Source organism: Artibeus jamaicensis, unplaced genomic scaffold (genome assembly GCF_021234435.1).
Source record: "Artibeus jamaicensis isolate MK-2021 breed Jamaican fruit bat unplaced genomic scaffold, CSHL_Jam_final contig_447, whole genome shotgun sequence".
Taxonomy (NCBI): Eukaryota; Metazoa; Chordata; class Mammalia; order Chiroptera; family Phyllostomidae; genus Artibeus; species Artibeus jamaicensis.
Genome location: NW_026521834.1, coordinates 1,953,308 through 2,096,425, shown reverse-complemented (window position 1 = coordinate 2,096,425; position 143,118 = coordinate 1,953,308). Strand labels below are relative to the sequence as shown.

Genomic DNA, 143,118 nt, shown 5'->3' with positions numbered 1-143,118 from the left:
ACTTGATCCCTTCCAAACACAGACACCCACGGTGTCCTGGCAGTCTGGCTCAGCGAAGGGGGAGACAGGTGGCTCTGTATCTTGAGGTCATGTTGCCCACCACTCACTCCAGGCCACCATCAGGAGCCCCACCTTGCCGGCCCTGGTCATCACCCTTCTTTTTGTGGCCTGAGACGATGTCATCAATCCGCAACAGCAGAACTGCCGTCTAGGGAAAAAACCACCGTCCCAAAGAGGTCAGCAGAAGGGAGGAACATTTCTTTTCTTTTAGACATTACCACTTAGTGCCTCCTACATAATTACCATTTTATATGAAAGCTACCTTTTCAGAGTCTTGAATGTTAAACGCAGTTCTCCCTAAGCAAGAAGTGCAACTTGCGCTATTACCTTGCTTTTTATGAGCTGAAATAGGGAAATGGAATTCCTTGGGAAATTTGCCTTCTATACCCCCTCCCTTCGAGGTGGGACCAAACACTCTAGTTAGATGGGAATAAACAACACAGCATATGCCTCACCTCCACTGCTGTCTTGTACGTTTGCAGTTTCACAGCCAATGGCTCCCAGATGCCCAGTTCTTTCATGTCCACCAAAGTACCTGTCTCACCATTTACACCCCAGGTCTCACAGTTCTCCTGGGTATGCTTGGCCTGTAGTTGGAATAAGCATAAACAGGTGAAGGGGAAAATATTGGGAACAAGTAGGCTGGCAGGAAACTTAGGTTAAAAAAAATAACTAAAAATACTGGATTAATAAGAAACACTTTAGAGAAAATGACAACAAACAAGTCAAAAATTAGGAGATTAATTTAAAGAAACAAGCTATGAAGGAGAATGTGAATAGAGAGATGTCAACCATTCCCTTAAGGCAAACTCAGCTTTCCCTACCCCATCAAGAGGACAGCATGGAAAGGAACTCACTCGAAGGGAGGTAAGTAGACGAATGGTGCTGGCTCCACAGTTCTGAATAAGGGTACGAGGGATAACCTCTAGGGCCTGGGCAACAGCCCTGTATGGCCATTGCTCCACACCAGTCATGGCCTTGGATTTTTCTGTCAAGGCATGGGCCACAGCCATCTCACAGGCCCCGCCCCCTGGCACCAGCTGAGGGTCCAGGAGAACATTGCGACACACTTGCATGGCATCCTGGAGGTTGCGTTCTACTTCCTTGGGAAAGCAAACAGATAACATGAAGCAAAAGCTTGATGACTCAGGGACAAATCAGAGGTATCAAAGGACTTCTCGACTGCCAAGTTCAGTAAGCAAGGCAACCAAGAAAGATCTTTGGAATTCCTACTGGGCAAGGCAGGGGCTCTTTGCCTTGGACAAACACAGTAACAACTGCGAAAAGGCTGGCAGGTAGGGAAGAGGTGTTCCTCTGTGAATCTAGGTTTTTTACTAGCTATGTGCCTTTTTCAAGTTAGTTAACCTCACTGAGGGAAAAAAGTAGTATTTATGATTTCCACTTAAGTAAGGAAGCAGTGGTTGCCAGTGGCTGGGAAATGATGAGTCACTGTTCAATAAATATTGTCTCAGTGATTTAAGCCCTGAGAAAGTCAAGAAGTGGAATGACCTACAGTTCAGTCAGTCACACTTCCAAGGCTGACTCACCGAGAGGATCTCTTTGCTGGCCCCCCGGAGGAGGATGGTACAGGCCTTGGGGTCTTTACACTCAGTGATAAACGTGAAGTACTCATCTCCAATTTTCTTGATTTCCAACAGGCCCGCTCCCGTCCCAACATCATCTTCTCTCAGTTCCTCTGGTCGGCTGACAATCCTGGCCCCACAGGCTCTATTGATTAGATAAAAGAGGAGGAGGAACCAGATGATCTCGGATACTTCTACTCATCTCCCAAGTCTCTAGGGTCTGTGACTGGGGACCGGGAAACGTGGATACTAGACACACTGCCGCTACCTAACTCAACAGGTCTTGGCTGCCTTGTGGGACAGATTTGCAAACACGTACAGGTGAAGTTTCCATAAACTAATATGGCTTTCTTTTTATTTTTTAAAAGAGTTTACTTATTTATTTTTAGAGAGGGGAAGGGAGGGAGAAAGAGGAGAGAAACATCATTGTGTGGTTGCCTATTATGTGCCCCCAACCAAGGACCTTGCTTGCAACCCACCCAGGCACGTGTCCTGATTGGGAATCGAACTGGCAACCATTTGATTAGCAGGCTGGTGCTCAATCCACTGAGCTACACCAGCCAGGGCTAACATGGCTTTATAAATAAAACTGCACATACTTAACACAACTACTATAACCAGATACAGTTTAATTCAGAATAGTATTTTGTGGATACTAAAATTTGAACAAATGAGTTCTTACACATGTCTAACATGTATATACCACAAAATGATTATTTGTAGATAAAGTTAATCCTGTACGACCAAGTTAGGTTTCAAGGCCAATAATAGAACTCTACTACAGACAATGTAGCCCTGGCCAGGTAGCTCAATTAATTACAGCTTTGTCCTGATAAGGCTGCAGATGGATCTCTGGTGAGGGTACACACAAGAGGCAACCAATGAGTGCACAGAAGGGAGAAACAACAAACTGACGTTTCTCCCGCCCTCCCCAAACCAAAAAAAGACGATGCGAAGGCAAGCAAGGAGGAAGGTGAATAAGTACATACGAGGTGGGGGGGGGGATCCCCCCCAAAACAGAACTTACAAAAAACTGGGTATTTATTCTTACGTGTTTGAACTTCAGTCACTTTCAAAGTACTCTCCATCTGATGCAATATATTTATTGAGACCTTTTGTGCACTGTTTAAGACTGTTTTTGAACTCATCGACTTTGATGCCTTTCAGTGCTTCTGTTGTTTGTTTTACTTCTTCCACATCGGCAAACATTTCCCTTTGAGAACTTTTTCATCTGGGGAAATGGAGGTTGTTTGGGGCAATATTGGGTGAAAGGGAGGATGGGACATAGGAGTCATGCCATTTTTGGTCAAAAATTGCTGAACACTGCATGGTGTGTGCAGGCATGCTTGTAAATCACCCATCACGAAATGGGCAAACGCACTGAAAAAGTCTTCAAACAAATTTACTGAAGTGGGAAGGCAGCCTTTCACAACAACGCCACCTGCTGCACTGATACAGATGGTTCCTAGAACACTCACCTAGCGGGGATAAACCTGAACCACAAGGGGTCTGTCCTCCAGAAGATGATTCTGTTTTTATTCTTTGGGCCCCCCACTGTAAGTATATGTCTGTCTCAATTTTAATAAATGCAACACGAACTTCTTATATGTCACTCTTCCCTCCCTTCATGGGCATGCCAAGTCAATTAAGTATATGCACACATGCACAGAGCCATTTCAGAGCAAGCAGCACAAAATTTGATTTGGATCTATGATATATTCTGTGATGTTGGGACAGACTTATCTCTTCTTAGTAAGTTAGCATTAAAAATGATTTGTATCTGAGCACAGGTGTTAGGGTAGAAGTAGTGAACACAATCTAAAGTTGCATTAACAGTAGCTAAGGGGCCAATCAAGGCAACTAATGGTTCTGCTATATTGAGCTGGTTAAAAACAGGCTAATCTGTAAGAGATCCCCACCAAGGTAGTGACTGCAGAAGTCTGTAAGTATAAGCTGGTTACAATCAATTACACGCAGTACAGAAGAGACTCCTGCAGGAGACAATTTTCAGAATACATAAGGACTTCTGAAGATGACAGACAGCTAAACTCACGTTACTCCCACCTGCAACTGATATGGCTGACTATATCCTACATTAGACCTTTTCAGGTAACACTGATGCATTATGAAGCTACGAAACAGAAACACATGCAAAGGAAGAAACTTATTTTTACCTGGCCTACTCACCTAGCAATGCGATTATTGTCTGTCTTCCGGACTCTGCGGATGGCTGTGATATTGGCCCGCATGAGGTAGTGCTGAGCTAAATCTGCAAACCCAAGAGTAGAGGTGTCAAGCTCGAAACCAGAACTCCTGGGTTTTAAACTGGTTTTATCCTCAAATCCTCAAAATACCCTAACCATCACATTTATTATGTTCACTGTATGCCAACATGGGGGAAATAAAATCACCCACCTTCTCCTACCTCAATAGCAGGCTAAAAGATGAATCCTACCTGAGATGCCCTTTTCTGTGATGACCACATCAGGCTTCAAATGAATAATGTCTTCACAGAGCTGCTGGATGTATTCTTCTTCCATTTGGAGGATTCGGGTAAAATCTTCCTCTCGTGTGATCTCAATGTCAGTCTGTGTGGTGAAGAAAAGTCATTCTGATTTTAAAATCTTAAGACAAAGACTTCTGCCAAGATGGAGGCATAGGTGGATGTGCCGTGCCTTCTCACACAACCAAGTTTAGAGACAACTAAATATTAGCAACAGAAAACACAGCCAGAACACGGAAAATTGAACTTTTCGGAAGTCCGTTAACAAATTCTTCAGCCTGACTGGTAAGGGGCAAAACCAGAGGCTGGTGAGGGGTTGCACAGGAGGACTCGGTCAGACGGACTCAGGCGCGGAATCCAGACGCGTGGAATCCAGGCGCAGGGTTGGACCTAGTGACCGACCGAGCGAGCCACCAGGTGAGCGACCGCAGAGGAGACAGCGGGGAAGCGGTGCTGCGTGTTGACTGTAGTTGCCCATTTGTGCGCAAGCGGACAGGCGAGGGAGTGGGCGGTTGGACCAGGCCGGTGGGTCCTCGCGGCAAGCGGCTGTGGAGGGCGCCGCCATTTCCCCGCTCTGACCACGCCCCCACATACAGCGTCACAACCCAGCGGCCTGGGAGTCCAAGGCACCCCTTCTCACACTTAAAGGGCCAGAACAAACCAAAAATGTTGCAAGATCTCAAAGCCCCAGAGCCCATAGATCTAAGCGATGAAGAAATAGCAAAACTCTCAGACGCACAGTTTAAAACACTGGTCATCAGGATCCTCACAGAACTGGTTGTTTATAGCCACAAATTAGACAAACATATGAAGGCGAAACTAATTGAAATGAATGGAATTGCACAGGACACCAATAGCAATGAAAAGGAAACTGGGACTCAAATCAATGGAGTGGACCAGAAGAAAGCAAATAATGGCCAAACAAAAAAGAGTCAGGAAGCAAGAATTCAAAGAAATGAGGAGAGTCTTAGGAACCTCCAGGACATCTTTAAACGCTCCAACATCCGAATTATAGGGGTACCAGAAGGGGGAAAGGCACAGCCACCAATGGAAAACTTACTTGAACAAATAATAAAGGAGAATTTCCCCATTCTGGCAAAGGAAATAGACTTCCAGGAAATCCAGGAAGCTCAGAGAGTACCAAAGAAGTTGGACCCAAGAAGGAACACACCAAGGCACATCATAATTACATTAGCCAAGATTAAAATGAAGGAGAGAATCCTAGAAGCAGCAAGAGCTAAGGGGACAGTCACCTACAAAGGAGTCCCCATCAGACTGTCAGCAGATTTCTCAAAAAGAGACCTTACAGGCAAGAAGGGGCTGGAAAGAGGTATTCCAAGTCATGAAATCCAAAGACCTACATCCAAGATTGCTCTATCCAGCAAAACTTTCATTTAGAATGGAAGGACAGATAAGGTGCTTCTCAGATAAGATCAAATTCAAGGAGTTCATCATCACCAAGCCCTTATTACATGAAATGCTAAAGGGACTTATCTAAGAAAAAGAAGTTAAAGAAACATGAACAGTGAAAGGACAACAAACTCACAGTTATTAACAACCACACCTAAAACAAAAGCAAACTAAGAGGACAGCTAGATCAGGAGTAGAAACATAGAAATGGAGATCACATGGAGGGTTAGCAACAGGGGAGTGGGAGGAGGAGAAGGGGGGAGAAGGTACAGAAAATAAGTAGCATAGACAGTAGATAGAAAATAGATGGGGGGCAAGAATAGCATGGGAAATATAGAATCTAAAGGACTTGAGACACATGGTCATAAACTAAAGAGGGGTAATGGTGGGTACGGGGGGGTAGGGTGGAGGGGAATGAAGGGGGGAATAGAACAACTGTAACAGCATAATCAATAAAAAATTTTTAAAAAATTAAAAAATAAAATAAAATAAAATCTTAAGACAAATGACTTCTTACACATATCTAACATGTATATAATGGTCATTTCTAGATAGACTTCATTCTGTACTAGTTAGATAGATTTCAAGGCTAATAATAAAACTCTACTAAAGATGATGCAAAGGCAGGCAAGGAGAAAGGTAAATTAAGTAAATATGCATATGATGCAATTTTAATAAATGCAGGACTAATTTCTTATTTGTCACTCTTTTCTTCCACTCATGGGCTTGTAGAGTTAACTAAGTACAGGCAAACATGCCCAGGGCCATTTCAGAGCACTAAGTATAAAATTTAATTCAGATCTCTGATATATTCCGTGTGATGTTGGGGCAGACATATCTTTCTTAATAAATTAGCATTAAAATGACTGTTATCAGGACTTCTGGCCAACATGGAAGCACAGGTAGATATACTTTACTTCCTCACACTGCTGAAAGAACAACAACAAACAATTTAGGAAAAAAACCCTGGCTGGTGTTAGCTCAGTGGATTGACCACAGGCCTGCGAACCAAAAGATTGTAGTTTGATTTCCTGTCAGGGCACACACCTGGGTTGCAGGCCAGTTCCCAGAAGGGGCCAGTTCCCAGCAGAGAATGCACCAGAAGCAACCATACATTGATATTTCTCTCCTTCTATCCTTCCCTTCCCTTCTAAAGATAAATACATAAAAATTTTTTAAATTTTTGGAAAAAAACGCCAAAACCAAAACAAACAAAAAAAATAAAATAAAAAATAAAACAAACAAAAAAACCAACCTAGAACTGCCAGAAAATCGAACTGTATGGAAGTTCAATAACCAAGGAGTTTAAAGAATGTAACATTCATCCTGACTGGTAGGAAGGATAGAGAGGCGGCTGGGGCAGAGAGGATGCCCGGCAAGGTGGTCCCACATCTGCATGTGGATAAACTGGGAGGAGCAAGTGGGGAGTGAGACCATGCTGTCCAGGGTTCCAGCGTGGGGAAACAAAGCCTCAAAACCTCTGGCTGTAAAAACCTGTGTAAGTTGAGGCAGCAGGAGAAACTCCCGGTCTCACAGGTGAGTCCCTTGGAGGGGACCCACAGGGTCTTAGAATGTACACAAACCCACCCACCTGGGAATCAGTGCTAGAAGGGCCCAATTCATTTGTGAGCAGTGGAGGAAGTGACTGAAAGTGGGGTAAGAGCCCAGCGAGCAGCACTGTCCTCTCTCTGACCCCTCCCCCCACCACAATGCCACAACATAGTGCTGTGGGCTACCTTACCCTGGTGAATACCTGAGGCCAGATCCACCCCTTACAATGTAACAGGTGCTCCAAGAAAAATAAGACCCAAATGAAAGAACAGATCAAAGCTCCAGAAAAACCTGGGTAGTGTGGTACAGTGGATTGAGTGCTGGCCTGGGAACCAAAATGTGGGTTTGATTCCCAGTTTATGGCACATGCGTGGGTGCAGGTCAGATTCCCAGTAGGGTGCGTGAGAGGCAACCACACATTGATGTTTCTCCCTCCCCTTCTCCCTTCCCTTCCTTAAAAATAAATTTAAAAAAAATTATAAAAAGAAAAACTCCAGAAGAAGAACTAGACTACAAGGAGATAGCCAACCTATCAGATACAGAGTTCAAAACACTGGTATCAGGATGCTCACAGAAATGGCTGAGTATGGAAACAAAATGAAGATGTGAAGGCTATGCAAAGTGAAATAAAGAAAAACATACAGGAACCAAGAGTGAAAGGAAGGAACCTGGGACTCAAATCAACCATTTGGAGCAATATGAACAAATAAACATTCAACTGGAACAGAATGAAGAAACAAGAATTCAAAAAACTGAGGAGAGGCCGTGGAATCTCCAGGACAACTTTCAACATTTCAACATCTGAATCACGGGGTGCCAGAAGGAGAAGAGGAAGAGAGAGATATTGAAAACATATTTGAACAAATAATGAGGAGAACTTCCCCAGTCTGGCAAAGGAAATAGACATCCAGGAAGCTCAGAGAGTTCCAAGGAAGTTGGACCCAAGGAAGCACACACCAAGGCACATCATAATTACATTAGCCAAGATTAAAGTTAAGGAGAGAATCTTAAAAGCAGCAAGACAAAAGGAGAGAGTTACTTACAAAGGAGTGCCCATAAGATTATCAGCTGATTTCTCAAAGGAAACCTTGCAGGCAAGAAGGGGCTGGAAAGAAGTATTCAAAGCCATGAAAGGCAAGGACCAACATCCAAGATTACTCTATCCAGCAAAGCTATCATTTAGAGTGGAACGGCAGATAAAGTGCTTCCCAAATAAGGTCAGGTTAAAGGAGTTCATCGCCAAGCCCTTATGACATAAATTGTTAAAGGGACTTATCTGAGAAAAAGAAGGTGATAAAAAATATGAAGAGTAAAATGGCAACAAAGTCACTACTATCAAAGACTGAACCTAAAACAGTAACGACAGTAACTACTAAAACAAACTAAGCAAACAACTACTAGAACAGAGACAATCACAGAAATGGAGATCATGTGGAGGGTTATCAGCAGAGAAGGGGTGGGGGGAGAATGGGGAAAAGGTACAGGGAATAAGAAGCAAAAATTGTACACACAAACTAGACATAGAGAGGTTAAGAATAGTATAGTAAATGGAGAAACCAAACAACTTATATGGGCGACTCATGGACACAAACTAAGAAGGAGAGAATGCTGGTAGGAGGGGGTGCAGGGTGGAAGGGAATAAAAAGGAGAAAAAAAATGGGATAACTATGATAGCATAATCAATGAAATATATTTTTAAAAGATATTCAACAAAATAAAACAAAACAAAATGTTCTGGTAAAAAAATGACTGGTATCTGAGCACAGGCATCAGTGTAGAAGTAGTGAGTACAATCTAAAATTGCATTAACAGCAGCAGAGGAACCAATCAGCTAATATCATCCCTCTCATGTATCCCAGGAAGTATGAATTAGAATAATGTTAAAGCCATGACATCACACCTTTATAAGCTAATTTAGCTCTAGCAATCATCTAGTTTAGCACCTTCATTTAATTTTAAGGCAATTGGTATTCAAAGTCATAAGGCAGTTAATGGAGACTGTGACCTAATGTCACTGACTACTCAGTTCAATGTTACCTCTATTTGGTTCAGTGTGTCATTAATTTTGGGTCTGATGTCTTCCCACCAATGAATTGATTCTTATTTGTAACCCTTGATTAATAAACTCAAATTACTTTGTTTAATACAAGAAGTGCCTTGTGAAGTTCCTGATCTCTAGCAATTATTCTTTAGCACTTCAAAGTTTAAAATTAGCTCCATGGCAGTGTGGACTTGAGGCCAAACAGAGGTGACATGGAATCCTGATTTGGCCAGTATCAGCTGTGTTCCTTAACTAATTAATCTAACTTCTCTGGGCTTTAGATTCCTCATCTGTAAAATGGAAGTCAATACCAACTGTTTATAGAGGGCTGCTGTTAAGATTCAGAAAGTCCTTCCGGCCAAGATGGAGGTGTAGGTAGAAACACTGTGCCTCTTGCACAATCAAAAGTAAGGACAACAAAGATTTAGAAACAAAAACAAAACCAGAACAGACAGAAAATTGAACTGTATGGCCCTGGATGGTGTAGCTCAGTGGATTGAGCACGGGCCTGTGAAGCAGGCCAGGTTCCCAGTAGGGGACACATGAGAGGCAACTACATACTGATGTTTCTCTCCCACCCTTTCTCCTTCCCTTCCCCTCTCTCTAAAAAATAAATAAATAAATAAAATTTTTTTAAAGAAAATTGAACTGTACAGAACTCTGACAACCATTTAACCAGACCAGTAAGAAGGGCACAGCCAGCAGCCAGCGGAGAGGGGTCACAGCAGGAAAAGGCAGTGGCTGCCAGACCTGGGAGCACAGGTGGGGCGGGGCTGACCATGGTCACACAATTTAAGTGCACATAAACTACACAAAAACGGGCAGCCAGCCAGACGCATAACCCAGGGCTCCAGTGCTGGGAAATAAAGCCTAAAACCACCAATTGAAAAGGTGCTGAGAGAGACTCCCAGCCTCACAGGAGAATTTGCTGGAGACCCCCACAGGGTCCTAGAATGTACAAAAGCCCACCCACCTGGGAACCAGCACCAGAAGGGCTCAATTTGCTTGTGGGAAGCAGCAGAGGGGACTGAAATCAGAGGGGGGGGGAGCACCATTGCTCCCTCTTGGATCATGCCCCCACATACAGCATCACAACCCAGTGACTGGGCTGCCCCACCCTGGTGAATGCCTAAGGCTCTGTCCCTCATACATTAACAGGCATGACCTGACCAAAAAATTATGGCTTAAGCAGAAGAATAGCTCAAAGCCCCAGAGCCAATACTTTTAAGCGACCAAGAGATAGCCAACCAGTCAGATGCACAGTTCAAAACACTGGTGATCAGGATGCTCACAGAACTGGTTGATTTTGGTTGCAAACTAGATAAAAAAAATGAAGGCTACACTAAGTGAAATGAAGGAAAATGTACAGGGAACCAATAGTGATGGAAAGAGAACTGGGACTCAAATCAATGGAGTGGACCAGAAGGAAGGAAGAAACAACCAACCAAACAGAAAAGAATGAAGAAGTAAGATTTCAAAAAAATGAGGAGAGGCTTAGGAACCTCCAGGACATCTTTAAACATTCCAACATCCAAAATATAGGGGTACCAGAAGGGGAAGAGGAACAGACACCAGTGGAAAACTTATTTGAACAAATAATAAAGAAGAACTTCCCCAATGTGGCAAAGGAAATAGACTTCCAGGAATTCCAGGAAGCTCAGAGAGTCCCAAAGAAGTTGGACCCAAGAAGGAACACACCAAGGCACATCATCATTACATTAACCAAGATAAAAATGAAGGAGAGAATCCTAGAAGCAGCAAGAGCTAAGGGGACAGTCAACTACAAAGGAGTCCCCATCAGACTGTCAGCTGATTTCTCAAAAGAGACCTTACAGGCAAGAAGGGGCTGGAAAGAAGTATTCCAAGTCATGAAATCCAAAGACCTACATCCAAGATTGCTGTATCCAGCAAAGCTTTCATTTAGAATGGAAGGGCAGATAAAGTGCTTCTCAGATAAGGTCAAGTTCAAGGAGTTCATCATCATCAAGCCCTTACTATATGAAATGTTAAAGGGATTTATCTAAAGAAGATAAAAAAATATGAACAGTGAAAGGACAGCAAACTCAGTTATTGACAGTCACACCTAAAATAAAAGCAAACTAAGTGGACATCTAAAACAGGAGCAGAGCCACAGAAATGGAGATCACATGGAAGGCTATCTACGGGAGTGGGAGGAGGAGAAGGGGGGAGAAGGTACATAGAATAGGTAGCATAGATGGTGGGGAGAAAAGTAGGGGGAGGGCAAGAGTAGTGTGGGAAATTTATAGAAGCTTAAGAACTTATGACAAATGCACATGAACTAAAGGGGGGGAATGTGGGCGGGAGGGGGTATGCAGGGTGGAGGGTAATGAAGGGGGGAAATGGGACAACTGTAATGGCATAATAAATAAAATACATTACAAAAAAAAATAAAGAAAGTTAAAGATTCAGAAAGTATACGTAAAGGTAATTGACACCTAGTAGGCATGCAATAAACATACCTTTATTTCCCTTGTATGTATTAAAATAGGTTCTTACGTCAATTTTATTTATTTTTTAAATCCTCAGTCAAGGACATTTTTCCATTACTTTTGGAAAGAGGAAGGTGGAGTGAAAGACATCAATGCAAGAGAGAAGCATTGATTGCATTGGAGTTGGGATCTAATCAGGGACTCAGGTGTGTGCGCTGACTGGAAATTGAATCCACAACCTTTTGGTTAGGTACAATGTTCCAACCAACTGAGCCACACAAGCCAGGGCTCTTACATATAAACTTTAAGGAATAGAACTAGGAACCTTACCTGGCTTTCTCCTTTCTTGTACTCCAGAGAAGAATCCAGCAGCACAATGCGAGGGTTCTTGATATAGCGCCGCATTCGTGGATGGGTCACATCTTTGTTAATCATGACTCCACGCAAAACACATGAGTCTTCAATAATACCCCCAGGTATCTGAGCAAAAGAGCCAATTTAATCCATAACCAGGAGGAGACAATTTCTCACCTCTCTTCCCAAGTATTCATCTTTCCCAAAGGAAGATTATTTTGGGTTTCTAAAGTATTTTTCTTCCACGAAGCACAAAAACAAACACTGTTGCATTTTTTTTCTTCCTCTAGGAAGCACAGTCATCTTAGACCATGACACCTAATCTGAAGATCAGCTGAAGTTCACTGAAACTTGGCAATTGACAAAGATTTAATTAAAGGGGCTCAAATCTCTTCTATTTCCTGAGATAGTTCCACAGAATTTTAGGCATAGGGCTCCATCCAGTGGCTATAAGAGGCTAATGCTACTTTTTAATTTTAAAATAGTAGGGAAATGGATAAAACTTTCTGGGGTTTATTAACAGTATAACAGAGACACTGTTTATATCCCAACCAAGTGGCTGATTATGCACACCAATGCGTAAGAATGGACACACAAATAAACCACTCCCTAAGCCCCTAAAAAACTTGTGTAGGGACAGCAGTGAAGATAATATAATTGTTTCACAAATATCCCTTTTCCAAGTTTTTGTTTTCCAGACAGCAAATATTCTTTTTCCTAGTTGTAATTACAAACATATCTTGCTCTGTTTTAAACCTATTTCTGAACAAGTGGGATGACTCATGCTAGGAAACAATTCATCTCCAAAGTACTGACCGGAAGAGTTTACCTTTTCTACCCTTGCATATTTCTTGATGTCAATCTCCTTCCGACCATTCTCCTCAAACTGTACAGTTTTGACAGCATCCAGGGCAATGTTGCAAGCCAATGAAGACCACCGACTGATTGCTTTGGTAGTAATGGAGCTGTTGATAATGTTCAGCATCATATCTCGGTTATTAGTGTCAACGGGGGTACTGGAGAAAAGAAAAATGGATAATATACTCAACAGGGGTCTTGGACATTTAAGAAGTCTCTCATCTGTATCTCAGTGACTATAATAACAGGCCAACAGGCAGAATTAGGGGAATCTGTTTCTTTATAGGAAACTAAATGTGACATCAAATAATCTTGTCCAACCCTCTGCCTTTTCAGCAAGACTATAACTAACCCATCCCTACAAGATATATAAAACCCGAGTAATCGGTTCTCATGTCTGACAACTCTTCCACACTTACAGTAAAATTTTTTGTTTTTGACCTTTTGCTTCAACCAAGTAAATTGTAGAAGTTCTAAAACTTCTACAACCTAAGTCAAGACACATTTGGTCTTTGAAGCCTGACCCTTCGTAAATTCTGAGAGTTCCTCTTAATAATCAGCATCAATCTGCACTATTCATTTCAACACCTGATTCTACTCTCACCTAGCACCTTAGTACATGGTGCACCTCACAGTGTTTACTGTTTTTATGTGTTTGCCTCCCCTAAGTATACATTTGTACATGGTAAGACCATTTAGGAGCATAAAATGAATTTGTAATAGTCCTTGAATACCATCTTGTCCAAATTTTCACATACTGCTGAACTTTTATAAAACAGGGTAAGGTATATAATATAAACACTAAATACTACTGAATACATATTTCTGAGGAAAAAATAGCTTCAAAAGTATTACCTAAGATAGACATGTAGTTACTGCAGAAAAAACTTTCTAACGGTCTGATTCCACACACTCAAATCCTTTGGGTATCTCTACATTCTTATAAAGTTTATTTCATAAACGTAAGTTAAACACCCCATTCCCTAAAAGTGCCAGACAGATTATCATATACTTTTATTAACAGGCAGTACAATACAAAGCTCACTAAATTACTAGGTACTCAATGACCCTGCCATATAAAATGGTAGAACGTTATAGGCTTTATTGTGAATTCTGCGTATGTCATGATTTAACTAACATTCCCTAAAATTATAAGTCATTCATTTCTATATTCCTTTCATTACCCTATCAGCACTCAGAAATAAACTAACAGACAGTTCTTCAATTACTACATGAATTCAAGTATCATTTTCAGCCCCAGTCTTTTTTACTTTAATGGAAATCTGCTGACTACCATCCTTTACAGAGCTTTATTAGAGTGCTGGCTGAACTAATTATAATCACATACTACGGTAAGATATTTTAAATCCCAAAGAGTTATTTAACTTATTTTCCTAATGAGAAGCTTAGTTCCTGGAAGGTAGGTCTTTTTTGCTTATTATACATTGCCCATGGCAGCTCCTTACATGGAAACCTGAAAACAGCATGTAACCAAATTTGTTATAAAAAATTAAACCTAGCTCCTTTTGTCTGCTTTGTCTTCTCTGCTATTTTCTAAAACTTTCATTTCCCTCATGCTTTTCTTCATTTTGCTGTCCCCTTTGTTCTCTTTCTCACAAAATGACACAAGGCTATAAACTACCATGTGTGTGATGGACCTGGACTTGCCTCACCTACCTAAGAACAGATCACTCTTCCAGGCCTCCCATATTGGATACTACCCATTTCTGGTCCTCCCTCAGTACCTAATTTTATTAAGGGTGCTGATCATGTCATCCAGTGCTTTTCGGTAAGCACTGATCACCACTGTTGGATGCATCTGCTGCTCTAGGAAGTGCTCGGCCACAGACAGCATCTCCCCAGCTGAAAAAGGATACAAATACTGTGTTTTAAAGAGTACCTGGGTACAAAGGCAACTTCATTATGCTTCTAAAGACAGCTTACCTTCTTCCTAAAATATGCGATTTGGCTGTTAATACTATGCCAAATTTTACACTTTGTACAAGGCAACTCATAAAGAAAGTAATTTCATCACACATATTTTAAATGATCTAAGACTGATCCTAGGACTTAGTCTTTTGATTTAACTACATATCTGTTACCAGTGTTTTAAACAAACAAACAAATTTCCAAAGACTAGAAAACAGAAACATACTTAACATCAAATTGATCTATTCTCTCAACACCTAGGATGCAAATTGCTGGTATTAGAAACAAAACACAGAAACTTTACGCCTGGAAGAATACCCACAAAAATGGACAGAATTTACCCGTTGGAAGAGGAATTATTGGCAACCTTTAAGTTTGTCTTTACTTTGTAATTAATTCACACACAAAATAATACATAGCTACAAACACAAAAACCTTGTTTCCAAAAATAAGTATAACAAGACCTGGCCGGGTGGCTCTGTTGTTTGGAGCGTCATCCTGTTACCGAAATGTTGCAGGTTCAATCCCTGGTTGGGGCACGTATAGGAGGCAACCTACGATGTTTCTCTCTCACATTGCTTTTTTTCCCCTTCTCTCCCCTTCCTCTCTAATACTCAATGAAAATATATCCTCAGGTGAAGATTAAATTGTATAGAGAGAAGATTAAATTGTATATAATTGTAAATTATATACTATCAGCCACTAATTTTTAAAACTTACTCAAATGTGCCAAAGCTCATTTACACTGCTTATTATGTGCTCAAATGTTTGAGTTTAATGCTTTATACCCATTCCTAAGTGACCACCATGTGTATTAAAAGATAATTAAATACCTAACACGATGCTCAAATAAGTTAACTTAGAAAGCAAATATCCTGTTAAATTTTCAGTAACACTGAAAATGTCTTTAGTGGCAGCAAAAAAAAATTTTTTCTTAAAGCAACCTGTATCTGAGATACCTACACTTAAGGATATTTACCCTACCTAGTATCTCCAAGAGATTTAATTAAAATTATCAGCTAGAAAATCTTGCCTGATATCTAAAGCTCATCTGCTACCCAAACTAGTGAGAAAGCATCTTAAGTCTCCTGTGTTTCCTCTTCCAAGTTCTGCTTCAAAGTACAGAACTGATCAATGTATTGGGCTGGCCAAAAAGTTCATTTTCTTTTTTGTGTGCGATGGTTCTAGTAGTGCTTAGATGTCTTTAACTTCATTCAAAATTACTTTGTTAGATTGTATTGTGACAGCTATCACACCAGGGAGCATTAAAAAAAAAGAAAAAATCAAAATTGGTGAATATTTGTGTAGACATTTTAATATTGAAGATGGAAGAAAATATGCAACATTTTGGATATATTATGCTTTATTATTTCAAGAAAAGTAAAAACACAACTGAAATGCAAAATAAGATTTGTGCAGGGTATGGAGAAGGTACTATGACTGATTGAACGTATCAAAAGTTGTTTGCAAAGTTTCTTGGTACTATTGACATTCTGGCCACACAATTCTTTGCTGTGGGGCTGTCTTATGCACTGAAGACATTTAGCAGCACCCTGAAGCTGCTCACCCACTAGGAGCCAATAGTGGGAGACAAAGTACTGAAAATATCCAAATCAATAAAGTTACTGGTGAAAATGAAAAAAAATGTGTCTTTTATTTTGTGGAAAAAATTAAATGGATTTTTTAGCCAACCCAATCCTCAGAAGAATTGAACCTAAAGATGAGATTAGTTGGTGATGATGCAAAAAAACTTCCCGACCCAATTCGCCATCCTCAAAATGCAGTACAGAGGCATTCTAGAGATAAACTGTTACTTTTTAAAAAGTTCATGTAATAATTTTAAGAACTCTACTTTTTAGGCACGTGGACCACCACTATAAATTGGCACCTCTAAAATAGTTTTTTAAATAGATTTAAAAAAATGAATGCTTCTCTCCTGATTCATGTGACTCAACTGGTTGGCACTGTCCTAAGAAGCAAAAGGTTGCTGGTTCATTACCCAGTAAGGGCACATGCCTGGGTTGCATGCAGTCCCTGGTTGGGGGCACACGCCAGAGGCAACCAACTGATGCTTCTCTCACATGTCAACGTCTCTCTCCCTTTCTCCTTTCCTTCCCCTCTAAAAAATAAAAATCTTAAAAACAGACAAAAAACTGAACCCTTCTGTTATAAACATTTCACCAACTTAAAAAATTGATACAACAGAGCAATATGTCAAGTCTTCAAAAGCGGTCCTTTATGACCCTTGTAAATGTGGAAAGACTAGTCATTAAAACTTGAACAATCAAGACTCATTCTCAAATTGCATGTCAATCTTGACTACTTGTTAAAACCTGTTAATATCAAAGTAGGTATTTACATCAATTTCCTGGTTACTCATAGACATGTGCAGAGATGAAAAATTTGAACCTCCAATGAATACATTCTCAGGTGAAGTTGAAAAATAAGACAACGTTCTACCTTATTTGAGCTCTGACTATAAGCAAGTATCCTCATGTGGTATATTTAATACTACATTTTTCACATTTTTGTACATTTTGTTCATGATTTCACTGTTAAAATGGCCCCCAAGCATCGCCCTCAAATGCTGTGTAGTTTTTAAATGCAAGAACGTTGTGATATGCCTTATAAAACAAAATATTGCCCAGGCCAGGTGGCTCAGTTGGTTGGAGCATCATCCCATACACCAAAAGGCTATGGGTTCGATCCTTGGTTGGGACACATACGGGAGACAACCAATCAATGTTTCTCTCTCCCTTCCTTTCTCTAAAATCAATGAAAAAAAAAAAAAAAAAGAGAAGAAAAAACATATTAGCTTTGTTTAGTCATGAGTTCAATGTTAATAAATCAATAAACAACAACAACAACAAGCAAACCACATAAAATATGTATTCAGTTAATGAATGTGCCCAGAGCTCACAGGGACCTAATCCGGTATCTCCCCTAGGACTGAGGCTTCGTATTCACTAATTCAGTTTGTGGTGACTTAATAGAATATAACTTACTGTGACTAATGAGAATTGACTGTATTTTATTCAACCAGATTTATACAGTTCATGCTACACTACTGATAAATGTTTTATACTCAATTGGAGAAGATATACAACCAGCAACAAGTTACTTAAATATTTGTAATTAAATTTGTAACAATTTCCTTCTTAAAATATGACACAGATGTTGTTTCTGGCAAAAATCCTCCCATTTCAATCCAATTTTCCTCATCAACCTTTCATTTTCCTCTTACCAAGAATAATTACTGATGTGGTCCCATCTCCAACCTCTTCATCCTGTGTCCGGCTAATTTCGATCATGGACTTGGCTGCTGGATGCTGAACTTGAATCTGAAAAGAAAATGTAGTCAGCCACTAGACCCTTCAATTCGTTCTGCTTGGCCCTAACTCTTAAGCTTCTTGCTTCCACATTTACTTCATTTTCCTTGTTTTACCGTAACTTGAAAGGTTAAAAGTTATAGTTAAGCAAAATAGTTAAGCAAACCACCTTTCTAAGTCCCTTTCTTTTTAAGGAAAAACTGAACTATTAAAGGTTTTTGAGAACAGAACGTTATCTTTTAGCTTATTTTCTACAGTGGAGTACCACTGTTGCGGTTGAATTGTGTCCTGCATAAGAATGTGGTGATGTCCTACCCTCTAGAAACTGTAAATGTGACTATATTTGGATATAGTGTCATTCTAGATGCAAATGAGGTAAGGTCATATGAATATTAGTGTAGGCTAATCCATCCACTGGTGTTATGATGAAACACACAGGAGATTGCCATATAACAACTGAGGAGGGGGCTGAGCTTACAAGCCAAGGATGTGGTCAACCATCAGAAGCTAGAAAAGGCAAAGGAGGATTTTTCTCTATAGCCTTTGGAAGAAGCATGACCCTCTGACTTCAGATTTCTAATCTCTAATGAGAGAATAAATTTCTGTTGTTTGAAGTTTGTGGTAATTTGTTCCAACAGCCCTAAGACACTAATCATCATCTACGCACATCTTTATGGGTACTTTTATAAAAATGTTAGAAAGTATAATAAAAAGTCACACCTCTCGAAGAATGGCATTGCCATCATTAGTCATCACAATGCCCCCCATTGGGTCCAAAAGCATCTAGGACAAAAGCAAAAGTTATACTTCAGTGTTCCAGGTAACAGAAAGGGAGAATCTGTAGTCGAAGTTTCAACAAGACATAAACCTACCTTCATCATGGACTTGGGTCCCAAACATGTTCGGATGATGTCTGCAATAGTCTATCGGGCAGAAAATAAAAACCATGTAAGCACAAATCAGAGGATGACGCAAATGTATATGCTAGGAAAAGGGGCATCAGTAACCTGCAGAGCCAGTGTTTTAGCAACGTCACCTCTGGAGTAGGGTGGGCAGCTTCTTTAGATACCATATGGCTAGATTTTTTTTGTTTTCCCCTTTGGGAATGCTTTCAAGGTGGATATAGAAAGAAATGACTTTTCATAAGAAAAAGGGGATATGCGTTCCAGAGCTTCAGATTCCCAGTAGTCCAGAAAAACAGAAATCTATGTCCTAGTATTTCATTCCATGACAATGGCCTTCACATCATGCTAAATCAGATCTAAAGCTATTTTATTTACAAACTATTGAATACCTATTTGGGATCTACAGCGGCACTAAGAATACAACAAGGAATTAATACACTGTTTCCCCTCGACTAACTCAGTCTAGTGTGAGAGACAAACACAACTAAAATATAAAACAATATACAGCAATGAACGTATGCTTAAGTTATTATGAGAAGGCCTAATTCAGAGAAGGAGAACTTCTTTCTCCCTACCACCTTCAAGGAAATGTCCAGAAAGAAGGGAAGTCAACTTTTCCTTTGCCTAACTACAAACAGATACAAAAATAATAGGGAAGGCAACTGGAGGAAAATACTATAAACAACTTCAAAGATATGCTACCTTGGCGGCATTGATGTTTCCAGATTGAACTTTTCTTCCAGATTCACGCTTTGTGTTCTGGCCTAAAATAAGTAAAAATAAAAAAGACAACAGCTCAGGATTGTCATATTGTAGATAAACTATTTATTACCCAACCGCTGGAAGTAAAAACACAGGTTTCAACGGTGTATACGTGGATGAAAGCTTATCAGAATTGTATACTTTAAATATGTGCTGCTTGTTATATGTCAATTATACCTCAAGAACTTAAAAAATAAACATATATACTTATGGTTACTTACTTTTTTATTTCATTCAACTCCTGGTATACTAAGAAACAACCCATAATGCTGCAACTTTGGAATCTTGCTCATAACTTTCTCTCTAACCAAGCATTCAGGTATTTACAGCAAGCATTCATAACCTGAGATTCACCAATGGGCTTCAAGGGGAAAGTGAAATCCCTGATATAAGAAAATGGGAGTGACTGCATTTTTGTCTGGGAAGTGGTTCTATAGCTATCATTAGATTCTCAAAAGCCTGGTGACCCTAACAAAAAACCAATCACTGCTTTATGTAAAAAGGGAAAGAGCATGGGGGTTCTTATTTTCCTACTTGGATAAGGAGAACCACACTTTTGGTAATTAATGATAGTGCCCCCCCCACTCCCAGTGTGCTGTGAAACACAAATCTTGGAAAGTATCCCAGTTGCAAAATACAGTCACTCCGTGCTTGGATATAATAAGAATGCCTCAGTAGTCCATTCACCATCAGTAAGAGCTGTGTACATATTTCAACAGGGAGTCCAACAGGTTCCAGCCACTACTGCCACGGATTAATGCAGACCTGAAAAGGCTTTTTCACAATGTACCACTCACCTCAGGGCCCTCTCAATGGAGACAAGCAAATGGTTATAACCAACCAACCAACATATGCTCACTTCTCTCCTCTCCCCAAATTACACATTTCCTACAATTTAAACCTGTAAAATTTTCAAATCAGTCCCATCAAGTCTAAACATTCACAACTCTCAGGATTTAGATTTCTATTTCAGGCAGCTGTTAAGTAGAATCCTGCATGAACCTTTCTGATGGATTCATCAAAAAGAATAATTTCCCCCCCATGGGTTAAGTAAATTTTTTCTGAAAAGTTACTTTCCAGGTATAGACAAAATGGGTAAAATCTCTGAACGGCATTCAGTCTACAGAAGATGGCAAGTAAGGGAAGACGGCTAGTTGGCCATCTTAAGTGGTCTTGCAGATGTCATAGGTAAGTTACACACAGAATACAAACACCCCAGAGGAAGAAAATGAACGAGGTACTTAACGGTCAGAAATCTGGAATGTTCCTGAAGAGAATGAGTCAATAAATCTGGGGAAACTCGGGTTGGTTACTGGGAGAGATTACAACGCGCGGGTGACACTGAGGGAGTAATTACATCTCAGTGAGAGAAGCGGAGTTAGTTGCTGAGGGGATAATCAAGAAGAGCTGTTGTTGTAAAGGAAAGTGACTAAAGATACCTTTTGCTATGTGCCATTGTTTTAAATAGCTTACCTACTTATTCATTTGACCCTCACGATTCTAAGGGGAAACACTTAAAACAATTTAGCCGCGGCCATAGCGGCTACTAAGGGATGGACCGAGGTTATAAAGCTAGGCCAAAATAAACCCCAAACCAAACCCCTTACTCATTTATTTACCTACACATTGGAAATCACGTAAGGAAGGGTGCAGAGTAAGAGGGTGCGAAGAACGAATGCCTACTACTGCAAGGAGCTCCCTGAGACGAGTCGCTGGAAAGACAAGGCCTCAGCGAGGGGAAGGTCAAATTGTTTGTAAGGGGAGGAATGGAGTTAAAGGATGACAGGAAAGCAGGAGAAGGGGCATCCATCCCAAATGAGGATGCCTGGAAGGCTCAGTGGCCGTTCCACGGCGGCACTGGAATGAGGCAACCCTGGAAAGTGTGGACCGAGCTGGGAGAAGAGGGGGTCTCTCCCCCAGCTTTTTCACAACTTACTGAGCACAAGCACAGGACGATGGCCCATCATGGCGGCGCGATGCAGAGCAAGGTACCCACAGCTGAAAGGCAGAAGCTTCTGGAGAGAACTTGAGAGAAGCACAGAAAACGTTAACTCCTCAAGGTCTACACCTAATCCGCTGCCTTCCGGGTGGCCGCCAATCACCGCTCCCACCTCATTGACCGGCACGAAAATAGGCCAATTGACATCCTTAGCCCCGCCCTCTACGCAAGAACGGCAACTCAAGCTAGATAGAGAGAGCGCGACGAAGGCTGTTGGGAGTGCACTGGCGCTTGTGCTAGGTGGTGGCCGCGCCCCGCCGCGTGCTGCTAGATTCTCCGCGCAAGCGCTAAGGAGAGCTCGGGCGGTTGGCCAGAAGGCCACTGCGCATGTGTTTCACTCCAGAGTGGGTGCTGGGGTTGAGGCTTTGCATTAAAGTGGCCTAGAGTGGCTTGCGCCTCAGCATCTTTCTGATGGCAGAGGACGAGGAAGTCGTGACAGTTTTCTCTCTTTTGTTCCAGCCTTAAAAAGGGGGGGGGGGGCGGAGAAAGGGGCAGGACTACAGTCTGCAGTTGAGGGGAGATCTGGCATGTTGGCTGCAGGATGAAATGGGAGTCGGAGTCCTCTATCAGGTAGGGCTGGGTGGTAACCAGCTTTTCATGCTGGGAGTTGTGGTTTATTGCCTCTGGACTGTTGATAATAGGACAAAAAGCCCTTTTTATGCCCTCTTTATCAGAGCTCACTGTCCTTTCCTTGCCCCAGTCAGGCATAACTAATTGTTTTTCCGAGCTTCTGTTCTCAGGATGGTATAATTCCTGAAAGCTCCCTAAAGGCACAGGTGTTGTGAAAATTTGTAAAATAGGATGTGCCATATCGAAATGAGTGGACCCTGAGCTGAAAGATAACTATCCAAACAGAGTGACGCCTGCACAAAATCAACTGAAGCATCCTGTTTTGTGATAGCCCTGATTACTTTAACTCAACAGAAGCTCACAACTGCGGGGGCTGGTGTACTTCTCCATTCCTGGTCCCTTTCCTCTCTTGGAAAGTGAATAAAACGTTAGTGTTCAGTGACACACTTTATGTGCCCTTCCATGCTAAATGATAGGGTAATCTTGCATGTAGGTCCTTGCCTTTCATGACTTTGAATACTTCTTTCCAGCCCCTTCTTGCCTGCAAGGTTTCCTTTGAGAAATAAGCGGATAGTCTTATGGGCACTCTTTTGTAGGTAACTGTCTCCTTTTCTCTTGCTGCTTTTAAGATTCTCTCCTTATCTTTAATCTTGGGTAATATAATTATGATGTGCCTTGGTATGTGTTTTCTTGTGTACAACTTCTTTGGAGCTTCCTGGACTTCTGGGAGTGCATTTACTTTGCCAGTTTGGGGAAGTTCTCCTTCCTTATTTTTTCAAATAAGGTTTTCATTTCTTGCTTTTCCTCTTCTCCTTCTGGCACTGCTACAATCCAGATGTTGGAATGTTTACAGTTGTCCCAGAGATTCCACCACCTCTCCTCACTTTTTTGAATTCTTGTATCTTCATTCTGTTCTGGTTGAATGTTTATTTCTTCCTTTTGCTCCAAATCTTTGACTTAAGTCCTGGTTTCCCTCCCTTCATTGTTGGTTCTGTGTACATTTTTCTTTATTTCACTTTGCATAGCCTTCACTTTTTCCTCTATTTCTTGACCATACTCAACCATTTCTGTGAGCATCCTGATTACTAGTGTTTTGAACTCTACATCTGATAGGTTGGCTGTCTCTTCATTGCCTAGTTCGATTTTTGGAGCTTTGATCTGTTCTTTCATTTGGGCCATATTTTTTGTCTTGGTACACCTATTATGTTGTAAGGGGTTGGGTGTTAGGTGTTCGCCTGGGTGAGGCAACCCATTTGACTGTGTTGTGGCACTGTACCCGGGGTCCAAAGGGAACAGTGCCACTTGCTGGGCTCTCAGTGGGCTTTTAGTCACTTTTCCTGCTACCCACAAGCAAGTTGAGCCGTTCTGGTGTTGATTCCTGGGTGGGTGGGCTTGTATATTTCTAGGACTTTGTGGGTCTCTCCAGTGAACTCTCCTGTGAGGCTTGGAGTTTTTCCTGCTGCCATAATGCCCACAGGTTTTTACAGTCAAAGATTTTGAGGCTTTATTCCCAGTGCTAGAACTCTGGATTGCCCAGTCTGTCTTGCTTCCTATTTGTTCCTCCTGGTTTATCTACATGCAAATGTGAGACTGCCCCATCTTCCAGCAGCCACCTTGCCACGCATCCTCTTCTCCTTGGCTGCCCATCTCCACCCCTCTTACTGGTTGAATGAATATTTCTTCTTTTACTCCTTGGTTGTCAAACTTCCATACAGTTTGATTTTCTGGCAGTTCTGGTTATTTTTTGTTTTTAAATTTGTTTTTTTTCCTTCTTTTGGTTGTGCAAGGAGGCAAAATTTATCTACCTATGCCTCCATTTTGGCCTGAAGTTCAATTACAATTCATATTCAATACTATTTTGTATTAATTTCAGATGTAGAGCATAGTGATTAAACAAGTGATCTTATACTTTACAAAGTGTTCCCCTTGATTATTTCCAGTAACCAACTGACACCATACATAGTTATGTTACTATTACTGACTATATTCTCTATGCTGTGTTTTACACCTTCTTGACTATTTTGTAACTACCAACCTGTTCTTCTCAATACTGTCATCTTTTTCAACCAGTCCTCCAGTCCCTGGCCCCTCTACCTATCATCAGTCTATTCCCTGTATCTATGAGTCTGGTTCTGTTGTTTATTTGTTTATATTGTTCTTTAGCTAGCACATATAAATGAAATTATATGGTATTTGTCTTCCTCTGACTGACTTATTTCATCTTCCATAATACTCTCTAAGTTCATTCATGCTATTTCAAATAGCAAGCTGTTATTCTTTTTTATGGCTGTTTATTATTCATATTTTTATCTTTTTTTTTTCTTCTCAAAGAAGACCCTTTAACAGTTCTTGTAATACTGGTTTGTGGTGATATAATACTGGTTTGGTAGCTTTTTCTTGTCTGGGAAGTTCTTTATCTGTTCTTTGATTCTAAATAATAGCTTTATTGTATAGAGTAATCTTGGTGGTAGGTCCTCGCTTTTCATCACTTGAAATTCTTGCCAGTCCCTCTGGCCTGCAAAGTTTCCATTGAGAAATCAGCAGACAGTCTTACAGGAATTCTTTTGCAGGTAACTGACTTTTCTCTTGCTGCTCTTAAGATTCTCTCTTTGTCTTTTTTTTTTTTAATTTTATTTAGTTACTTTTCAAGTACATTTTTTTTTATCTATTTCTCCCATCCCACCCCACCCCCCCACCTGGTCTCCCCCCTCCCTCCCATCCCCCCCCCCAGTCCTCATCTCTGTGTCTTTCATACTTGTTCCTCAAAATCCCTCCCCCTTTTTCCCCTTAAGTTCCCTTCCCTCTCCCCTCTGGTCGCTGCCCACTTGTTCTCTATTCTCTTTGTCTTTAACCTTCAGCATTTTAATTATGATGTGTCTTTGTGTAGGTGAGTTCATCTTGTTTGAGACTCTTTACACTTTGTGGACTTGCATGTTTATTTCCTTCACAAGTTTAGAGAAATTTTCATCATTATTTTTTCAAATAGGTTTTCAATTTCTTGCTCTCTTTCTTCTTCTTCTGGTACCCCCATGATGCAAATGTTTGTATATTTGAAGTTGTCCAGAGGCTCATCACTCTCCTCATTTTTTAAAATTCATTTTTCTTTTTGCTATTCTGATTGGGTGTTTTCTGTTTCCTTATGTTCCAAATCAGTGATTTTGATTCTCTGCTTCATCTACTCTACTGTTGATACCCTGTAATTTATTCTTCATTTCAGTTTGTGTATTCTTCATTTCCAACTGATTCTTTTTTTTTTATGATTTCTACATCCTTTTTCATGCTATTAAAGTTCTCACTAGGTTCCTTGAACACCCTTATAACCATTGTTTTGAATTCGGTATCTGGTAGTTTGCCTGCCTTCATTTTATTTAGTTCTTCCGGAGATTTCTCCTATTCTTTCATTTGGGACCTGTTTCTTTGTCTCTGCATTTTGTCTGCTTCCTTATGCTTGTTTCTATGTATTAGGTAGAGATGCTACATCTCCCTGATTTGGTAGTGTTTTGTAGGGCCCAGTGGTGCAGCCTCCCCAGTCACCTGAGCCGGGTGCACCCCTGTGTGGACTGTGTGCACTCTCCTGTTGTAGTTGAGCCTTGATTGATGTTGGCATCTTTGAGAAGGATTGACCCTCAGGCTGATCAGCTGTGTGTACCAGCTGCATTTACAGTGGAGGAGCTGCTGGGTAGGAGCATACCCTATGAAGCAGGAATTGCTTTACTGGGCTTTGGTGCTTGCTGAGTCTGGTCCTTGAGTGTGTTGCTCATGAAGGTGATAGGGTTGTAATTGGCATGGTATGAAGATGTCCACAAGGTGCACTGGCTCTGTGGCCTCCCAAGATATATAAGGTCAGCCACCACCTGTGCCCTGCCTGGGGCCACCTGGCACAAGCTACAGAGTGACCTGCAGATGGCTGCTACTCGAGCTGGTCTTGGAGATGCACAGAAGAGGCCAAGCTGCAAACCAAGGCCAGCTTCTGCTAGTGCTGGGCCTAGGTCCACTTAACAAGAGGTACAGGGTATACAGAGGCCAGATGCTACTTGTTTGAAAGATGTTAGAAAAGTCCAAAGCATGAGGCAAGACAGGCCATTTGTATGAAAAATGTCACTGAAAACAACTTGGGTTGAGCCTGAAAATTGGGTGGGGTAGGGTCTTGGATTCAGCAGAGCAGAGCAAACAGGGTTAGCCAGGTTGATAAGCCTCAGATATGGTGCCCACCTGCCCACTCGCTCTTATTGGGGAGGGCTCAGAAAAGGAACAGTGGCCTCTGCCAGCACTTCTTTTTGGTAGCAAGCTGCCCCTCCAGTTCTTGCCCTGATGACAGACAACTCGGTTCTTCCCTGTATGTCCCTAGTACCTCTTGGGCTGCTGCTCCAGTATTGGAGCTCAGAGTGAATAAATCTGAGTAAGCCCTGTGCCTGCTTTTTAAGAGGAACTCCTGGGACTCCAGTCACCCTAATGTCACTCAGCCACAATCCCCACTAGTTTTTACAGCCAGAAATTATGGGGACTTCAATTCCTGGGACTGGAAGTCTGGGCTGGGGGGCTTGGTGTGGAGCTGGGACCACTTGCTCCTCAGGGAGACCATCAGACAAGATAGCTCCTAATTTTTATCTGCCACACATGGGTATGGGACCAGCCAGTTCTACATCCCAACCCCTTCTACCAGTCTCCATGTGTCTTCTTTATATCTTTAGTTGTACGACTTCTGTTCAGCTAGATTTCAGGTGGTTCTAAAAGATGATTGTTCTGTAGTTTAGTTGTAATTTTGATGTGGTCGAGGGAAGAATCGAGTATTGCATTTACCTACACCACCTAGAACATATAATGTTAATATATGATGAAAAAAGCCCTAAGAACAATGGTTGCCCCTGTGGGAATGAGCATTAACTGGGAAGGGGCATAGGGAACTTTCTGGCTGATAGTTCTGTATTTTGATACAGGAGTTTAAGTTACACAAGTGTATGCATTTGTCAAAACTCATCAAGTGGTATATTTAAGGTTTGTGCATTTTGCCCTGTCTGGTGTGGCTCAGTGGATTGAGTGCTGGCCTTGCGAAGCAAGGGATCACTGGTTTGATTCCCAATTAGGGCACATTCGTGGGTTGCAGGCCAGGTCCCCAGTAGCAGGCACACAAGAGGCAACCACACATTATGTTTCTCTCCCTTTCTCTCTGCCTCCCTTCCCCTCTAAAAATAAATAAATATTTTTTTAAATTAGTAAAAATTTTTAAAAAGGTTTGTGCATTTCATTGGATATAAATGTACCTTAAAAAGAAACTGTAGCTCTGTCTGGATAGCTCATTTGGTTAGAACATTGCCCCCAATATGCCAAGGTTGTGTTTGATCTCCAGTCAGGGCACATACAAGAAAGCAACCAATGAATGAAACAAGTGGAAAAACAAATCAATGTCTCTGTCTCTGTCTCTTCTTCTCTCTCACTAAAAACCAATAAATAAAATTAAAAAAAGAAACTAAACAAATATTGAACTCTAGTTAATGATATTTATACAGAAGAGTTTAGGGATAAAGTATACTGATATCTACAACTCTGAAATGCATCAAAAAGTAAAATGAATTAATGAATAGATGAATAGATAGTTGTGTTATAAAGAAAAATAGAATAAAATGTTATTGTAGAACTTAAGTAATGGTTTTCTATGGGATTTTACTGGAAAAATTATTTCAACTTTTACGTGTGCTTGAAAATTTTTATAACAAAATGTTGAAAATAAGAGTGCTTATGCTTAGAAATACATATACATATTTCTGGGTTTGCCTCAGAATAACCTGGTAGCCCTGACTGGTGTGGTTCAATGGGCTGAGTGTTGTCTTGCAAACTGGAAGGTTGCCTGTTCGAGTCCTGGTTAGAGCACATGCCTTGGTTGTGGGCCAGGGGGTATGAGAGAGGCAACCAATCAATGATTTTCTTACACACCAATGTTTCTCTCCTTTTCCTTCTCCCTCCTGTCCTCTCTCCCAAAAAGTTTTTTAAAAAAGTAAAAATAAAAATAATCTAGGTACAAGGGACTGGGTTGGGGTATGGGTAAATAAAACTGGTGATAGATGCCTAATTGTTTAATTTGGGTGACAAGTATATCAGATTTATTACCCTATTTATTCTGTTTTTTGTATGGTTGAAAATTTCCATTATAAAAGGGCTTTTAAAAAAATCACAAATATTTTAAAAGCTTAGAACAGTGCAGAAAGTGTAAAATAGAAGAGCAGAAGAGCAAAAGTCTCTGCCAAAAGCCTAGGCCCTCTCCCCAAAGAAAACCACTGCCAGCCCTCTTCTGATATTTCAGAAAGCAATATATCTATGCCAGCATATGGTTGTAAATTGAATATATATTTTTATATTCATTTTTCTAATTTACCAAATGGTAGTATATTTCTTTTCTATTGTAGTTATAACAAATTGCTACAAACCTAGTTGATTAAAACAACACAAATTTATTATCTTACAGTTCAGTAGGTCAGAAGTCTAATACAGGCCCTGTAACCAAACATAGGTCTAGCTGACTGCCACTGCAAAAGCCAATACTATAAAGGCAGGTGCTGATGTAAAGAAAAGTGGTTTATTTGCAGATGTTGGCCATCTGGAACGTGGGGGACTGGTGTCTCGAAGCCCATCTCCTGGGAAGATGGGGGACTCATGTTACAAAGCCCATTTCCTGCTCTCAGTGGAGGCAGAGGTTTTGGTAAGGAGGGAGAGGGGAAGAGAATAAAGAGATCAAGGAAGGAGGTTGCAAAGTTCTCTACATGCAGACGAGCACAGTCCATTCCAATAATGCAAGTGATGGTCTGGTGTGCATCATTCTGGTTTCACGCCATCTTGGTTCCATGGTTGAAGGTCAGCAAATCCACTGGAGCTGGGAAGCCTGAAGGTTGGGGTCTGTATCTTTTGATGTTAGTCCCTAGGATTTGTACAGTCCCCAGGATTCATACACAAACATGCTGTTTGTCTACAAGCTACATATTAATCAGAGTCAGCACTTACAGAAACAATGTCAAAAGAATAGTGGGGTAGGTTACAATTTTGCACTGTTACAGTCTTCCTGGGCTAAAATCAAGGTGCCTGTCAGCAGGGCTACATTTATATTTGAGGGCTCTGGAGGGAAAAAAACTTTCTTGCCTTTTCCAGCTTCTAGAGAACTCCATCTTCAAAGCCAGCAAAATTGTATCTCTGTTCATTTCTTCCTCTGATTCCCCTCTTCCCACATCCACTTTTCAAGACTCATGACCATATGATGCCCATCCAGATAATCCAAGATAAGATAACCTCTCTTTTTATTTTATTATTATTTTTATTTATTTATTTATTTATTTATCTTTAGAGGGGAAGGAGAGAAGGAGAAAAACATCAATGTATGGTTGCCTCTAGTGCATCCCCTGCTGGGTACTGGCCTGCAGGGAACTGGCTTGCAACCCAGGCATGTGCCCTGACTGGGAATTGAACTGCAATCCTCTGGTTTGCAGGCCTGTGCTCAATCCACTGAGCTACACCAGTCAGGGCTGATAACCTCTCTTTAAAAAAAAAAAGACTTTATTTATTTTTATTTATTTTTTTCAAATATTTATTTATTTTTAGAGAGAAGGGAAGGACAGAGAGTGGGAGAGAAACATCAGTGTGTGGTTGCCTCTCATGTGTCCCCTGCTGGGAACTGGCCTGCAACCCAGGTATGTGCCCTTACTGGGAATCGAACCACGATCCTTTGATCGTGGCCCGTGCTCAATCCATTGAGCTACACCAGCCAGGTCTTTATTTATTTTTAGAGAGAGGGGAAGGGAAGGAGGAAGAGCGAGAGAAACATCAGTGTGTGGTTGCCTCTTGTGCGCCCCCCTGGCAGACACTAGGGACCTGGCCCACAACCCAGGCATCGAACTGGCAAGCCTTTGGTTCACAGACCAGCACTCAATCCACTGACCCACACCAGCTAGGGCAACCTCTCTTTTTTAAAGTCAACTAACTAGCCAATTTTGTTAATCTGCATCCTTAATTCCTTTGTCTCACATGATTTAACATATTCACAAGTTTTGGAGATAAGACATGGACGTCTCTGAGGGGGGGCATTATTCTACCTACCACATTATTCTGCACCTTGCTCTTCCACTTAATATAACTTGGTGATCATTACAAACCTGCATATACAGATTTACCACATTCTCTTAGACTGCCACATAGTATTTAACTCAGAACATCTCAATTTAATTACAGTAGTTCTCTATTAATGATCATTTATATTGTTTCCAGTTTTTTACTACTATAAAAATAATGTAGCAATAAACATCCTTGATTTATTGGTAAGGGTACTTGTGACTAAGGATGAATTCAGCAATGGATGGAATTGTTTGTTTTAAAAATAAGATGTTTGTAGAACATTTTAAGTAAACAACCTAGCCCTACATCTGCAAGAACTGGAGGAACAAAAACAAACAAAGCCCAGAGCAAGTAGAAGGAAGGAAATAACCAAGATCAGAGCAGAATTAAATGACATAGAGATTAAAAAAGCAATCCAAAGGATCAATAAATCTAGGGACTGGTTCTTCGAAAAGATAAACAAAATCAACAAGCCTTTAAGCAGACTCATCAAGAAAAAAAGAGACAGGGCCCAAATAAATAAAATCGGAAATGAAAGAGGAAAGATTACATCTGATTCTACAAAAATACAAAGATTATAAGGAGCGCGCAGGCAACCGAGGGCTGATCGCCAGCGAGCTGGCTGCGGAGCGCATAGGGAAGAGGCGCGGTGGGTCAGTCGGTCGCGCGCATTTACGTGCGGAGAAACCAGTGAGAAGGGAAACCGCGCGCGGTGCAGCAGGCTCGCAAAATTAGGATCAGATAAGCAAGCCCGAGGCGTTTGTGTGAGTGACTGGATGCTCTGGGCTAGCGGAGAGGAACGCCATCGCTCCCTCTCTGACCCCGCCCCCCACACACAGCGTCACAAACCAGCGACCTGGGTCGCCCCGTCCTGGTAAACAACTAAGGCTTCGCTCCGCTCACTTAACAGCACGAATAAACCAAAAATGGCTCTAGAACAACTCAGAGCCCCAGAACCGATAGACCTAAGTGATGAAGAAATAGCCAGTCTTTCAGATGCACAGTTCAAAACACTGGTTATAAAGATTCTTACAGAACTGGTGGATTTTAGTCACAAATTAGAGAAACATATGGAAGCTAAATTAATTGAAATGAATGCTGATACAAAAGATACCAATAGTAATGGAAAGAAAATTGGGACTCAAATCAAGGGAGAGGACCAGACAGAAGAAAAAAATGATAAAACAGAAAGGAATGAAGAAATAAGAATTCAGAAAAATGAGGAGAAGATTAGGAACCTCCAGGACATCTTTAAACGTTCCAACATCCGAATTATAGGGGGTACCAGAAGGGGGAAAGGCACAACCACCAGTTGAAAAATTATTTGAACAAATAATAAAGGAGAATTTCCCCAAGATGGCAAAGGAAATAGACTTCCGAGAAATCCAGGAAGCTCAGAGAGTCCCAAAGAAGTTGGACCCAAGAAGGAACACACCAAGGCACATCATCATTACATTAGCCAAGATTAAAATGAAGGAGAGAATCCTAGAAGCAGCAAGAGCTAAGGGGACAGTCACCTACAAAGGAGTTCCCATCAGACTGTCAGCTGATTTCTCAAAAGAGACCTTACAGGCAAGAAGGGGCTGGACAGAGGTATTCCAAGTCATGAAAACCAAAGATCTACAACCAAGATTGCTCTACCCAGCAAAACTTTCATTTAGAATGGAAGGACAGATAAAGTGCTTCTCAGATAAGACCAAATTCAAGGAGTTCATCATCACCAAGCCCTTACTATATGAAATGTTAAAGGGACTTACCTAAGAAAAAGAAGATAAAAAAGATGAACAGTGAAAGGACAGCAAACAACAAAAAAAAGAGGTGAGAGGGAGGAGCCGAGAAAAAAGAGAGAACAGAGGTGTGACAGGGGGAGGGGGGGAGGGGGGGGGGGGAAGGGGGAAAAAAATAAATGAAAAGAAAGAGGGTGGGGGGGGGAAGAAGAGGAGAGAAACAAAAAAGAGTGAATCTGTTAAAAGGGGGGGGGGGGGTGGGGTGGGGGAGAGGTAGGGGGAAAAAAAGTAATAAAAAAAAAAAAAAAGTTAAGGAAGTACTATGAACAACTATATGCCAAGAAATTTGAAAACCTGGGTGAAATGGACAAATTTCTAGAAAAATACAATTTCCCAAAACCGAATGAAGAAGAAGCAGAAAGCCTGAACAGACCTAAAACAGCTGGTGAAATCAAAGCAGTAATAAAAAAACTCCTGACACACAAAAGCCCTGGACTGAATGGTTTCACAGGAGAATTTTACAAAACATTTAAGAAAGAGTTAACTTCTATCCTTCTCAGACTATTCCAAAAAATCCAAGAAGAGGGAAGGCTCCTAAACTCTTTTTACAAAGTCAGCACCATTCTAATTCCAAAACCAGATAAAGACACAACAAAGAAAGAAAACTACAGGTCAGTATCACCGATGAATATAGATGCTCAACAAAATATTGGCAAACTGCATCCAGCAATACATTACAAAGATCATACACCATGATCAAGTGGGGTTCCTCCCAGGGATGCAAGGGTGGTACAATATTCACAAATCAATAAACATAATACAGCACATAAACAAAAGGAAAGACAAAAATTACATGATCATATCAATAGATGCAAAAAGAGCATTTGATAAGGTACAGCACCCATTTATGATAAAAACACTCAGGCAGGTGGGAGTAGAGGGCACATACCTCAATATAATAAAGGCCATATATGAGAAAACTACAGCCAACATCATATTCAATGGGCAAAAGCTAAAAGCTTTTCCACTAAGATCAGGAACAAGACAAGAATGTCCACTTTCACCACTTCTATTCAACATAGTATTGGAAGTCCTAGCCACAGCAGTCAGACAAGAAAAAGAAATAAAAGGCATCCAAATTGGAAAGGTGGAAACAAAATCATCATTTGCTGATGTGGACCCTAGCCCGTGGAGTCTGTGCGTTGTCTGCGATGAACAAATTCACACAGACTACAGAAGTCCTATGGAGAAAAAGAAACAGCATGGCTACTCTCTAAGTGAGAGAGTGGGCTTCAACTTTTGCTTGGATAGGCTTTTATTGCTTTTCTGGGTTCATTACATCGAGGATGGTCCTCATTTACTATGCACAGGTTTGCTGTAGGTGATTACCTTTTACAGATAACAAAGGAAAGAATGTTGCTAAAGATTCTTCAAAGATAGAAGATGTTGTAGATCAAGGAGAAAAGTGGTTGAACTGGTTACACTCCATACTTGGGGGGTTTAACACAGACTTTAGGAAGCCATTTTAAAGATTCACAGTAAACATTTGCTGCCTCAGTCCAGGGTAAGAAAGATTTAGGAAAGGCAAGCCTAGGTACAATGCAGGCCTGATTCCCCACAGGAAAACCGAGCTGTGGCTTTGGCTCCTGTGTGCCAGTCTTGCTCCACATTGGTTTTCCAAATCAGGGGTTGGGCTACATTCACCATACCACATGGACAGGTTCCCTATAGTTTGCAGATGACATGATAATGTGCATAGAAAGCCCTATAGACTCCCCTAAAACACTCCTTAACCTAATAAGTGAATTTGACAAAAGAGTGGGATACAAAGTCAATATTCAGAAATTGAAGGCATTTTTGTACACCAACAATGAAATATCAAAAACAGAAATCAGGAAAAAATAATCCTATTTGACATAGCAACAAGAAAAATAAAGTGTCTAGGAATAAACCTAACCAAGGAGGTAAAAGACCTGTACTCAGAAAACTATACAACACTGAAGAAAGAAATTAAGGAAGATACAAGTGGAAGCATATTCATGGATTGGAAGAATTAACATCACCAAAATGTCCATACTACCCAAAGCAATTTATAGATTCAGTGCCATCCCTATTAAAATACCAATGACATATTTCACAGATATAGAACAAACATTTCAAAATTTTATATGGAACCATAAACAACCCCAAACAGCCACATCAATTTTGAGAAAGAAGAACAAACTAGAGGGGATCACAATATCTGACATAAAACTATATTACAAGGCCACAGTAATCAAAATAGTCTGGTACTGACATAAGAATAGACATATAGATCAATGGAACAGAATAGAGAGCCCAGAAATAAACCCAAATCTTTTTGGTCAGTTAATACTCGACAAAGGGGGCAGAAGCATAAAATGGAGTAAAAATAGCTTCTTAAAAAAATGGTGTTGAAAAATCTGGACAGCTACATACAAAAAAATGAAATTTGATCACCATCTTACACTATACAAAAAATAAATTCAAGGTGGATAAAAGACTTAAATATAAGTTGTGACACTATAAAAGTCCTAGAGGAGAACATTTGCTGCGTTCGGATATTCCACGCAGCAATATTTTCACTGATATGTTCTCTATGGCAAGGGACAGAAAAGAAAGAAGATACAAGTGGGACCTCATCAAAATAAAAAGCTTTTAAATGGCTAAAGAAAACAGCAGTAAAATGAAAATGGAACCAACCATGTGGGAAAATATATTTGCCAATGATACCTTGGACAAGGATTTATTCTCCAAAATATATAACTCCACATGATTCCACTCCAAGAGGACACACAACCCAATTACAAAATGGCAAAGGACTTGAGCAGACACTTCTCCAAGGAGGACATACAGAGGGTCCAGAGACATATGAAAGGATGCTCAGCATCACTAGCCCTCAAAGAGATGCAATTTAAAACCACAATGAGATACCACTTCACACTGATCAGAATGGCCATCATAAACAAATCAACAAACAAATGCTGGAGAGGTTCTGGAGACAAGAGAACCCTAGCACACTGCTGGTAGGAATGCAGACTGTTGCAGCTGCTGTGGAAAGCAGTATGGAATTTTCTCAAAAAACTAAAGATGGAACTGCCTTTTGATGCAGCAGTCCCACTGCTGGGATTATACCCTAAGAATCCAGAATCATCATAGCAGCACAATTTCCAATAGCCAAGTGCTGGAAGCAACCTAGGTGCCCATAAATAAGTGAATGGATCAAATAACTATGATACATTTACACAATGGAATTCTATGCAGCAGAAAGAAAGAAGGAGCTCCTTCTCTTTGCAACAGCATGGATGGAACTGAACAACATTATGTTAAGTGAAATAAGTCAGGTGGTGAAAGGCAAATACCATATGACCTTACCTTTAACCAGAACGTAATCAACAAAACAAACAGGTAAAATATAACTGAAGACACTGAAATTGATAACAGGCTGACAGTGACCAGAGGGGAGAGGGGAGGGAATTTCAGGGGAAAAGGATGAAGGGTACAAAGGAACAATTATAAAGGACATATGGACAATAATGGGGGGTGGTGGTGGAAACGGGAAGGAGGTGGGGAGGGCTGGGGGGTTTGGCTGGGGTGGGGGGAAAAGGCAGAAAACTACTCAAACAATTAAAAATAAATAAATAAATAATGTAAAAGAAAAGAATCTAGAATCACCAATTCAAAAGAACCTATGCAGCCCAGTGTTCATAGCAGTGTTATTTACAATAGCCAAGTGCTAGAAACAACCCAAGTGCCCATCAGTAAGTGAGTGGGTCAAAAAACTGGTACATTTACACAATGGAATACTAGAAATAGCAGAAAGAATGAAGGAACTCCTACCCTTCATATAGCATGGATGGAACTGGAGAGTACTATGCTAAGTGAAATAAGCCAGGTGGTGAAAAGACAAATACCATATGATCTCACCTATAAGTGGACCCTAATCAACAAAACAAATAAATGAGCAAAATAGAACCAGAGACATGGAAATAAAGAACAAACTCCCTGGGTGTTTTTGCTCAGTGTATTGAGCACTGGCCTGCAAATCAAAGGGTCGTTGGCTTGATACCCAGTCAGGGCACATGCTTGAGTTGCAGGTTCAGTCCCTAGTCAAGGCATGTATGGAAGGCAGTCAATTGATGTTTCTCTTTCACATGAGTGTTTCTCTCATTCTCTCTAAAAACAAAAAGAAAAAAAATTTTAAATGAGACATTTTATAGTATCACTGTGACTGAAAATGCAGTTTCAGCAGCTTACCACAACAAAAGCTAAACTTCTGAGACAGGTGCTAGTGCTAAAGGAAATAGGTTTTTTCAGGTGCCACCACCTGGGAGAATGATGGACTCTCTTCTCAGAGACCATCCCCACTTCCTGTTCAAACCTGTGGTTCTTATAGGGATAGGGAGGGGAGGGCATTCTTTCTATCCAGTTATCTTGCTAGTTTTTGGTGCTCTCCACATAAGAACCTCCCCTTTGGCCAATGAGGTAGACTCCTCAGCACCCCAACTGACTTCTATGGAAACATCACTACATTCTCTATGAGTAGGTAATCCTTAAAATGATAACATTTCTTGTTCCTTTTTAATTCATTCATTCATTCATTAGATATCTCTCATGTGCTTCATGGAGTTTTCATTTTGGTGCAGGGAAACTGACTATAAGAAAATAAGTATGTCAGATGGTGATAAGAACTATTTAAAAAATAGAGGGGAATCCATGAGGTCAAAACAACTTTGGGGCCCTGGCTGGTGTGGCTCAGTGGATTGAGCTCTGGCCTGCAAAGCAAATGGTCACTGGTTCGATTCCCAGTCAGGGCACATGCCTGGGTTGCAGGCCAGGTTCCCAGCAAGGGGCACATGAGAAGCAACCGCACACTGATGTTTCTCTCCCTCTTTTTCCCTCCCTCCCACTCTCTAAAATAAATAAAGTCTTAATAAAAATAAAACAAAACAAAATCTTAAAAAAACAAAACACATACACAATTTTGGGCCCTAGCCAGGTGGCTCAGTTCATTGGAATGTTGCGGTGTGGGCCAAAAGATTGAGGTTCAATTCCAAGTCAGGGAATGTGCCTAGTTTGCAGTTTAATCCCTGGTTGGGGCATGTGCAGGAGGAAAATAATTGGTGTTTCTCTCTCAACATTGATGTTTCTCTCTCTGTTTCTCTCTCTCTCTGTCCCCACCCCCACCCCCGCTCCAAAGTCAATAAGCATGTCCTTGGGTGAGAATTAAAAAAACAGTTTGTTTGTTTGTTTGTTTGTTTTTGCCTGGTTGGTGTAGCTTAGTGGATTGAGCATGGGCCTGTGAAGCAAAGGGTCGCTGGTTTGATTCCCAGTCAGGGCACATGCCTGGGTTGTGGGCCAGGTCCCCAGTGGGGGATGCACAAGAGGCAACCACACATTGATGTTTCTTTTCCACTCTTTCTCCTTGCCATCCCCTCTCTCCAAAAATAAATAAATATTTTTTAAAAACAAAGTTTTTGTCATAATATCGGGTTGGTCAAAAAGTTTGTTTTCTTCCATAAGATGACTCTAGTAGTATTTGGTTGTCTTTAACTTCATTAGAAACAATTTTGTTAGATTGTATTGTGATGGCTGTCATATCAGCGTGTCTTTAAAAAGAGCTTATCAAGAGGAAAGATGGCATTTTCCATATGGAAAAATGAGCACAGGGTTCCTGGCACCTGTTGTTCCCCAGTTCCTTCTCCAGAGCCACAAACTCTAGACTCTCCCCAGGCAACTCTTGTCTGCTCCACCCTCTTTTCACCAGAGCATAGAATATTGTTGATTGCTGACTGTATGCCAGGAATTCTGCTGGGTGCTGTGTACAGGATGTAGTAATGAACAAATCAAACAGTCCTTTTTCTTGAGAGGCATAGAAATTAAAACAAGATATAGACATAAAGCAAAGAGACACATAGCTTCTGGCCAAGATGGAGACATAGGTAGATAAACTTTGCCTCCTTGCACAACCAAAGAAAGACAATAACAAATTTATTTATTTATGTATTTATTTTTATAGTTTATTTATTTTTAGAGAGAGGGGAAGGGAAGGAGAGGGAAGGAGAGAAACATCAATGTGTGGTTGCCTCTTAAGTGCCCCCTGCTGTGGACCTGGTCTGCAACTGAGGCATGTGCCCTAACTGGAAATAAAACCATGACCCTGTGGTTTGCAGGCCTGTGCTCAATCCACTGAGCTACACCAGCCAGGGCAACAACAACTAATTTAAAAACAAAAAATAACCAGACGGCCAGAAAATCAAACTGGATGGAAGTCTAACAACTGAAGAGTTAAAGAAGAAATACTAATTCAGATTGGTAGGAGACAGGCAGCAGGATATCTGGAAAGGCTGCAGCTGGAGGACCAGGGTCAGCAAGGTGGCGGCTGGCAGACCGATGGTACCACATTTGCATGTGGATAAATCAGGAGGAACAACTGGAGAGTAAGACAGACCATACAACCCAGGATAACAGCATAGGAAACTGAATCCTCAAAACCTCTGGCTGTAAAAACCTGTGGGGGTTATAGCAGTGGGAAAAACTCCCAGCCTCACAGGAGAGTTCATTGGAGAGACCCACAGGGTCCTAGAATGTTCACAAACCCATCCACCCAGGAATCAGCACCAGAAAGGCCCAATTTGCTTGTGGGTAGTGAGGAAAGTGACTGAAATCCTACTGAGAGCCCAGCAAGTGTCATTATTCCCTTTGGGACCCCGCATACAGTGCCACAGTGCAGCCAAGTGGGTTGCCCTGCCTTGGCAAATACCTGAGGCTCCACCTCTTACAATGTAACAAGTGCACCAAGACAAAAAAAAAAAAAAAGAAGTGGTCCAAATGAAAGAACAGATCGAAGTTTCAAAAATAGAACTAAGTGGTGAAGAGAGCCAACTTATCAGATGCAAAGTTCAAAACACTGGTAATCAGGATGCTCATAGACATGGTTGAGTATGGTCACAAAATAGAGGAAAAAGTGAAGGTTATGCAAAGTGAATTAAAGAAATAAATACAGAGGCCCTGGCTGGTGTAGCTCAGTGGATTGAATGCCAACCTGTGAACCAAAGGGTCGCTGGTTTGATTCCTGGTCAGGGCACATGCCTGAGTTGCAGGCCAGGTCCCCGGTGCAGAGCACACGGGGGGCAACTACACATTGATGTTTCCTTCTTCCTCTTTCCTTTCCCCTCTCTCTAAAAATAAATAAATAAAATCTTAAAAGAAAAAAGAAAAGAAATATATACAGTGAACCAAGAGTGAAGGGAAGGAAACCAGGACTCAAATAAAAGATTTGGAGCATGAGGAAGAAATAAACATTCAACCAGAACAGAATGAAGAAACAAGAATTCAAAAAAATGAGGAGAGGCTGTGGAACCTCTGGGACAACTTTAAACATTCCAGCATCTGAATCATAGGGGTGCCAGAAGGAGAAGAGGAAGAGCAAGAAATGGGAAACTTATTTGAAAAAATAAGAAAGGAGAACTTCCCCAGATCGGCAAAGGAAATACACTTCCAGGAAGTCCAGGAAGCTCAGAGAGACCCAAAGAAGTTGGACCCAAGGAAGCACACACCAAGGCACATCGTAATTGCATTAGCCAAGATTAAAGATAAGGAGAGAATCTTAAAAGCAGCAAGAGAAAAGGAGACAGTTACCTACAAAGGAATTCCCATAAGACTATCAGCTTATTTCTTAAAGGAAACCTCACAGGCAAGAAGGGGCTGGAAAGAAGTATTCAAAGTCATGAAAGGCAAGGGCCTACATCTAAGATTACTCTATCCAGCAAAACTATCATTTAGAATGGAAGGGCAGATAAAGTGTTTCTGAAATAAGGTCAAGATAAAGGAGTTCACCATCACCAAAACCTTATTATAAGAAATGTAAAAGGGACTTATTTAAGGAAAAGAAGATGATAAAAAATATGAACAGTGAAATGACAACAAACTCACATTTATGAATGACTGAACCTTAAAAAAAAGACTAAGCAAACAAGTAGAACAAAACAGAATCACAAAATGAAGATCACATGGAGGGTTATCAGTGGGGAGGGAGAGGGGGGAGAATGGGGGAAAAGGTACAGGGAATAAGAAGCATTAGGTACAAAATAAACAGGGGGAGGTTAAGAATAGTACAGGAAATGGAGAAGCCAAAGAACTTATATGTATGACCCATGGGCATGAACTAAGGGAGGGAGGAATGCTGGTGGGAGGGCAGGTGCAAGGCAGAGGGGAATAAAGGGAAGGGAAAAATGGGACAACTGTAATAGCATAGTCAATAAAATATATGTAAAAAACTAAAAAACTTATCAAAATTTGTGAATTTTTGTGCAGCCATTTAAATATTGAAGATAGAAGAAAATAAGCAACATTTTCAGCATACTATGCTTTCATGAAAGGTAAAATGAAACTGAAACACACAAAAAACGATTTGTGCAGTGTATGGAGAAGATGCTGTGACTGAATGTATCAAAAGAGGTTTGCAAAGTTTTGTGCTGGAGATTTCTCACTGGACGATGTTCAGTTGGTCAGGTAGACCAATTGAAGTTGATAGCAATCAAATTGAGACATTAATTGAGAACAGTCAACATTATACCATGCGGGAGATAGACAACACACTCAAAATATTCAGATCAGTAAAGTTACTGGTGAAAATGAAAAATGTGTCTTTTATTTTACAGAAAACTAAATAGAGTTTTTGTCCAATCCAATCCAATACTAAGACATTATTTGCTTTCCATCTCATTCTTTCATGAGTATATAATGAATTTTTCCAGAGGCTCCAGGGCATGTGATATCACAACAGATCAGTTGCAAAAGCAGTTATGAGAATCCACTTATTTTCTACTAAGCCCGGCATTAAAAAGATTTGTAAAAATGTAAAATAGTGCTCTCACTAATTTTGTTTTGAATATAGTTGTTTTTTAAATCCTTAACATGTCATAGGTTGCTATTGTTTTTAAATGAATACATGAATATTTTTAAATGTCCTAGTTTCTAATAAAATAAATATTGAGAGATTAATGCCCACATAAATAAAAGCTCTTTGGGATCCTCAATTTTTAAGAGTGGGGTACAGAGACCAAAATGTGTGAAAAGCATTATTGTAGTTTAGTGTGGAGAAAGAGGAGCCATTGTAGGAGGAAGGGGAAGCTTTACAGATAAGATAGCATTTGAGCAGGGAGCTAAAGATAGAGAGGGAATAGGCCATATGAAAGTTGTACAATCCAGGCCAAGGGGGGCAGAAAGTGCAAAGGCTGTGAGGCATGCCTAGACCTCTGGAAGAACAAAAGTCAAGATGGTTGCAATGGTATGACTTCAAGGAAGAGTGGAAGGATATGAGATCAGAGAGCTGGGGAGGGTCCCTCTAGATGACCTGTGGGATTTTGCAGGATATTTTAAGGAGTTTGCCTTTTACTCTGAGTGAAATGGGAAACCACTGGAACACTGGAGGAGTATGAGGAGTGATGTGATTGGAAATACTTTCTGACAGGATGACTCCAGCTATTATGTTGAGAATAGATTGTACAGAGGCAAAGGAAGGAGGAGGAGACTATTTTAATCCAGGCAAGAGATGATGGTGGCTTGGACCAAGGTGGTAGCCATGGAAGTGGTAAAAACTGTTTGGGATCTGAATATATTTTGAAGGTGTAGCTCTTAGGATTTGTTGATATATAAGGTGTGTGAGAGAAAGAAAACTCAAAGATGACTCCAGATTTTTGAACTGAATACCTCGAATGACAGACTTTTCATTTATTAGATCAAGAAGCCTTGAGGAGAAAGGCATAGGGGTGGGATACAGAGGCTAGGTTTGGATTCTATTAGGTTGATGATGATAATCTGTTAGATTATATATCTTGGACTGTGTATGTAAAGGTCCAAGCAGTTACATACACAGCTTGAATTCAGTGGTTAGGCCTGGGAGAGAGATAAAAATTTGGTAGACATCAGTATATTTATGATATAGAAGCCACAAAACTGGAGGAGATCACCTAGGGAGTCAGTTCTGAGCCCCACTTAGAGTTCCATGAGAGCAAGAGGTACTCTCAGATTCTCCTCTGGCCTACCTTTGATTGGAAAGGCTAGAGTAGTATCAGATGAAAATACATTCAAGAATGAAAGAGCCAAATAATCTTCCTTTCACTGTTAGGGTATATTTTGGTTATACCCTGAAAAAAAGTTATTTTAACTATTTTCTCAAATATTCCACCAACAATTTTTTAAATTGTTTTCCAAGCACAGTTTTCTGCCTTTCCCCTCCAACCCTCCCTACCATCCCAGCCCTCCCCACCTCCCTTCCCCATTTCCCCCCCACCTTGTTGTTGTCCATATGTCCTTTTTAATTGTTCTTGTAATCCACCAACAGTTTCTTCCCAGTTATTTCTTATCTCTGATTTTCTAATCTTTCTTCTTCTAGGACCCTGGCCAACCAGTCAAGCCATTCACCACTGCTTTCCAGAACTCTATGTACAGTAGTGTCTCGGTACTCATCGTTAATTTGTTCCAGAACTTGTGACAAGTGCCAACACTGAAGAACACTGGACAAGTTTTTCCCATAAGAAATAATGTAATTAGAAATAAATTGTGAAAGTTCCCCAGAAACTTCACATTTTACTGGGCTAATGTTTTTTTTTTAATTGATTATGCCATTACATTTGCTCTATTCCCCCCCCCATTCCCCTCCACCCTGCACACCCCTCCCCCACCATTTCCCCCCTTTAGTTCATGAACACGTGTCTCAAATTCTTTAGATTCTGTATTTCCCCTACTATTCTTACCCTCCCCCCATCTATTCTCTATCTACTGTCTATGCTACTTATTTTCTGTACCTTCTCCCCCCTTCTCCTCCTCCCACTCCCCTGTTGCTAACCCTCCATGAGATCTTCATTTCTATGATTCTGCTCCTGATCTAGCTGTCCTCTTAGTTTGCTTTTGTTTTAGGTGTGGTTGTTAATAACTGTGAGTTTGCTGTCCTTTCACTGTTCATCTTTTTTATCTTCTTTTTCTTAGGTAAGTCCCTTTAGCATTTCATATAATAAGGGCTTGGTGATGATGAACTCCTTGAATTTGGTCTTATCTGAGAAGCACTTTATCTGCCCTTCCATTCTAAATGAAAGCTTTGCTGGGTAGAGCAATCTTGGTTGTAGGTCTTTGGTTTTCATGACTTGGAATACCTCTTCCCAGCCCCTTCTTGCCTGTAAGGTCTCTTTTGAGAAATCAGCTGACAGTCTGATGGGAACTCCTTTGTAGGTGACTGTCCCCTTAGCTCTTGCTGCTTCTAGGATTCTCTCCTTCATTTTAATCTTGGCTAATGTAATGATGATGTGCCTTGGTGTGTTCCTTCTTGGGTCCAACTTCTTTGGTACTCTCTGAGCTTCCTGGATTTCCTGGAAGTCTATTTCCTTTGCCAGATTGGGGGAAATTCTCCTTTATTATTTGTTCAAATAAGTTTTCCACTCGTGACTGTTCCTTTCCCCTTCTGGTACCCCTATAATTCGGTTGTTGGAGCGTTTAAAGATGTCCTGGAGGTTCCTAAGATTCTCCTCATTTCTTCTGAATTCTTGTTTCTTCACTCTTTTCTGTTTGGCCATTTTTTTCTTTCTTCTGGTCCACCCCATTGATTTGAGTCCCAGTTTCCTTTTCATTGCTATTGGTTTCCTTTGCAATTACCATTCATTTCAATTAGTTTCGCCTTCATATGTTTCTCTAATTTGTCGGCTATAATCAACCAGTTCTGTGAGGATCCTGATAACCAGTGTTTTGAACTGTGCATCTGAGAGACTTGCTATTTCTTCATTGCTTAGATCTATGGGTTCTGGGGCTCTGAGTATGTCCTGAGCCATTTTTGGTCTGTTTGTGCTGTTAAGTAAGTGGAGCGAAGCCTTGTTGTTTACCAGGACGACCCAGGTTGCTGGTTTGTGACACTGTGTGTGGGGGCGTGGTCAGAGAGGGAGCAATGGCTGTCCTCTCCGCTAGCCCAGCCCGTCCAGTCACACCACTCGCCCCAGGCTTACTTATCCGATCGGAATTGTGCGAGCCTGCTGCCCCGCGCAGGCTTCCCTTCTCACTGGTTTCTCCGCACGCAGATGCGCGACCGACCGAGACAGCCCGCCGTGCCTCTTCCCTGTGCGCTCCTGTAGCTAGCTCGCGATCAGCGCCTTCGGCTGCGCACGCACCGCGCACCACCCGGGAATTTTTTCTTGTTAACCTGCTCCGCTGCTGGTTTCGCTTCTCTTACCGGTTTAGCTGAGCATTTAGTTGTCTTTGGACTCCGTATTGTCGATTTTCCGTGTGGCTTGGTTGTGATTGTTGTTAAAAATAGTTGTTCTTAGATTTGGTTGTGCACAGAGGCAAGGTGGTTCCTCCACCTATGTCTCCATCTTGGCGGAAGTCCTCTGGGCTAATGTTAAGTTATGAGTTTGTTTTGTAATACAGAACCTTAAAACCAAACAGACATGGATAAAACAATTAATTACATAAAAATAAAATAAAATTTAACTTCACTCTACCTGTGCTGAGAGGAGTTGCTGGCACAATAGGATGGTGGTGAGGTAGAGAAGGAGGAGGACAGGGGTTAATTGGTAGAAGAGGAGTCTTCTTTCAAGACAATTTCAGGTGATTTCTCAGGGGCTTCTTCTGTTTTCTTAGTGAACTCTATTGGAGACTCAGATTTAGGGAGTTTCACTAAAAACCTATCAAGAGAAACTTGTTTCTGCCTATGTTTCAAAATGTTTCTCAAGTGTGACATTGTTCATTGAACAGGTCCACATTTCAGCTGGCTAGCGCTTTGTCTGGGTGATACTTCTCACAAAGTTTTGAACTTCAACTCATTTACCTCACATTTCTTTCATCAGTGCAGCAGATGCTTCCTCTCTCCCTTCCTTCTCACCTAAAGAACTTTCCTCAGCCACTGTCTGTCACTGCTCCTTTTGAAGTTCCTGCAGCTCCTCAGAGCTGAGCTCTGCTCTGTGCTTCTCCAACCAACTACTTAACTTCATCATTGACCTCCATGCCCATGGACTTGCCCACAGGTACAATATGCTCCACTACTGAGCTACCTGAGCTCAAAGCCTTCAACATCCCTTGGAGATACAACTTCTGGCCACAGTTTTTTCCAGGCAGAGTTCATGGTCTTGTTAAGAAACACACCAGTTCTCATCTATCAGAGTGACACAGTGGAGGATATTAAAGTGGTCTTTCCAGAACTCTCTGAGGGTCAACTGTGTATCCAAGGTTACTTCAGAACACCTCTAGAAAGGACTTTTGTATAGAGGTTTCTGAAGTTGGAAATGACCTGCTGGTCCAAAAGGCTGGAGCAGAGAATTTGTGTTAGAGGGCAAGAACTTCACAGTTATGAAACTGAACTCCTCCAGTAGGTTGTCCTCCAGGCCTGGAGGGTGAGCAGGAGCATTATCCTTAACTAACAAAGCCCTCAGAGGCAGTTTGTTACCCTGCAAATATTTTTTCACACTGGGGCCAAAAACTTCGTTAATCCACTCTAGAAAGAACTACCTCATCACTCAAGCTTTAGTACCAGCCTTCCACATCACACTTAACTTGCTTTTTATCACATTCTGTCTCTTGAAAACTCCCAGGTTTCACTGTGATACACTAGTAGAGGCGTAAGTTTTCAATCCACACTAGCAGTCCCATACAACAGTTAGCCAGTCCTTCATCGGCCTGTGCCCTGGTGATGTCTTCTTGAGTGATGCAGGTTCTGTTAGGCATTTTCTTCCACAAAAAAGGCTTATTTCAGTTCAAAACTTTAAAACCCTCAGCCTCCATATACTCCCTAAGCTCAGTGACAGCTTTCAGCAGCTTCCTTGTTGGCACTGGCTGCCTCTCCATGCCTCACCACACTAGGAATGCCAGTTCTCTTTCTTGCAGTTATCGAATCATCCATGACTGGCTCTAAATGCTTCAGCGATCTCACCACTTGTTCCAGTCTTGCCTTTTAACAGATCGGCATGCAATTGCCTAGCTTTCTCACAAATTACTACCTCAGAAATGCTGTCTGTTTTTCATTAATCCAGATGCAAAGCAATTTTTCAACTTCTTCCAATGTCCATGAACATTGCTTACTCACAGACTTTACACCTTTAGCAACACTTGCTGCTTTAATTGCTTCCTTATTTCTCACTATTGTCAAGATGGTCATTCTTGGTATCCTGGATGTAGCAGTGATATTAGTCACACCTACACCCTCTCAATACTTAGCTATAATCTCTTTTTTCTTTTCAATCGTGGTTATTAACTGCCTTTTAGGCTTAATGGTATCACTCTTAACCTTTTCAGGACCCATGATTAGCGCTTAAAATGCTCAAAAGTACAAGATGGTAACGATGAATCTGTTCATAAGGTACTGTGAGACTGATGCTTCGACCTCTGTTTCATCATGAGAGAAGGGTGCCAAATGTCAAGCAAGTGACAAGTGATGAAGCATTTTCTCTCGTGGGGCAGCGTCATGATTCATACAAGTTCTAGCAAGTGCAATGAGTCCTGAGCAGGCACCAAGTGCTGAAACATCTTTTTTTTCTCATAGAAATGCACTGAGTACCAGGTTCGAAGAGGTTGGAAGCTGACAAGCATCAAGGTATGACTCTATATTCCTACTTCAAGCACTTCTGCCATACAAAGTGACCCACCGGGTGTGGTGCTCATGGCTCCTCCCCTTCAAAGGAAAATTTTCCCTTCACTGCTGTCCTTTAGGGCCAACCCTGAGCAAAGAAAGCTGTTACACTGCAGCAGTACATTGGTAACTGACACCAATATAACATACTGACCCACTTGTCAACCAGACTGAGGGGTTGTTTTTTACCTTTGATTTACAGAGAATTTGGAACATACACCTAAATAAATAAAATAGCATATAAACTCCCATTAACCAAACCTGTAGAGAATTTTTATAAGTTTATTTGAGCCAAACTGATGACAATTGCCAAGCAACAAAATCTCAATGGAGAATTGTAGTTTTATAGGTGATTTTATAGATTAGAATCAAAGGAGGACTTGTAAGGGAGTTACATGAAATTCATTGGTGGTAGATTACGGAGGCGAGAGGAAGCAAGGCAGGGAAATCTGAGATTGGATAAAAGGTATAACAGAGAGATACATGCTCCTTTTCCATTGCTGGGTATAGGCTAGTTAACAATGAACATTTATAGCATATAGAGATGATATTCAGGGAATAAGGTAACAATAAAGCATTTTATGGTCTCTTGCTCTGGTACAGTGGGTTGTACCCTGAGGGCCTGGAAAAAGGGAATAACTTTGACATTCCAACTTAGATGTAAAAAGACAATAGACAGGCTTACTTATAGTTGAGTTGATCTTAGTCAAGGAAGCTAAGGCCTAGGATGTGACCATCCACTATGATTGGCTTTTAGTTATGAATTTTGATGTTCAGACCATCCTATGTGATTACTTTAGGTCTCTGAGTTTGTAAGACCCATCATGTGGTACTCCCCTGAGCTTGTCAGGTTTAGTATGTGACTACTTTTTTGTCCATAGGTCTTGCTTTGAATCCCACTCAATACTGATAGGCTTCCAAGTCACCTAATAAATGGTTTGGAGCAATATTCCCAATTGTGATACATGCTGCCTCCAAAATCTAAAGAGTTCTGCTGACCACTATTCCTCTTGGTGGTAGGGGACACAAAATGTAGCTTTGTCCTTCACAAAGGTGTTCTGGCAAGCCTCAGATTATTGGATCTCCACAAATTTCTTCAATGTGTCAGGAGCCTGAAACTTCTACTCCTACCAAACTACTTGCCACTTCCTGATCATCAAGTCCAATGAATAAGTCATCAATATAGTGGACTAGCATGTTGCTGGCAGAATGTCAGGACAATTGAGTTCCCTGCAGACTCTACTGGCTTAGAGAGCAGGAGAGTTAACATAACATTATGACAAGACAATGATTGTGTGCTGCTGTTCTTCCCACACAAAGGCAAATCTCTCTGAACTATCCTTTCCAATAAGGTAGACCAATATTCGATACCAATAGTCACATATCAAGTGCTAGAAGCTGGCCAGTAAAAATGCCACATTCAACCTGACTGGTGTAGCTCAGTGGATTGAACGTGGGCTGCGGACCAAAGGATTGCTGGTTTGATTCCCAGTCAGGATGTATGCCTGGGTTGTGGGCCAGGTCCCAAATGGGGGACACGTGAGAGGCAACAACACACTGATATTTCTCTCCCTCTTTTAAAAAAAGAAAAAAAAATGCCACAATCAGTATGGCAGCTATGATCGGGGCTACCATGTGATTAAATGTATGCTAACTCATTATCCTCTATTGTGCTGTGGGAGTCAGGGGAGAAGGGTTGCTTCTGCTGACCTGGAATATTCAGATAAATCTGGAGGTTCAAATGAATTGAATAGTATATGCACCCCTGTGTATCCATCACTTAGTCCCAACAAAACTACCCTTCCTATATCCTTTAAGTATTTGATGATGGTGTTAATCTCTGCAATTTTTCCCAGTACAAACACTCCTTTGGATTTACTATCTTGTCCAGGGATGAAAGAATTCAGTCTCTGGAACTTCATCTTGGCCTTTCCTATTATAATGTCTCTTACTCCAGCTACGAAGTATATTTATCCCAATTATACCCTCAGCAACTGGTTAAAAAGAAAAAAAAAAACAAAACACAAGTGGGTTCTTCAGTCCTCAGACCCATTGTATGACAGGCTTGGCCAGAATTATACTTACCACATATCATCCATAAGCTCCCATTCTAACCAGACAACCATGAGTGACATTTCAGGTCCCTTTAGTATTGCTGTTACTAGCACAAATCTCGTATACAATAGATTTTATAAGGTCTGGGTGTTTTTCCATTTTTTAGTGCAGTTATCCTGGAAAAAAAATTGGACATAGGTCCTTTTGGAGGTAAATGAAGGAATATTTGTCAGAAATATCTGGAATGGTGTTGAGTGGTTTTCCCCCTTCAATTGATGGACTCTGGATCCATGAAATGTTAAATCTGCGAATTAGGTGAGGGACTGTGATTTTTCATTGTGATGACTTCTGCTTACAACCTGTAATTTTTTTTCTTTCAATCCTACAATTAACATTTTTTAATCTCTGTTACCCCTTGAAGTATCTTTTTTTTTGAAGATTTTATTGCCCTGGCTGGCGTAGCTCAGTGGATTGAGCACAGGCCTGTGAACTAGAGTATCGTGGTTCGATTCCCAGTCAGGGCACATGCTTGGGTTGCAGGCCAGTTCCCGGCAGGGGACACACAAGAGGCGACCATACATTGATATTTCTCTCCCACTCTTTCTCCTTCCCTTCCCCTCTCTCTCGAAAAAAAAATTTAAAAAAAAGATTTTATTTCTTTATCTTTAGAGGGGAAGGGAAGGAGAGAGGGAGAGAGACATCAATGTATGGTTGCCTTTCGTGCATCCCCTGCTGGGAACTGGCCCTCAGCCCAGGCATGTGCCCTGACTTGGAATTGAACTGTGACCCTTTGGTTCTCAGGCCCACACTCAATCCACTGAGCTACACCAGCCAGGGAACCCCCTGAAATATCTTGTGTTGTTAGTCATTACCAGGTGCTGAGCACTCTAGGAGTATACGGTCAGGTAGTGGGTCCTCTGAGTCTCACACAATAAATCTATTCTAAAACTCCTACCTTTTGAGCTTTCTCAGCCCTTCAATACCCTTGTCAAGACAGTTCTGGTACTTCCACCTCAACTACTGTAGTCTGTCACTGAGTTTAAACTTCAAGGAGGCATCTCCTGATTAGTACTGGTTCTGAATGTCCTTTCTAGGACACCGAACCCCAAGACAGAGCTGAATGCTCCATTCCAATAAATTCTCTTCTATCCTGCCACATGTTCCACAGTCTTCTCTTCACCTCAGATTTACTCCATGTGTTCTGCCAGTTCCAGCTGGATCATATTATTAGGTCATGCAATTCTTACCATGTAAATTATTTCCTCCTAGAAGCAAGAACTAACTGCGTGTCTCTCTACTTGAGCTGTATTGAGGCTCAACCTTGGTTATCGTCCTAGAGATAAAAAAGGGGTGGCAGGGGTGGTAGTTGGTAAGGACAGTGACATATTTTGAGATATATTTCTCATGGGAGTTTTTTGCAGAGTTTCCATGCAAGGAAGGGCTGCTTTCCTCTAGCAAGGGGAGAAGGATTGCTTCTGCTGACCTGGAATGTTCAGATAAATCTGGGGGCCAAAATTCTCAGATTTATGCAACCAAATATCTCATTCCAGGTCTTTGAGTCTTGTTCTTTTCTTATCAGGGTCCTGACTTTGCTACAGGAAACCGGTTGACATTACATTCAGTTTCCTTTGCAGTTCTGCCATCCTCAATCAGATCCCATATCTGATTTTCAGCAACATTTTAAACATTGCCAAAAAGGCTCTGACTGTCACAGTAGGCCTTGAGTTGATAGTTGGCTGACCTGAGCCTTTAATTTTTTAAGGTTTCCAAGCACTAACAAATGCCAGCCAATCCTCATAATTATAATTGCCTCCACCATTCAAAGGACATAGCTATCACATACCTCAGCACTTCACTCTTTACTGCAGCCCAGTTCACCACAGGTGAGAATCTTAGTTATTTGATTCTATCATTCACCAGGAATTACCAGCAATGGAGTCTCTCTCTCTCTCTTTACATCCTGACAGTCTTCCTTCTAGTCTAAAACCAATTGTTTTAGCCAGGGACTCCCAAAAGCAAAGTCTGAGTCAAATGTTTGCATGCAGGTAGTTTATTTGGAAATTTGATACAGAGAGCAGGTATGCAGAGCAAGAAAAGTGGATCTGGGAAGAAGGGGAAGGTGATATAAAGATGTATCATTCAGCTGGCTACCACTAGAGATGGCTGGTGCTCAATCCCACAGGAACTTCTGAGAAGGCTTGTGAAATGGATCTTAGAACCACCAACCAAAGGGGAATGAAAAGGGGAAAGGTCATCCATTGGTTCCTGACCCCTACTGGACAAGAGTGGCCCCACTATTGTTAACTCCCTGTCTTAGTCAGACCAGGCTGCTATAACAAAGTACGATAGACTAGGTGGCTTAAAAATAACAGAAATTTATTTTTCACAGTTTTGGAGGCTAGAAGTCTGAGATCAGGTGCCAGCTTTGTTGGGCTCTGGTAAAGGCCCTCTTCCAGTTGCAGACTGCTGACTTCTTATATTTACACATGGTGAAAGGAGGGTGAGAGAGCTTTCTGGGGCCCCTTTTATAAGAGTACTAATCCCATTCATCAGGATCCCATCCTCGTGACCTAATCACCTCCCCAAGGCCCCACCTTCTAATACCATCATACTGGGGGGGGGGCACAAACATTCAGTCCGTAACACCCCCATGCTTCCAAGTTACACACCCACGAGTCTTTGTATGTTCTTGCAAAGAAGCCCTAGGGCAAGAAATTGGAAATGCATAGTACAGATTCCAAGGTGAGTCACTCTCAAGTTGTATCTGCACTATGCTAGTTAAAACTTGTATGAAATTGCCACTAGGGCACTGGCTGGATGAAGAGGTAGGGCCCAGAGAATTTACAGAATATATCTGTTGCAACATGTGACAGTGCCTTTTGGACATCCTCATGACAATGTCTCAGAGGGGGTTGCAAAGAGGGGCCCGGAAGAAGGAAGATGGCTGGTATGGCTGGTCAGCATTCCACCAGTGTCCTTCTCCTCCCATCTTTCCCCTCACAGTGAAGCTGAGAAATCATTAATTACTGCTCCTCTTCCTTCTTACTAGAATGTGTACCTTAGAGGTTCTAGGTTTTGCCATTCCTTCCTTTTTAGGCCCTTCTAATTGCTCTGAGGCTAAGAGAAAGACCTGGAGAAAAATCTCTGAGATGAGCCTTGGTCACAAGGATACTAAAGGATACACATCAATAGCCAGATGAAGAGATACATAGGACGAGGTCCTGATCAAAGGATCTTCTCATCTGGTGGAGTGTGGGGCCCAGCATGGTGGCACATGGAAGCTCTCTGAAAACTGACCAAGAAGTTGTCCTTCTGGGTATTTATGCGGGCTTTGTTACATAGTTAAGATTGAGTAAGCCATTGGTGATTAGTAATTGAACTCAACCTCCAGCCCCTCTCTCCTCCCAGAGGTTGGAGTAGGGGAACTGACCATTTCAGACCTATAATTATATGGTCGTTTTTTCTGGTAACTGGCCCCTACACTTGGGTGGGCACCTAAGAGTCACTATCATCAACATAGCAAAAGATATCTAGGTCTTTCTCAACACTTAGGAATTTCCAAAGATTTGGAGAGCTGCGAGCCAGAAACTATTGATGAAGACCAAACACATTATAAATCATAATATTGCAGTTTAAACCCAAATTAACTTTAGACTATAATAAAGAACAACAAAAAAATTTAAAAAGCATTTATTTGAGTAAAAAGCTACAGCCCTGTAGACACAGATTCAAGTAGCAACTTAGATTGTGCTCCCCTAAGACAAAGGAGAAGTCACCTTTTTTTAAAAAAAAAATTTTATTTTATTGATTATGCCATTACATTTGTTCTATTTCCCCCTTTATTCCCCTCCACCCTGCACACCCCTCCCCCACCATTGCCCCCTTTAGTTCGTGAACACGTGTCTCAAGTTCTTTAGATTCTACATATCCCCTACTATTCTTACCCTCCACCCTACCTATTTTCTATCTACTGTCTATGCTACCTATTTTCTGTACCTTCTCCCCCCTTCTCCTTCTCCTACTCCCCTATTGCTAACCCTCCACATGATCTTCATTTCTATGGTTCACTCCTGATCTAGCTGTCCTCTTAGTTTGCTTTTGTTTTAGGTGTGGTTGTTAATAACTGTGAGTTTGCTGTCCTTTCACTGTTCATGTTTCTTTAACTTCTTTTTCTTAGGTAAGTTCCTTTAACATTTCATATAATAAGGGCTTGGTGATGATGAACTCCTTGAATTTGATCTTATCTGAGAAGCACTTTATCTGCCCTTCCATTCTAAATGAAAGTTTTGCTGGGTAGAGCAATCTTGGTTGTAGGTCTTTGGATTTCATGACTTGGAATACCTCTTTCCAGCCCCTTCTTGCCTGTAAGGTCTCTTTTGAGAAATCAGCTGACAGTCTGATGGGAACTCCTTTGTAGGTGACAGTCCCCTTATCTCTTGCTGCTTCTAGGATTCTCTCCTTCATTTTAATCTTGGCTAATGTAATTATAATGTGCCTCGGTGTGTTCCTTCTTGGGTCCAACTTCTTTGGTACTCTCTGAGCTTCCTGGATTTCCTGGAAGTCTATTTCCTTTGCCAGAATGGGGAAGTTCTCCTTTATTATTTGTTGAAATAAGTTTTCCACTCGTGATTGTTCCTCTTCCCCTTCTGGTACCCCTATAATTCGGTTGTTGGAGCGTTTAAAGATGTCCTGGAGGTTCCTAAGCCTCTCCGCATTTTTTTGAATTCTTGTTTCTTTATCCTGTTCTGTTTGGTCATCTTTTCCTTCCTTCTGGTCTGCTCCCTTGATCTGAGTCCTAGTTTCCTTTCCATTACTATTGGTTTCCTGTGCATTTCCCTTCATTTCAATTAGTTTAGCCTTCATATGTTCCTCTAATTTGTGACTAAAATCAACCAGTTCTGTGAGCATCCTGATCAGCAGCGTTTTGAACTGTGCATCGAAAGTTTGGCTATTTCTTCATCGCTTAGAGTTATGGGCTCTGGGGCTCTGAGTTGTTCTTGAGCCATGTTTTAATCTGTTTGTGCCTGTTACGTATGACGAGAGGTGCCTTCGGTGTTCACCAGGGCGGGGGCACCCAGGTTGCTGGTGTGTGACGCTGTATGTGGGGGCAGGGTCAGAGAGGGAGCAATGGCGGTCCTCTCTGCTCGCACTCTCCGCCTCACCACTTGCCCCCACCTGTTTATCTAAGTACAAATGTGCGAGTCCGCTGCCCTGCGCTGGGGCCTGCACGGTCTGTCTCAATGCATGTCTCTTCACTGGTTTATCTGTGAGAAAATGCGCTACCTCAGACAGCCAGCCATGCCCTGAGCCTTCCCGTAGCTACCCCGCTACTGGGATCCGCGCCCTTGGCTGCTTGAGCGCCACCGGGGTCCGGGGATTGTTTTTGCCCGACCACTACACTGCTGGCTTCGCCCTTCTCACCGGTTTAGCTGAGCTTTTCGTTGTTTTTGGACTCTGTATTGTTTGATTTTCTGTGATTTGGTTGTGTTTATTGTTGTTAAAACATTGTTGTTTTTAGATTTGGTTGTGCGAGGAAACAAAGTGTTTCCACCTATGCCTCCATCTTGGCAGAAGTCCGAGAAGTCACCTTTTATAGGGAATTTTTCCCACCCACTGTTCCCATTTTGTTCTGTTTCATGTAAATGAAGTTTCCAAATTGTACAGTTCTGATTGGGTTAAATTGTGTAGTTCTTCTGATTGGTAGGTATAGATGCAAATGACGATAATTTGCATGATTCTAATTTTATGGGGCAGGTCTCAGTCCATTGGTCAAAACACAAAACCTGGTCTTCCCTGCAGTGGTTGACTCAAACGCCCTAAACAAACAGGGCATATTTTAGAAAGCTGAGCTGTCTGAATGTCTTCTGACCCCATCAGCAAATGTTTCTTATTTATAACATTTGGGCCTTCAGATGACCATGGGAAGTCCTCAGCATTTTGGGTTGGCCAAAAAGTATGTTTAGTTTTTTTTCCATAAGATGTCTCTAGTAATGCTTAGTTGTCTTTAACTTCATTTGAAACAATTTTGTTAGACTGTATTGCGATAGCTGTCATATATTTGTGCATTCAAGGAAAAAACATCAAAATTGGTGAATTTATGTGCAGCCATTTTAATATTGAAGATGGAAAAATATGTAACATTTTTGGCATATTATGCTTTATTCTCTCAAGAAAGGTAAAAACACAACTGAAAAGCAAAAAAAGATTTGTGCGGGGTATGGAGAAGGTGATGTGACTGATTGAACATGTTAAAAGTAGTTTGCGAAGTCTCTTTTTTTTTAAACTTTTTTATTGATTATGCCATTACATTTGTTCTATTCCCCCCCTCCATTCCCCTCCACCCTGCATACTCCTCCTCCACCATTTCCCCCTTTAGTTCATGAACACGTGTCTCAAATTCTTTAGATTCTGTATTTCCCCTACTATTCTTACCCTCCCCCCTATCTATTTTCTATCTACTGTCTGTGCTATTTATTTTCTGTACCTTCTCCCCCCTTCTCCTCCTCCCACTCCCCTGTTGCTAACCCTCCATGTGATCTTCATTTCTATGGTTCACTCCTGATCTAGCTGTCCTCTTAGTTTGCTTTTGTTTTAGGTGTGGTTGTAAATAACTGTGAGTTTGCTGTCCTTTCACTGTTCATCTTTTTTATCTTCTTTTTCTTAGGTAAGTCCCTTTAACATTTCATATAAGAAGGGCTTGGTGATGATGAACTCCTCGAATTTGGTCTTATCTGAGAAGCACTTTATCTGTCCTTCCATTCTAAATGAAAACTTTGCTGGATAGAGCAATCTTGGTTGTAGGTCTTTGGTTTTCATGACTTGGAATACCTCTTTCCAGCCCCTTCTTGCCTGTAAGGTCTCTTTTGAGAAATCAGCTGACAGTCTGATGGGAACTCCTTTGTAGGTGACAGTCCCCTTAGCTCTTGCTGCTTCTAGGATTATCTCCTTCATTTTAATCTTGGCTAATATAATGATGATGTGCCTTGGTGTGTTTCTTCTTAGGTCCAACTTCTTTGGTACTCTCTGAGCTTCCTGGATTTCCTGGAAGTCTATTTCCTTTGCCAGAATGGGGAAGTTCTCTTTTATTATTTGTTCAAATAAGTTTTCCACTCGTGACTCTTCCCCTTCTGGTACCCCTATAATTCAAATGTTGGAACGTTTAAAGGTGTCCTGGAGGTTCCTAAGCTTCTCCTCATTTTTTTGAATTCTTATTTCTTCATTCTTTTCTGTTTGATCATTTTTTTCTTTCTTCTGGTCCACTCCATTGATTTGAGTCCCAATCTCCTTTCCATTACTATTGGTTTCCTTTGTATTACCATTCATTTCAATTAGTTTAGCTTCCATATGTTTCTCTAATTTGTGACTAAAATCAACCAGTTCTGTGAGGATCCTGATAACCAGTGTTTTGAACTGTGCATCTGAAAGTTTGGCTATTTCTTCATCGCTTAGATTGATTGGCTCTAGGGCTCTGAGTTATTCTTGAGCCATTTTTGGTCGAAGCCTTAGTTGTTTACCAGGACGGGGCCACCCAGGTTGCTGGTTTGTGACGCTGTGTGTGGGGGCGTGGTCAGAGAGGGAGCAATGGCGGTCCTATCCACTAACCCAGTCCGTCCAGTCCCACCACTCGCCCCGGGCCTGTTTATCTGATTGGAATTGTGCGAGCCTGCTGCCCCGTACCTGCTCACCTCTTCACTGGTTTATCTGCACGCAGATGCGGACAGCAGACAGCCAGCCGTGCCTCCCGTAGCTAGCTCGCGATCTGTGCCTTTGGCTGCTTGCGCACCACCCGTTCGGGGATTTTTTTTTTGCCAACCTGCTCCACTGCTGGCTTTGCTCCTCTTACTGGTTTAGCTGAGCATTTCGTTGTCTTTGTTGATTTTCTGTGTGGCTTGGTTGTGTTTATTGTTGTTAAAAATAGTTGTTCTTAGATTTGGTTGTGCATGGAAGCAAGGTGGTTCCACCTACACCTCCATCTTGGCAGAAATCCTGCGAAGTCTCTTGATACTATTGACCTTTTGGCCAAATAATTCTTTGCTGTGGGGTTGCCTTATGCATTGGAAAATGTTTAGCAGCATTCCTGGCCTCTACCCACTAGAAGCCAATAGTGGGAGATATCCAACATAATCAAAGTATCCAAACAAATCAATAAAGTTATTGGTGAAAATTAAAAGTGTGTCTTTTAACCCTGGCTGGTGTAGCTCAGTGGATTGAGCATGGGCCTGTGAATCAAAAGATCATGGTTCGATTCCCAGTCAGGACACATGCCTGGGTTGCAGGCCAATTCCCAGCAGGGGCCAGTTCCCAGCAGGGCACGCATGAGAAGTAACCATACATTGATATTTCTCTCCCTCTTCCCTTCTCTTCTAAAGATAAATAAAAATTAAAAATAAATAAATAAATAAGTTTTTTAAATGTGACTTTTATTTTGTGGAAGAAATATAATGGGCTTTTTGGCCAACCCAATAAATTCCTTCTTGGGGCTTCACATCAAAAAAATCTTTTTTTCTTGGGGTTTATAGAAGGCAGGTCCTTCCTTCCTTGCACTGAATCCTAACTTCCAATGATAGGATAAAAACCAAGGGGATAATAAAGTCCCACAGGTAAAGATACCATAAAGCAGACAGTACGGACAAAAGGATCCAGGCAGTAGATTTCATGAGTCAGGCAGGTGACAGGTGCACCCAACCTAAGGACCACTGTTTGGTGCCAGACAGAGTACTTACTTAAAAAATCTGAAGTTGAGTAGTTTTTTTTATTTTAATTTTTAATGAAGTGCAACACCATAGTAAAGTGCAACCGTTCTGATTTCAGGTTTGACTGGTTTGTCCTGTAGGCAGGTTTAATCATGAACAAACATATTTGCTCAAGATACAGTAGGTGACAATGGACCTTTGTTTCCCTGAGGTTCTGAGATTCTCAGAGCTAGAGGTCTCAGAATTCCTCAAACTTCGGCATGCCTCGGACCCACCCAGAGGGCTTGTTAAATTGTAGACTGCTGGGCCTGAAACCAAGGGTCCTTATGACTTTGATTAAATTTAGCTTTAAATTGTAGCTCTAGAAATCATCTCTTTCTCTTTATATATATACCCCTCAGAGACTTAGCCTTTCCCCCATGTAATCAGCAACACCCGAGGCAGCAGAAAATAATATCTGGGATGTAACTAATGGTCGCACAATCTGGACCTGTGACAGGCTAAAGATAACATCTCAGCCTAAGCTGTTTCAGCTCCTGAGCCCAAAGGTAGAATGACCTCCTTGCTATTTTCCCATGAAACCAGGCAGAGGGACTAGAACAGACTTCAGAGCTGTTCAAAAGGCTTGAAGAAATGATTTATCCTTCTTACCTCACCTCTGACCAATCAGTTCCCAGCACTTTCCTGAACTCCTGCCCCACAGTGTCTTGTGATTTTGCCTGATATAATCTATATCCTACCTGCCATCAGGGAGTTCAGGCTTTTGAGCATTAGCTTCCCATTCTCCCAGGTGGAGCCATTCATAAGAAAATAGCCAATATTTCTACATAGCAACTCTTTTTTAAAAAAAATTTATTGAGCCCTGGCTGGTGTGGCTCAGGAATCGAGTGCCAGCCTGCGAACCAGAGGGTCTCTGGTTCAATTCCCGGTCAGGGCACATGTCAGGTTCCCGTTGAGGGCATGTGAGAGGCAACCATACACTGATATTTCTCCCCCTCTCTTTCTCCCTTCCTTCCCCTCTCTCTAAAAATAAGTAAATAAAATCTTTAAAAAAAAATTTTTTATTGATTATGCTGTTACAATTGTTCTATTCCTCCCTTCATTCCCCTCCACCCTACCCCCCATCCCCACCATTACTCCCCCTTTAGTTTATGACCATGTGTCTCAAGTTCTTTAGATTCTATATTTCCCATACTATTCTTGCCCCCCATCTATTTTCTGTCTACTGTCTATGCTACTTATTTTCTGTACCTTCTCCCCCCTTCTCCTCCTCCCACTCCCCTGTTGCTAACCCTCCTTGAGATCTCCATTTCTATGTTTCCACTCCTGATCTAGCTGTCCTTTTAAGTTGCTTTTGTTTTAGTTGTGGTTGTTAATAACTGTAAGTTTGCTGTCCTTTCACTGTTCATCTTTTTTATCTTCTTTTTCTTAGGTAAGTCCCTTTAACATTTCATATAATAAGGGCTTGGTGATGATGAACTCCTTGAATTTGATCTTATCTGAGAAGCATTTTATCTGTCTTTCCATTCTAAATGAAAACTTTGCTGGATAGAGCAATCTTGGTTGTAGGTCTTTGGTTTTCATGACTTGGAATACTTCTTTCCAGCCCCTTCTTGCCTGTAAGGTCTCTTTTGAGAAATCAGCTGACAGTCTGATGGGAACTCCTTTGTAGGTGACAGTCCCCTTAGCTCTTGCTGCTTCTAGGATTATCTCCTTCATTTTAATCTTGGCTAATGTAATTATGATGTGCCTTGGTGTGTTTCTTCTTAGGTCCAACTTCTTTGGGACTCTCTGAGCTTCCTGGATTTCCTGGAAGTCTATTTCCTTTGCCAGAATGGGGAAGTTCTCTCTTATTATTTGTTCAAATAGGGTTTCCACTCGTGACTGTTCCTCTTCTCCTTCTGGTACCCCTATAATTCGAATGTTGGAATGTTTAAAGATGTTGGAGGTTCCTAAGCCTCTCCTCATTTTTTTGAATTCTTGTTTCTTCATTCTTTTCTGATTGGTCATTTTTTCCTTCCTTCTGGTCTACTCCCTTGATTTGAGTCCCAGTTTCCTTTCCATTACTGTTGGTTTCCTGTGCATTACCATTCATTTCAATTAGTTTAGCTTTCATATGTTTCTCTAATTTGTGACTATAATCAACCAGTTCTGTGAGCATCCTAATCAGCAGTGTTTTGAACTGTGCATCTGAAAGTTTGGCTATTTCTTCATCACTCTAGATTTAGCGGCTCTGGGGCTCTGAGTTGTTCTTGAGCCATTTTTGGTCTGTTCATGCCCGTTAAGTATGAGGAGCGGAGCCTCAGTTGTTTACCAGGGCGGGGCCACTCAGGTCGCTGGTTTGTGACGCTCTGTGTGGGGGCTGGGTCAGAGAGGGAGCAATGGCGGTCCTTTCTGCTCGCTAGTCTGTCCCACTGCCCTGGCCTGTTTATCTGAGCGGAAATGTGTGAGCCTGCCGCCCTGCGCCCTGTGGTCTCAATGCTCGCCTCTTCACTGGTTTATCTTCATGCAAATGCTCCACCGACTGCAGACAGCCAGACGCACCTCTTCCCTGTGTCCGCCGGTAGCTAGCCCGCACTTGGGATCTGTGCCTTCGGCTGCTTGCGCACCACCCGGTCAGGGATCTTTTTTGCCAACCTGCTCCGCTGCTGGCTTCGCTCCTCTTACCGGTTTAGCTGAGCATTTCGTTGTGTTTGGACTCCATATTGTCGATTTTCTGTGTGGTTTGGTTGTGTTTATTATTGTTAAAACTTTGTTTTTAGATTTGGTTGTGCACCGACACAAGGTATTTCCACCTACGCCTCCATCTTGGCGGAAGTCCAAGAAAATCTTTTTTAAAAAAGATTCTCTCCTTATCTTTAATTTTGGCTAATGTAATTGTGATGTGCCTTGGTGTATGCTTCCTTGGGTCCAACTTCTTTGGGACTCTCTGAGCTTCCTGGACTTCTTAGAAGTCTATTTCCATTGGCAAATTGGGGAAGTTCTCCTTCACTGTGTTTTCAGATAAGTTTTCCATTTCTTGCTCTTCCTCTTCTCCTTCTGGCACCCCTATGATTTGGATGTTGGAACATTTAAAGTTGTCCTGGAGGTTCTGCACCTTCTCCTCATTTTTAAAAAATTCTTTTGTTTCTTTATTCTGTTCTGGTTGAATGTTTTTTTTCTTCCTTGTGTTCCAAATTGTTTATTTGAGTCACAGGTTCCTTCCCTTCACTCTTGGTTCCCTGTATATTTTTCTTTATTTCATTTTGCATAGCCTTCACTTTTTTTTCTATTTTGTGACCATACTTAACCATTTCTGTGAGCATCCTGACTACTAATGTTTTGACCTCTGCATCTGATAGGTTTGCTATTTCTTCACCACTTAATTCTGTTTTGGGAACTTTGATCTGTTCTTTCATTTGGGCCATATTTTTTTTTGTCTTGGCACACCTATTACGTTGTAAGGGGTTGGGTGTTAGGTGTTCGCCAGGGTGAGGCAACCCACTTGACTGCACTGTAGCACTGTATGTGGGGTCCCAGAGGGAACAATGCCACTTGCTGGGCTCTCGGTGGGCTTTTAGTCACTTCTCATGCTACCCACAAGCAAATTGGGCCCTTCTGGTGCTGATTCCCATCTGGGTGGGTTTGTGTGTGTTCTAGAACCTTGTGGGTCTCTCCAGTGAACTCTCCTGTGAGGCTGGGAGTTTCTCCTACTACCACAACCCCCACAGATTATTACAGCCAGAGGTTTTAAGGCTTTATTTCCTAGCACTGGAACCCTAGATTGCACAGTCTGTCTTGCTCCCCAGTTGTTTCTTTGGGTTTATCCACATGCAAATGTGGGACTGCCAGCCACTGCCTTCCCTGACCCATATTCCTGCAGCTGCTTTGCCAGGCATCCTTTCTGCCCAAGCTGCCCATTTCCACACCTCCTGCCGGTCTGGATGAATGTTTCTTCTTTCCCTCCTTAGTTGTCAGACATCCATACAATTTGACTTTCTGGCAGTTCTGGTTCTTTTTTGTTTTTAAATTTGTTGTTATCCTTTTGGTTGTGGGAGGAAGTGAAGGATTTCTATGTATGCCTCCATCTTGTCTGGAAGTTCCATTGGTTGATTCTTGTATGTGCCCTGACCAGAGATCAAACCCACATCCTTGGTATATTAGAATGATGCTCTAACCAACTGAGCTACCCGGCCAGGGCCTCTTCACTGCAATTCTTGGTGCTTAGTATTTGGCTCTGCTAACGTCAGGTAACAGGCCCTGTTCCTGTGTGATAACAGGCCTTGTTAGCAGATGGCGACCAGCTGGGAGTGGGTCTGCCTCAGGCCAACCTGTAGTATGTGGATTCTCGAGTTTGTGTGTAAGAAAGATCTCACAACACAAGTCCTGGTGATTTTGAAAATATGTTTATTAAAGCTGGGGTCAGAGAGACAAAGGAAGAACTTAGGGTCAAAGAAACAACAGGAGAGAACCTAGGCGGTGCTGTGCTTTGCCTCACTAGAAAAGTTATAGGAAAGAAGTGAGCTAAGGCGAGACTGCTATTAGCTCACTGGGAAGTAAAAGCGACAGTGACAGAAGTGAGTCAAGGCTCTTGGATCATTGGAAAGTCCGAGAAAAAGGGGCCTTGGAGACAGGGTCAGAGGGTAAGCCTGAGATGCTCCCTGCTGCCCTGGTTGCAAGTCTCATGGGGACCATTAGGGTTCAGGAGGAAGTAAAAAGTTTTTGGCCAAGAAGAGGCATAGGCATTCTTTAAAACAGCAGTCCCCAACCTTTTTGGCACCAGGGACCAGTTTCATGGAAGACAATTTTTCCACAGACTGGGGTGGGGGATGGCATTTTAGCTTGCCACCAGGTGCAGCTTAATTGTTGCTTGCCAGTCACTGATAGGGTTTTGATATGCATCTGCAAGCAATTGATTCATTATGGTCTCTGTGCAGTCAAACCTCTCTGCTAATGATAGTCTGTACTTGCAGCCACTTCCCAGCAGTAGCATTACCGCCTCAGATCCACCTATGATCATCAGGCATTAGATTCTAATAAGGAGCGTGCAACCTAGATCCCTCACATGTGCACTTCACAGTAGGGTTTGTGCTCCTGTGAGAATCCAAAGCCACCGCTGATCTGACAGGAGGTGGAGTTTGGGCGGTAATGCAAATGATGAGGAGCAGCTATAAATACAGATGAAGCTTCACTTGCTCCCCTGCCGCTCACCTCCTGCTGTGTGGCCCAGTTTCTGATAGGCCTGGTCTGGAATTTAGGGGCCTCTGCTGTAGAGTGAGCCTGCACTGGTATCGTTTGTCTTGAGGGTTTTATCTTTCTTCTGCAGGGTGAGAATCTTAAGGGAGAATTTCAGCAGAATATTCATCTGCTTCCCAGGTGTGTTTTTTAATATGCTGATGCATCCAATATGTGTATAGGGGAGTTTGGGATTATTCTCCGGTCAGCTTTACTGCTTTACTTTAATCTTGGGTTTGCCTGGCTTTAGTCAGATTTTTGTTGTTTCCCTATCCTCATCATCCTTGGGTTCAGCTGACACAAATGGTATTAACGTAACTGGGTCTTTGTTCTTCATCTCCCTGACCAGGATGATTTAAGCTTCTCTGGTTAGGGAAGAGAGGTGTAAACCATTTGCTTTCAAGTGTCCTTGGATGGGGAAGATAAGGTCTTGCAATTCACCAGCTGGCTGTAAATTGTTAAAATTATTTGGCCTTGTTTAATATCCTGTCTCAATTTCCCCTTCCACTTGCCTAGGAATTTCCCCAGCTTCTTAGGATCCTGCCTCAGCCCCACTCACAGTTTCTGATTCAGTAGATCTGGAGTGAGGCCTGAGAACTCTCTTTTCTAAGAAGCTCCCAGGTGATATGGTTGATGCTGCTAGATCAGTGATCCTCAACTTTGGCTGCACATTAAAAATGTCTGGAGAGCTTAAAAAAATACTGATGCTAGAACTCCACCCAAACCAAGCATTGGCAATTTTTCCAAGTTTCTCCCCAATCCAGGAGACTCTGATAGACAGTCAGGGTTGAAGACATAGATCCAGGCAGGGGTGTCTGACCTTTTGGCATCTCTGTGCCACACTGGAAGAAGAGTTAGTTGTCTAGGGCCACACATTAAATACACTGTGACACATACACACACAAAAATCACGTGATGTTTTAAGCAACTTAATGACTTTGTGTTGGGCCACATTCATAGTCATCCTGGGCTGCCTGTGGCCTGCGGGCTGCAGGGTGGACACCCCTGACAGATTCTCTGCTAGGCCAGTTTAGTTCATTTGGGGGAGTGAGTGCTGCCATGTGGGTTCTAGCAAGGTCTTCTACTGAGCTGTGTCAGCCTTCCCCCACTGGTTCCAGTGAGTGTGCCGTAGGCCTCCTATGGCTATTGGATCCCTGATTCCCCTGCCAGGAATCACCCAGCTTCCCGTCCAGCCTCAGGGAAGGCCAGTACCCTCCCAGGGCAGCAGTTCTCCGGGCACACTCCAGGAAGCATCTTCCCTGTCCCAGCCCATCATCTCCCTTCCCAACACAGGACCTACTAGGTTTTTTCATCTTCTGGCATTTGCAAACCACTTGGCAGGATTTCCGTGCACAGTCTAATCACCAGTTTCAAGTAGTGACGTATTTTATTTTTAAAATATTTATTTATTTATGTGGGAGAGGAGGATTGGGCAGGGCAGGGGGAGAAGAGAGACAACTGTAATAGAACAACAATAAAATTGGTTATTTAAAAAATATTTTATTTATTTGTTTTTAGAGAGAGGGGAAGGGAAGGAGAAAGAGAGGGAGAGAAACATCAATGTGTGGTTGCCTCTCACATGGTCCCCAACAGAGGACCTGGCCAACAACTCGGGCATGTGCCCTGAGTTGGAATCAAACTGGCAATCCTTTGGTTCACAGGTGCACACTCAATCCACTGAGCTACACCAGCCAGGGCCAATAAAAAACTTTTTGGGGGATTTAAAAAAATTATTTATTTATCTTTAGAGGGAAAGGGGAGGAGAGAGGAAAAGAAATATCAAGTGTGGTTGCCTCTCCTGTGCCCCCTGCTGGGAACTGGCCTGCAACCCAGGCGTGTGCCCTGACTGGGAATCAAACCGCAATCCTTTGGTTCACAGCCCACGCTCAGTGCACTGAGCTACACCAGCCAGGAAATAAAAACTTAAAAAAATATATTTCATTTAGCCTTAACTAGTGTGGCTCAGTGGATTGAGCTCTGGCCTGTGAACCAAGGGTTGCTGGTTCACTTCTCAGTTGGGGCACATGCCCAGGTTACTGGCCAGGGCCGGTCCCCAGTGGGGGGTGCATGAGAGGCAACCACACACTGATGTTTCTCTCCCTCTTTCTCCCTCCCTTCCCTTCTCTCTAAAAATGAATAAATAAACCACTCCAGGAAGACACAACCCAATTTAAAAATGGCAAATGACTTGACTAGACACTTCTCCATGGAGAACATACAGAGGGTTCAGAGACATAAAGGATGCTCAGCATCACTAGCCATCAGAGAGAGATGCAAATTAAAAGCATGAGATACCATTTCACACCAGTCAGAATGGCCATCATAAACAAATCAACAAACAAGTGCTGGAGAGGTTCTGGAGACAAGGGAACCCTAGTACATTGTTGGTGGGAATGTAGACTGGTGCAGCCACTGTGGAAAACAGTATGGAAGTTTCTCAGAAAACTAAAAATAGAAGTGCCTTTTGACCCAGCAATTTCACTGCTGGGTTTATACCTTAAGAACCCTGAAACACCAATTCAAAAGAACCTAGGAACCCCCACTTTCATAGCAGCACAATTTACAATAACCAAGTGTGGGAAGCAACCTAAGTGCCCATCAGTGAATGAGTGGATCAAAATACCACAGTACATTTACACAATGTAATGAATACTATGCAGCAGAAAGAAAGAAGGAGCTCCTATCTGTTGCAACAGCATGGATGGAACCGGAGAGCATTATACTAAGTGAAATAAGCCAGGCAATGAAAGACATACTGTTGCAGAAAACCAGGCACCAGAATGACTTAGCGAGGCAGAGAGTAATGAAGGGAGCTTTATTATGAATGCTGGCCCAGAGGAGTAGCCTCCCAAAGTCTGGGCCCCAAGCTTCTGTTTCATTTCCCTTTTATACATCTGGACAAACAGGGTGAGTGGCGAGGGGCTAACAGTTTTTAGCTTGCTCAGCAGCCCTTTTTGCAAGGTTTCCTGCCCAAGGCTGCTGGAGCAGATGGATGTCTGCAGTTTTGGTGCACCAAGTGGGCTTACAGAAGCAAGAGTAGGGGTTATTGCTTCAGCTTTAAGAAAATGGCATTTGGCCCTGGCTGGTGTAGCTCAGTGGATTGAGCGCGGGCCTTCAAACCAGAGGATCACGGTTTGATTGCCAGTCAGGGCACATGCCTGAGTTGCAGGCCAGTTCCTAGCAGGGGACCCACGAGAGGCAACCATACATTGATATTTTCCTCCCTCTCTCCTCCCCTCCCCCTCCAAAGATAAATAAATGAAATCTAAAAAAGAAAATGGCATTTGGCTTTTTCCCTTACAATAACGTATGACCTCACCTATAAGTGGAACCTAATCAACAAAACAAACAAGCAACAAGATATAACCAGAGACACTGAAATTGAGAAAAAGGTGACAGTAACCAGAGGGAGGTGGGAGGGGAAATGGGGAGAAAAGGGGGAAGGATTTTCAGGAATATGTATAAAGGACACATGGACAAAACCAAAGGTGGTTAGGATCAAGGGTGAAAAGTGGGGATGGCTGGGGTGGGGGTAGTGGGGGGGGCAAAAGAAAATAATAAAATAAATAAAATCTTTTAAAAAAAGATTCTTTTTTAAAAAGAAAGATTTTATTTATTTAGGGAAGGAAGGGAGAAAGAGAGGGAGAGAAACATTGAATGCGAGAGAGAAACATCAATTGCCTTTCGTATGCACCCCAACTGGGACTGAACCGGCAACCCAGGCACATTCCCTGACCGGGAATTGAACCAGTGACCTTCCACTTTGTAGGATGATGTCCACCCCACTGACCCACACCAGTCAGGGCAAGTAGTGATACATTTTAAAACAGTACAATTAAAAATAATTTAAATGTTTCACATTAATGAAAAATCAGAATGATTGTTTTTTCTGTTCCTAACAGTTTTTCTTTTTTTCATATTTAATGTATTTTTAATTTTTATTTTTATATTTTGATTATGCCATTACAATTGTCCCATTTCCCCCCTTCATTCCCGTTCACCCTGCACATCCCCTGCCCCCACATTCCCCCCTTTACTTCATGTCCATGTGTCACAAGTTATTTAGTTTCTACATTTCCCATACTATTCTTGCCCTCCCCCTCTCTATTTTCTACCTACCCTCTATGCTGCTTATTTTCTGTACCTTCTCCCCCCTTCTCCTCCTCCCACTCCCCTGTTGCTAACCCTCCATGTGATCTCCATTTCTATGGCTTCACTCCTGATCTAGCTGTCTGCTTAGTTTGCTTTTGTTTTAGTTGTGGTTGTTAATAACTGTGAGTTTGCTGTCCTTTCACTGTTCATCTTTTTTATCTTCTTTTTCTTAGGTAAGTCCCTTTAACATTTCATATAATAAAGGCTTGGTGATGATGAACTCCTTGAACTTGACCTTATCTGAGAAGCACTTTATCTGCCCTTCCATTCTAAATGAAAGCTTTGCTGGATAGAGCAATCTTGGATGTAGGTCTTTGGATTTCATGACTTGGAATACTTCTTTCCAGCCCCTTCTTGCCTGTAAGGTCTCTTTTGAGAAATCAGCTGACTGACAGTCTGATGGGAACTCCTTTGTAGGTGACTGTCTTCTTATCTCTCACTGCTTCTAGGATTCTCTCCTTCATTTCAATGTTGGCTAATATAATGATGATGTGCCTTGGTGTGTTCCTTCTTGGGTCCAACTTCTTTGGTACTCTCTGAGCTTCCTGGACTTCCTGGAAGTCTATTTCCTTTGCCAGAATGGGGAAGTTCTCCTTTATTATTTGTTCAAATAAGTTTTCCACTCGTGACTGTTTCTCTTCCCCTTCTGGTACTCCTATAATTCGGATGTTGGAGTGTTTAAAGATGTCCTGGAGGTTCCTAAGCCTCTCCTCATTTTTTTTTGAATTCTTGTTTCTTCATTCTTTTTTGTTTGGTTGTTTCTTTCTTCCTTCTGGTCCACTCCTTTGATTTTAGTCCCAGTTTTCTTTCCATCATTATTGGTTCCCTGTGCATTTTGCTTCATTCCACTTAGTGTAGCTTTCATTTTTTCATATAATTTGCAACTAAAATCAACCAGTTCTGTGAACATCCTGATCACCAGTGTTTTGAATTGTGCGTCTGACTGGCTATCTCTTGGTCGCTTAAAAGTATTGGCTCTGGGGCTTTGAGCTATTCTTCTGCTTGAGCCATAATATTTTGGTCAGGTCACGCCTGTTATGTTTCAGGGGTGGAACCTTAGGTGTTCACCAGGGCAGGGCAAACCAAGTTGCTGGGTTGTGATGCTGTATGTGGGGGTGGGGTCAGAGAGGGAGCAATGGCGTTTATTCCTCTCTCTCTCTCTCTCTTCAGTCTCCTCTGCTGTTTCCCACAAGCAAATTGGGCCCTTCTGGTGCTGGTTCCCAGGTGGGTGGGCTTGTGTACATTCTAGGACCCTGTGGGTCTCCCTAACGAACTCTCTTGTGAGGCTGGGAGCCTCTCTCGGCACCTCAACCTCTGAAAGTTTTTCAATTGGTGCTTTTAGGCTTTATTTCCCATTGCTGGAGCCCTGGGTTGCACAGTCTTTCTCACTGACCGTTTTTAAACCTGCCTGGTTTATCTGTGCGCGAATGTGTGCCCGTGGTCAGCCAGCTGCCTTGCGAGCCTTACTGGGTTTTCGTACCTGCCCCCTCCTGGGTTGCCAACCACCCCCTTTTCCTGCTGGGACCCCTCTCCACCGGCCCGCCAACCCACTGACTCTGCCCCTCTTACCAGTCTGGATGAATGTTCATTGTTGTCTGACTTCGTTATAGTTCAATTTTCTGTCTGTTTTTGTTGCGTTTTTCTAAATCTTTGTTGTTCTTAAATTTGGTTGTGCGAGGAGGTACAGTATTTCCACCTCTGCCTCCATATTGGCCGGAAGTCTCCTAACAGTTTTTCCTGTTGCTGTACAACCGATGCATAGAATAGTGCCTGGCTCATAGCTGGCTCTCAATAGATATTTGCTGAATATTTATTTATTTTTTTATCCCTACCAGAGAAATTTTTTCCCTTCCTTCCTTCCTCCTTCCCTTCCTTCCTCCCTTCCTCCTTTCTCTCTCTTTCTTTGTCTTTTGGAGGCAGAGAAAGGGAGAGAGGAAGGAAAAGAGAGAAACACCGATGTGAGAGAAAAGTATGGATCGATTGCTCCCCACATGTGCCTGGACTGGGCTGAACCACAACCTGGGCATGTGGCCTGACCAGGAAGCAAACCCCAACCTTCTCTTGGGTCATGGGAGGATGCTCCAAAGAACTCACACTGGCCAAGGCTAGCTGCATATTTAAATGCTAATAAAATGAAATACTCAAATAGATAAATATTTACTGAGTAAGTGGGAAGGATAACTTTGTTTCCAAATCATGGAGCCCAGCCCAGCCAAAGGTGTGAATGCTCCTGGTCTCTCTGCGGAGCCTGTGGTGCAGGTGCCCCCTGGGCGCCCCCTCCACTGACTAACTTGAGCTGCAAGCCCAGGGTGAAAGTGTTGGTGTTGGGGGAAGGGGAAGCCAGTGGGTTAACTTCATTCCAGCATCTGTGGCCTGCTGCCTCCCAGCAGAGGGTCTGCAGAGAAAGCAGGAGCAAGAGGAAGCCGAAAGCGGGGGCAGACGAGAACTTCCTGGGTGGAGGTCTGCGTAGGACTCTCCACAATGCTGGGGACCAGATGGAGTCAAAGTCCTGTCCTCTTTCAGCCACACATTTCATTCCAAATTGGGAGTGGGGACCATGCTATGCCCAGTAGAAGGGTCACTTCCAAGCTGCCCCTTCTGGAGAAGGGGATGGAGGAATAAATCCCACAGAGCATCCAGTGCTGTAATTTGGAGAAAACACAGCAAGGAGCCCAAAGACAGGGACTCACACTTGAAGTGGGCCTTACCACAGAGTCCTGTTTTAGTGGAGGAAAGGGCAGATGGGTAAGCACACCAACTTGAGTCCAGAATCTGGGAAGTGAATCTGTGAGCCTAGAGGGAGAAACTGGCTGATGTGGGTGCAGGTCTTGTTCCCTGCTGGAGAAGAGGTTGTACCTGCCTCTCTGGCTCTGCCTTGACCACATACGAGCTCCTCAGCAATGGGATGTCAAAGGTGTTAGATAGGACTAGGCTCTCAAGGTCCAGACTCTCCTTACTAAATGCTATTCTTGTTAAATGATCAAATGTAGCACACTGTTTTCCAGACAAGCTGTAAACAGGATGAGCTTGACAGAAACTCAACCGGATAAATGTAGCCAACTGCAAAGAAGAAAGCAAGCGTAATTGACCAAATAGTGTATTTACCATTGGTTAAGCGTCCCTTCCGGAGACAGAGCTTTGGATATAAATCCTGTCTCCTTTACTTGCTTCAAGTAAATAAAGCAATCACATCTCCTTCCAATAGAGCACCTCCAAGCGGTGAGCACCTTGAGTTTGGTGAGAAACGGACATTCCAGGCTGCTCATTCAAGGTCAGGGAACCGACTGAACAGCTGTAAATTCCCTGCAGCTGCTCCTTCCATTCTTCACTGATTCATTCCACAAGCATTCACTGAGCATCATCTGGTATTGTGCTAGGTACCAGACGAAGGGAAATTAGGTAGGGCCCTGCCCTTGAGGGGTTCACAGCCTACCCAGAAAGATATATAAACAATTCATTACAATACTATGTCACAATATAGTAGTAATAGCTCTATTTATCGTTTATTCTGTGCCAGGTACTTCACAACATCATCTTAGAGTCACACCTCCTGGACAACCTGGTACTGTCATCCCTTTTTTTAACAACTAGAGAAATTGAGGCTCAGAGAGATTAATTAGTTCAAGGTCATCCATTTTGCTGGGGGCAGAGCTAGGAGTCAAATCCAGATTTGTTTGGCTCCAAAACCATGACATTTCTATTCTCCCATAGGCTCCCTCCTAAGGAGACTAAGCCTGGGTAGGGGCAGAAGGAGTGGTCGTGAGGGAAGATTCCCCTGGGGCTGCGAAGACTTGGGAAAAGTCCCCGGGGAAGGTGCAGAGGCATCAGAAGCCAGGTGCCCTGTGTTCCAGGAACAGGGAAGAGCCTCACCTGTCTAGGGACTGACTGGACCCTGGTTTCCATGGCAGTGGGCTCACCCAGGCCTGTGGAACCCTCCCCACCCGCTTGCAGCAGACACAGCAGGGCAGCACACTCTTCTTTCTCCCTGGAGGTGAGCCAGCTGTTTCCCAGGTTTCCTGTGTCCTGACTCCTCACTCTCTCGGCTGGACCCCGTTTTCCCAGAGCCACCTAGGGACACGTTTATCCTCACAACTTCTTTCCATTCTGAAATTGTTTCCTCTTTAGTTGCCGGTATTGTTAGATCTAGGCAGGTCTAGGAGGAATGAAAATCACCAGGTGAGAAAATGGCACCGTTGGAAGCTGCCTGCAGACCCTGCCCAGGAAGATCAGGGTCTGGGGTCGGCCTATCAGTCATAACAGGATGCAGCTTTCACCCAGCAACCAGCTCTAGCCAATCAGACTCTGATACCCCAACTGCAGGTTTTTGTGTTTAAAAACCCTGATCTAAGAACAACTGAGCAAGTTCCCACCTCCCTTGGTTGGCCCCACTTTCCTCTTAACCTCTCTCTGTTGGCTCCACTTTCTCTCTTATTCCCTGCTAATAAACCCTGCCCTCCTTAGCTCGCTGTGTCCTTACGGTTTCTCAAGTGACTCCAACCTAACAGGTATATATGCTTCAAGAAATAGAAATCGGACGGACTTCCGCCAAGATGGAGGCATAGGTGGATGTGCTGTGCCTTCTCACACAACCAAGTTTAGAGACAACTAAATATTAGCAACAGAAAACACAACCAGAACATGGAAAATTGAACTTTTCGGAAGTCCGTTAACAACAAATTCTTCAGCCTGACCGGTAAGGGGTGAAACCAGCGGCTGGTGAGGGGTTGCACAGGAGGACTCGGTCAGACGAACTCAGGCGTGGAATCCAGACGCGAGGAATCCAGGCGCAGAGTTGGACCTAGTGACCGACCGAGCGAGCCACCAGGCGAGTGACCGCAGAGGAGACAGCGGGGAAGCGGTGCTGCGTGTTGACTATGGTCGCCCATTTGTGCGCAAGCAGACAGGCGAGGGAGTGGGCGGTTGGACCGAGGCCTGGCGGGTCCCCACGACAAGCAGCAGTAGAGGGCGCCGCCATTTCCCCGCTCTGACCACGCCCCCACATACAGAGTCACAACCCAGCGACCTGGGAGTCCAAGGCACCCCTTCTCACACTTAAAGGGCCAGAACAGACCAAAAATGTCGCAAGATCTCAAAGCCCCAGAGCCCATAGATCTAAGTGATGAAGAAATAGCAAAACTCTCAGACGCACAGTTTAAAACACTGGTCATCAGGATCCTCACAGAACTGGTTGATTATAGTCACAAATTAGACAAATATATGAAGGCGAAACTAATTGAAATGAATGGAATTGCACAGGACACCAATAGCAATGAAAAGGAAACTGGGACTCAAATCAATGGAGTGGACCAGAAGAAAGCAAATAATGGCCAAACAGAAAAGAGTCAGGAAGCAAGAATTCAAAGAAATGAGGAGAGTCTTAGGAACCTCCAGGACATCTTTAAATGCTCCAACATCCGAATTATAGGGGTACCAGAAGGGGGAAAGGCACAGCCACCGATGGAAAACTTATTTGAACAAATAATAAAGGAGAATTTCCCCAATCTGGCAAAGGAAATAGACTTCCAGGAAATCCAGGAAGCTCAGAGAGTACCAAAGAAGTTGGACCCAAGAAGGAACACACCAAGGCACATCATCATTACATTAGCCAAGATTAAAGTGAAGGAGAGAATCCTAGAAGCAGCAAGAGCTAAGGGGACAGTCACCTACAAAGGAGTTCCCATCAGACTGTCAGCTGATTTCTCAAAAGAGACCTTACAGGCAAGAAGGGGCTGGAAAGAGGTATTCCAAGTCATGAAAACCAAAGACCTACAACCAAGATTGCTCTATCCAGCAAAACTTTCATTTAGAATGGAAGGACAGATAAGGTGCTTCTCAGATAAGATCAAATTGAAGGAGTTCATCATCACCAAGCCCTTATTACGTGAAATGTTAAAGGGACTTATCTAAGAAAAAGAAGTTAAAGAAAGATGAACAGTGAAAGGACGACAAACTCACAGTTATTTACAACCACACCTAAAACAAAAGCAAACTAAGAGGACAGCTAGATCAGGAGCAGAACCATAGAAATGAAGATCTCATGGAGGGTTAGCAACAGGGGAGTGGGAGGAGGAGAAGGGGGGAGAAGGTACAGAAAATAAGTAGCATAGACAGTAGATAGAAAATAGATGGGGGGGCAAGAATAGTATGGGAAATATAGAATCTAAAGGACTTGAGACACATGGTCATAAACTAAAGGGGGGGTAATGGTGGGGATGGGGGGTAGGGTGGAGGGGAATGAAGGGGGGAATAGAACAACTGTAACAGCATAATCAATAAAAAAATTAAAAAAAAAGAAATAGAAATTGTTCCTGAGGATTTTTTAATCACACTACATCTTATGGCATGACCCGTTATAAGCATCCTTTAAGACAGGGCGCGGGGGAGCTGTGGGAGATTTAAGCCATTGCTACTTTATTCTGAAATTCATCACTAGGATTTAAAAATCTGGGGCCTGTGACTTATGCTGCAACATGTAAACTGTTCAAAATATGTTTTCCTCCAGCCCTTCTGCTGACTAGTCTTCATGATTATCATTTGTTCTATAAGTAGGTTTTCGAACAATGGTTTTGATAAATTCTGGCATTTACTGCTCAGAAGCACTCCTCTGCTCCTGATGGCAGAGAACACAGGCACCAGTGCACTGCGCTGCACTTTTCGTTCTCACTTCTGTTTGCATCTGATTTCTTTCAGGACAAGTTACATTTCCTTTAGCCTGTTAGCTAGTTGCTAAAACATCTCCTGTTATTAAAAAAGAAAAGAAAGAATTTCCTTGCCCCCTATTCTCCTCCATCTACTGCCCCATTTCTCTGTTCCCCGTGGAGCAGAACAACTCAACAGATAGGATTATGTTCACTATTTCCCCTCCTCTCTTAAACCTCCTTGTATGAGGCTTTTATGACAGCCAGTCAAACTGTGACAGTTTGTGCCACGCTCTCCAGACCCACCCCCTTGTCGTATTCAATGGACAGTTCCAGTTTTCTCTGTGTGCCTGGTCATTCCCTTCCAGAAATACATGTTTCACACAAGCTTTTGTGCCCTCACCCTCTCCTGCTTTGCCTCAGGGTCGTAGGTTGTACCTTCTCGGACTCCTGCACTGAGCACTCTTCTCTCCCTGGTCTCTAGGTGTCGGAGCGCCCCCTTTTTCCTCTCTATCTCTACTCACTCTTAAGTTGATCTCATCCATGACTAAATGACAACTCTATGCTGACAACTCCCAGATTTTTGTCCTAAGACCAGATCTCTCTCCTGAACTCCAGATTCACACATCACACTGCCTATTTGACAAATCCACGTGGACATCTACCTGACATCTCAAATACGTTCTGTCTGGAAAAAGTCTAGCCATTGTGAAGATAACGAGAATGGTTTGTGTGACATCTGGGATGCACATGTATGAACAATGACAACTTCACTGTACTAGTCAGAGGGGGGGTGGTAGATGCCGTTGAGTGAGCATGAGGACTGTGTGGCCATTGCATTCAAAATGACTAAGAGACTAGAGCAATGAATCTGCATCAACTTTTTCATTAAGCTTGAACATTCCTTTGCGGAAACTATTGGGGTGGTCCAGAAGGCCACAGCCATGGGCAACTGGTGATTGGCAGCTTCGTCATAACAATGTGCCTGATCATTCATCACATCTTGTGCAGAGGTTTTTTGCAAAACCTCAAATCACCAAGGTGACTCAGCACTCCTACAGCCCGGATTTGGTGCCCTGTGGCTTCTGGCTTTTCCCAAAATTAAAATCGCCTTTGAAAGGGAAGAGGTGTCAGAACGTTGATGAGATTCAGGAAAATACAACAGGGCAGCTGATGGTGATTGGGAGAACTGTGAGGTGGCAAGGTGCCTACTTTGAAGGGGACTGAGGCATCACTGTCCTGTGTACAGTGTTTCTTGCATCTTGTTTCTTCTTTAATAAATGTTGCTATTTTTCCTACTACGTGGCTGGTTACCTTTTGGACGGACCTTGTATATCCTGAAGTGGAACTCCTAACTGCCCGGGCCTGCCCCACTCTTAGTTCTACCACTCTTAGCCCCGCCGGCACCGGCACCAGTCCTCCAGCAGGTCAGGCGCAAACTTAGGCGCCATCCTTGACCCCTGTGTTAGTTAGTCAGCTTGGGCTGCTGTAACAAAACATCATAGATGGTGTGGCTTAAACAAGAGAAATTTATTTCCTCATTATTTTGGAGGCTGGAAGTGCCAGCGTGGTTGGGTTCTGGTGCGAGGTCTCTCCCTGGCTTGCAGATGGCTGCCTTCTTGCTGTGTCATAAGGCGGGAGAGAGTCAGGAAGCTCTCTGGTGCCTCTTCTTAGAAAGGCACTAATCCCACCGTGAAGGCACCACCCTCATGACCTCATCTAAACCTAATTATCTCTCAAAGGCCCATCCCCAAAGACCACCCCATTGTGGGGTAGGGCTTCAACATGTGAGTCTGAGGAGGACACGGTTCAGTCTGTCACAGTTCCCTTCTCTCTTACCTTCATACCCAATCCTTCAGTAAATCCTGCTGCTTCTATCATCCGAGAGTATCCAGAACCCAACTACCTCTCACCTTCTGTACTGTGACCACTGCCACAGCTCTTGCCTGGCTTGTTTCAGTGGGCTCTGGACTGGCTGCCTGCTTCCTCTTACCCGCTGCCACCCATGCTCCCCAGCCAGCCAGAGGGATGCTGTAAAGTAACTAGTCAGATAACATTACTCCTCTGCTTTCGACCGCTCACCTGCACACCATAATCCTTACAGTAAAGTCCAAACTCCTTACCAGGGCTTTAAGTCCTATGTGTGCTCACCTCGCTCTAGCCAGACTGCCCTCTCCCTCCTCAGGGTCAGCTTATTGCTGTTCTCTCTGCCTCAGAGTCTGTGAGATCCCCCCTCACTCCTCCCCATCTCTCCTTAGGCCTTCCCTAGCAATACAGTCCAATCACAGCCCTGCCACCATGTCCTCTCACTCAGCTTTGTTTTCAATAAACCTTTTAATGACATATTATATATCTATTGGTGTGTTTATTGTGTGTTTCCCAGACTAGTGGCTCCCTGAGCACAAGGACAGTGTCTATTTGTTCCCTGCTGTGTCCTCACAGGGTTGAAAGTAGGGCCTGCTTGACCTTGCAATGGATGGCTCAATAAATAGCTATGAAATGAATGGCTGAATAGGTAGGACTTTGCTTAAAACACTAGGATCTCACATTCTTCTGTGTCTCAGGAGCTGGCAGGGCTGCAGAGAGGAGACCCCGAGCAGATAGTCCATGTCCCTAAATGAGCACTAGAGGGAGGCAAGTTGTCCTATGTTCACAGTCTAGCCTGATCCCTTTCTCACCCAGGAACTACTCAGAGCCGCCAGCTCCTCTGGTCAGACCTAAGGACCCATCTCACCACCTGCACCCCAGCTCCTCCTGCCCTGCTGTGCTGGGTCCCTCACAGGGCCCTGGGCAGAAAAGATGTACTTTCAGCCCGTACAATTGTTCTGTCCCTGGTCATATGTGAAAAACATTTCTGCTCAGCTGCTCCCTTTCCAGAGAAAAGAAGTATTCATCAAAAAGTGTCACTTATGGCCCTGGCTGGTGTGCCTCAGTGGACTGAGTACCAGCCTGCGACCCAAAGTGTCGCTGGTTCAGTTCCCAGTTGGGGCACATGCCTGGGTTATGGGCCAGGTCCCCAGTGCAGGGCATGCAAGAGGCAACCACACATTGATGTTTCTCTCCCTCTCATTCTCCCTCCCTTCCCCTCTCTTTAAAAACAAGTAAATAAAATATTTTTTAAAAGGTATCACTTATGTCTGGGGAAGGCAGAAAGGGAACGGTGGTCCAACCCCAGGATGCCCGGACGAAGCGTCTGGCAGAGGAAAGCAGCAGCATGTGAGGCAGTTTTCCTGGTCCGTCTGGGACACGGTGCAGTTTTGGTCGGCTCAGTGGTGGTGGCCAGCTCCTCCAGAGAACTGAAGACGAGGAGCTCGGGTGGACGTGTGGCTTCCCATTTGCCCTCTCCCCTGGACCACAGTCCCATCCATGTGGCCCGTTCCTGGAAGCACACCCACCACACCTGGGACTCCCTCCTGACCTTTCCTCCGACGGGGCCCAGTGAGGCACTTATGAGTTCACTGAGCACACTTCGTTTTATCTCCGAAACTGGGGTCCGAGGGCCAGTTTTCCCATGTCTGTAGCAGTTAACAGAAGTTCTCCTAAGGCCAGTGGCAGCAGAACTAGAAGGGAAAGAGAGAAATGGCCATAGCAGTTATTCACAAATTTCCTCATTATAACCCTGAGCGTCACCGCTGGAGATAAACTGCGCATCAGGAGCTTTGCGGACACCAACCCTAACAACAGCCCCCGGGGGGAAGCGCTACGTTTGTGTCTGTGTGGCGCTGGTTCAAAGCGTGGTAAGTAACGTGTCCAAAACCTTTTGGGGACACAGCTGGGACTCTGGCCTGTTGCCCTCTCATTTTAAAGCCATGCTATTACCTTCTGCATTTTCCTGAGTTTCAAAATTTTACTGGTCAAGAATTGACCACAGACCCCACAATAGAACAGGCGAGACTCGTACCTGGAAGTGGGGTGCTGTCAGGCTTCAGGGGCTGAGACTGCGTCTCGCCCGCCCCATCCTCCTGAGAGCCGGGTGCGGCTCCATTGCACTTGCTTGTGACAGCATGGAGGACACTCCCCCGGAATCCGGCACAAGCCCTGGCACGCAGCAGAAATGCAAACAAAACATGTTCAAAGAACGGGAAAAAATTTTGGTTTGCAACCATTGCCATCTGACAAACCTTTTTTTCAAGGTGCTGTCATTTTTATTTACGTAAGTAAACTGATTTTGACAGTCTTTTACATGGAGGCTAATGTGAAGCCATGGGGGGCGGGGAAGCCATATTTAATTTTTACTGTGCCATGTATGTAAATACAATAATATTTTGCATAGTGCCTCAGCAGCTGTGGTTTTTCAGGAGAAATGAGATCTGGCGTTTGCCCACTCCCAGAAAATGGGCAGAGCCTCCTTCCCATTTTCACACCAGGGTATCAGACAAAAAGGAAACCCCCTTCTCCATCCCAGTTGTGAAATTAGGCCAGATCTCAATGTAAGCACCACTTCCTCTGAGAAGCCTTCCCAAATCACCCCACCATGGGTTATGGGCCCACAGGATCTGTCTCCCCCATTACAGTCCTCTGCAGAGTGATCGCCTGCCTATTCATTTGCATCCCTGCCCCCTGAGATGACCTACCCAGGACTGGGGCTTTATCTTGTTTCAACGGATTTCCAGCACCTGGCACAGAGTAGATGCTCAATATATGCATGTTTGTTGGACGGAGGCTCTGCCTTTCCCAAATCTCCTCTGTTCGAGAGCTGTTATGTCACTGGAGCTGCTGGCATGATGGCCCTTGTTGAATGAGCTTGTCCTAAGCCCCTGTCCCCTGCTGCTCACCCCCTTTATCTGACAACAGGAAAATGCACTGAGACTGTGTCTGCTCCCTCCATCTGTCCTTGTCATCAGAATCATGCGCCCATAGTATGTTCCAGTTAGTGACCCATTTGTCCTGTCTGCTCAGCCAGTCAGAACAGCAATAATCACGACATCTGCTGAATGCTTACAAAACATCAGCACTCTTACATCAATTATTTGGAATCCTCATAACAATTCCACAACGGGAATATTATTACTCCTGTGGGTAAAGAAACAGACCTGGAGGTCTCAGTAGCTTCCCTAAGGTCATCCAGTAAAAATGTGGTAAACGAATGAATGAATGAGTGAATGGATGAATAAATGTCTTAACAACTCTGGTGCTTTGCTACTTTTCTCTTTTGTTCCCCATAACACTGGAGATAGTTCACTGGAACTAAAGGAGCCAAGCAGCTTTGGGGGTTTCTAAACCAAAAAAGCAGGAAGTAGTGAGGAGGTGACCCTGACAAAAGGCATCTCTAAGCAACCCGAGTTACTCAGTAACCTGAGCCCTGGTCCTCATGGGTGGCCTGGCCAGGCTGGGCCATGGCAGGCAGCAGACACTGGTTCCCCTTGGCTACACTTCAGATGCCCAGCTGGTCATAGCTGGAAACTGGAGATAGAAGGTCAAAGATTGGACAAACCCCAGGCCAGGCAGGATGAAAGCTGGTGGCAGAGTCAGGGGCCCCTCAGAGGAGGGCTGAGGTGAAGGAAGGAGTAAGATGAGGCCCCCAATTCCATTAGAGCTTCCAGGGCCAGAGGAGGCAGGAGGGGGCCCCTAGAGCCTGACATCACTGGATAAGCCAAGAGAAAACCATGGACTGGGCCTCTCATATTAGGTGGTGGGCCAGGAGAGCCCACAGAGGGGTGGGGTGGGCCCGGGGACCCTCCGAAGGGAAGCATTGTCATGGTCTTGCTCTCTGCTGAACCAAAGGGTGATATTAGCTGGTACTCACTAGTTGTTAAAATATCAAGATCTTCCCATACAAGTTGGTGAAGAGCTATTGCCCAAAGGTCTCCAAGTGTACCCTCTAGAGGCTGGCCCAGCTTTCCTGGGCTTTCCAAGGGCTCCCTTTAGACCTCTCCACAATCCACCAGGCAAAGCATTAACACCTTCCAGGACAGGGTGGCCTCCAGGACCCGACCCTGTTCCTGGTGTTGACTAGAATCCCAGGAGCTGGCCCAGGATTGGCACTGAATGAATAGTTGTTGACTGAATGGATGAGCAACAGAGGAGAGGGAAAATCAGAGATCCTGAGGAATTTAGACTAAGAGAGTCAACAGGTAAGACAGAGATAGAGGAGGCTGGAATCAAAGAGAAAACTCCCAGGGATGCTGGGAAGATCCAGCTGACTGGGCCTTGCTCTCTCTGGTTCTACAGCTCCTGAAGGCTCTTCCCCTCACAGGGCCCATCCAGACCCTGCCTGGGCAACCCAGAGCAACCCACATGCCCAAACAAGGCTCTGCAAGCAGGATGTGTCTCCGGAGCCAGCAGGCTGACACACTGGGAGGACGCCCAGATGCTGAATTATACAAGGATTATTATCCAAAGACTGTTGACCAGACATCTACTTTCCACATCACTCCGTCACTAGAAAACAGCCTTCCTGCTGACCAAGTAGGGAGCCTCTGGGCCAGGGGCCACTGAGGGCCAGAGAACCTGACTGGCCTGCTGAGAGCAGTGCTATCAAAAGCTGCTACCCAGAGGCTGACCCCACCCCCACCCCATGCCTGACTGGCTAGGCACTTATGTCAGGAAGTTGGACACCTAGAATGCAACAGTCTTCCAGCCCACACTGGCCTGGAGGCTCAAACCCATGGGGAGGGGAAGAGGAGGTGAACTCGGAAAGGACAGAAGGGGAAGCAAGGAGGGGGATCGGGGCCTTCATTGTTACCTCTATCCTTAACCATTCCTGAGAGGGGGCAACTTCTTTCCTAGGAGGACCCCCACTCTGCATCCGCTCTGGGAATTGGCTGGCGCCTATGAACCTGGACCACATCTTCTGGCAACGGCAATTCTTCCTGCAGGCAGGGGTCTTGAACATGTTTGCAAATGCCTGCAGTCCCCTTCAACATGACAGCCCCCTCAGACAGTGGAATGGCATTGCAGACAGAGGGCCTCCCTTCCCCCAGCCCCTCCGAGACTGGCCTTCAGCTTTTCTTTTTTGAAGGCCCTCGTGGCCTGTAGGTGTCAGAACCCACGGTGCCAGGCTGCCCACCTGTTCGGAGCCCTCCAGCGGCCCAGTGCCCAGGGGTTAGAGGCAGTGTGCCTTAGCAGGGCCTGCAGGGCCTTTCTAGACACCCCACCCCCGGCCTCAGTTCCTGAACACACGGGACGTTCACACAGCCAGATTCTGTCTGTGCTGGGCCTTTTCTTGAAATGTCCCTCTTCTTTTTTCACTTGCCCAATTCCAGGGTTGTCCTTCTAGACTGCCTACGGACATTAGCTGACAGGAAGCAGTTCTGCAACTCCATGCCCTCCCTCATCCCCACTTCTGTGGGTTCTTCGGCCTCTTGTTTTGGGTCCCCACAGCCTCTGTGCTTTCCAGGGGTCACACATTTACCCCAATGGCAACTAAATTCCGTCGTGTCTGTCTCCCCACTGGGTCAGGCTTCTGAGGGGAGGGGTCCTCTGGTTCATCTCTGAAGCCTGGCTCACAGTGTCTCCTCACTGTCTACCAGGTCCCCAGGGGGTGCAAATCTTGCTTGTGCAACAAGGGACTCTTGACTTCTAAGTACAAAGACCTCTCTCCATCTGGCTTTCCTTCTTTACAGATGCTGAGGCGGCCCAAACCCTCTCATACTCACAGTGGGCTGTGCAGTGAAGCCCAGCCTCAGTGTGACCCCTTCCCAGCCTGCTGCACTGTGGTGGGGTGCAGAATGGGGATGGGAGGCCGAGGGGGGTTGGATGGGGTAAGCAACTGGACTGCTGAGGCTCAGACCATCCCAGCTGGGTCAACCATCAGTGCCCAGAGAGCCATCTCTTTACCTCCATTCTCCATCATGATTTTTCAGTTTGGAAAACGTTGAGTAACCCCTCAACTCTCTCTTGTGTTGAGCCTAGAGGGGCCAGGCCAGGGCCTTTAAGGGCCACGTATTCCTTGGGAAACACTAACACCGGCTTGTTTTGTTTTTGAAGGGACAGGTGTCCCGCTGCCCCCCGCCCCCCGGCCTTTCCCCCACTGGGTCCACAGCTATGTCTCCAGCAGGTAGAATACCAGTGCTTTCCCAGGGGCATTTCCAAGGAGCTGGACAACCAGAACAGCGCCAGGGTCACTGGGGCAAAGGGAGACAGGATCCGGGGTTCAGAAAGCCCCCATCCCTCCCAGCCTTTGCACTCTCGGGCCTGGGGTCCAGGGCCCCGCTGCCCATCCTCCTCCCCAGCAGGAGCCGGGTGCGGGAGCCGGGTGCGGCACGAGGCTGTCTCCTCATGGGAGAGGCTTCCACGTGGGAGGACGCCATGGTGGGCGGGGTCTGGCTCCAGTGAAACCTGTCCCGCCAGCCCAGGCATGTCTGTTGGCGCCCCGCGCCCAGAGCCTAAGCCGGAGCCAGAGACTCGTAGCTGCTGTCCCATGGCAGGGTCCCCGCGCCGCGCCGGCAGCCTGCGACTGCAGCTCCCCATCCTGTGCCTCCTCCTCCAGGGCGCCACCGCCATCCTCTTTGCTGTTTTTGTCCGCTACGACGACGAAACCGATGCTGCCCTCTGGCACGGGGGCAACCATAGTAGCCCGGACAATGAATTTTACTTTCGCTACCCAAGTGAGTTCGGGTGAGGGAGCGCGGGAAGCAAGGGCACCAAAGAGGGGACATTTGGGTGCCCAGATCTACCCCTGGGTGGGTAACCTTATCACTCTGAGATTAATGTGCCCCAGATTTATTTATTTATTTATTTATTTATTTATTTATTTATTTATTTATTTATTTATTTATCTTTAGAGGGGAAGGGAAGGAGAGAGGGAGAGAAACATCAATGTATGGTTGTCTTTTGTGCATCCCCTGCTGGGAAGTGGCCTGCAGGGAACCGACCTGCAACCCAGACATGTGCCCTGACTGGGAATCGAACCTCCATTATCTGGTTCGCAGGCCCGTGTGCCCCAGATTTATAACACCCTTTCACTAGTGTCTGCTACGCTCCAGGTGGTATGCTGAGGGCAGTGCACAAATTATCTCATTTAGTGTATAAATTAGAGGTGGGGAAACTGAGGCTCAGAGAGGCTGAGTGGCTGGTGCAGGGGCGCGCTGCAGAATTGAGGGAGCTGGGGTTCCAACTCGGACCCGGGTATGCCGAGCTCCTTACATACACCACAGCTCATCTGCCAGCTGACAAGGCGCAGGAAGGGGAGGGTTAATCCCCTGACCCCTGCAGGGGACAGAGCCTCACAAGGTTGAGGGTCCCAGCCTTGTGACTTTGGCCCTGGGCAGCTGGGATCAAGGATACCAGATCTCTCAGACTTTGTCACAAATACTTGGGTAGGCCTTCTCTATGTCTCAGTTTCACCATCTGGGCAATGGGGAGAAGGATGCCTCAGTTTGAAAGACATGCATTCAAACAAGGCTAAGAGTGTGAGTCTCCTATTAAAAAAAAAATCACAGGCTGTCATTATCCTACTTTCTGTATGCAGAGCTGGCATCAGGGTGTCCCCACCTGACCCTGTCCTAGCTGCAGCGTGACAAAATGAAGCTCACAATGCTGAGGGCCTAGAGGGTGAGGTAGAAGGTTGGAACTGGGACAGAGCACCAGACCTCCAGACATCCTGGGCAGAGGGGACGGCAGCCCCTCCCTCACCCCAGCCCTGGCTGGACAAGGTGAGCCATGGAGGCTGTGATCAAAGGCAGAGCCATAGGGCTTGAATGGCAGATTCTTGGGGTCCAGAGAGATAGGGAGTTGGAAGGGAACAGTCCACAGGCTGAGAGAGGTCAGCTCTTGTTCCAGGGTCTTACTTGGCTGCCTGCCATGAACCCCTATTTGCCTTTCCCCTGAGCCTCACTGAAGGCCTCTAAACCCTGCTTGTTTCAAAGTCCTCCCTGAAAACTGCCAGCTTCTCGCCCCTCTGTGGAGTGGGGGACTCTCCTTGGAAACAGCTTGTTCACCCTGTATCGCAGTAAGGGGTATGGCAGTGGGAGTCTTCCCTCTTTTTCTTCCCTGGGTTTCCACCCCTGTGGACTTGGGACCCTAGTGTGGGGGAAGGTTGGGGAGGAGGGAATGTGAGGTCCCTGGAACCTGAGGCTTTGATGAGCTGGGTCGCTACCTGTTCTCGTGTCCAGGGGAAGAGATCAGAGTCAAAGCGAGTGTAGCCGCTGCCCTTTGATGTTGGCAGCTGTCGTAGCACTGAGGAACCAGCCAGTTCCCACGGCCTGGCTGCTCTGAGGGTCTCCGTGAGGACTGCTGGAAGGGCCCTCAGAGCCCATCTGGTTCACTCCACTGAGGTGTGTAGCAGACACTGAGAAGGGCCAGAGAGAATATGTGACTACCCAAGATCACACAGCAAGTTAGTCAGGCTAGAACCAGGTCTCTTGGTTCCCTAGCTGCAGCCTTTCCCCCACATTATAAGCTTCTTACCCCATTAGGCAAGTAATGGGAAAAAGAAAGAAGGAAAAACCTAGGGTTACAGAGACCGCTGAAGCAAACAGGAGAAAGGGTTCTAAGAAAAAAGTGTAGACACGTTTTTTTTTTATACGTCTCTGAAAACTTGCCCATTGGGAGAGGGATTTAGAATAGATGGAATCAGGATCTTCTTGCAAGAGGTGTGACCCTTAGCAGAGTGGTTGGTGCAACTGCTTCCAGAAGAATACAGCCCCATCTGCCCCCGCAAAGGCAAGAGGGGACAGAGTGGGAGGAATGGCTTCCCCAGCTTGCCACTCACTTTCCTGCTCCTCATATTTTATAGCTCCACTTTCCAGATGAGGAAACTAAGGCTCAGAGAGGTTAAGTGGTTTGTTCAAGGTCACACAGCCAGAAGGAGGGAACTGTCAGCTTTAAATGTTCCCTTGCCCCATAGGCTTAATCTTGTTCAGGAGTCATCCTTGTTCAGGAGTTCATAGTGGGGTTGGGGAAGGACAGTTAGAGAAGGAGGGAGGGCAACAGGTGGCTCCAGAGGGCTTTTATCTTCTCTCCAGCTGGGCTCCAGCCTGCACCCACAGAGATCCTCTGAAGGGACTGGTGAGGGGACACCTTCTGGAATGTTCCCCAGTGAAGGAGATTTCTTGATGTTCAGGCTCCAGTTGAAAGGCCAAGGGATTGAGGTTTTTTGTTTTTAATCCTCGCCTGAGGTCATATTTATTGATTTTTAGAGATAGGGGAAGGGAGGGAGGGAGGGAGGGAGAGAAACATCGATGTGAGAGAGGAACATTGATCAATTAACCCTCATATGTGCCCTGACAAGGGGCTAAACCCTCAACCTAGGCATGTGCCCTGACCAGGAATTGAACCAGCCCCCTTTTGGTCTGAGCCACACCAGCCAGGGTATCCAAACAAACCTGGGGTAGGAGATGTAAATATTATTGCCTTTTAAAACAAGTCCTGGAACAGTTTTGTCATGTAATGGGCACAGAGTCCTGTGGCCCAGCCCGCTCCGTTATCCTGTCGTCCTTGGGCAAAAGAACAGACATGGCACCCTCTTTACTGTTTGCACAAAGAGAAAAAAGGCCAAGCAGTGAGACCTAAAAGAACTTAGGCTGTGGGCTGAGTTCAAATGATGTCTCTCTTTTTCTATTGGGTCTTAAGATCTGGGACAGAAGAGAAATCTGGCTAGTGTGGGAGCGAGCAGGCAGGGCTGGAGAAGTGGCACAGTGTTGGGGGAGTTTAGGGAGGCCAGGGGTCTCCACAGCCTCAGTCCCCTTGGTCACTGGGACAGGCAGCTGTGCTGCAGGCTTCCAGTCTCAGCATTCGCCCAAACCTTGACCAGGGGCTTGTAAACCCATTTCTTATCAGCCCATATACAGCACAAAGAAAGCATAAACGTTTGCTTTTCTTAAAGTGAGTGATTACATTGTGAAGTTCAAGAATCCATTTTTGGCTTATTGGTGCTTCGTCAGATTAAACAAAAAAGGTGACTGTGATTTTGTTTACTTCATGATCTGCCTCTTTCTACAAGAGACCTGAGGTCCTTTACAACAAAAGGGATGTATCAGAAAAGAAAAGCAGCCCTGGCTGGTGTGGCTCAGTGGACTGAGTGCAGGCTTGTGAACCAAAGGGTTGCTGGTTTGATTCCCAGTTCGGCACACACACACACCTGGGTTGTAGGTCAGGTTCCCAGTTGGGGGCCTGCAAGAGGCAGCCATACATTGGTGTTTTTCTCCCTCTCTTTTTCCTTCCCTTTCCCTCTGTCTAAAAATGAATAAATAAAATATTTTTTTAATAAAAATTATTTTAAAGAAAGGAAAGAAAAGCAGCCCTGACTGGTGTGGTTTAGTGCATTGGGTATCACTCTGCAAACCAAAATGCAAACCAAATTCACTGGTTCGATTCCCAGGGGTCCATGCCTGGGTTGCCGACCAGGTCCCCACTGGGGCATGTGAAAGGCAACTGATCTATGTTTCTCTCCTTTTCCTCCCTCCCTCTCCCTCTCTCTAAAAATAACTAAATAAAATCTTAAAAAAGGAAAGAGAGAAAGAAGCAGCACACCAGTCGCGGGACCCCTGACCTGTCTGCAGTTGCTGCAGGTGGGATTCCCATACAGCCCTGAGCTTTCCGGCAGCCGAGAGAAGGGGAAATACGATCAATTGGTTATGTGTTCTCTTCAGATCCTGGAGGCCTCACACACACAGTGCTTTGATGCTTGATGTCTGTCCTCCGTGCCTGTGAGCGCAGCAGGGACTGTGGCTGCTTGGTGACAGCTCCATTCCTGGAGCTTGATGTGCCTGTAATCATCTGTCACATGGATACAGGAAAGCAGACTGGTTCCTCATGGAAAGCGACATTTCCTAGCATTACATTCTAAGAAAAGTTTCTCACGTGGAGCTATAAAAGCGAAGTTTAAGGTCATGGTTGATCCTGTTTCTCAATAACTTACTTATAACAAATGCAATAGCTTATAACAAATACTCTTGCTGTAGTGTTTTCAATTAAAGCCGAAGACACAGAGCCCGGTGTTACTGTGTCATAGACCCAAGGCAAAGGAAACAGGCCCACACGCATGTCACACTGGGTTGTTTCAAACCCTGTTTACAAGCAGATGGGGGAGGGGTACGGAACTAATACTCCAGCAAATTATTTGTATTTATCTTATTGTCATTACTACTGTATATTATTTCTACGGGCTTGGTTTTTTAAAATTTAATTAATTTATTTCTAGACAGCAGAAGGGAGGGAGAAAGAGAGAGAAACATCAATGTGTGGTTGCCTCTCACACACCCCCTACTGGGAACCTGGCCTGTAACCCAGGCGTGCGCCCTGACTGGGAATCCAACCAGCAACCCTTTAGTTTGCAGGCCGGCATTCAATCTACTGAGTCACACTAGCCAGGGTGGCTTAGTTTATTTTATACCTAGTGGTGCAGAATAGAAAGCAAACAGAAAAGGCCCCAAATCTCCCTGCCCAGAAACCCCATTAAAGTAAAAAAAAAAATTAATTCAAGTAATTTATTTAGAAACATTCGAACTATGGAAAGAAACATACTAAAAAGTGAAACCCTCCTTCCCAGAGTTAGCGTGCTGCATAAGCTCAGGGGGTACCATTTGCACTGGAGTTGGCTGCCAGCATCCCCTCCCCTCTTTGCATTTTCTGTGCCCTGAGGTAATCTCTGTTAATAATTTAAAGCTATTTTGTGAATTATTTTTTAAAATTCTCAAAATGGAGAGGTATAGTTTCTGAAGTATGAGGGATGGTGGTTAGATATCAAGAAGAACTTTCCAGCAGAAAGGGAAAATTGAAGAGAAGCCTGAAAGGGAAGAGAATTTTGAGCATGGTGGGGCAGGAATGGCAGAGGAGAGATACAGGCTGGATTTTTTTGACAGGTGGTTGTGAAAGCCCAGAGATAGGGCAAACAGGGCTGCAGAGAAGAGAGCAGAAAAAGGCTCTACTTTCTTGCCCTGATATGGGGACATCAGGGGTGGTCTGGTTCCCACTGCTTCAAATGGGCCAGCTGGGCACAGGTGGCCCAGGCCGGGAGGTCCCACCAAGCCTGGGGAGTGCGATAGCTTGGCTCCGGCCTCAGGAGCCTGGGGCCCCAGCAGAGTGGCTGCTGGGTTTGTGGGTTGTGGCCAGAGCAGCCCTAAATGCCCCCTCAGGCTTCCAGGACGTGCACGCCATGGTGTTCGTGGGCTTCGGCTTCCTCATGGCCTTCCTGCAGCGTTACAGCTTCAGCAGCGTGGGCTTCACCTTCCTCCTGGCTGCCTTTGCCCTGCAGTGGTCCACACTCATCCAGGGCTTCCTGCACTCCTTCCATGGCAGCCACATCCATGTTGGCGTGGAGAGGTGGGCAGCGTCTGCCTCCCTGCTCTCCCGGGTCTGCCTGGGAGGCGCCTGCCCGCAGGACCCAGCTTAAGCCCTGTCCCTCAAGTTGCTTTATGACACAAGGTTCTGACCCGTCAGTTGATTTCTCTTAGGTACCCTGTCTGTTGCCTGATTTCTTCCCCCAACCTCGATCCACACGCCCAGCCCTACCGCCCCACTTTTTTTTAGGCCCCTTATTACCTAAGAGCTGTTGGGAGGAGAGAGAGCTTCATGGAAAAGGGCAGGGTTCAGAAGAGCTCCTATCTGGTTCTCCCGCCTTTGGCTCTGTTCACTGAGTCCCAGAACCTACCATCCTGAGACTGGGTTTCCTCATCCACAGAGAGCCGCGGTGATCCCTTCCCGCCCACCAGGGAAGAACTTAGTAGGCTCATTTCCTCCTCCCCTGAGCCCCTTCCCCCTCTCACCCTCCCCCTCTCACCCTCCTCCTCCCCACCTTCCAGCATGATTAATGCTGACTTCTGCGCTGGGGCTGTGCTTATCTCCTTTGGTGCTGTACTGGGCAAGACTGGGCCGGCCCAGCTGCTGCTCATGGCCCTGTTGGAGGTGGCACTGTTCGGCATCAATGAGTTTGTGCTCCTTAGTCTCCTGGGGGTAAGTCTGAATGGGGATGGAGCAAGGGCAGGGGGGAGGCCAGGGCCAGGCCCTGAGGAGGAGGGGTGGGGGGAGGTGGCAGGGGAAGGGCTGGGGTCAGGGGTTCCCCTAAACCTCAGCTTTGCCCCCTCAGGTAAAGGATGCAGGAGGCTCTATGACCATCCACACCTTTGGTGCCTACTTCGGGCTGGTCCTCTCACGGGTCCTTTATAGGCCCCAGCTGGAGAAGAGCAAGCACAGCACCGCCTGGGCTCCATCTACCATTCCGACCTCTTTGCTATGATTGGTGAGGCCTGCCAAGGTGGGGCGGGGTTGGAGCCAGTTCCAGGCACCCCTGAGCTGGGCCAGAGAGGACCATCTCCAGGCAAGGTCTCAGGGTGCTGCCTGTAGTCTTTCAGGTTCTGGCTGAGAACTCCTTTCCGTCAAGTCCAGAGGTGGGGGAGGGGTCCTGTGTTCTTCCTTCTAACAGTTTGAACAGTTAGAACTCAGCCCTCGGGTACACACAGGCCCTGAGACCCATTCCCAGGGGCCTTTCAAAAATGTTGGCACCAGTCCATGCTTAAAACCCTTGAGGGCCCACCATCCACAAGTTACAAACCAGAAACATCAGCCCTGCACACGGCCCTCCGCCCTTCCGCCCAGCCCCACTCAGGCTCCCTGTCACCGGACTTCCCCCTTCTCTTCACCCCAGGCCTGTCCCTAGTGCTTCCTCCCAAGGACAGTTCCTTCCAGAAGCTTTTCCCAGAAGCCCCTGTCCTGGGGAGTTGGGGGCGGAAGTGAGGGGCCACACTGGGAGCAGTGGGGTCAGACCTGTGGACACCAGTCACCACTGCCTGTCCCTTCCGCCCTGGCCTCTGTTCTTCTCTATGCCCTTCATAAACGAGCCAGGAAAGGAAGTCGATTTTTTTTTTGTGTGTGTGGGTAGTACTGAAAGGTGCCTGGAGTGCTCATTCTTACCCTAAAAAGAGGGTCTGGTTTTGTATTTCTTGCTCGGGTTTGTTGTGAGAGTCCGTGTAACCCTGGGGCAACTCAGGCCTCCTTGCCCTTTGAGACCCAGATAAGTTGGCTTTAAGTCCAAAGGCTTCCCCGAGATTTCCGCTCCCAGAAGCATCCATTCTCACTCTCCTCTGCCACCCAGCCCCTTCTAAACAGGACACCTGACCTTCCCACAAGTCCTCCCAAACTGTCCCCTCGGAGCTCCCATGTGTGAGTGGGGCTGTGGGAGAAACATGGCCCTCCCAGGGGCCACTCGGCACTCGGCAGTCCCCCCGACCTCCTTGCCATGCTAACCCCTGGAGGGTCCCAGCCTTCCCTCACTTTCTTGGCTTCTCTCGTTCTCCCACCACGACCGACCTGGGGGCCCCTGATGTGGGCAGGCAGGGCGATGGGGCTCCGCCCCGACCCCAGAGCGGGCAGGCCCGGCCTCCCACTCGCAGCACAGAGGCCTGTGCTGCACACCGCAGGGCCCGCCCTCTGTAACAGGACATCGAGGTCATAAAGCAAATTAGTTTCCTGCCATTCATATCAAGTACCCTGCCCAGTACCTGAAATGTAGTACACTTTGTCTTTTTTTTCCTTTACTGATACTAAAAAAAAGAAAATCTCAACCCTCTGCGGTTTTCAGTCAAGTGCTCCCTCTGTGCCAGAACCCTTCCATAGCCACTGTTTGCCGAGCCTTTAGTGCCTACTGGAGCATGGTCCTGTGCACTTCAGGACCATGTCACCTCATTCAGTCCACTCTGCGAGGCAGGTATTATTATCCTCACTTTATAGGTGAGGAAGCCGAGGCTGCTGAGAGGAAGTGACTTACCTGCAGGTACACAGCTTGAACTCTGTGGGGAGCCATTACTTCCTCTCACTCTGCCTGCCTGCCCACCACTCAGGGACCCTCTTCCTGTGGACCTTCTGGCCTAGTTTCAACTCTGCACCCACTACGCTGGGGGATGGGCAGCATCGGACAGTCCTCAACACTTACTACTCCCTGACCGCGAGCACCCTCAGCACCTTTGCCTTGTCATCCCTTGTCGGGGACAATGGGCGGCTGGACATGGTATGGGGAAGAGGCCCCGGGAGAACTGGGAGGGGGAGGAGAGGTCCCATACCCCACAAGTCCAGTTCTCCAGGGGAACAGGTAAGGGCACAGGTGCAGGACATTCCAACTGCCCTGGAGGAAGTGGGGTCAGAGTGTGAGATGATGATACAGTAGCAGGAAAGTTAGAGGTTGGATGGTGGAGGGACTTCCAGAAGCAGTAGGTGCCTCTGGGCTGGATGGGCTTGGATTGGATATGGACTGATGATTTGAAGGGGTCCCTGATGCCTCACCCTTCCCTGCCCCCTCAGGTCCACGTCCAGAATGCTGCCCTGGCTGGAGGGGTTATTGTGGGGACATCAAGTGAAATGCTGCTGACACCCTTCGGGGCTCTGGCAGCTGGATTCCTGGCCGGAACTGTCTCCACACTGGGGTACAAGTTCTTCACGGTACAGACGCCTCTCCAACCCTGGGCTGAGCAGGGGGTCTCCAACAGGTCTGAAGTGGGAGAGGCACATGAGACTCATTATTGGTATCCCGTCCTCCAGCCCATCCTTGAGTCAAAATTCAAAGTTCAAGACACATGCGGCGTTCATAATCTTCACGGGGTGCCTGGCGTCCTGGGAGCCCTGCTGGGGGTCCTCGTGGCTGGGCTGGCCACCCATGAAGCTTATGGAGATGGGTGAGTGAGTTCCCCCCATCATTTCACACCGAAATGACCTCCCTCACTCTTTCCCTACTTTGTGCACCAAACAAACAAACAAACAAAAAAGTATGTATTTTCACTTACTCATTCACATTTTGGGAGCTGAGGAAACTAGAGTGAGCAAGACCAATGAGGGGACTGCCTTCCTGGTCCTCAGTCACGGTGAGCAGATCATTTGGACAAATGATTTCAATAGTGTTACTAAAGAGCCAATAAGACATAAGAGCCCTTCGGAGTGATTTTTGCACATCAGGGCTCAAGGGAGAGGGCGGACAAAAGTGACCTTCACACTGAGTCTGGAAAAGCGTGTGGGTATCTGCTATCACATGAGGGTGAAACACGAGGGAGGGTGTTTCAGGCTCCTGGAGAGACTTAGCCTGACAGGCTCCTGAGGCCCTTTCAGCCTCTGCATGATGCCATGACGCACTGACCAGCTCTGTGTCCCCACAACCTCTCCCTGCAGCCTCCACAGCGTGTTTCCACTCATAGCTGAGGGCCAGCGCAGTGCCACGTCTCAGGCCATTTACCAGCTCTTTGGCTTATTTGTCACACTGACGTTTGCCTCTGTGGGCGGGGGCCTTGGAGGTGAGTGACCTTGGCTGGGGGTAGGGGGGGTAACAGGAGCTCCAGGGAGGGCAGAAGGCAGAGAAAGGCAGTTCTCTGGAGGAAGGGCCATTGGATCCCATCACCCTGACATTCATTTACTCAGGTATTTATTGAGTATCTACTTTGTGCCAAATGCAGGGCAGGGTTATAGAGTTGAGGGGTAACCTCCTCTGGGTAAGGAGGAGCAAGTGGGCACATACTTCCTCTTGGTGCCAGGGGAAGGCAGAGCAGTGGCTACGACTGTTGGGTTCCCTGTTTCGGTTTTGTGTCTTCCCTGTGCTGCTCCATGTGCCCACTAGAGGGCAGTCCAACCTCAGGCTGAGTTCCTGAAGGGGAAGCTGAAGCTGTCTATCTTGGTCCAGGGCGGGGACAGGGAGCTAAGAAGTTGGCTCAGCTCAGAGGCCGATTGTCCAGTGATGTGCGGTCAGACAGTCCTTCCTGATTTCTGGCCTTAGTCTTTTTGGCCTTCAAAATAAAACCTATGGTTCAGTATCTTCACCTTCCTGGCTCTCAAGATTTTCCCTCTCAGCCCTGGCCTGGTGTAGCTCAGTGGATTGAGCACAGGCTGCGAAACAAAGGGTCACCGGTTCGATTCCCAGTCAGGGCACATGCCTAGATTGCAGGCCAGGTCCCCAGTGGGGGCCAAGTGAGAGGCAATTTCACACTGATGTTTCTCTCCCTCGCTTTCTCCCTCTCTTCCCCTCTCTCTAAAAATAAGTAAATAAAATCTTTAAAAAAAGAAAGATCTTCCCTCTCAGACAAGGCTCAATTCATGTATTCACCTAATGATTTATTTAATGAACACTTTCTGCACCCCTCCTGGATGGGAGGCTACGGAAAGCTTAGTAGCTGTGGTCTGTGACAGAATCACTATTTGGTTCATTACCAACTGTGCAAAACTTAAGTGAATTACTTAACTTCTCTGAACCTTAGTTTTTCTCTGTCATATAGGGATCACATTCATCTTCAGGACTGCTAATTGCTTAGGAAGGCAATGCTTGTCGAGCCCTTTGCACGGGGCCTGACATACAGTATGTGCTCGAGAAATACAGCTGTGACTTCCCTGGGCTAGGCACCATGCTGACCCCAGGCCTCCTGGCTCAGCTCCTCTGTGCCTTGTGACACTGGGTGGCACCCTCTGCCATGGAGACAGCAAAAAGCCCCACACATCCTTCCCGCCTCCACCAGGGCTCCTACTGAAGCTGCCCTTCCTGGATGCACCCCCAGACTCCAAGTGTTACGAGGACCAGATTTACTGGGAGGTAAGACTGAGCAGCCGCCCCGCAGGCCCACAGGGCCCTATCACCCTCCCCTGCCTCACCTCCTGGGACCTCGCCTGCCTCTTTCCTTTCTGCCTCCTCACCCTCCTCTGTGGTACACCCCTGAGCTGTGGCATCCAGCCACCTGGAGTTGCCCCTTCACCTACTCACCAACCCCTGCCCTTCAGGTGCCTGGTGAGCGTGAGGATGAAGCCCAGGGACCTCTGAGGCAGGAGGAGGCAGACACTGAGGCCTAACTTGCTTCCCTTGAGAGGATGCTGTTCGTTTAGAAGAAAATGACTGGCTACAACTGGGAAGTTATTTCGTAGCTCCCATCCTTCCTACTGCAGGAAAGAAGTCACAAGCTAGAGGAGACTCCTTTCCAGCACTAGGAGAATGACTGTGGAAGGCCTGGGAGATGGTGGAGGAGCAGGGCTGTAACTGGTTGTGGGGGGGGAGAACCCCCCGGCAGCCTCACCACCACCATCACCCTCCACCCCACAACCTGCAAGTGAGGCACCAAGGGACTGCTGATCCATTGGTCCAGCATCCCACAGTTAAACAGTGTGAGCCAGGGCCTGGCTCTCCGAGGGTGATAAACACCATTGTCATCCAGGACTCTGATTCCTTTTTTTGTGCATTGGGAATTTGGAAAGTTCCTTTACCCTCTAACTCGCAGTGTTAGAACCTTGGGGTGGGAAACACCCCACCTCCCTGTGTCCGTGGAACTCCCTGTAGGATGCTGTGTTCTACCAGATGGGTACCCAGCCTGGGCTTGCCTGCCTGAAAAGACAGGGAGCTCACTCCCTCTCAGAAAGCCTGTACCTGTTATAGGAGAGCTCGGGCTGCTGGAGAGTTCTTACGTTCCACAACTGCCTCCACTTTGACCCTCAACATGGGAGGCTCCAGAGCAGGGTCGGAAGGAGGCAGCCGCAGGGCCTAAGGGAGGAATAAACAGTTCTTTGCCGCTAACTTCTCAGAAGCTGGAAGCAGCCAGACACCACCTGATGTCTCTGTTCCAAGTCTGAGGAGTTGAGGAACCCATGAGAGTCACCTCTGAGAAGGAGGGGGAGACAGGTCCAGGGCCTCTGACCGCCTCAAGTTATCTGGCCACCAGAGGGCACTCCAGACGGCAGAAGAAAATGCAGCTTTCCTGCCCCTAGGTCCTCTATCAAGAATGGAAGTCCTTCCTATAGACTAACTGCCTTCCTGTCTGCTTCCACTCTGGTCCTCACCATTCATGACACACCTTTCTTAGCTCCCAGTCCCCAGTATACGCCTGGTGGGCACTAGGGCTTTCAGATCTTATCCAAACAGAATCTACCCTCCAATAGACAGGCGCTCCCTTCCCAACCCTGAAGGACTGGGACGCCTCTGTGCTGTTGCCTGCCCTTCCCCAAGGCTTCTAGCAGGAGTTGAGCATGACTACAGACCTCTGTCTCCTAAGACGAAGACCCATTCAGACTAGGAACCCAAGGAGGCAGTGGAGGGATTTCTGGGGCCTGGCTCTGGGACAGGGGCAGAAGGTGACCCCGCTAGACTCCGCCATCACTGTGGCTGGCAGGACTGAGTTTGGTTGGAGAAGGAGGCCAAGCACAGAGTTGAAGAGAGGGGAGAGGGACAAGGAGGGCAGCTGAGGGACAAGCACCGCATGGGAACCATCCCTGCCCACAGCCCAACTCTGCTCCCCCGCTTCAGCCCCCCCCTTCCTCTGCAGCCTCCCTGCCCAGTGCCGGCTGGGGTAGGAATGTCGGGGAGATTCTGGTGCTGAGGCAGAAGAATGACTGCAGACATTGCAAAGAAGTTCCTGGTCTTGTCAGCCCCTGCCAGGAGGGAAGGAATCAGAGAGAGCTGAGGAGGACCCAGCCCCCATTCCACTGTCTGAGGCCTTAGCTCCCAGTCATGCCGACCTGCTCTGCCCCAAATCTTCCCAAGTAGTCCTCAGAGATCTGAAAGACTTCAGGCAAAGGAAGATTCAAGGGTAGTATGAGATTCCTCCCTGATCCAACTCATTCCGGGTAAAGAAAGCTATACATGGGTGTCGATGACATGCACGTTTTTCCTGACCTGGTCTTCTCCCTCTACTGCTGGTTCCTACTCCACTGCTCTCATCTCCGTCCAGGGAGGCTCCTAGAGAACAAACAGCCAAGCCCTCTTTGCTGGAGGGCAGTTACTGGTCCAGATTCCAAGAGAGAAGAGGCCACAGGTCCCAGGATGGCCCACCAAGAGGTCCCTGAGAAAGGACGAACAGAGCGCTGCCCCACAGGAGCTGGCCCTGGGAGCTGCAAGCTCTTTCCCTCCCATGAGGCCTTCTGGGGCCTGGGAGATGTCTCGGAGCTCTGGCCCATGGCTCGAGGGACTCAGAACTCTCCTAAAACAGGCCCTTGGACCTCCACTCTGTTTCCTTCTCTTCCTCCCCCAAATTTGCCTCTAGTGACCAGCACATTAGCGGGCCATCCCTAGCTTATTCCATTCAGGTGGACGCAGCCATTGCTCCATTCGTGCTTTGGGTGGGGAGGCGATCTTCCTGTCGTTGCTTCCAGGCAGGGAGCTCAGGGCACAGGAAAGACAGGTGGCCCTGGGCCCCCAGCCGAGCTGGCACCAACCTCTTTCTTTGTCTTCTCTGTAGTCTCTGCTCAGCACTGCTGGTCCCCATGTGGTGGGTCAACAGGGTGACAGTGAGCAAGTCAAGAAGCTGGCAGGGAGAGGGGTGAAGGGGGCTCCATCGTCACCCGCCCCCCAGGACAATGAGGCCTCTGCCCTCAGGGACAGCCCCCTGATCACCGCCATCATTTCTGTCCGTGAAGGGCAGTTGGACACTTGCCCACTCAGGACATCTGTTCAGCCCAAGGTCTGAGCTCTGGGAACAATGATGGACGAAGACACTGGGACCCTGTTCATCTCCCACTGATGGGAGAGACAGGCTGCATTGAGGTCAGTCAGTGTTGAAGCCAGCAGAGCCAACAGCATTAAGAGCAGCGTTTCTGGAAGTGGCCACTGTTCTGGCTTGGCACAAGTGTGCGTGGATGACAGCACCTGCTTAGACATCTGGATAGGAGACCCACGGTTCCCCAGGGGCCTCAGGGTGCTTCTGTGCTTGTGTGGCCAGACCCTCCTTGGCCCGGAGCTAGGAGCTACCCCCGTGACCTCTAGAGGACCCCCACTCTGAGCGCCAGCGGCCTGGGAAAGGGCTGAGATCTGTTCCCACCCCCACCGCCCCCAATTGGGATTCACATCACGGCACGCAGCGGCCCCAGCGAGGGGAGGAATTAGACACGGCATGGGTGCCCGAAGTGGGGCGTGGTGGCCGTCCCAGGGCAGACAAACTGGGCAGCCACGACCCCCCACCTCACCCCGATATTCTCCCCCACCGTGAGGATCTCCCCACCCGCCGCCCCCCGGTCTGCGTCCCTCTCTTTTGTCTGGCCTGCCCGCCCGCAGCCGGTCCCGCCGCCCAGCGCCCCGGCCCATGCGCCCGCCGCTGCCGGGAACCTCCGGGAACAATGCGAGCCTATTTCCCGGACGGCGAGCCCGCTATGCAAATGCCCGCGGCCTGTGAGAATCCGGGCCGCCGCCACCCCGGCCTCCACCTTCTGAAAAAAGGGGCAGGGGCCCAGCGGTGTGGGGGAGGCGGTCACTGCATAGGGATGAGCTGTGGGCCTGCCCGCCCGCCAGGACAGAGCGCCATTGTTTGTGCGCGCCGTCTGATCGCCGGTCCAGCCGGCCTGGGGAGGACGGCAGGAGGGGCCTCACACCAGGCCCGTTCCTCTCCCCAAAGTCGGCCAGACCCCGGCGGGCCCGCAGCTTCACTCCCTGACCGCGAGCTCGGTAACCTGCACAGCAAGCCCGTTCCTTCTCGGATGTTAAACGTGGTCCACAGTGAGCGCTCTTCCCACCCCGCTTGCCTGTTAACCGTGCCCCTCCTCAATCCCCGTCCATTTTTTTCCACATTGCCTTGTGCCAGTAGAATCTCACAGCTGTCTCTGGACCCCGAGGGAAACGAAACACTCCTGGTTTCCCCAGGGTGGGTTTGTTACTGGGCAGATGCCCCAAGGACCCTCTCTTCTGAGCGCAAGACCAGCCCAGGCCTTGAGTCCCTCTACTGGCCCAGGAGCCTGTGTCCATCAAACAGATGGTATTGGTTCGACACTGGAGGACGATACCTGGATGGAGGGCAGGAGAGCTCTGTGCTCCGAGCGGAGGTCAGTCCCTTTCAGCCTGAAAGTCGACCCCTGCTTTCGGATGGTTCAGGCCGAGCTCCCGTAAATGGGTAAATGGGCTTCTGACCCCGCACTTGGACTTGAAGGACCAAGTCCCTGCTTCCTGAATGCTCTTGAAGACTTAGAGCAAAGGCTGATGTCACTCGGGAAAGTTGCTTCAGAGATGGTGCAGTGATGCTTCTAGGACCCAAAATGGTTTGGGGTGGGGGGCAAAGCCAATCAGGGCAACACTAAAGTAAGAGCTGTCCCTCATTGAAGTTAGGTCTTCAGTCCCAGTAGGGCGGGAGAGAGCCGAATGAGGGAGGAGGGAGAAGGTGGGGGCAGGGCAGGCAGTCCTCCTGGAGCTAGGGTCCGAGCTGCCTGTCCCCTCTAGTGTCGGCCCAGCCTTCCACTAAGGCGGAGCTCTTTTTCCCTCCTGGCCCTGATGAGGATCCAGGTGCAACAGCCCCATTATAATGAAGTTGGGGTGGAGTTGGGGGCAGTGGCGCTTGGCTCCCTGGGACAGCATTTGGGAGACCATTAGTTAAAAGTGGGGCTGGGTGCTGAAGCACTGGTGCATGGTGCCAGGAAGCAGCTAGAGCTCTGCTCACCCTGCTCCCCACCTTCGGAAGGAGGTCCTCCTTTAGCTTCTCACCCTGCTGCCCTCTTGTCTGGGTCTCTGCTTCGAAGCATTCTAACCTGGAGCCCCCAGCCTCATGGAAACTCACCCTGAGAGCCACCTCAGAAAGAAGCCAAACCCACATCCTCACATCTCCGCACAGGGCTAGAGCTCCAGCTGCCTGACCCCAGAGCACACCTCCCCTCCCTCCGCCCTCCCTGTTCTCAGCCCTGTATTTCCAGGGCCCTCTGGGTCTGGCTGGTCTTTGAGTGCCTAGGCAGGACCCGAGCAGCCAGCTTGGCTCTGAGGCTGAGAGAGGAAGTGGGCTTTGTTGTGCCTGGGCATTGTCTGGATTCTTAAACTTGCTTTTCCCACCCTGCTCCTATTGGCAGGAAAATCCTTGACCAGAGAAGCTGCCCTGCCCACCACCCCCATACACACATGCACACACTCACACTCCAGTGTCCCTCCTTCCCAGCTCAGCACCATCTATCTCCGTCTCCTCAGAGCAAGGAATGTGGCTCCAGGACACTGTGGAGCTTGTTCCCAATCCCCTTCTAGCTCATTTCATTTGAGCTTTTGCAGACTTGCCTTCAGCTCATAGCTGCTGTCTGAATTCTGGCTCTGAGGCACTGACAGGTCTCCCGCCCTCCCTGCAATCCCTCACACTCCATTTTGTCCCAACGCCATCTGAGGCGGCTGCACCATGGGGGAGTAAAGGAACCCTGGTGTGGAAACTGGTGAGGGGCAGGGTCCCCATTCTTCCCATCCCTCTGGCCACTTAGGCTGCCCCCTGCCGCAGCTGGGCCCAGCACCGCGCTCTGTTTGCAAGCCATCCATCCTGCACCCACCCTTCCTGTCCACACCCCTCAGCTTTGATTACTGCCAGAATTAGCACTGGGCCCCTTACTGGTGGTTGCTAATTCAGACCATTAATAAACTCAATTATTCATGCTGTAGCAGGTCGCAACTGCCAGCATCTACCACCCGAACCACTGGCCAGGTACTGCCTCCATAGTGGGAGGGGCTGCTCCCTGCCATCGCCTGCCTCACGTGGCCTCAGGCCCTTCAAGGCACAGGTGCGTGGGTACACAGGCTTGAAGGGGGGTTAGCTAAGACTTCTGGAGAAGTGAAGGAGCCACCTTCACTCCAAGAAGCCCCAAATGGAACCAGGGAAGCCGGCCTGTGCATGTGTATGAGAAGGACTGTGAGCCAGTGATGCCAGTATTTTCCTTGCCCAGAACATTTGGAGGCAGGTCAGATGGAGCATGTGAAGATTCAGGGGAGGGCTGGGGTGTACACCCTAATGTGTACCTCTGCTTTCCAGCACCCAAAGCTCTTGGTGCCTCCACAGTTCCCCTTTGCTTTCAGTCAGGTAATAGTATTTGAATTTTTCCTGTGGTCAGGGGACGATTTCAATGAGACTGTGAAACACTCTCTGTAAAAAGGGGATGATACATTTGAGTGGAACACATACCTCACAATTACTGAGTACCTGCCAGGTGCCAGGCCTTTGGAGTATGCTCATAAATAAAATGTATTTACTTTTTTACAGGGGGCTGTCCCTAATTCCTGCAGACTGGACAAGATCTGCTGCTTCTGTAGACGCCCTCATCCCTTTCATATTCCAGCCCATCTCACGGGGTGTTGTAAGGACCTGCCCTTTTATGCGCTCAGCTCACCCCAACTGGACACCGTGTGAAGCTAGCTGCTGTGCATCGTTCCCTGCAGATAATGACAGCCCCGTCACATCTGACTGCTGCAGCCTTCCCTGTAGTTCCCTGCCCTCCCTGACCTCCACCCTCAGGCTACTAGAGCAGGATGAATGGCAAGTTGCCCTTGGGTCCATTTTGCCTCAGTTGGACCCAATCAGGGGCAAGAAAGGTTCCTGAGCCCTCAGCTAGGACTTGAAGAAGGTGATAGGTGACCTGGCAGGATGGGCCAGGCCCCCCGAAGGAGCCTGCTGGCTCTCAGCAGGCCTGTCTGGGTTCCCCTCTGGCCCAGCCTGGCCCCTTTCCCTACTTCCCCACCCATTCATGCCCCAGAAGTGGCCTAAGGTGGCCCAGGAAAGCTTGGGAAGGGACTCTCCCCTCACACATGCTCCCCCCCCCCTTTTCTCCATCTGGACTTCAATGTCTTGACTTTTATTTGCAGCTTTTGAAGGAAGGATCCACCAAGATTTTGGTCTCCCCAACCCAGGGGAAAAGAAGAGGAAAAAAAGTCCTAAAAACAAAACCCATACAACAACCTCGTGTAGGGGAGATTTGTTGGAAGGCTTTAATCCCTTAATCCCTCTCAGACGGGCCTCCAGACGCTAATGATTTTCCTAATTATCCCCTCCCACTTTCCCATTGCCCTACAAGGACTTTGAGAGGAGTGAAATTCAGAGCGAACACTTGTGGGGTGAATGGCAGGCTGACCTCCCCCCAAATCAAGCCTCAGATGGACAGCTGGAGAGGTGGGGGAAGGGCCAGGAGTGCCCCAGCTGGGGGCTCAGGCTTCCCTGCCAATGACACCCTTGTAAGGCCGCCTGGGACAATGGGACCAGGGGGATGCCTGAGAGGTCCAGGTGTGGGGCTGGGGTCCCTCAGTGTGAATGGCCCATTATTGGGCCTAAAGGATGGGAATTGAGGGTCTCTTTGTATCCTATGGGAAAGGCCCCTCTGGGTGATAATCACCCTGGGAGGGGGGTGGAGGTGGTGATAAGGGTCTTTATAGGGGACCAAGCTTCCTCCAAAATAGTCAGCAATTCAGCCTTGACCCTCTTGTCTCCAGCAGCCTGGGACCCCATGGCCCATCCGTGGGGGATGGGAGTTAGGGGCGGGCCAGCAAACAAGTCCACTGTGACCCACTTGATTGGGTTCAGGTGTAGTCCCTGACCCCGTTCTGACCTCCAACTGATCTTGGGGGCCATCCGGCCTTGTCTCACCTCTTCTAAGTCACTGAGGCTCTGGAGCCAGATCTGCCTGCGAGTAGACGCTGACTTGGCCGCATGGCCCCACTCCTGTGAAATGTTCGTAGGGGTTCTCACTCCACCCCTATAGTGCCCTGCAGAGTAAGGGCACTGGTCTCATTTTAGAGATGACAAAACTGCTGTTCAGAGCAACTGAGGGACTCACAGCCAGTAGGGGCAAAGCTGAGATGGGAGTCTGGTCTTCCAAAGACCAGGCACAAGGCTTTTCACTTGCTGTCCCCTCTGCCTGGAATGCCTGCTCGTCTTCCTATCGACAATGCGGCTGGCTTCCTCCACTGGCTTCTTTGTCTCCTTTGGTCTTTGCTCGAATCACACTCTCTGTAAAGGAGATGCCTGGGATTTGCTTCCAAACAACATGGCGGGTAGAAGCACAGGTTGAATGAGACTGGCAGTTGTGGAAGCTAGATGACTGTTAAGCTTCATTAGACTGTTTATTTTTGTATGCACTTAAAATTTCTCACAAGCGAAAGTTGAAAAAAATCTGGCCTTTTCTAAGCACCTTATTTTATTTTTTAAAAGATTTTTATTTTATTTATCTTTAGAGGGGAAGGGAAGGAGAGAGAGAAAAAATATCAGTGTATGGTTTCCTCTCATGCATTACCCACTGGGAACTGGCCCGCAACCCAGGCATGTGCCCCCAACTGGGAATTGAACCGTGATTTTCTGGTTCGCAGGCTCGCGCTCAATCCACTGAGCTACACCAGCCAGAGCAGCGCCTTACTTTAAATCGCAGCTCCCTACCTGACCCCAGCCCTCCATGTCCGGTGTCCCTTTACGTGGCCTATTTTCCTTTTCTGCTGCAGATCGCTCATCACTGTCTGACACCTGACGTATTTTACTTGTTCTCGTTTGTGTCCTCAGTAGCCTCACAAGGCCTGAGGTCCTGGAGTCTGTTTATCCAGGCCGGCACCCCTACGCACAGAGTGGCACCTGACACTGGGAGGTGTTCAGTACACGTCAGCGGAGGCCCGGGTGATCTGGGTTTGGGTTTGAAGGCTCTCGGCTCAACTGCCTTGAGGCAGAAAAAGGGTGGCCTCTCTTGGGTTTCTGGCCTGTGGGGTCTCTCAGCATCTGGAGCCACAGCTGGAGGGCCCTTCCCAGGGTCCCCCAGGCTGGGCTACACCCCTAAGCGTCGCATTTTGCACCATTTACTTCTGATTTCCTTGGGCTGTCCACAGCCAGAGTCCTTTTGTCAGAGGGGTCTGCGAGTGTGAGCAGCTGTTACCACAAGGCCTCCTTATTCCTAGCCAGAGTAGTAATGAGGAGCTGCCCAGAGCTAGCACATTTTGCAGAGTCCCTCCCATTTAATAACTATAATAACAGCCACCACTTTTGAGCCCTGTATCATGCCTCTGTGCACCAAGCACTTCACATACATGATCTCATTTAATTCCTCTAATGGCTCTGGCATGTAGCTACTGTCTGTGTCCCATTTTGAAGACGAGAATGCTAAGACTGGGCAGTTAGAGCTCCTCTATTCCCAGCTTGGCCATACAGGGGTATAGGAAGGTCAGGGAGGCCCCTGTGTCCCAGATGAGACACTGATGTGCAGAAGGGAAGTGGCTTGCAGGAGAGTGCTCAGCAGATTAGCAGGGCCCACAGTGGGCTGGGTGGCAAGATTTCCTTGGGCCTGAGCAGAGGAGGGCAAGCAGCAGCCTCCAAGCTCTCCAGGCGAGCTCTTGCACACACCTCCGAGATACAGTAGGAGAGTGGCCAGGCTGTCCCTCTCCCCCCTTGCAGGGGCAGACGCTCGCTCAGGGAGCATCAGCGACTTGTTCTGGTGCACAGGGCTAGTGGAATACAGGTGCTCTGCCCTCAACACCAGCTGGATAGGGAGGGGGCACTTCTGTTCTCCAGCCAACCTTGAAAAGTTCTTAGAGGACCTGGGCAGAGAGTGGGGCACAGTGACCAGGCTAAGCTGGCCTGTGAGAAGGCTGGTGCGGGGTGAAAGAAGGGGAGGTAGAGAGAAGGGACTGAAATTCAACTGTTTTCTCTCAAATAAGGAATCTCAGAGGTTCTCTCATACTTTGGTGTTTAGGATTAAACACTGTCCTTCCCCAGACTTTAAAAAGTTGCAATAATTAATATTCTAAATTAAATTTATTTCTGAATAAATCATTTCTTCACCTGAAAGGCACAAAACTTTACAGGCACAAAAGAGTGTACTACACAGTAGAACTTTCCCTCCTGTCTCGGCCTCCACCATGCACTTCCCAGGGTGTGCGGAGGCAGCCAGCATTCGTCCTAACTCTGCTGTGCACACCTCAGCCAGGCTCTGGTGGCCAGAGACAGCCTTCGACTCTCAGGGGAGCCCAGAGGGGAGAGGGGGAGGAGGAGGAAGATCTCTGGGAGGAGCAGCCAACGAGTGGAGGGATGGCCTTCCACGGAGAGAGAACAGCATATGCAAAGGCTTGGCAGGGTGACGCCCAGAGTGCGGCCACATTGCTAGTGTGCCTTTTGCATGAGAGGCAAGAGAAGAGGCTGCATCACCTAGTGAGTCCAGACTCCCATAGCTGGAGGCCTTTGGACTGCAAACTGCATGTTTTTGACCCTCAGCCTGAGATCTCTCAGAGTCTGGAGAGGGTTTGCCCACCTGCACCTTCCTCAGGAGGAGGAAGGGTCTGAAAGGAGCTCCCTCTAGTCAGTGTGAACCATGTGCTTAGCTAGGGGGCTGGGCCCTGCTCTATGGACTAGTATCTCCCCCCTCAGTCTAATCTCAAGAGAGACCTACTTTCTAGCATGGTTATGAGGGTTAAATAAGTGCATAAACTGTTTCATATAATGCTTGACACAGTACGGTTTTAACTAATGTTGGCTGTTAAAATTATCCCAAGGACACCCTAACCATTTTGTTTCGAGGTTCCCTCTCTATGAGGACCTAAGTGTTCTCTTTGCTCATTCCTGGCCCCCCCAAATTCTCCTCCAGGACTTCATTACTGCATTATGCTGCAGCCTTATTTTGGCTTCTCAGGGAGGGTGGGAGGGCGAGCCTCTGAGCGCCTGACCTTGTGAGCTGGGCTGTTCACAATGAAGACAAAGACTCACTCCCGGCCCCTCGACTCTGTCTCTACTCATCCGCCCTTTTTTGAAAAAGCCACCCCCACTTATTACCAAGCCCAGCAGCCAGGCCCAGGCGACTGAAGGTAGCAATTAGATAGTTAGCACCAGCCCAACCCACCTGCCCAGAGTCCCTCGAACATGTTTTAATTACAATCCCTTAATCTCCTTCAGATGGTGAGGTTAGCGCTAGGGCTTTTGCCCCAACGGCCCTCCCCCCGCCTCCCCCCAATTAAGTGGTCCTCTTAGCCAAGTGTCCCTTTCCCAGCTAAAGGCCTCCCGGCCCAGGAGGAGTAAGATCACGCACAGACGGCGACCAGCGCACCGGAAGTTCCCGCCGGTGCAGCTGAACACCCTCTGACCGCGTCTCTGCCTGAGCACAGACGAGATGCCCGGGACCAGTTGTCTTTCCCTCGGTCTCCTCCTGTCCTGGTTTGTCTGTGTTCTCTGGGAAGGATCTTTCTTTCTCTGGCTCTTTCACAGTGACTTCTATTTTTCTGTCAACCCACCCAGGCCACCCTGTCCAGGCCAGCTGTCTTCCTTGGCAGTTCTATCAAGGAGCCACCAGGTTCCATTACACAGGGAATTGAGGTTAAGACCCTGAAGGGCTGTCTCTGGTGGCAGCCCTGTATTGGCCTCCTACTGACCTCAGCAGAGGGCAGCCTTGCTCACCGCACTTCATGCCTAGCCAGGCCTCCGACACTCTTAGCCACACGGGGACTGGCAGAATCCTGGGCAGGCCTCTGTCCCTGAGCTTCGAGCAGGGCAGAGGTAGGGGGAGGGAAAAGATGACCCAGCATGTGGCCCTGTCTGAAGCTGAGCCTGGAAGACGCTCTTTCCTGGGAAAGTTCTTTCACTAATTGACTTGCAAATGCCTCTTCGTTTGTCCCCAGATTCATAATTAGTGCTAAGGATTTCTAGGGCCCCATCCCGGAGGGGCTTTTATGGGGACAGCCTGTTCCTCTCCCCTCTCCAGGGTCAGCTGGGTTGGGGGTGGGTGGGCAGAGCTGGGCACCGGTGCCCAGCTGCCGTCCAGCGTTCCCACGGCTCTGGTGCCAGCATGTAAAAGGCGAAGTGTGGGGGGTGGGGGGCCAGGGCTCCCCGCCATCCGTCAGCCGGGACCAGGGCCAAAGCCCTGAGGCTCCAGGAAATGACAGAGCTGGCGAAGGGCAGTGGCAGCGAGTGGGGGCTGGCTGGCACCCCCAGGAAGGAGAGCCCAGCTTGTGCTGGGGGCCTGGCATGGCCGAGACTCCAGCACAATGAATGGACCAACAAGGGGCCTCTCTTCCCCACGGTTCACCCACAAAGGCCTTGGCTGCACCGCTGGATGTGATGGGCTGGGGACACTGGAGGAAGAGAGGCCATTTTCAAAGACACCCCCACTCCCTGGCTCTGCACTCCCAGGAAGGGGGCCTGGGCTGGGGCCCGGGGTCTTGGGTTCAGGCCCATTATGGACTTGGACCTGCTGAGCAAGGAGGGTCACCCTCCCAGTCTCTCTGGGCCTCAGTTTTCCCCACCGTATTTTCCCTACCTTCCTTCCCAGCCCTGATGCCCCTCTCCAGGTTTCTACCCTCTCAGCTGCCACCAGCAGCCCCACCCCACCCTCCACTGCTAGTTCTCAGCCCTCCGCAGGCCCTCTCTGGACTGAGGCACAGCTAGGCCCCTCCTCAGGGTGTGTCCGTGCCCCTCACCCAGGCACTGCCCACCAGCCCCTGCCACCCTCACCCCCTGCAGGTCAGGAGGAGCTATTCCAGTCTGTGAGCCAGGAGGAAATAGGAAGATTCTCAGCTGGGGCCGACTGCCATGGAGTCCGAGGGGGCCCTGCCATTCGCAAACTATGCGACCTGGATAGGGCTGCCGGCCTGCCAGGGCCTTATCTGTGAAAGGCCTCAGAGGTTCTCTCCAGGACCCAGTGAGACCGAGAGTGGAAGGCACTGTGTGGCACCTGGCATGGGTGGATGCTCCATCAAAGTCCTGTTTATCACTGTCTCCCTCTCAAAGCTCCTGGTCAGTCTTCCTGTTTCTCCGTGACTGATGCTCTTTCGTGGTCTACTCCCCATTGTTTTTGCCTGACTATCCCAGCAGCCCCTCTAGAGTCGCAGTTTCATCTCCCAAACTGGCCATTTTCCTTTGGTAAGTCCCTCCTGAAGTCCAACCACTGCCAGTTGCCCCTCCCCAAGCTTGGCGTCTTCCCACGTAGCCCAGCATCTGGGGCCCTGAGGGAAAGGGGTGAAGCTGGGCTCTATGGTAACTCTGAGAAGAGAATGCCCTTTCTCCTCATCTGCATACAGACAGTCTCATTTACATACAGACAGGTCTCATCTGCATAGGCTCAGTAGGATTCTGAGAGCACATTCTGAAGTGTCCCTCCTGGACCCTCCTACCTGCGTGCTGCCATTCCTGTCGAGGGACACCCCTACTGCCCCAGTCTGGGGCTGAGTCTTTCTGTTTCCAAAAGGCAAACCTGCTGTGGCTGGTGCCCTGCTTTTCTTTTCTGTGCCTAGAGGAATTCTACCCCCTCCTCTTCCACCTCCTCGTGCCTGCTCCAACTTCCCAAGCCAGGAAGGAGGCCACTGGTGGAGGCAGAGGGCAGGTCCCAGTCACCGCTGTCAGACTGATGCTCTGATGCTTGGGCTCGGGGTCCAGACAGAAGCTGAGGCCAGGGAAGGCTGTGCGGGGCAACTTCCCACATGCTGACCCCAGACCAGGCCCTGTGTCCATTCACCCCTACTCCCCAGGGATTGAGGGGCAGGGGTGAGGAGGGCCCCGAAGTGGGTTCTTGCCAGGCTGGGCAGCAGGAAAGTCCTGAAAGGAGGGCTGGGAACTCCAGAGACACTCCCTGGGCCTGGTGGGCCCAGGGCTCAGCCCCTTGAGTGTGCCAAATTGACACAAACTGCCAGGAACTGCCTCTTCCTGGCTACTTTCTAGGCCTCAATCAGCCCTCCTGGATATGGGCCTTGTGGGGGACCCTGGGACTCCTCGGCATGCAGGTTGAGGGAGACTGGGAGTCCTCTCCGGATAGGCCCCACCAGGCTGGGTACCGGGGCGTAGTCCTCTCCCTCTCTGGCCTCACTGCCTCTGTAAAATGAGGAGCAGGGCTGGACCAGGTGGCTCTTAATGCCTCCTTCCTGGTAACATCACCCAGCGTTCTGTATGCAATTTCACAGATGCAAGGGTCGCCTAACGTCCATCTTGACCTCAGACTCGGGTCCTGGTCTCCAGGAGCTAAAAAGCTGTGGTCCACTTTTAAAGGGAGTGTGGACAGGTGCTGGATGCATGTGGAGTGTCTCAGGGCAGACACAGGTGCCAGTGGTTGCCTCTTGGGACAGAAGATGAGTGGCTGGAGACAGGGGTGGAAAGGAGACACACTTTCCTTTCTGTGCTGTTAGAATTGTACTGTGTATTTTCGTAAGCTTTTTTATTTAGAAAAATTCCAGGATTCAGGCTATAGTTCCATGGAGGGGTTGTGGTTAGATGAGAGGAAGGACTTTTTAGAGAATGGTGGAGAACCTAGGATGTGCTGGCAGTCTGGGCTCTGCTAACACTTTCCAGCTCGAGAGTGAAGGGCCCATCCCTTGGGGGAGCACGTTGGATACAGATGTGTTATGGGGGGAATGGAATCAAGAGCACAGAGTCCCAGCTCCTTCTTGCTGTGGTTCCCCTGCCCCTCAACTTTTCTCTCAAGAGCTTACTGGGAAATCCTACCTGCTCTCTACCCTGAATTCCTCTTTCTAGGCATATTTATTCCCTTCTGTTGCTACTGAAGAAGGGAGCAGGGGTGGGTGGCCTTGTGGCGCAGCAGTGCTCTCTGTTCGTAGTCTGGTCAAACCCAGGACATATCTGAGGAAGGGGTCCCTTTGAGGAGGAATCAGAGGCCCACCCACCCAGTGACTTCCCACACAGGCGCTCTGGGGAAGAATCCCACCTCTCCCATTCTCTTAGTTCTTGGGATGATACTGAGGGGCCTCCTTGACTGGGAGCATCAGCCTACTGCTCTGAGTTGGGACTGATCAGCCACGGGTGGCATTCCCAGGAACCTTAGGGTGGCTGAGAGACCGAAGGAGCCAAAGGGATCTTTGTTCCTCCCCCGCCCCCACCGAGGGAGTTCTGTCTTCATGAGGCCTTCCCCTCCTGTTGCAATGGTGGCTTCTAGCATTGGTTCCTGGTGGGGGACGGGCTGGGATTGCCTGTGTCTCTTTTAGTCCCTCCCCACCCAACCCTGTGCAGGCACATCCAGTCCCACTAGTACTGTTGTTCAGTAGTCAAGAGTCTTTATTAGACAGGAGATGGGACTTCCTTCTCAGAGGAATCTCAGCTCAGACAACACAGGAAAAAACAGGACAGGATGGGACCAGAGCCAATGGTGAAGCCAGGTCTTATTCCAGGTGGCCCCAGGTGTAATCGGCTGTCCAGGCTGGAGGCTGGGGCCTTTCTCCTTCCTTTCTGTTCACAAGCTTCTTGGAGAAAGCAGCCAATTTGTTAGAGTTTAGCCTCATCTTTCAGTCAATCCAGGAAGGACTCTTAGAGGGAACCAGACCAACTAGGTGAAGTAGGTTCTTTATTTTTGATCTGAAAAGAAAAAAAAATGTCAAGAGCAGAAAAGGTTGTCTTGGATGGAGACCCTAGCAGTAGGCAGAGGACAAACTCCCAGGGAGAACATCCAGTGGCTCTGGAAGGGCTTCCCCTCCATCAGGAAAGATAAGGGGTTGGGAGGGTCCCCCCACCAAGGGCTACTATGACAGTGGCTGACTTTAGGTTGCTTTTCTAGGTGCTCTACCCAAGACCATGTGGCACAAGGAATGCCCAGGGTGGGGACTCAGATGTCGAGCGGGTAAGAGAGTAGGTGGACGCCCAGGGACTTGCTTCAGGAAGGTGGGAAGCGTGCTTCCCTTGGCCAGAGAGCAACCTGGGAGGACTTGGGTGACTTCCACAGCTTCTGTGGCCTCTTCCTCAGTCCTGCCTTCAGCCTGCAAGGACTGTTTTTAGCATCCCCTAGACTTCACCCCTGCACGTAAGGTGCATGGCCCCTTCCTCCCCTGAGACTTGTCCAGAAGTCCCCCTGCCTATCTGCTCCTCTCTCCCATCAGGCCCTCCCATCATGTTTGGAGCATGTTCTGTCAGAAGTCAGCGCAGGATGAGAGAGAGAAAGAGAGAGAATATGCTCCAGGATCCACAGAGCCTCATCTGAAGCCCAGCCCAACCTACTAGCCCTGTGATGCTAGGCAACATGTCTTTCTTGGGCTCTGATTCTACCTTTGTAAAGTGGAGACAGTATCTCCTAGTTTTTAGGACTTTTGGAAGATTAACCAAGATAACAGCTAAGAAAGGGCTTACACAAGCAAGTGGGTGCCTAGTCAAGGTCAGTTCCTTCCTGGGGTGCAGTGGAGCTGTGCCTATGATAGAAGTATAAAGTCAGTAGGAGCTGCACAGAAATTGGGTCAGAAGCACAGCTGTGGGCAAATAATTCCTTTCCTGCCTCCTCTGGGGTGGGGAGCCAGCAGCTTTGGTAGCCCTGAAAACTCACCTGAGTTGACTTCTCCAAAGAGCTTTAAGATTTGAGACAAGATTTCAGAGAGGAGTGGGGTCCTGAGCCATGCCTCTGCACTGCCCAGGTCTGCTTGGATCTGTGCCACCTTCCCGACGCAGACCCTCAGACTTTCCAAACTCACGTCCCTTTTCCCTGCCTTACCTCCTCCTTTCCCTGCCCCACTCACATCCAACCCACAACTCTATTTTTGTCAGATCCCTAACCTGGACCATACTATGGAGGGATGGGGATAGGAGGTCCACCTCACTCATCATACTGGAAACTCCCCAAAGGTAAGGCTTTGGTCTCCCTCAAATCTGGGCTCCTTGAAGCACATGCCCCTGACTCCTTCTTGCCTTCTTCTGGGCCTAGGCTGGCTCCCAGAGGCCCTGAGCTAAGCCAGCTGTTCTTCAACATCCCAACTAAGTCTTCCTCCCTCTCCCTCCACAGCCTCCTTCCCCATTCCTTGCTCCAAATCCTCAGCCTGCCTGGGAAGCCTCCTAGCCTCAGGTTGGCTGGATTGCGGGGAGCAGCAGAGGAGACTGGTGTCTGTCAGGGCTTGGGAAAGGTTGGTAGACGAAGGTCTATGCAGGCCCTCCCCTGGGTGGGGGAGGAGGAGTCCAGATGGAACAGTCTCCACCCGTTCTGCCCACCCAGCTCCAGGCAGAGCCAGCATCTCCTAGCAACGGTTTGGTAGCAGGGGTCTGGGAAGAAGGTGGGGGCTGATAAAGTAGGGTGGGGAACAATGACATCATAAATTATCCCCAGCCTCTCCCTGCCAGCCCACTCCTCCTCAGTTGAGAATGGCCTTTTTCTCTCCGCCTGCTCCTCATTCCAGACTCCCTTAGCAAAGCTGGGCCCTGTTCAGGGCCCCTTGTAGATGCTCCTCTAGGTCAAGGTGACCATTCTCTCAACCTTCTGCTTGAGTCCAGAGGAAGGACAAATTCTCATCATTCCAGGATTTCTTGGGGGCCCTGTTGGAACCCCCCCAATGGTGAGAGGGGAGACTGTGCCTCCCAGAGGACCCCCATACCCTCAAACCCTGGGAGACTATCACTTTCCAAGGGTCTCTGGCTCCTGCTTCTTTCTTTGGGTGAGGATGGGGGCAAGGAAGGGGGATTCCCAAGCATTTGGTGACACTGTCTCCCCTTCTCTAAACAAAAGGTTTTAGACCTAAGGCTCCTAAGTCTTTAAGGGCACTTGGACCTCTCACCAAGCCAGCCAAGTCTCAGTTCCCTATCCCAACAGCTGGAGTCCAGGAAGCCCAAACAGGTGACCAGAGGTGGGTGGCGGTTTCTTCTTTACTTCTCAAATCAGTCATGTCCAGCCAAGGGTCAAGAAACTGATGTTTCAACAGTACAGATCTTGATTAGACATTGGGAAGGACTTCCCAAGGCAGGCAGTCTGTTAGAAACAAGAAATTAGGTGGGAAACCTCTTAAATTTTATTTCATTATTGTTTCTTAGTTATATTAAATAGCACCTAGGGCGTATTTTTAATTTTATTTATTTATTTTTAGAGAGAAGGAAATGGAGAGAGAAAGAAAGGAAGAGAATCAACAATGTGTGAGAGAAGCATCGATCAGTTATTTGTCTCTCACACACCCCCAACTGGGCACCTGGCCCAACAACCCAGGCATGTGCCCCAACTGGGAATAGAACTGATGACCTTTTCATTTGCAGGCTGACACTCAATCCGCTGAGCCACACCAGTCAGAGCAGTAGTATTTAGCACAGAACCTGACATATAGCAAGTCTCCATTTGGGCTATTTTAAAAAATAATATATTAATATGGATCAATATCAGAAAGAAGGGATAAATCCCTGGAGACCTATCTGCCCCCCCTCCAAGAACCCATGGGACAATCCAGATATGAGGTAGCGCTCTCAGTACAACATGGCAGCCAATTGCCATGGCAACAGCAGGAGTCTGGTTAGTGGCAGGGCAGTGCCAGGAAACCAGTTGGTGCCAGATGCATGAACCCAGAAGATAGCCCCAGCCGGGTGAAGCTCATGCCCCCGTGCCCAGGGCTGTCCCTCCGTATGCCAGCCTCTGCCTGCTCTTTCCCCCCAGAACTAAAGGCTCCACTGCTATCTCTGGGGGATGATGCCAAAAACTAATCTTCCTCCTGATTCTTGCATGTACAACAAAGAATGAGCATTTAGAGACAAAAGTCCCTTCCTGTGCAACGTCTCCCTGCACCATTGGCTGAGGGATCTAAATAAGTGTGAACTTAGCTGTCATCCCCGTATACCAAAAAGTTTGTGGGTTTGATTCCTGGTCGGGGCACATTACCTGGATTACTAGTTCTTCTCTAGTTGGCATGCACATGGGAGGCAACCAACGGATGTTTCACATCTGTGTTTCTCTTTCCCCCTTCTTCTTCCTCTAAAATCAATAAAACATCCTTGGGTGAGGATTTAAAAAAAAACAACAACTTGTTTTTGTTATCCTTCCTGCAGACAGAGACCCTCTGTCAAATCTGCGAGCTACCTGCAAGCTCAGGTTGTATCCGCAGTCATTCTACTGATTCCAGGGCCCTAACACGAACACTTAGAAGGGACAGTGTGTATGAGGGTTTGGAGGTAGGGAGACGGCCTGTCTATCCACACTTTAGACTAGCAATCAGTGACGGGTCACACAGGGGGAAAGCCTCTTTGGGGGAGGACAAGATTGGGTGTGGGAATTGAAGTGGCCTAGAGACTCCTTTTTAGCTCCAGTCCATCTCTTCTTTCTATCCTCCCAACGCAACCCTCACTGGGGGAGGAAGCCTATACAGGAGGTGGAGGGGAATCAAAACTCTTCTGGGAAGATGAGAGACTCAGGGTGGAGACAGCCTCGGAAGCACGGGAGGGCATGTGTGCGGGCTGGGGAAGGGAGGCTGAGAGACCTGGCAGAGTATGGAGTTACAGCTGCGAAGAAATGGGGAAGTGCTGGGAGCCACCATGCTTGTGACACCCAGGCCAAGTCTCAGACTCTTTTTCCTTCCTGGATCTGGTTAAAGCTTAAAGCCAACCCTCAAGACTTCCCTCCTCCAACCCTATTCCTCTCCCCCACCAGTGGGCCCCCTAGGAGCTAAGCCCCTTCACCTGACAGGGCCAGTTCCATGGCCACTCACAGAGAGGTCTTTGTACAGAGGCTGAGCCTGGGGAAGGGGATGTCGCCAGCTCCTCCTACTTACATTCCACCCCAGCGCCCAGCAACGTGGCCAGTCATCATCTCCTCAGCTGTCTGTCTAGCCTCTTACCCCTTTCTCTAGAATAATCCCCTCAGGGCCTTGGGCTACCCCTGGATACCCTTTCTCCCTTCTGTCACTCCCTCTTCCAGAAATTTTCAGGACTGAACCTACTTCTCTGTTCTTCACTCAGGTCCTCAGCGGCCCATCTCCTGTCCCAACTGCAGGGCACTCATTGTGCTGGGGACCAATCTTGGCTTCTCCATATCTCCCCACCCACAGAGCTTCTGTAAGGCCACTGTGTGTGTGCATGCATGCATGTGTAGTGTGTGTGTGTTTAAGGGGAGCATGCTAGTGGGGGAGAAACAGAGACCTTTCCTCATGTAGCTTCCAGGCTTTTCATATGTTTCTTCATTTATTCAGAACTAGCTGAGAGCCAGTTCAGTATCTGGCTGGGTGTTGGGCTCAGTGAGCAGCTAGATGGGGCTGTCTTCAACCCTCCTGGGAGTGGTTAGTGCTGGTCTCCCACCATACCCTGCGCCCGGCATCTCTGAGTATGTCGACTAATTTCCCAGTAGACCTATCAGTTCCAGTCTCCCCTGGCAGAGTACATAGGCTCTTAATAACCAAAATCCTGCCTCCGTTCCCTACCTCCTCCTAGCCCAGGCTCCCTTTGCTGGACACTCCAGTTCCCTAACACCGCGGGCTCTTTCTTCCCTACCTCCTTGCCTTCAAGTAAGCTGTCTACTCTCCACTACCCACTTCCTCAAGCTCCTTAGACTGACGACCCCCTGCTTACCCTTTGTTCCCTTATCTTTGATCACTTATCCTTTAAAAGACTCCCCCTCCAGGAAGCCTTCAGGAATGAGACAGATGTGCTAAAAGTGAATGAGAGTGAAAAGAAAGGGGGAGGGAAAAGGGCTCATAGCTGAACCTTGAGGAACACTTTTGGCTGGAGAACTGGTTGACCCAGAGGCCTGGATGGATAGAACAGAAAGAATAACCGGGGATATAAGAAAAGAACTAAAGGCCGAGGGAGAACACAGACTGAATACCAGTATGAAACGTTCCATAGAGGTCACCAGGCCCGAGTAAGGGCTGTTGGGTCCAGCTGAGGAAGCTGTGAGTGGCCCAAGAGGGCGCAGTTTTCAGCAGTTATGCAAACAGCAGCCAGACTGCTGGGCCGAGGAGGGAAGACTTGGAGGTTCCCTTCAAGGACACAGCAGCCCTTCATGGGCCCAGAGATACCCTCAAAATGGCGGGAGATCCTGCATGTCCACACATTACTCTCTCCTCCACCTGCTGATACTCCCAGTTCTGAGTGCTTCAGTACTTTTTACATCACCCACAGCCTGCCAGTCCTCTGACCACTGGTGCTCTGGAACTAAACCCAGGGCAGAGGCCTCTCCACCACCCCTGCTCCCTCCTGGGTGAGGCTTGAATCTCTTCTGGGGTGCCATTCCTCATCTCTCCCTCCTTTCTTCTTTCTCCATCCTCTCTTGCCCCAACCCCTCTTGTGGGAAGACTCAACAATGTTCCTGATCAACCAGCATGTTGATCACCTCCCTCCGCGTCCACCAGCCAGGGGGGCACTCAGCCTGCACCTGTCCAAACGCCGTTTCCACTGGCTACGGACGGACGATGGCAGCCTTCTCCTGCTTCCGCCCCTGCAGCCGCTCCCGCAGCCATGCCTCCGACCCCGGCCCCTTTCCTTCTGGAGCCCGAGCCCAACAAGGTGGGGGGCCAGGCTGGGGAGCCAAGACCAGAGGAAGCAAGACAAAAAAAGGACAGAAAAGCCGGCCCCTTGGCATCTTTCTTTGGCATCTGAATCTAGCTTACGGAGGGAGGGCAGAAGGGAAGAAAGAAAGTAGTGTGAGTTTTTATTTCTGTCCTCTTCCTGCCACTTCCCCCACTACATACACACTTTGATGAAAACAAAATCTCTCCCCTTTTTTCTCTTCTCCACCTCCCTCCCCCTTTTTCCTGGCTCTTACCAAAAGCCTCCTGGAATGCAAATGAGCCATATTATGCAAATCTATGCAAATCGGGCTTAACGAGCGGAAGGAGGAGGCAGAATGCCTAATGAGTAATGGTGGAGGGGTGCAGATGGAGGGTGGCAGGAATGACCCTGTCTTCTTCATTCCCACAGCCTGGAGCCTTGCTAGGGGTAGGAAGCATCCTTCACTTCTGACTACACACAGGGCAAGGCCCCACCGCTTCATCTGAGAAGGCCTAGGATGGCCTTGGCTGTAGGTAAGGGATGCAGAGAGCTTGGGAGGAGGGAGAGTTAAGTACAAGGGACTTGTGCTCATTTGCACAGCCCTGCCCAGAGACTCTTGGATGCACCAGCTTCCCAACCTTCAGCTCTGGTTGCTGAAAAGAGGGTGATGCTTATGCACATCATGGCTTGTGCATCAGAAAGAGGATTCCCAAGGGAAGATTCCCAACTAGACCCAGGTCATTCCTGGGAGTGGGGAGGGTGAAAGCTGTCTCTATGTGCTTTAAAGTGTGTGTGTGTGTGTGGGGGGTGGAGTGGTTGCCATGGCAATGTAGCATGGAACACCCACCTCCCCAACATCCAGTCCCAGAGGACCTAGGAGTGGGGGGGCAGATTAATAGATTGACACCCTCTGATGCCCCCACCACCTGGCACTGCCAGTCGGAGATGGCGCCATCAAATCCTGGAGAGAATGGCTCCTTTGTTTGTAGGCTCACTATGTTGGGGGAGCAGGCTGGGGCACACAGAAGGGCATTTCCCAGGCACTGTTCCAGTTTGCATGACTCTTGTTGGCCTCTGGAGACTCCTTGTGGCCATCCGCTGGCCTCTGTGCCCTGGCAGATGGCTGCCCCTGTGCCTTTTTTTTTCCATGGGCTTGCCAGCTACTGTAGGTATGCCTTTCCCTGTGCTTCTCCCTCCAAACCCTCAAATAGAGACAGCAGTCAGTTGCACCCCTTCCTGGCTTGTGTGGACATGTAGACATCTCATATGTCCAGATATGCATCCTGTCCTATTTCTAGGGGGATAACCTTTGAACTCTCCCTACCATCTTTAGGCCAGCTACCTCCAGCTCAGGCAGAGAGACTCCAAAGGAGGCATGAGACATAATAGGTGGACCAGGTTGAAATGCAGGAGCCTGGATTGGCAGGGGATGGCATTTTCGCTAATCAGCTGAGAGACATTGGTCACAGGTTTTCTACTCTCTTGGGATCTGTAAAATGAGGGATACAGAGCTGATGACATCTAAAGCTCATTTTAGCTCTACCTGGTCAGTTCACTCTGTATCTTGAGTTAAATCCTTCTTGAAATCTAACCCTCTCCTTTTTACTGCTGGAGCAACCTCTCACATTCAGGCTCCCTAACGTGGACAAACCCAATTTCCTGGAGATGGAATGCTAACTGCCCTCAGCCTTATCCTCTCCTTGAGCCTCCACAGTTACCTGCAAACAACTCCTACCAATTAAGAAGCTAGAGGCTTTGATATCCGTCCGTTCAGACAGGAGGACCCCTCCTGACCCTCTGAACAGGGGTCAGCTTAGCCATCTCACTCACCGCCCCGGAGCTGTCCGTGGTGCTGGAGGCGGCTCTGATGCTCGTATGGATGAAAGAAGGTGGAAGGGGGGGGGGGCGGAACCCACCCACCCCAGGTGAAAAGCTAGAGGGAAGAGAAGAAGCGGAGACATTTGGAAACAGTAAGGAAAGGAGGCAGGTGTAAACTTAAAAAAAAAAAAGCTTCTCCTCTCTGAGGATCTCCAACTTGCCAATGCTACTTTTGGGGGCAGGAAGAGCATAAAAGTCATGGGAACTCTGAACCCCCCACCCTTTCATCCCTAATGACTAAAGTTTCCATGACTAGCTCAGTCCTCATCTGGATTTTATTTATAAATTCACATGGAGAGAAGTCATATTTCCTGCACTTGGGGAAGGGCTCAAGTTGAGGTAGTTAACAGGGTACAGACCTCTAAATTCCATCCTAAATTATAAGGCTCCTACAAGGAATTTAAAAATCAAGATAAGGAAGATACACAGGTGTAGATACACAATCTGCCTGATAGTATGATAGATATCAGGAGCTTGGGAGGAAAGGGAAGGAACATAGAAAAGGATGTGTGTGTGTGCGCGCGTCCAGTCAGAGAGATAAGCCTCTATCTTAAGCCTACATCAGTGATATAGCTGCATATTAGAAACAGCAAGGGAGCTTTTAAATGATACTGAGGCCTCAGCCTCATTCCCAGACACTCTGATTTCATTGGTCTTGAGCTGGGCCTAAACATTAGTGTTTTTTTTAAACAACAACAACAACAACAACAAAAGCTTCCCAGCTGATTTGATCACATAACCAAGTTGAGAATCACTGTCTTAGAAGAAAGCAGAATTGAGAAGCACAGGAGTTAAACCTGATCAGGTGGAAGAAAAGGCAAAGCTAGGGCCTTTGACAAAGAGAATGAACATGGAAGAGGACAAGAATGTAACTCCCCTCCTAGAGCTCCTGTTGGCCTGGAGAACAACTCAGATGGTGGGCTTGTCTTTTCTGTGCTGTGAAAACTCAAACCACCCCAAGGCAACAAGATGAACGGCAGAGACAGGGAATGGGTGCAATGACCCCAAGGGTGTGCTTCTCCCATTCACCCAGAAGGTCCCCTAGAAGGCAGTTGTGGAAGGTAAACAGCAACAATGGTCTTTTTCAGTGTCCAGATCCCAACTCCTCAGCTCAATTAGCAGGCACAACAAACAGCAATTCAGTTTCCTTCAGCCGCTGTCATAACAAACCCAGTGCAGCCTTAATGGGGGATTAGGGCAGAAAGAGGGGGGGTTTACTCTGAGTCCTAGGAGAGCCTGGGTAGCAATGAAGGGTTCCCTCTTTCTCTCACCTCTCTTGTATCTCAATATGTACTCATTCACCTTTACCTTCCATAACCCTGCTTCTTATTCTCCTCAAAGCTCCAAGAATGTTTTTATAGTTTTGTCTCCTCTTTCCTTCCAGTGATTTGTAAAGGATTAACCTAAAATCACTTATCTCCTAGAGAAGTTGGCATACCCTACTTCTGGATGAGACAGTGCCACAATAGCCCAAGATCTTTGAGGTCTCAACAGCAAAGGTAAGAAGGTGGGAAGGTCAATCGAGTTATGAGGAAGGTGAAGAAATAAGTATCAGTATGCCAGCTCCCAAACCTTGGAAAGTGCAGATTTCAAGAAGGATGTCCAGATGAAGAATGCAGAGGGGCCAGTGCTTTTCTGGTGGGTTACCAATCTTGGGAATCCAGTTAGGGGTTGGGAAGGTAGGGGTTGAGAGGCAAGAGGAGAGAAAACAGCCCTTCTTCAAGTCACTCAGCAATGAAGAAGAGTCTGCAGGCTGCCTACCAGCAGGTCTCTGGTTTGTTAATTATGCCTACTACCTAACTGGTCCTTTATTTTTTTTTAAGTCCTTTTTAAAGATTTTATTTATTCCTTTTTAGACAGAGGGGAAGGGAGGGAGAAAGAGAGGGAGGGAAACATCAGTGTGTGGTTGCCTTTCACATGCCTCTTACCGGAGACCTGGACAGCAACCCAGGCATGTGCCCTGACTGGGAGTTGAACTGGTGAACCTTTAGTTTGCAGGTCAGCATCAATCCTCTGAGCTGCACCAGCCAGGGCTGGTCCTTTAATTTAATAAGATGTGTTTTTAGTAACTGTGGAAGCTTAATGGAATAAATTTGGAATTGTCATTTATACATGCCTTATCTATCTACGTAAGTCACTTTACCAATCATAGGTACTCTCACAAACAAGTGGTAAGATCCATTGAGGAGAAAGACACAATGGCCATTCTGCCATGTGAACTCCAACCTCTTCCCTTAACATGTTTCCCAAAGACTGTTCATCCTCTCCCCAGGCTTCAGACACTGACTACCCAGGTCCCCGGAGTCCTTCCTTGACTCCCAAAGCTATAAAAGTAGGATAAACTTCCTAAAGTTTAAGTGCTTTGAGCTTCTCAGTCAAGAATATGCTGAAGACATGTCTTTTTTGCATTCTGAGATCAATTACATGCTTTCAAAGAGTTGTTCCAAACTGTAGCCTTTAACCCTTCTGCAATCTAAGAATTACTCTCTATACACAGGTATTATAGCATATTATAGGATCTTCCATATAGAATTCATTATTTGCTTCACATATCAACCTGAGTATATACATTCTTATCCCCGTTATATAAACATCCAGACTGAGGCTCAGAGATCTGCATAAGTTTTGGCCCCCAAAGACAGACCTTGGGTCAGTCACATTTGCTCTTTCTATTTCTGTCCCTCCCCAGGCTTGCTGGTTATGATGATTGTGGAAGAACATTTCAACAAGACCCTTTCAATGCCTAGAATTAGGAAACTTTTGTCTCTGGATGACAGTATGAGTGATAATGCAAAACCTGAGTCAGATACTTAGGAAGAAGTTGCCTTTGAACTTCTGGACTCAGAATTCAATAATGGGTATTGGGATGAAGGGCTGAGGACAGAAATGTATAAAGAAAACATCTTGGCTGTGGCTGGTGTGGCTCAGTGGACTGAGTGCCAGCCTTCAAATTGAAGGGTTGCCAGTTTGATTCCCAGTCAGGGCACATGCTTAGATTGCCAGCCAGGTCCCTAGTTAGGGGCGTGTGAGAGGCAGCCAATTAATGCACCTCTCATATATCAATGCTTCTCTCCCTTTTTTCTCCCTCTCTTCCCCTCTCCCTAAAAATAAATAAATAAAATCTTTTAAAAAAGAAAGAAACCAGCTTAGAATTTGGTTTCCAGTAGGAATAGATGGATATCGCAAGATCTGAAGAATAGAACTAAAAATTCTTGGACACAGACAGATGTGTTATGATACAAAGAAAGAAATTCCCTAACTGGTAACTGGTGAGGCCCTTCTCAGCCCATTTGAAGCCAACTTTCCTGCACACCATTCCATCAGTTCTCATCTTGGGTTGAACTGGAGGTGCTGCTGCTTTGTGTGAAGGTTGGGGGAGGCAGAAAGCCTCAGTGGTGTCATTGTGATGTCTCCATTTGGTTAAACCCCCACTTAATTCCAGAGTGTCTGTTCTTCTAGCGGATTTGCACCTGTGTTTAGCCAGGCACCCTTACCACATAGCAGACCTCCCTGCCCACCCTGGATCACACACAGCCCAACCGCATGCCACCGAGTGTCTGACATCACAGGCAGCCACACACAGCTCACAAGCACAGTCGCCCACAGTCCCTACAACCCTGTCCGCACACCTGCAGGCACACACGAGGCTGACATACACCCTCACCCGCACATCTTCCTGGCCTCTCTTCCCCCTTTCCACCGCAATACTTGTTTTCTAGAGTGTAGACCCTCAACCTGCCAGTTCCTTCAGCCCATCTATTCCCTTTTGGAGAGTCTGTGGTCAAACGTGCTAACAGGGCATCATGCTCATAACACAAACCCCTTGTGCTTAATCATACAAATGCTAAATCTCATGTGGATGAGCCTCAGCAGATCCCAAGTCCCTATTTCCAACCAGAAACATGAGAAGTTTTTTAAAAAGACTTATTATTATTTTTTTTGGTACTTCTCATCAGATGCCAACTCCCTTCAGCCCAGGGTCACCACCAGGCCTTGCATCGGCATGGCCCTCCCCCTCCCCCAATGCACTGATGCCCCTTCTCGCCCTCCTCAGTTTAACCCCAGTTTAGTATCCTCACCTCACTCTCTCCAGATCCTCTCACAGGCAAGTAAAACAGTGGAAACAGCATTGGGTTTTAAACTGATAAATGACATAGAAACTCATTTGAGTCTGTGGCTCATCATCTGTAAGATGGGATTAAAAAAAAACCAGCTACCTCACAGTGTAGAAGGATAACAGACAGACATGTGGGTGGAGCACCATTACCTGAAAGCACCGGTGTTGTGTTTGGGGTTGTCAGTCTCCCCCCAAACATGCTCCCTTTCTCCTTAATCTTGTCCACAACTACCTGCCCCCCAAAACAAGACCTCCAAAATTCCAAACAGCTGAAGAAGCAATAGGCTGGTAACTTCTTCTTCCTCCAGACCTCTGACAGAAGAAAATAAGTACTCTAGGCTCTCTGAAGCACAATTGTTTTAGTTTGGATTCCCCAATATTTCTCCCACATAACATATAATTCAATCATAATCTTCTAGCCATGAAAAATTCCTGGGAGGATTTTAAAATTTATGATGGAAACTAGAGGACAGTCTGTACAGTCATTTTTCCCAGTTCTCCTGTCCTCTTTTTCCTCCTTACTGCCCTGCGTGTGTCCTGGGATGCCAGGAGGGATGGGGGATAGGATGGGGAGAGGTAATAAACACGGAGCAGACCACTTCCATTTTGGCCACATTTACTTTTATTTTACCAAGTGACTCTAGACTGTGTTCCTCTTGACTGCACCCAAACACTCTTTTGCTTAAAATATTTAGGTCAGGCCAGATAAATGGATTCTTTTAGGAATGGCCCTGGTTAATCTCTAATTCTTTGCTTTCTTTGGGCAGCGTGAATACTAAGCTACAAATTTCTTTGTGTTTGGGCTTTCTAAGGCCATTTTCTCTTGGAGATGATGATGAAAGGGGGGTAGGGGTAGGAAGGTGGGGTGTCCTGAAAGAACCCAGTCCAACCCCTGGATCAGTGAAGAGAGAGCAGGCACGAGAAGCTTTTCAAGACCTGGGACTCAGATCCCGGGTTGCAGGGAGGAACGAGTATGAGAACAAGGGAGGTGAGAAGTGCTCTGCACTCGCTGCCCTGAACCCAGGCTGGGCAAAACCGTTACATCCCGTCCTTTTTCTGAGCAAATCCCGACCCAGTACCTTAGCCCTGTCTCCACTTGTTGCCACTTCCCCCCTCTCATCTCACAACCAAGCTGGACAGACCTGTGCGGCTTCAGAGAGCCACACAAACCAAGACCAGCGTTCTCAAGTCACCTCCTCACAGCATTCTCAGGCCCCACCGCTGCCACCGCTGTGGGCCGCCTGCCGGAGACAGTATCAGAACCCAGGGAGGAGGCCTGGGCAGGGAGCCCCAGGTGCCGTCCGGAATAACCCGGCAACCAGACTTTCAACAGACTCCCCCTTGGAGCAGCTTCCCCAGCAGTGACCCAATCCACAGACTGCCAGGAAAGGCCCCAGATCGAGAGGGAGCCACGACCCCTTTTTTGTTTCGCGACTCAGCGCGGTAGGTCACTGCACCTGGCAAAAGTGAAATGGGACCGAGACTGCGGCCTGCGCGGGAGGCAGGAAGTCGCCCGGACCCGTGTGGTCCTGAGGCTCGGGGGCCACCGCGTCCTCTTGCCGCCGCGTCCGGTGCGTGGGTCCCCGCGGCTCTAGGCCCTCGCTCGGGCCTCCCGGCCCATGCGACCGCTTTCCCGGGGCCCCTCTGCGCAGTGTATGGGGTTATTTTTACTTTCGGTTATCTAGCTTTATGAAGACTCCACACCACTCATACAGCTAGATAACCAAAGATAACAACCAACCCCGCCTCCTGGCCGCCGCTGCCTCTTCCTCGCAGCCTGCCGGCCGCCGCCTCCGCCTCCGGGTGGCCCGCTGGTGAGGGTTGGGGGAGGGAACGAGGATGCAGGTGGGGGACGGAGAGAAAAACGGAGTCGAGACTGAAAGACTCAGAGGCACGGGGACGCAGACACGGCAGAGACCGAAAAGGGCGTGGAAAGGACGTGATAGGCGGCGGCGTCGAATTCCGGGGACCGCCCGGTCCCGGACCCCAGAGCTTCCAACGCCGCGCTTCCCGCTCCCCGTTCGAACCGGAGTGGGAGTCCCGCTGGTGCGGGCGCGGAGGCACCCTCTGGCTTTCGCGCCACGCGGGCAGGCAGCAGGCACGGGGGCGAGGCCTCCCGACCTCACCGGGTCTCCGCCGCCCTCCCCTGGGAGACCTGGGGCGCACCGCACTCCCCGAGCCTTGGCCTTAGGCGGGGCCCTGCGAGGGGGGCGCAGCGGGAGGCCCGGGCCGGCGCCACCAAGTCACCCAACTCGCGAAGGCGGTGGAAGCGGAGCCGAGTTCCTGCGGCGGAAAGGGCTGGATCCCACCGCCGACTAAGCGGGAGCTGGCAGCGAAGCCCGGGGGTAAAGCCCCGGGAGGCGCCCCAGTAGGAGACAGGGAAATCCCGGCAACTCCAACAGAGGGAAGCCGGTGGGGTGGGGTGGAAGGCAGCCCGGGGACTTCCAAGCAAGACTCTCTAGGAGGAAAAGAGGGGGCAAAGACCCTGCCGGAGAAGGGATTCGGGGCAGCTCCCGAGAGATGGAGTGCGGGGAGAAAAGTGGAGGGCGGGCGGGGCAGGTGAGCCGAGTCCCAGGCCCTGCAGGACTCCCCGCAGAAACGGCTCCAACAGTCACCCGGGGCAGTGAAAATGGCCGGGGGTTCTGGGCAAGCGGTTCCCTAGGGGTGGGCGACGGTTCCGATCCGGAGCGAGAATCCTCCAGAAGGTCCCGGGAGCCCGGAGGAAGAAGTGGGGCTCGGCCGGCCTCTCGAGGCGGACGCGTAGGCGCTCTCGATGCCGAGGCGCTCGGCCCCCTCGGGCCTTGAGCGGGCCAAGCCACTTACATCAAGCCCCAGGCGCCTATCCGTGCTCCCAGACGCTGTCCCGCCCACGGAGCTCCATGGCCCTGGGTCCTGGGTGCCAGGGCTCAGCAAGGCCCGGGCGGATGCGCCCGCCCGAATCTCAGCCTCCGCCGTGCAGAGGCGAGCAAGGTAGAACGGGTCTCACCTCCCCAGCTCCCTCCTCAGCCTCTGCTGCTGCGCTGGCCCCGGCGCGCTCCGGCTCCGGACTTTTCATTCATCCTTTGGTGCGCCCTCCCTAGCCACCCTCTGATTGGCTTCACCGAGGTCTGACGTCACCACCTTGTTGCCCCCCCCCCTCTGGCCCCGCCCCTCCCCTGCAGGGTTTGAGCTGAAGCGCGCAATTGGGACACCCCACCCCCAAGAATGGGTGGAGGGCGGGGTGGGGAGGAACTACTATGTCTGCGTGCCGATTCCCAACCTCTTGCTGCCTCACTCATCCCCGACCCCCTCCTGCCATCTCCACCCAGTCCATTGCCATTTGCAGCTTTGATACCCAACCTCACTCTTTTTCTTGGTTCTACATTTTCCATTCTGGCCCTAGGTATATTGCAGCAGGATCAGCGCTCAAAGGTGAAAAAGACAGCTAAATGATGGAGACTCTCTTCCTAACTGCCTTCTCTCATTAGGATATTCTTTGTGCTTCTCGGGTTCTGATTCCTCCCAGACTGTGATCCAAATCTTTTAGGACGGGAGGGAACTTTTCTGGTTGATTTGCAACCCAAAACAGTGAGGGAAAGATTCTGGAAGTTTAAGACTCTGGGAGAGGTGGAGCCCGAGCGAAGCTGGGCCTCCTTGTTCGTCGTACAGAGGCGGGAATACCTCTTGAACCTGTTCACTGCGCCGGGGTTCCAGGTGGGGGAGGCTGAAGGAGCATCCTGGCTGGCATTAGTCTAGGCAACACCCGCAGATTTCAACTCATCTATGGGGGCCCTCTTTAGCGCCTTCCTTTCCTTCCCCTACCCCGTGTGACTTCCTCCCTCAATCCTGGGCCCCCAGCCCAGTTCCATCTCCGCGGGTCTGGGAGCTGGGGTAACCGGGAGAAAGATCACTCCCCACCAAGGTTTCAGGTTCCGGCCTTTCCCCGATCTGGCCAGGAGATTCAGAGCCGTGTAAAGCCGCGTCCCAACCCAGGGTGGCAAAAGCCGGCGCCAGGCGGCAGGCAGAATTCGGATTCTCGGCCTGGCGGTCTGACAGAGCTCTGAAAGCCTGTCGCCTAGCTGAGTCGCTGTGCCTGCCAGAGAGCAGTTCGAATATACTCTAGGCCCCTTTTCCAGGAACAAAAACAAAAACCTTACGGTTTAGAAACCTGGAATCTGTCTGTCTGCTTAGCATGGGCTGTTCTTATCAACAGGGCTCTCCGAACACTGCGCCAACAGGAGCACACTCGGGGGCGCCCCCAGTTTGGCCATCAGGCTCTGCCGTATTGTTTCATCTGGCCCAGAGTCCTATCTCTGTACACTCCAGGACAAAGCCCGGCTTGAATGCCATTCACCTTGGTCAGATACAAGCCAATGGCCACTGGGTTTCATTTGGTGCTTCCCTCAAAGATTGGAGACTGTCTGAATAATTGCTGCGTGATTGTGAGGTGGAGGACACTTCAAAACAGGATGAAGACCAGGGACCATGTTTCCCCAACAGCATGGAGCTGCCTGATTCCCCCAGCCTGGGGCAGTCTCAGGACTGTGCTTGGTGCAGCTTTCCCCTGTGTCAGCCTCAAGGGCATCTCAGGGCCCTTAGTCTCAGAACTGGAAGCACAGTGGCCATGGTGGGAGGGAAAGAAAGAGACAAAGTGTCTACTCTTTACTTTGTTTCCTCCTGCCCCTCCCACTTTGCAGCTCAGAGTGGAGCACTGGAGGAGTATCCCGGTCCCTGTTGCTCCAGCACAGTTGTGGAAAGGCAGAAACTTCCCAAACACTCTCACAGGTAGGTCTACCCTACTGGGATGCTGCTAAATGCATTCTCTAAGTGCATCCCTCACACCAGGCCCCGGAGGAACTATAAGTCCCTCTGCCTTTCCTCTTTGTGCCTACAAACCTCCTCAAATATGTCTCAGTACAGCACCTCACAACCCTTTATAGGATACCAAATAATCTCTAGACATTTCAGCAATTATAAATAGGGTCTACACTTCTCTAGACCCACCAACAACTTCTATAAAGATTTCCCCATTTGCCCTCCCATAAGATCCCTTAAAAGCAGCTTAAGTGAACCTTTCTCCCCCTCCTTCCTCCCCTGACCCAGAGCCTGGAAGGCTGGGGCCAGCTTGTGGGAAAGAGCTGGCTGTCCTGCTAGCTAACATTGTCCCCTTTCTTCTCTGTCACCAATTTCTAACCAATTCTCCTGCCCCCTGTGGGGCCCAACCTTATTCCCACAGCCCCATACCTTGGCCTATGCCATCCAGACAGTGTAGCAAGAGGCAGCTGGGATCAGCATGTACCACCTTCCATTCCAGCCACTGCTATATTTTGTTGGGGAGGAGGAGGATAGAAAAGTCTCCTTGCCCAGCAGAGACCCCCCCCCCCGACTGGCCAAATTAGACTAAACTGGACTTCCTCAAAACCAAGGTCAGGAGAGAAATGGGCACATTTAAATTTCCCCAAGCAGCTCAATAAAGCTAGATCCCCCTGCCTCTTATTGCAGTTTTGGGTTTTACACAGGTACCTCAGCCTAAGCAGAGAGTCCAAATTTAAGGAGGCCCCCACAAAAGAAAATGGAGATTAATCTAAATTGCCCTGGTACTATCTGCTGGAATCCCCCTCTCTGTCCATATTCCTGATAAAGTAATTGTTTGGCTTTGTCTGGGTGGACAAAAGAGTTGACAACCATCCTCTGACCACTTCTGCTCAGGGATGAAGGTGAGCAGGGCCTCTGTCTTTATCCCAGTGGAGATGGGAGATAAGACAGGAAGGAAGCAGAACACCGTCCACCATCATGTTCATGGGGTCAGTTTGTATTTAAACCATGTTGCTCCACTTTCAAAAAAGAAACTACGTCAGGTAGCAAATGAGAGCAATTTCATATATATTCAAATTGTCATCATGAAAGGTGAGCGAATTATGAGTGCAGGGGGTACTGACAAAACGTGTGTCCTGCGTGAGCTGTGGCGGGTGTGCGTGAGAGGAAGGGGGAGAGGTTGTGTCTATCGCGTGGCGTGTGTTAGTGACTATTAGGCAGCTCCTTAGACCAGAAGAGACCCTTCTACTACCTAGAATTGGATACAGCAGGCCTAGAAGTTGCAAAATGGGTACGTTAGGACCCCTGTGCTTGGCACACCAGCCTCAGTCTCCCTAGAAAGGCCTCAGTCGGAGCCATTCCTTCCTCTGTTTCCCGCACGCAGCACAGTCCACTGCAGTGTTCTAGGGGGCATGGTCTGCAGACCCCACCCCCAGTCCTTCCAAGGAGATTTGGGGGCACTATGCGGAGAGCACCCCACATTCCTGGTGCTTGTCTGAGCCTGCAACTGCCTCAGCCTAGGAGACCGCATCCTTCACCGGTGCCCATCCCCGCCCCACCCTCCAACCCTCGTGCCTGCCCATTGTCTATGTGCCCGAAGCGGCCCACAGACAGAAGGTCGGCCTAAGCTGTGATCTCAGATGCAGCTGTTGGACAGATATTTAGAATTTGGGTTCCAAAATACATGTTGTTATTAAGTCATTCTCTTGAAATAGTCAAGTAATTAAGTAAAAAGCATATTTTTCTTTATTTTAATTATCAGGTCAATTTCCTTAATTATACAGATAAAAGCTACATTTGGAGGAGGGTGGGTTCAAGTATTAATTCTGTCTTATAAGTGCATCATTACTATAGACATTATCATACATTATTCTTTTGCCATAGCATATTTGCATTGTCTAAGAATAGTGACCAATAAAAATAAGAATTGGCATTAATTAAAATGATGAAGCTATGAAAAAATTATATATATTTTAAATTTCCACATGGGCAAATGAAATTGGAGGGCATGGAGACATAATCAAAAGATTTTGTCCCTGGGGACGCCACTCTTCCCTCTGCAGGAGACTGTTTTTTTTCTGCTGTTGAGAGGCTAGATTGAGAATTCTTCAGGCCTGTGAAAACGTTGCCTCCCCTATCTGCTCCCAATTGTCTTTGAACCCACAATCTGTGCACTTGCCTAAGAGCCCTATGGAGTCAGGGAGGTGAGAACAAGGCAACAGAGATGTTAAAGGGACGGCCATCAGCAAATGGCCTCCTTGAGAGGCAAAAGCATGATCGTGTGAGGATGCTGTGCATGCAGACATGCACACGTGTGCACACACAAACTATCATCTAAGAAAGACGCGATGACATCTCCACAGATACTTCCAACAGGACCACCTCCTGAGGCTTATGCCCTGGCATAAGCCTGGCACACACCCACTCACAGTGGTTTCAGCTGCCCAGGTGCCCAGCCCCCACAACTCACACACCTCTCCTTTCTCACCTCTGTCAGCCATGAATAGATATCTTTCCTCCCTTCTCCAACCATCCACCTCCCCCAGGTCAACTGGCCTCCATCTCTGCCCTTGGAATCCTGTGAGAGAAGGGGAAAAGAGTTCCCTGTATCCAATGCTTCTCTCTTACGCAGATGGGCTGCAGGGCGGCCTTTCATTCCTAAGCCACCTTGTCCCATCCCCATTATTTGTGACTAGACAGGTCTCACTGTACAATCAGAGTAGACCAAAATCAGGGCTGAAAGCTACAATAGACAGGGAGTGGGGTATAGAGAACAGGAAAAAATGCAGGCGATGCAGGGCCAGCTTCCCTTTTCTCCCGTGCCAGCACCATCATAAAAAAAAAAAAAGAAAGAAAGAAAGAAATACCCCAAAATTCCAAATACCAAAATTCAAAGGTGGCCACCTACGGTGACACCAGAAACAAACGAGACTTCTTCTCGGATGCCCAGCTCCTGTCAATGAGAACGCAAACGTTAAAGTCCTCTGAGTGGCACCAGTCTTCTCTCCCTAACACCCTCGGGTCTCCCTGTCATTCTCTAACTCCTTTTCTCCCAGTCTTATGTTTTTAGGACCAAGACGGTCTAAGTTCCCCTCTTCAGTTGCCAGAGCTTGAGACTGCACAGGTCCGTGGCCAAGCGAGAAAAGCCTAGACATGTGGGGAGGGCAAGGCCCCTGGCCAGAGCCTCTCCAGCCCCAGCTCCATCTTGCTGGGAGGACTCTCACCCAGCCCCGTCCTCACAGCCTCCCTCCACTTCCATCCAAAACCTTCAGCCCCAGGGGTTTGAATTGAGCCTGTGGAGGTGCTGTGGCCCTTCTGTCTTAATCCTACAGGAGTAATTTTCTGCCCAGTGGGCTGTTCTCCTCCCAGATTTCTGCAGCTCATGGCCTACCAGAAATCATGCTCAAGACAGAAGGAAGATCTGGGGTCAGCGATGCATTTTTATCTGTCTAGATCCAATTGCATGGTAAGTTGTAGAGTGTTATGCAGTGAAGATATTGTCCATCGCACTGTGTCTCTAGCTCCCCCCCCCCATCTGTGTCATTACCTATTTGCCTGCCGTCTACCCATGCAGGTCACTAAGGGTCTATAAGGACACATTTCACATCCATCAGTTTTCTGCCTTTCCTCTTCTCCTCTTTTCCAAATACACAAACGATGTGAATACAAAACAGTTTTTAAAAAATTTAATGTCGAGTATGGAACCCAGCCTCAATATTTTATAGTCTTACTTTCCCAGTATTTTGCTTTCAGGATAAATTCAATAATTTGAGGGAATGACCTCTACACCACAGGTGACCCAGCTAAAATACTAAGAGGGGTGTGTGTGTGTGTGTGTGTGTGTGCGCGTGCGCACTCACTGGAATAAGTCAGTGAATCCTCCTACCTAAAACTCAATTCCACGACTAATTCTTTTTCTCCTTCTTCTTTTTTCTTTGATAAGTTAAGAAGGTAACATGACAAAATACAGAGGAAATCAAAGAAAAGGAGAGCCGAAGAGCAGGGACAAGCCTTAACTCTAAGCTTTCAATGCCCTCCCCACTTCTAACACCCACGAATACCCACTTGACCCCCAGCCTCTGCCAGCCCATCTAGTCCATAAATTGTCTTCATGCCAAAGAGGAGAGCAGCCCTACCTCCCAACTTGCACACTTGCTAGAAGATAAGCATAAGCACACTGGGGGTCTTCTGGCTCCTTCTTCCACTCAAATCAAAAATGAGTCATGGGGTCCCTGGAACAACTGTACCTTTCCTCACTGATCTCCACCCTGGCACACACTCCCACACACAATGCCCAGGGCAACAAGGCCCACAGCCCAGGAGGCCTGGAGCAGATGTGTGCATGGTCAGTGTCTGGCAGCCTCAGCCTCCCACGGAGATCTGGCCTCTGAGGTAATAGTCTGCTGGCCTCCAGCCTCCACTGCCCCACAAGGGCCCGGCCAGTCTCCCAGAAAGCACCAGGTGGGTGCGGATTGGGGTGGTAATAGTGCCTGCTTTCTATATTCTCTGGCTTTTCTTAAAAAAAAACACAAGAAATTAAAAAAACCCACACTACCCTATGGGTCTGATGAGGGCTAGAGCAGGGTTCTCCCCCTTCTAGAACTTAAACATCTCTTCCCAAAACCTCAGCTCCTTTCCCACCTGCCAGTTCATGGAAAAAGCAAGGAAGAAAGGAATGAAATTAATCTAATTCCTGTAAAATGTTTTTGGATTTTTAAAAAACTCTGGTCTCTACCTTTTTGGAAATGTGGCTCATTTCTTCCCATCCCCAAGGTCCCTCAGACTTGGTCCTCCCCTAAAACCCGAGGTCTGAGGTCTCTGGGACAGAGAGGAATGAATAGGAACCAATGAGGAAAGAAGGTCAGGAGTCCAAATGCAGAACCATCTTCTCTTCCCTCCCATCCCCGCTACAATCTGCCTTCCTGTCTCTCCTCTGCTGTAAGCATTAAGATGTTGGCCCTGTCTCATAGACAAGAGAAGGAGGGGGTGGATTAATAGGATCAGTAGTACCATGACCCTAAAGCCCCCCTGAATCCCACTGACAAACTTAGTGAGCTGTCTCCCAGTTGGCCAGGGGAGAGGGGAAGGTGGGGGGACCAAGAGGCGCTCTGGGGTAGCTGTCCAGGGCACACTGCCTCAGCTGCCAGGTAGATGCCGGGGAAGCAGGAGGTGAAACCCCGCTCTGCAACTACTCCTCCACACACATGCCTCATCCCTTTTGGTCACTCCTTAAACCTTTTATCAGCCTTTCCTTTCTGTGATCATTATACCCACCTCCATTAGTCAGTGGGCAAAGTAGGAAGGTTAGGGCGCCCTGAGTGATTTTAGGAGATCCCTTCCCACCCCCAGCCCAGGTGTCTGAGGGGTTAAGACTCCCGGGAATGGACTTACCGGGCCTCTGTGAGGAGAGACTGCTCAGTGGCCCCTGCCGCTGGACCGCGTCTCTCTCCTGGCTCCTCGCCTCTCGTGGAGGGGAGGGTGCAGCTCGGATGACGTAGCATCTGCCTCTCCATTCAGAAATTTCGCTCGCCTCTTTCTTTCTTTTGCTGCTCTCCCTGGAAAGGCAGCAAAAAGAGGGTGCTGCCCCTGTCTGGAGACACCATTACCATGACCAAAATAACAACCCACTCTGACGAGCGCCCCCTCACCCTTCCTTCTCAGCCTGTGTGGGACGGGGTCTTTGTCATCTCTACTGTGTTCTACCTCCTCCCTCTGCCTTTTCTAACCTGAGACAGGATGAGGAGCTAAAGGAAGCTATTGTTCTTCCTGGCCACCCTCCTCCCCAGAGGAAGCGAGAGAAAGGGTGCAAAAGAAATACCCCTGCCCCTGGTCTCCGTTCAGTTCTGATTCACTTTGGAACTTGAGAGTGTGATTATATGTGCTGCATGTGTCATTGGGGAGTGGAAATGATAAAGAGTGATGGAGGGCAAAATTTGCCATTTGGAGGTTCAAGGTATTCTAGTCCCTCCTTCCCAAACCTCCCCCCACTCTCTGTCCCTGTCAGCTCAACTAATCACAAATGGAGATCTTAGCTGTGAAGGGTACAGTGACAATGGAAGATGAAGGCTGAGAGCTCCAGTGCGGGAACAAGGTAGAGGGCGATGAAGGAGTCTAGACAAGAGAAGAGGAGGGGTGGGACCGCAGAATCAAAGTGGGAGATAAATTATCTTGTTCTTAGAGGAGGGAGAGCAAGTTGGGGGTGGTTTCCAAGGCTGGGTCTGACATTCGGTGGAAACTGGGGCCCAGGATGATACAATGGTCTGGTCTCTTGTCTGTCTCTCTCCCCCACCCTCAGCCCTCTCTTTTCCTCCCTCCCACTCTTCCTGGCCTGCATGGGAACTCAGTCTGAGCTGGATGTGACAGACAGCAGACCTGCATGCTAATGAAGTTTGTCTCAAGTTCATTGTCAAAGCCCCCCCCCTCTCCAAGGCCCCCTCCCCTCCTCTCTCATACACAAATCTCCTTCCAACTTTTGTCCCACAGACCTGGAGGCCACTTGAGTCTCTGCTGGCTCCCCTATCTTACCCTCCCCCACCGCTCTCAGTCTTCCCTCTCAACACCACCTCCTAAACTTGTGCTGGGGGCTCTCTTCCTCCCTGGTGTCTTCCCAGCCACCTTCTGGTCTGGTCTTACTGAAGCTCTGAAAGGGGTTCTGTGAGCTAAGGCCACAGAGTCTGGAGACCTGATCCTTCTTTCTTCACTCTAAAATAGGAAGACTTTGGGGAGGTGAGAGAAGGCAACAGACTGCCCCCGCCCAAGGCCCCCGGCCCCCCAATCCTCAGCCCCGTCCTGGCCCAGTCCCCCAATTCCAGCCTCAGCTTCCCCCTCCCCTCATTCCTCCCATTATGATTATTTTGCTCTCCCCTTGATTACATCTGCTTCACTAGCTCAGAAATAAAGATCCTTTGAGACTAATTTTGCACCCCCCAGCTCCCCACCCTTTCCCTCCTCCTTCCCTCTAGACCAGGCTCCCTTCAGCTCCTTTCTCACCGCTGGAAGACATTGAGTTCCTTGTCTGGGGAGCTGTGGGGCTGATGGGAGGGGGTGCCAGTGGAACGAAGGGGGGTCTCTCCAACGCTGGGACGTGTCCAGCAATCCAAACCTGTCCTTCTTTTGTTCCTACAAATCTCTTCATACTGCCACCACCCTCTGGAGTCTGCCTTTCTCCCAGTAACCGGGAGATAGGGGAGGAAGGGGAGGAGGACCCTGAACTAACTCCACTCCTCAATTCTAGGGAAAGGAAAGAGGGAGAGAAAAGGGAGAAAAAATTAAAATCCCCCTCATTAGCCAGAAAGGAAATGAAAGGGAATAATTATAATTAAAAGCAGACAGCTGTGGATTGCATCTTTTATGTTCCTCCAAAGCTTCCTACCCACGTCTGCACCATCACTCAAAAACAGGCACAGTTCCACTAGCGCATTCCCCCTGGTCTCCTGAGTGTGGGGAGTGCTAGGAGACTAAGGCCTGGGGGTGATTTGGAGAGGGGGTCCACTTCCTCTTCACTAGACAGTGCATTCTTAAACATCTCAATAGGCCTCAGAGATGCAGGTGTCTGCTTATCTCACCACGTGCACCCCTAAGGCGTGGGCCTGTAGGAGGAGTGTGGCATTCAGGCGATAATAACGAATTTGATAATTTGGGGGAAATCTTTGATTTTCCTAAAAACATTAATAACTTTTCTAGCATAGTTTCTCATTCAGACATCCTTTTCCTCCTTGCTTGAGGTTGCCTCAAAACAGAGGAGGGCTCTCTGGCAGCCGGAAGAGCTAGGATCCGTAAAGGGTGTATTCCAACAGAGAGAGGCCCCTGGATTTAGAGTGCAGAGGTGCAGATGTATACTTACTCACGCTCTACAATTTGGGGGTGGTGTTGCCAGGCCTAGCTCTGCTATTCTATGTATTTATAGAACTTGATCGTAGGCCAGAACAGAGGGTAATTATAGCATTATTAGCATATATGCAAATCAGGTAACCTATATCCACTGAATGGAAGCAGATTATTATTTATTTCTCTACCTCCTCCTTCCCTGATATCAGCTCTGGTTCCTCAGGGCTGCACACCAGCAATTATCTGACATTATAAAAAGGGGTTGAAACCCTGAAGGAGGGGGGCCAACGGGAGGAGGACGGGAGGAAACCTCCCAGTGGGTTGTACCTCATTTTACTCAGTGTTATTCTGGGAAGAGTGGGGAGGGGCTCAGTAAGAATCCTTTGGATTAATAAAGGGCGAGGGTAACAGAGAGACAGAGACAAGAGAACAGAGACATGAAGCCAGAAAAGCTGTGAAGCAATCACAGAGACGGGGAGAAACAGACCCACAGTTCAAGGGAGTGGAGAAGCCAGAGAAAGAGTCTCAAACGTACAGACAGAGGCATGCGAAATCCAGATCTGGAGAAAACCAGGGTCTGTTTATTTGGAAGTGGAGCTGTGAGTTCTCCAGGTTCACTCCAGGAGCCCCTGCTGACTCCAGAGCCTACCCCACATTAACACCTCCTTCACCCACTTGCCACCACCCAGTAACCCATTAAGGGGCCCAAGCACAGGCTTATTCTTCATTCCAACCACCATGTGGTGAGCACAGATTGTGTGGGCAAAGTCTGACTCCACCCTCCCTTCTACCCCAAGACTGAACAGGAGCCCTCCTCCCGCTCAGGGTTGTCTGTTGTCCGTCAAGCCCTGGGATCTCCAGCTCCATGTCCACGGGTGGCTTGGTCTCTGAGGAGTCAGTCAATCAGTGCCTCCCCCACCCTCCTTTTTTTACTGGGCTAAGTGGATTTAGTAAAGAAAGCCAGGATTACAAAGGATTTAAGAGCTGGCATTGGGGCCCTTCTTCTTACCAATGGTGGGCACAACACTGACAAAATGTCAGTTGTACTGCACCTGCCCCTTGGGCCAACAAGTCTTCTTCTTTTTCTTCTTTTTGACCAACTTGGGGGTCTGACCTCTTATTTTCCCAGCACAGGCCAGGGGACCATGGACTTTACCTCCAGGCAGTGGGTCGCCCCACCCTCTGGGGGCGTGCCTCTCAGGAGCACGGTGTGATCTTTTGGAGCAATGCTCTCCAGTGAGGCTACACGGGCCTTGATCGGGGCAACAGTTACCTGGCCAGTCACCTGGAGAGTGTATAGCTCCTGGGGACAAAAAGCTGCGTGACTGTGACTGAACTGCAGCCTCTGCCACTACAGAGATGGAGTCCCTTTTGCCATACCCTGCATCTACTCAGACGTTACTTATACCAGATGCAAGCTGGGAGCCAGGGCCTTGACCATAGTTAACGGTTTTCCTTCATGTTGTTTCCAGGACTTGCCCTACTGAGTTGGGTACCTCTTCCCTTGCCTGGTTGGGTGGCTTTCTGGTGATGCTTGATAGCCACAAACCAGCTACTAGGATTTCAGAGCCTCATCTGCATCCTTCCCTCCATCCCACTCAGAAGAGGCTTCCAGCTGCAGGTGGATTAGGAAAGTGTCTCTGTTTGATAGGCACCAAATCCCCTGGGCGTCCTTGTATCTCCCTCAAGTTTCAAGTATTTCTTTCTCTAGGTACCACCTGCAATACGGGTATCTGGCTACCTCTGTGTAAAACAACACCACAACCTCTGCCCTCCTAAGGCAAACTTCAGAGAAGGCGATCTTGGGGGGAGGAAGGATTGCTAACACTGAGGCAGGGCCCAAGGGCCACAATGCCTGCTCTTGTGTGGTACAGTGGAGAAAGGGAAGGGTCCTTGAGAGAAATGAACATACAGACAGACACCCAGAAAGAAAGCAGCTGAAAGACTAAAAGGAAGGGGAATTTCAAGGTGGTACTTAGATTTTTCCATAGAAATGAAAATTTACTGTCACATAAATATATTGGGTTGGACAAAAAGTTTGTTTGCTTTTTTCTGTAAGATGGCTCTAGTAGTGCTTAGATAAGTCTTTAACTTCATTTGATACAATTTTTTTTTAGATTGTATTGTAACAGCTGTCATTTCAGCATGGGGTTTTTAAAGAACTTATCAAAATTGGTGAATTTTTGTGTAGCCATTTTAATATTGAAGGTGGGAGAAAATATGCAACAGTTTTGGCATACTATGCTTTATTATTTCAAGAAAGGTAAAAACACAACTGAAACAGAAAAAGATTTGTGCAGTTTATGGAGAAGGTGCTATGATTGACTGACTGTGTCAAAAGTATTTTTCAAAGTTTCATGCTGGATATTTCTCTGTGGATGATGCTCCATGGTTGGGTGGACCAGCTGAAGTTGATGGCCTTCGAACTGAGATATTCAGTGAGAACAATCAGCATTATACCACGTGGGAGGCAGCCGACATGCTCAAAATATCCAAATCAATACAGTTATTGGTGGAAGTGAAAAATGTGTCTTTTATTTACAGAAAAAACTAAATGAACTTTTTGGCCAACACAATATATAAACCAGAAAATGGATGGGCTTTATCACCACTGACCCTGCATCTATGATGTGCATTTGTATTTACATCAGCTCCGGGTCTGCCTGGGTTTCCTGGTGGCCGTGTAATACAGAATAATAAAAGAGCTGAGAGGCAGTGAAAGACAACCAGAGCAGAGAGAGGAACTGAGGGGCAGCAACTGAGACCTGTAAGAGTGAACCAGAAAGGCACTGACAGGCACCAGAAACCCAGTCAAGGACAGGTCAGACTCAGAGCCTGGAGTCCAGCCAGCCCTAGAGACCAAGCCTGCCATACTCTATCCCGTGTTAGAGACCTAGGATGTGGCCCTCGCTTCTGCCTGTTTCTCCCCCAGCTCAGCTCAGAATTTTGGCTGGTAGATTCAGAACTTTGTCAGGCACATCTCTCTGCGTTAGGCTGGAGTCATGTGGACAATGAATAGAGCCCCTCCTGGGGCTGCCCCTTCTCTCTGCAGCCTGGCATTCTATGATGAGGACTCACTGGCATTTCTCTTTTGAGATACATACTTTCCTACTTCTGTGGCTCTCCTGTACAATAACTGAGCTCCAACATGTGGAGCTGTGTGTGCACATAAATATCTCTTACCTTATCTTCTTTCCTACAAAATTAATCACCCTGGCAATCCAGTTGGACACGTGGAACCACACATTTCCTGCCTGTTACCCAGTGGCTGTTAGGAGCTGTCCGTTTGTGGAGCAGGTCTGAGAGCATGGCATGAGCGGGTCTGTGTTTTCATGCAGCATCATCTCGTGTATTGGCCCTGCCTGCAGTCAGGCTCCACCGTCATGCCTGGCCACCACCTGCACTGCTGGCCCCCTACAGCACTGTCCAGACCCAGGACTTCAGGGGTGCAGACAGTCTTTTACCCCAGAGTTTCCCCTCAAGTTGCCAAGATTGCTCTTTCGATGGTTTGATTAATATATCGGATACGTATGGTTCTCCCACAAACCAGCCATCACCACAGAGCTCCCACAATGCCAAACAATCACGTCTGTGCAGAGGCCCGGGCTGGCACACCAGCCTGATGACAGTGCCCCTGAGCTGGAGAGAGACGTTCCACTTTCCATCTCCCTAGGTTTGTATTGGTAGCTATATTTGTATACATGTGTTACTTTTATCCCTGGAACTGTATACATCTTCTCTGCTTGTTTTCACAAAAATAATGGTCTCCACATGGGCAGCCGGCCAAGCACCAGCGCTGTGTGCGATGCGCGGAGCACAGAACACGTACTGGCACAGGCCTCACGTGCCTGCCTTGTCCTCCACACGGTGCTGTTTTCTGGGCGCAGTGACTGCTTCTGTCTGCTTCACAGAGGGTTCTCTGGTGCTCATTTCTGTCGCTCAGGCTCTCAAATGTAGGCCGGTCCCTCAGCTAAACAAGTGGGCAGTGCTTCCCGTCTTCGAGGCCCCTGCAGCTGCGGTCCAGGTGGAGGCACTGAGCTCTGTGTAGGTGGTTCTGTACCGGCTGCGGCTGGGGAGACCGGGCGGGTTCCCTTCCCACTGGCCCGGGCAGGCGTTGGAAGGTCAGCACTGTGACGGGTTGAGTTAGGGCGGCCCTGAAATCCCCCAGAGCTGCGGAGTGTGTGCAAGTAGGTTCATGTCCGTTTGCAGTGTGCAATCAAGTGAGTGGGGTTGGTGTGTGTGCATCACAGTCACAGATATGTCTGTGTGCCCACATTCTGTGAGTGTCGGATGCCTGTGCGAGGGGGCAGAATATGTGACAGTTGTTGATCTAGGTGTTTGTCCCTGCGTGCTGCGGGCGCACACCCTTAATGTGGCTGTGAGGCTCCCGTTTGTGTCCTGTGGTTCAAGGGCGAGGGTGTGTCGTCCCTGAGGCTTCACTGTATGAAACGCGTATTTGTCCCATTTTAGGGGCTCCAGCCGGGTCAAAGTCAGGCCGAAACTGCCAGCGCAGTCCCGCGTGTTTGTCCGGGTGCTCGCTGCCGCTTCCCGCCACGACCCGGCTCCGCACGCGGGCCACCAAGGCCACCGAGGCCACCGCGGCCGCCGCGGGCCCAGCGGAGGAACAAGCAGCAGGGGGGCCGCCGCGCTGCGGGGGCAGAAAAGGAAAAGAGAGAATCAGAAACGGAAACAGAAAAAGGAAAAACAAAATCCATTTGAAAAGAAATAAACGTTAAAACGGGAGATAAAATAACGCTAAATGAAATAAAAGAAACATACCAAAGACATCAAAAACGTTAAACTAATTATAGAAAAGTCGAGGAGACAGAAAAAGGCTCCGAAGAGCTTCGGGAACCGGGAACCGGGCCGCCGAGCCCCGCCCAGGGGCCGAAGGGCCGCGGAGCGTCGCCGTCCCGCTCCCGCCGCCCGGTCCCGGGGGAAGCGGGCGGCGCCACAGCGGACCCGCCACCGCGCGCGGTCGGCCGCCTCCGGTCCGTGGACTTGGCCGCGAAGAGGCCTGGCAGCCGCCGCCTCTGGGTCCGCGGTGCCGGCGGGAGCTCGGGCAGGTCCTGGCTCGGGGACCGGGCACCGGCGGCCGCCCCAGCAGTGAATACGCGGGAGACGCTGGGGTAGGAGGGAGGCCAAGGAGAAGGAAAATGAGAGACAGAGAAGAAAGGGGTCCAAGAATGAGGTGGACAAGAGACGAGGGAGGCCTGAGAGATAAAGGAAGGAGAAGGAGACGCGGAGAAGGGCGGTGGAAAGGCCACCCGCCCACGAGGGTGTTGGCCAGAGGCCCTGCTACCCCCTCCTGTAAGGTGGCCGCCGGGAGCCTCTTCCCTTTTCTTCCAAAGATGCCAAATTCTGTAACCTCGTAGCCTGTAACACATGCTGCAAAGAGTTAGGAACCTGCAGACCGGGGGTTGGGGGACCGGGCCGAGGGCTCCTGAGTCTGTGGCTCTCAGGAGCAGAGAAAGGCGATGGAGAGACTGCAGGCTGGTGGAAAAGCTGTAACATCTCAGGGCACAGAAAATGTGCGAAACGCAGGGACCCAGCAAGTGCAACTTAGGGGCAGAACCATTGTAGGACTCTGGAATCTCTGCCGGGCGGAGACAAGCTGACGCACCTTAAAGAAGCCCAGCCGCTGACTGCAGTTTCAGGGCCGGAGAATCAGTAGCATTTTCACGCTCGTAAGGCATAAATATTTCCCTCCACCCTCCTGTCCCCACCCATGGACTGATGCAGAAGGGCTTCTGCGGCCCACTGAGTGGCCTTGGCCAAGTCATGTCCTCCACCACCGTCCTTCTTTATAGAAGAAGAGCACAGGGGCTGGGGATTGTCCATCCAGTGGAAGGACAATCAGAGCAGGAAGTAATGAGACCAACTCAGATCTGGTGGGTCGATCATGCCGGAACATTTTGGACTTTATCAGGAAACATCACATATTAATTTGGGGCAAGACATGTGAGGCAAGCCGAGAGAAAGCCCAGAGCTGTGGGGGATGGATGGTGAGGAGTGGGAGAAACCCAGGGGGACGGGGAGCGGGGGGGCTTCCCAGGACGGGTCCTGCCCGGATGCGAATAGCCAGACAGGGAGGTGTGGGCAGAGGGTAACAGAAGGGCCAGACATCTCAGTGAAGGGTGCTTGGAAAAGCACGGTCTGCGATGGCAGCCCCACTACCTTACTGGCTGTGCAACTCTAAATCAGTCGTCTAACTCTCTGAGCCTCCCTTCTGAACAGGTAAAAGGAAGGAGAGCAAACCTACTTCTCTGGGTTGTAAACTCAGTGAATTAATGTACCCACCTTCTTGGCCCTTCATAGATACCCCCCCCCAAATAGTAGCTTTTTTTCTGATTCAGACCTGTCGTGTCAACTTTTTTTCTTTCAATTCTCACCAGAGGACATGTTCATTGATTTTTAGAGAAAGGGGAGGGCGGGTGGAGAGAGAGAAACATCAACCTTCACACACCCTAACTGAGGGTCAGACTTGGCCCCTAGGTGTGTGCCCAGAACTGGAATAGAGCCCAAGACCTTTCCGAGTGTGGGGCATCTGCACCAACACACCAGCCGAGGCACATGTCAACTTTGTGATCTTTGTATTCAGGAGTCAAAAGTGGGGGACGTTAGAAGGTGGGGAGCTGTCGTTTGCTCCCTTTCTGCTGTGCTTACCTGTTTTCTGGTCCACAAGTCTGTGTCAGCCTCAAGTTACCTCAAATAAACCCATATATAATATCAAGTGTGGCTTTAAAAAAATGACACTAAAATAAAATAAGCCATCCTTCAGTGCATTGAAACAGCCTGAAATAAAAGTCGACGCCAGTGGAACTCCTCCTGCACACCCACCGGTCCGCGGCTGCGTCTCTCACAGTGAAGGTGAGTGAAATGAGTGCACCCACGGTGCTGGAGTTGCCATGCGGAAGTGAGTAAGTTGTCTGACTTCCTATCTGTCCACCTCTTTCCCACTTTTTAATTTAATATTTATTTTCAGAGAATTGTGGTAATGATGTGTGGGTAAATGCATGTTTTGACGGTTTGTGTTTGGTTTTTAAATCCCCCGAGTTAATTTTATAAATTTGATATAATTTCAATTAGATACTTGTTCGAGAATGGTTATAACAATAAAGTCTTGGAAACAGCTTAAATGATGAAATGAATAAATAAAATGTACAATAGTTAAAAGAAAAATTTAGGCTTATCGACATGAATAGATCTCATAGTATATTGATGTGAAATTTAAACTGGATGACCTTAGGAAAGTAACTTAGCTTCTCTAAACCTGCTTTCCAATTTTTCAAATGCCCTCCTCACTTAGTTGTTACAAGGTCCGAATGACATTCTGTGCATCAAAATTTCTTTATAAACTGCAAAGTGATACATGACTGCAAAGTGTCACACAACCTGTAAACAGCTTATATGACCCGACACGCATCAATGCCTCCTACTGTACCATACCTCATACTGAACGGGTCTCCCTACTCCCCCAGCTCAGTGGATTCTCCAGATGGAGGGGAGTCTGGGCCTCAAGGCAGGCGCTTGGGGTCTGGGGGATGGAGGTGAGTTACGAGGATGGAGGGCTGAACAAAGGGGTTCGTTAACACCTTACCGCCCCCTTCACAGTTCTCCTCCTTCTCAGTCCCTGCTCCCCACTTGCAGGGGTGGGGGAGTTTGCCCAGTGCCCCGCCCCCTGGCTCTTTCTCTGCCTGGCTTTCAAGCCTAGGGAGAGTGGAGGGGTCCTCCTGGGCTGTGGCATCACAGTGGGAAATGGACGGAAATTACAGTGCAGAAATACAATTTGGATTCTAAGAATTTTCTGACCTTCCGAGGCAGGAGGCTCAATATAGTTTGGTATCAAAGAAGAGTCCCCTAAGTGCCCGGGAATGGAAAGGGTTGGGGGCAAGGAGGGTAGTGAAAACACTCCTCCACGCGAAAATGAGAGGAAAGGGAGAAAAGGAGAAAATAGAGGCTCTGAAAGGTCACAGGGAGATTTCTTTGTTCCGTGCTGTATCGAGGAGAGAGGGGCTCCCAGCGCACAGCTACCTTCTTCCCAAATTCTCTGCGCCGGACGGGGCTGCTCCCAGGCGGAGGTCCTTTCTAACCAGGTGCTCCCCTCCCTGCAGCCCGGGGCCCTGCCCCACCCCCCTCCCCGAGAGCTGAAGCCGCCAAAGGTTCGTGGAATATAATGGATCATTTTCCAATTTACCAGGGTCTTGGAGATTACGCCGCTAATCCCATCAAAGACCATCTGCTTACATTGTCCTTCCTGAGCCAAAATAAATAGATCCTTTACTCCCTCCACTTCAACTCCTCTAGGGTATTGTAGCCAGAGAAAGTTCGACAAGGCCCATCCCATTTCCCCCACCCTCCTGCTGCGGGCTGAACAGAAAAGGAGAAAACAAACTTAGTTTGTCTGAGGTGTGAAAGGTCATTTACGCTCCTGACCTGCATTATTCTCGGGAGCCTGCGACGATGGGAATGGTGAGGAGGGCGGGCCTGGGGCTCTGGGGGGCTCTGAGCATCAGCCCCCTGTGGAGGTGCGGGGCAGGCTGTATCGTGCCCCGCGGTCCTGCGGTCTCAGCTCTGAGGCTACCGCAGCCCCAGCTCATTTTTGGTCTCTCTCTCTCTCTCTAGTCTCTGCTGAGTTTCTCCCACCTGTGACTGTTAGGAAATAATTACTGAAACCTAAGTTTCATCACTACCTCGGCAGGACTGTTGGGGAAAAGACATGAAAATTTACATAAATGCTAATTTGATTACATCTAAAAGTCATTTATTTTATAAGCTTCACATTTATTCTCTTATTTGTCATAGAGGCTTCACAAATGGGGGTGTGTGCCTAGGAGGAGCTTCTTGGGAAGCTCACGGTTAGGATCAGAAAGAAGGGTGGGTGCAGGTCAGGCTCAGGGAGGAGAGCAGGCAAGTCACTGGTGAAAAACGATAACTGCCACAGAAAACAAAAAAATGCAAGACAGGGTAAGCAAGTGAGGGTGCTGCCTTATTGAGAAGGTGGAACTTGAGCAAAGACTTAAAAGAAATGAGAGTCATTCAAAAGGGAGTCAGGAGAAAGAGAGTTTAACACACAACGAGCTGTCTCTTCCCACAATTTCCGCCTGTCTTCCTTACTTTTGTTCCCTTCTGTCCCTCAACCATCATTCTTCGCTATTTTCTGATCTGCTCCAGAACTTAAAAGGGCTCCCAGCAGCCGGTCTGTTCCTCTGCGGATTGCCCCCAACTCTGCAAACAGCCATCCATGTGGGGTGACTGCCCAACACTCCTGGTCTCCAGTAGGGGTACATGTTTTACTTTAGAAAAAAACAAAACAAAACAGAGTGACAGAAACAACACAGTCAAGGGAGTCAGCAAGAGGTCATTTTGAATCAGTCCCAGTTCAGCTGCTTACTGGCTGTGTGGTCTTGCATCTGGACACTGGATCTCGGACTCTCCGTTTCCTCCTTTGTAAAGCACAGACCATGCCTGGCTCCTACGTAGGACTGCTGTGCAAAATCAACGAGATATATCCAGTTCCTGGTGGCTGCTCCACACCAAAGACTGTGCCAGACAGAGCAGGGACTGAGCCCCACACCACAGAGGAGTCCAAAAGGATTTGCTCAAGAAATTTAACAGGGATGTGTAAAGCATTTATATATTTAGGGACAAAACATAAACTTCCAACTATAAGATTTATTCATTTGATAAGTGTTTGCTGGGACCCTCTAGGTACAGAGCACTAGGAAATACACAGGGGAGTGAGGTTCGTACCCTGATTACAGACTGCAGCAAGGGCGAAAAGCACTGGTGTACGTAGCAGAATATGGTGTGTGCTCGGAAAATGAGACAGACATTCTGTGGAGAGAGGAAAAGATAACTGCTCAATTGGGGTATTGTGGAATCAGGAAAACTCTCATTAAGGAGGTGGCTGGAGCTGGGCTGTCCTTGAAAAGTGGACAGGGCCTGAACCTGCAGAATGTAGACAGATGGCTATTGTTCTTTGAACCGGTTTCATCTGCAGATACTGATGTATGAGAGAGTTGAGAAAATGGTTAGCCAGAATGGTGAGCGGCTCTGCTGAACACCAGGCGTGTGGCCATTGGACCACTGGTGAGTTAATTCACCTGTCTCATCTTTGTTCTCTGCATCAGTAAAGTGCAAACGGGGCTCTGCATCAGTTCACTGCACATGGGGCTCAGAGGGAGGTTAAGTAAAGCATTGTGAAAAATCAGTGGATGCCTGAGACATGGTATCTGTCTTTAATTAATTATTTATTTTAATTAAAAAAAATATTTTATTTTTATTTAC

The 143,118-nt window shown here is 47.2% G+C and overlaps 2 protein-coding genes and 1 long non-coding RNA gene across 4 annotated transcripts in view; 1 reads left to right on the top strand and 2 right to left on the bottom strand.

Annotated features, from left to right (window-relative positions):
* The window catches only part of CCT3 (chaperonin containing TCP1 subunit 3), a 21,943-nt gene extending 123 nt beyond the window's left edge, over window positions 1-21,820 (bottom strand). Inside the window, exons 1-14 of the mRNA XM_037132658.2 lie at window positions 21,672-21,820; window positions 19,676-19,737; window positions 18,941-18,991; window positions 18,789-18,851; window positions 17,984-18,080; window positions 14,556-14,673; window positions 12,782-12,968; window positions 11,929-12,078; window positions 4,099-4,231; window positions 3,831-3,912; window positions 1,608-1,788; window positions 918-1,163; window positions 516-647; window positions 1-208 (exon numbers count right to left, since the gene is read on the bottom strand). The exon at window positions 1-208 is cut by the window's left edge and continues 123 nt beyond it. Of these exons, the coding sequence (XP_036988553.2) occupies window positions 104-208; window positions 516-647; window positions 918-1,163; window positions 1,608-1,788; window positions 3,831-3,912; window positions 4,099-4,231; window positions 11,929-12,078; window positions 12,782-12,968; window positions 14,556-14,673; window positions 17,984-18,080; window positions 18,789-18,851; window positions 18,941-18,991; window positions 19,676-19,737; window positions 21,672-21,702 (1,638 nt within the window). The 5' untranslated portion in view covers window positions 21,703-21,820 and the 3' untranslated portion in view covers window positions 1-103. The remainder of the gene's footprint in view (window positions 209-515; window positions 648-917; window positions 1,164-1,607; window positions 1,789-3,830; window positions 3,913-4,098; window positions 4,232-11,928; window positions 12,079-12,781; window positions 12,969-14,555; window positions 14,674-17,983; window positions 18,081-18,788; window positions 18,852-18,940; window positions 18,992-19,675; window positions 19,738-21,671) is intronic.
* A 59,981-nt stretch (window positions 21,821-81,801) lies between these two features.
* Window positions 81,802-93,546, top strand: RHBG (Rh family B glycoprotein). The gene is given in 11 exon segments (XM_037132685.2): window positions 81,802-82,055; window positions 87,525-87,711; window positions 88,191-88,341; window positions 88,475-88,579; window positions 88,582-88,627; window positions 90,225-90,391; window positions 90,682-90,819; window positions 90,919-91,052; window positions 91,540-91,661; window positions 92,871-92,944; window positions 93,130-93,546. Coding segments are annotated over 11 exon segments (1,443 nt in total). The 5' UTR covers window positions 81,802-81,805; the 3' UTR covers window positions 93,199-93,546.
* Window positions 93,547-108,047: 14,501 nt separating this feature from the next.
* Window positions 108,048-123,238, bottom strand: LOC119039724 (uncharacterized). 2 transcript variants are annotated; one of them, XR_008391826.1, is made up of 5 exons: window positions 123,194-123,238; window positions 111,613-111,705; window positions 110,531-110,721; window positions 109,125-109,183; window positions 108,048-108,359 (listed from the first exon to the last, which is right to left on the bottom strand). It is a non-coding gene; the product is annotated as an uncharacterized LOC119039724 (long non-coding RNA). The 2 variants fall into 2 exon arrangements; XR_008391825.1 differs by having other exon boundaries at window positions 123,031-123,214.
* Between the last annotated feature and the right edge of the window lie 19,880 nt (window positions 123,239-143,118).